This window comes from Apium graveolens, chromosome 2 (genome assembly GCF_009905375.1).
Source record: "Apium graveolens cultivar Ventura chromosome 2, ASM990537v1, whole genome shotgun sequence".
In the NCBI taxonomy this organism is placed as follows: domain Eukaryota; kingdom Viridiplantae; phylum Streptophyta; class Magnoliopsida; order Apiales; family Apiaceae; genus Apium; species Apium graveolens.
Window position 1 is genome coordinate 209,920,128 of NC_133648.1, and position 144,179 is coordinate 210,064,306.

The window sequence follows — 144,179 nt, forward strand, 5'->3', positions numbered from 1 at the left end:
CACATGAGTGCATTTCTTGCACACAAAAAGTGAAACTGCATCTCTCTTAATTGATCATGTCAAGCAACTGGATAAATTGGTCAAAGATTCAGTGAAGATAATAAGAAGTGATAATGGTACTGAGTTCAAGAATTTGATAATGGAAAAGTTCTACAAAGACCATGGAATCAAGCAGGAATTCTCTGCTCCTGGAACTCCACAGCAAAATGGAGTTGTTGAAAGAAAGAATATAACTCTCATTGAAGCTGCACGTACAATGCTTGATGAAGCAAAGCTTCCAACCTATTTCTGGGCTAAAGCTGTGTAGACTGCTTGTTTTACTTAGAATGCAACACTCATTAACAAGCAAGGAAAGACACCATATGAGATGGTGAAGAAAAAGAAGCCAAATCTGAAGTATTTTCATGTATTTGGATGCAAATGTTTTATTCTTAAGACTCACCCTGAACAGCTATCCAAATTTGATCTAAAAGCTGATGAAGGAATCTTTGTTGGATATCCACTTTCCACAAAAGCCTTCGGAGTCTATAACTTGAGAACAAGAGTGGTCATGGAATCTATCAATGTCTGTTTTGATGATAAGAAGATTACTGGAATTGAAGATTTCAATGATCATGATCAGCTGAGATTTGAAAATGAAGACTTAAATTCTGATACTGAAAATCCTGACAGTCTAAATCCTGATACTGCAAACTCTGATGGATTAAACTCTGATGTTATTAAAACTGTGGTGACTACGCTAAAGGAAGATGCACCTATACAGGGGGAACATACTCAAGATACAACCACATCTCAAGAAGCATCAGAACATACATCCGGCTCTTCAAGTTCTGATTCGTCAAGTTCTAATAAGCCAAGTTCTGATAATACTGAAAACTTAAATTCTGAAGAATCTAACTCAGAGAGCATAGTTTCAGGGGGAGTATCAGAAAATGTTGATGAAGATAGCATGGATCATGAGGGAGCATCCAGTTCTAGAGAAAACCTTCCATCTGCAAGGAAGTGGACTAAATCACATACACCTGACTTAATAATTGGAAATCTGATGCAGGTGTCAGAACTAGAACAGCTACTTCAAGTGAATGTCTTTACAATTCTTTTCTTTCTCAGACTGAACCAAAGAAAGTGGACGAAGCTCTTCAAGATGCTGATTGGGTGCAAACAATGCAGGAAGAGTTAAATGAATTTGAAAGAAACAAAGTCTGGACCCTAGTGCCAAGACCAAAAAACAGATCTGTTGTTGGTACAAAGTGGGTATTCAGAAATGAAACTGATAGTGATGGCATAATTACAAGGAATAAGGCAAGGTTGGTTGCAAAAGGATATTCTCAACAGGAGGGAATTGATTATGATGAAACATTTGCACCAACTGCTAGATTGGAAGCCATAAGGATATTTTTGGCTTATGCTGCTCACAAAAAGTTTACTGTCTTTCAAATGGATGTGAAAAGTGCTTTTCTCAATGGAGAATTGGAGGAGGAAGTATATGTTGAACAACCTCCAGGCTTTGTAGATCCCAAATATCCTAATCATGTTTACAGGCTTGATAAAGCACTTTATGTCCTTAAGCAAGCTCCAAGAGCATGGTATGAGACTTTAGCTCAGTTTCTTCTAAAAAGTGGTTTTAATAGAGGAACTATAGACAAAACACTGTTCTACCTCAACCATGGAAATGAATTACTTCTGGTTCAGATATATGTTGATGATATCATCTTTGGTTCTACAAATGACAGACTTTGCAAGAAGTTTTCCAAACTGATGCAGTCAAGATATCAAATAAGTATAATGGGGTAACTTAGCTATTTTCTGGGCCTTCAAGTCAAGAAAAATGAAGAAGGCACTTTTATTTGTAAAACCAAGTACACCAGAAATTTGCTGAAGAAATTTGGAATGCAAGATTGTTCAAGTGCATCTACTCCCATGGCTACTGCAACAAAACTGGATAAGGATACTGGTAAATCAGTAGATATTACTGATTACAGAGGTATGATTGGCTCGTTACTCTATCTAACTGCTAGTAGACCTGATATCATGTATGCTACCTGTCTTTGTGCAAGATTTCAAGCAGATCCAAGAGAACATCACTTAACAGCTGTGAAAATAATTTTCAAGTATCTTAAAGGAACAGCTGATTTGGGATTGTGGTATCCCAGAGAATCAGATTTTAAACTAATAGGTTACTCAGATGCAGATTTTGCAGGTTGCAAAATTGACAGGAAAAACACAAGTGGAAGCTGCCAATTTCTTGGAGGCAGATTAGTTTCTTGGTTTAGCAAGAAACAAAAGTCAATTTCCACATCAACTGCAGAAGCAGAGTACATTGCTGCAGGAAGCTGTTGTGCATAGATTCTTTGGATGAAGAATCAGTTACTGGATTATGGGTTAACATATTTTAAAATCCCTATTTACTGTGATAATCAAAGTGCTATTGCTATGACAGGTAATCCAGTTCAACACTCAATGACAAAGCACATCAGCATTAGGTACCACTTCATAAGGGAACATGTGGATGAAAGTACAGTGGAATTGCATTTTGTTCCAACAGATCAACAACTAGCAGATATCTTCACAAAACCACTGTCTAAAGCTACTTTTACAAGATTGGTACATTAACTTGGAATGGTTTCAGGTTCTTTCTCTAAATCTGCTTAGCTTTTGTTCTGATGCATCAGACTTTATGATCAGTATTTACAAAAATTACTCTCTTTGTGTATTCTGTGCTTAATTGAAAATTGCTTAAGTACAGATTGTTGTCTGATGTGACTTTCTAAACTCTGATAGTGATATGACTGTTTAAGTGACTATTCAATCCTATGAGGATAACTGTGCTAGATGCTAACCTAGTAGTCTTTAACATACTAGAGATCCCATGTTAGAAGTAATTATTTATGTGGAAATCTATTGACACAAGCAAATTCTGATATTGAGCTTACTTAAGTTTACTTTGTCTATCTTATTACTAAGTCAAAAACTAGAATAATGCTTCTCATATGTTAAGTTCTGATGTTAGTAAATCTGTTGAATGTATTAAGTTCTGATACACCTCACTTATCAAAAGAAAAAGGAAAAGAAACAAGGAATAAAAATCAGATACTCCTTTGAGATCTAGAGTAAAAATGTGGAAGGGACGACCCAAGTGCATTGCTGGTATTAAGTAATATGCATCAGAAAAGCAAATAATTATTTTTCTTGGTGACTTTTCACACTCTATGATTACTGGAGAAATACTCTGATAAAAGCATAAATTCTGATAAGCAGTCGTGACTCACTTACACTGAGAAGCCACTGTAAAATGGAATTTCAAAAGATGCATAAAATAAGCACAAAACAGTTGAGGTGGACTCGTGCATGAACTCATTCAAAAGTAAACTTCAGAATAATGACAGATTTTTAGTAAAGTTCTTAGTTATGCCTTATTTCTAAGATGTACTAAAGTGAATCAGACTTTACTATTTGTCTGATATTTTGCTTAATACACACACTTACACTCCATATGAATTATGAAAATTACTGTGGCGTTCAATGTTGTTTTAGATGAACAGTTTATGTGTCAGATTGCATAAATTCTAAGGACAAGTTCTGCTGGAAGTTCTGATGAATAAGTTCTGAAGAACCAAAATCAGAATTTGTGTGAAGAATCACAGAGATAGGCATTCATTTTTCAAGTTAAGAAATCATGTTCTGATGACTGTTTAGTTATGATATAAGTCTAAGTAACCTTTTTTCTTTCGACACAAGAAAGAGATGTTTTGATCCTCTACTTGACTTATTTGTGGTTAAAATCTGAAACAGGCTAATTTTAAATCAGAATATGTACGGGTGAGATATTAACAGTCAATACAATTAGGTCTAGGGAGACGAGGTAGAATTATTTCTACCTGTCAGCACCAGTACCTTGGAGTGAAACTCCTAGAGGACATGAGTGGACTAAGGAATGGAACTCAGTTACCTTTGTTCCATCTGAAAAGATTCTTGATGAGCATTTGGCAAAAGCTGATGAGATTTAATTAATGATGATTTCAAGACACAGCTTTGAGTCACTGCATTGAGTACTAGACATCTTCAAGGTCTACATTCCACAACTCATGCAGAGCTGCATACAGTTAAGGAAGAATTGCTCAAGCAAGAGATGACTCAGAAAATTGATAAGAAAAAATTCTTCCAACCTATCTTTGACAGAGTTGCTTACATTGAGAAGATCCAAGAGAAGCAGCAATCTCAGATTAGTGAAATATCAAGACAGCTATTTCTGAAAGAAAATTCAGGAATGGACTTTGAGAGTCTGATGGAAGACGAAGCTAGACTTAAGTCAGAAAAAGTCAAATCTAAATCTGAAGCTTTTGTTGGTAAAAAGAAACTTCCAAAGGCCAAATACATTGTGATAAAAGAAAGAACAAATCCTGAAGCAACCAAGGCTAAATCACAACTGCAGATAGATCCAAGGTCCAAGGGCAAAGAGAAAGTTGGTGAACCTATCAAGGTTTATGTGCCTCCTGTGGTTGAAGAAATTACTGTTGAAGATGCTGATCTTGCTCTAACTTTAAGAAAAATTTCTAAGACAACCTCTGACATGGCTCAAGTTGTTCAGAGTAAAGATATAGTTAGTTCTGATATCTCAAAGAAGCAAGTAACCTCTGACATAGCTCAAGTTAACTTGATATCAGAAGATAAATCAAAGGAAACCTCTGACATTGCTCATGTTAAACCTTCAAAGATACTCCTACCAGGATTCACCAAAGCCAAACAGACTCAACCTTTGAAGACTGCTATAAGTGGTTTTGAAGTAAGAGTGGTTACTGGAAAGGAAGCAAGAGATAAATCTGGATTGGGTAGTGCTGATGAAAGAAGAATACAGAACACAACCAATGATCCAACTTCCTTAAGTGAACCAGGTATTGGAGCAACTCCTGAAAGATTGAATCAACTCGAATATGTATAGATGGTTTACCATACCTACTTGAAAGAACACATCTTATTGTACTTCATGATAGATGGTAGGGTTTATCATATAAGGGAAAATGCCATTCCACTGAAGTATTTTGAAGAATTGGAACATGTATTATTCTTACTTCAAGTGAATGACAAAATAATAGAAAGTGCTGCAAACTATTTGAAGAGTCAAATTCAAAAATAGAAAAGGCTTTATTCTGTTAAGTCTGACAGCATATATCTTCCAAATTACAGAGATCACAAGGGTGATATTATTGAGATGAAGCCTAACTCTGCTAAGATTATAACTACCTTTCTGGGTTACAAGGCTGTGGAATTCAATCTTGACTCTGACAAGGAATATTTGATCAGACTGGATCAGGACATAAGGAAAGCTAAAATTAATGATCTCAGGGTTGCAATCTTTCAAACTGGTGAAGATTCTGCAGAACTTAAAGATGCTAAAAGGAGGATGATTGATGAACTCAGATATGCTGAGAGATGTTTGTTAAAGAATTATCTCAGAACAACTCCTGACATCAGAGAGATCAGAAAGTGAAGCCAAGTCAAGATCTACAACTGCTCAAATTCTGATATATATACAGACTGAAGTTGTTATCAGAAGTTAAAGTTGGTAAAGCTTTAAGGACTGTAAGTTGTAGTTATCTAGTCAAATTCTCATGCATTTGTACTTAATGTTTTTGACATCATCAAATATTTGTTAAACTTGTATATTATGCTAATTTACAAGTTGGGGGAGATTGTTAGATATATTTGATAATGTCATGTCTAATATGATTTATGTTTAGTTTTCAGATCTTACTTAAACAGGACAAATCAGTACTTAACTGAAATCAGCACTTATACTGAAGTCAGAACTTAAGTCATCAGTACTTAAGGTTCAGGAGATATTTATCAGTAGATAATATCAGGATTTAAAGGAAATATTCAGATAAGGAAGGCAGCTGATTAAAGGAAGAGAAGATCTAGACAAACGTAAGAAGAGATATGCATGAAGAAGGAATTTCGTGAAGAATGGAATACTTGGAAGAAAAGATAACTGATTGATATATTTTAGGAAGCAGAATTATATTCCATATCAATTAGTGATTATCTTATAACTGTGTAGTATATAAACACAGACATAGGGTTTACACTATAAGTGTTATCATTATCGAGAAGATTCTAGCAGCTCTCGTGATATTTGTTCATCATTGAGAGAGGACAGTTCCATACTGTAACAGAGTTTATTGTTTTGAATAAAGTTTTTTTTCTGTTGCTTGAGTTATTAGAGTTTGATTTGATTGTGCTATACACTGTATTCACCCCCCTCTACAGTGTGTGTGACCTAACATATGAGTCTTTTCAAAATTTATCGAGACTTCTTTTAAGAGAAAATTTTCAAAGTTCTTTGACAAAATTTGGGAAGCTTCTCCTCTAGTTGAATCGAGAAATATTAAAATTTCCCGTGTGTTTATTAGCCTTGAAGTTGAATTTAAAGGTATTAAAGTTCATTTTCGTCTTAGTTTTTGGGTTTTGATTTTCTCTGTTTTAGGGATGTTTTTTCTCTCTGGGCTTTAGACAAACTCTTTTATGAAGCACTTCTATTCATCCTCATACTCATGGAGCAAATCTGTCTCTCAGCCTTGACTTTGAAACTAAAAATTCAATTGGACAAGGTATTAAGCCATTATATTGATTAAGATGTGTTTTAGTTTAATAGATTATTTGATAATTATGTTAATCATGCGGTTTTAGGGTTTGTATTACACAAAGATTTTAATTTTATTTGTTTATTTTATATAAATTAGTAATTACTTGTGTGAATAATATCATGATTACAACTAAAAAATTCAATCAAAATACATAAGGGCAGCGTGATAAAGTTATGTCTCATCTATATTCTCGGTACAAAATATGAAAATTAAGGTTTCCCAAAAGTTTTACTCTATTGCTTTAAGTTTAGTGCTTCAGTAGCTTAATCTCTCTTTGGTATGTTGAAATGTAGGTATGTATAATCCTGGATGTATTGATCTTTATGAATATGTCCTTTTGTATTTAAATTGAGGTTATCAGAGTTCAGTTATTCTCCGTATACTACTGCAGTTGGGTATCTGGATTTTTATTTTTCACTATATTCTATGCAGCGTTGTTATATACTGGTTTGAATCTTGTGCTCCAGGATACAAGTTTGTCTCCAGGATAATGTTGAGAGTCCATATTTTCCAAATTTTTCTATCATGGTCCAGATTGTTTAAATATTCCTCGGGGTTGCCCTTTCTTTTTTCAAGCCCAACCAGCCCCATGATCAATCCCTCGGTTGTTGACAGGTGAGCCTATACTGTACACTTAGGGTTTTTGTCTAAAACTCTTAAATGTCTTACTCTCAATATTTCCAGTTGTGCTCTAAGTCTCTAACTCTGGTATTAATTATGAAAATGTAATACTCCTCAAAGGATACTTCTACAAACTTGTTTTGCTCTATTTTTTGGTTTGTATCATAGAAAGAGGTTATCAATCTAAAATGGCTATATTGATGATTAAAATTCGAATAATAGAGGCTTGTGTAAGTATTAGCCAGCCAACCCAGAATTATCAAGCCTTATAGTGGCTTTCCTTACTGAATGTTTAAGCAGGAAGACAACAACCCTAACGAGACAAAGGAGGAATACTACGAGACTGTCATTTTAGTATGGAGTCTAGTGTTTAATGTACTAGGATTACATGTTTTAGACTTTAGATTGATATGTTCTCTTTAAAAAATATTTCTCTTAATTTATTTATAAAAATAGATCAAGAAAATTATAACAGATATAGACATCTGAGCTATCATGAATCATATATGTATTTCTTCTTCCTTTTTCTCGATTTTGAAAAGCTAGCTATGAAAATATTGATGAATAGGATAGTTTTTTTAAATTTCTTGCCTTATCAAATTTTAGGGTACCTACATGATATATATTCGATAATTTATGCATCATGTATTTTCCTGATTAATTATTTCATGACTATACGTTATGGTTTGTCTCAAGTTGCAAAAGACACTCTCGCTAATGGTTAGTATAATCTCTAATTATATTATCAAGATGTATAGTTTTATTAAGTTTCTCTTTCTAGATCCATTTAAAATCATACTCTTTATTTTGGAAGTTTGATTCATCTACTCAATTTACTCTGTACTTGAGCACGGCTGGTTTTACATTGTTTTATGTTTTTAAGTGACTAGAATGCCTTAATTATTCAATGTTCTTGTATTTGTGGTCATTGTGAATTGTGATGTCCTTCTCCTGACTTATTTCAATTTGCTGGTGCAGAGTAGATCTGAAGGAGCAATTACAAAGTAGTCAGTAAAAAAGAGGAAGAAAAAGAAGTCCACAAAAATGATTGTGGATATGTTGCCAGAGGCAGAGGATATTTTTGGTCCAACCCATTCTTCAAGATACAATTCTTGATGGAGTAGTTTCTACATAATTTGTAGTTGCTATGCTTTTAGATTTTTTATGTATTCTACGAATAAATGATAAAAGAAGATTTGATTTTTAAGTACTGATCTTGCTATATAAGATTCATGTAAGTAGTTGATATTTTAATTTAATTTTATCTAGACAGAATTATTTTAAGTTGATATTTTGCTTTTACTAGGATTTGAATTGCCATTGTCGAATTTTATTATAATTTTGAATTTTAATATTTAAGAAATCTTACAGGTTATAAAATGACAAAAAATTATTGTTTTGATTAAATGTCAAGCTTGTATAGCATTTCTATAGGAGATATGTAAGTGCAAGTCAAAAACTTATATAACGTTTTTAAAATGCTATGCAAGTAGTAAACATATTTGGATAACGCTTACTTGCATGGCACTTGTAGAAGCGCTATCTAAGTAATATACTTGGATAGCACTAAAAAAAGCGCTCTGCAAGTGAAATAAACTTGCATAGCGCTAGCTTCTATAGCGTTTAAAAGCGTTATATAAGCTAAAAATAGACGTTATGCAAGTTAAAATCTGCAGTAGTGTACGATTTGAAAGTTATGAATTAAACAGTTAAACAATACACATATAAGCATATCCTACACCAATCGGGTCACATATAACACATAGCACGTAAGATAATCGATAAAAATACTTTTTCAAAGAAAATTCGGGGTTAAAATAAATTTTCAGACATTTAATACGGTTTTTTCAACGTTTTTCGGAATTAAAACGGGTCATTGAATTATTTATAAACAATTAACATGGTTCGAATACCTGAATCTGACTTTAAAATCATTTTATAATAATTATTGAGTCTTGAAAATAATTTAGAATGATATTTTAAAGCTCAAAACTATTTTTCAGAATTTTTAAATCAAAAGAAATAATTAAATCTAATTAAATAATCAATTAAAATTAACTAATAATTAATTAAATCAATTAATCAATTAATATTCGAATTAATTGATCAATTAACTGATTAATATTAACTAAAATTAATTAATTAAATAATTTAAATTTATTTTTGAATTAAAAAATAATTTTTGGAATTAAAATAATGATTTTTGGAATTTTTAATAATTTAAAACAAATTTCTGAAATTAAAATAAATAGAAAATATGATTTTTATAAATTATTAAAACAGGAATCCTATTTTGGCAATTTCCAGAAACTATAGGGACCTAACTGCATCGTTTTCAAAACTATAGGTACCAAATTGTAAGTTTTACAACTCCTCGCCGGAACACGCCCTGTCTCGCCGGAGAACATGTTCCCGGAACCCTCACACCACCATCACCTCCAGATCACATCTCTAGAACACCAGGAATCTATTCATTCAATCAAATCGAATTGATAACCCCTGAGTTGGCCGGAAAATCTCGAAGAAAATTTGTCGGACGACCAGTTCTTCTTTGCTCCGGTGAGGTCAACTCCGGTACCGTCTGTAGACGAGACCCCCACCAATCGATTCCTCTTTTCATGCTCTACACGTTCATATCAACTAACTAATCTAATAACCCCTAGATCAAAAACCCCCCAAATTCAATTGAAAATATTCATTAGGATTATAAACCCTAATTTCATAATTCGAAGATTAAACTTAATTTTGAACATGTTATTGAACTCCAAATGACTATTATGACATACCAAAATGATCAGAATCAAATTATCTACAATATGCAAACATCAAGTCACACAAACAACATTAAAATAAAAAATTCATAATTAAATCCAAAATAATTCGAATTTAAATAAATTTATAGAAAAATACTGGTTGATGCTACAGGTATAAGTACTCTCCAAGACCTTCGTTTTGATTAATTGAACTCCAAAATTGGATATCGATCGCCTTGAAATTTGGGTTTGATTACGAAGAACACTATGAATCTAGGGGTTTTCTCTGAAAATTTATATATTTTACTGTTTGCAAATGATTCTCTGTACAAAATAAAATACTGTAAGGGCCATTTATATTTACGGAATATTGGTAACCCGTTGGATCATACCGGATATTAAATATAATATTTAATTGATAAAACAGATCCAATTCGGTACCGGTTTTAGGATAATTATCCAAAACTAAGCATTTTGTAAATATAGACTTGGTCTCAGCGCTTTAGTTACACGAATTACGAGAAAATAATATAATAGTTTAATCAAAAGATCTCGTTTCTCGAGGATACGAGTTTTATCGATTTACCAAAACGAATATTGTATCGAAAATTTTACGCCGGCACCCGCACAGGGAAAACCGTACTCCGAATTGAAAAAGTCAAAACATGGAAAATGCTCGGAATATTGCAATTAGGTTAGAAAGAAATTTTACTGAGACTTTCGGGTTATAAAAACGTACAAACGATTGAAGTCGGTTGTTTCCCGATTATATAAAATAGTTTATAATTGCTTAGAAACATAATTTATTAAATCCATAAATCCTTTATAAAATCATATAATAATATAAAAATTAATAGAAAAATATCACAATTATCTATACTTTATTTTGACATATAAAAATTAAAATACTCAAATTTTATCATATTTAAACATCCAAACACGGATACCACTTAATAGATAATTCACCAAAATTCATATAATAAACACAAAATATTTATTTATTGATAAAAATAATTACATGATATATCCCGAATATTACATTTAGTATCCCCCAAAACCCTTACTTGCACCACCCGAGAACAGTGCTCGGGAAAAGCATTGAGGATATCGTGAAGATCATGGCCATACGACTGAGAACTGTTTCTCCTTGAAAATGTTCATCAAAGACCAAATCAAAAAGGGGAACATGAACCAGTATCTTCATAGAAAATTAAATGACAAAGACAAGGCCCCGGACAACGACAAGGATGTGGTCAACGTCATTTTTGGCGGAACAACCTCCCCACCCCGGAGCCTAAACATGGATAATGACATAATGATGATCCAGCCCTTCGGAGATGAGCCAATATACTTCTCTTTTACGGATTATGAAGGACTGGATCCGGATCAAAACCAGGCTTTAGTGGTGACTCTCGATGTGGCGGATAATGAGGTAAAAAGATTTTTAGTGGATAATGGTTCTTCTGCTAACATAGTTTTCGAGCACACACTCAACATGATGAAGCTCAGACACTTACGATGGACCCCTGCCTCGAAAACCCCCTATACAGGTTTGGGAACTCAATGATACCAATCCGCGGAGTCATTTACCTCCCCATAACTTTTGGGACTGCACCCCAACAGGTTTCTCATATCATGAAATTCTACGCGATAAGCACGACGGCATCATACAACATGATCTTCGGCAGGCCCACCATAACCAGACTTCGGGCCGTCCCATCGATGATTCATTTAAAACTCAAATTCCCCATCCTGGGAGGAATAGGAGAACTAAAGGAAGACAGAGACATGGCAGGGAAGTGCTATGGACATGATTTAATCATGGTAGAAATGGAACCAGAGAACATGAAGAAAGCAATGTCCTTCCCCAAGGGGAAAAGCAGCAAGAAACACCGAGAACATCTCAGCAAAAGGCCCAAATTGGATATGAATGTGATAGAAGATTCAGGATATAGCGTAACCAATGCTGATGCCCGGATACAGAGAAACCAAAGAAAAGACAAAGGTCGAACCGACCCAATAGACAATGGAAGTAGAACTTGAGCCCGGGAACACCACCCAAAAAGTAAAAATCGGTAAGGGCCTGGAAACGGCTTTTCAGAAAAAGCTCGTCGAATTGGTAAAAAAGTATGGTGATGTGTTCGCTTGGACACCAGAAGAAATGCCCAGAATCAACGAGTTAGTTGCAATGCATAGTCTGGATGTAGATCCAAGACAAAGGCCCAGTAAGCAGAAATGCAAAAATTTTGCCCCGGAGAGGCAACAAGCAATCGATGAGGAGGTATAAAAGCTGCTAAAGGCGGACATCATCTGCGAAATTAAGCACCCAGATTGGCTCGCCAATGTTGTGCTGGTCAAAAAGCGCAACGAAAAGTGGAGGATGTGCGTTGATTACACGAGTGTAAATTCGGCATTTCCTAAAGATTCCTACTCCCTCCCCAACATCGATCAGTTAATTGATGCAAACTCAGACCACGTTATGCTAAGCTTTATGGATGCTTTTTCCGGCTATAACCTAGTCAAAATGAATCTGGTCGACATTGGAAAAATAGCCTTCATCACGCACCGGGCTATATATACCTTCATTATGATGCCATTCAGGCTCATCAATGTCGGGGCCACCTATCAAAAGATGATGAACACCATTTTTAAAATTCAACTGGGAAGGAACATGAAATCATATTTCGACGACATGACTTCTAAGTCAATCATGATACCGGATAACATCAAAGACCTCAAGGAGTGTTTTGACAACTTAAGGAAGTACAACATGAAGCTGAACCCGGAAAAGTTGCTTTTGGAGTCCCATCCGGGAAGTTTATTTGCTACTTGGTGAGTGAACGGGGGATCGAGGTGAACCCGGAAAAGATTAATGCAATAATAGAAATGACGGTACCCCGGACCCAGAAAGACATTCAAAAGTTGGCCGGATGCCTCGCAGCACTTCGCAAGTTTATCCCAAAACTTGTGGAAAGGTGCCTGCCTTTCTTTGAGTTACTGAAAGGAGCCCGAAACAAAAAGCTAATGGAATGGACCCCAGAGTGCAATTCATCTTTCGAAGAAGTTAAGAAATATTTGATAAATCCACCAATACTATCAAAAGCTAAGCCCGGAGAACCCTTATCTCTTTACATCGCGGCCGGACCAAGAAGGGAGTCCAACCAGTCTATTATGTCATTCAAGTCCTCGTAGGCATTAAAAAAATTTCTATCCATGGCTGCCTCATCGTAGGACTCTCTTCCATCCAATCCCTCCGGGCCCCCGTAGGCCTCTGAAAAATCACGATAGTAAAAACCCAAGGGTCTGGGGTCTCTTATACTATACAAAATAGTGGTCTACGTCCTCCTAGGACTCATAATCGTTGGCCAAAGTGCCCCCAGGCCCCAGAATTAAGGTCTCGAATAGAACTTGAACCGGTTTCTCTGCACCCGGAGGCATTTTTAAAGACTCGCTGCTAGAGGAAGAAGAGGAAGGGCAAGACACTAAGGCACCTAACACTCATGCATATCTGGGTAACGTATCTTGAGGTTTGCTCTTTGTTAAAATCTCATACGTTGCATATACAGTACATACATAAACCCGGAGTCAATGCCAAACCCGAACCCAAAACAAAAAAACAAGACCGATTCAGAAACATATTTTATGAGAATCAAAGATAAAAAAACAAGATCTACACAGTATATATACGTTTATAATCAAAAGCATAAACCAAAAACAGACCCCGGAGTCAACACAACTTTACACAACCAAAAACCCATTTTTTCCGTATATAAATCGAATAAAATCACTGTTTGTTATGCAAAATAAACACAAAATCTATGCCAAAACTATACACAACCTCACAATCATACAAACTCAAGTTCAAAACACCAAACCCGTTACAAAACTTATCGAGGCAAGTTCGTACAAAACAAAGACATGCAAAGCAAAAAAGACGAGAAAAGTAAAAGAGAGTGGAAAAACTTACAAGAAGCATTAGAAATGTAAAGGCTTCAAACAATAAAGCTTCAAGAATCTGTGATAAACTCTCTGTGTTTGCTCTCGACCTCGTGTTCACATAAAAGAAAAAAGAAAAATAGTGTGTAAGTATTTTTAGGGAAGGGGAGAAAGAACGAAAGGCGAACAAATTTTGGGGGTAAAAAGACAACATGGCCATGTGGTCGCTTCCCATTCATCTCGAAAATATAACTACACAACAGTAATTATCACTATAAATAATTATCTCACAGTAATTATTGTGACGACACGTCTTTTCAGAAAAAAGAGAGGGAAAAGAAACATTTTATACATGCAAATATATATATATATATAACTATACATCTGTGAAACCTGTTAGAATTCCAACAGACGCCTGACACTCCGGATTTTCTACCGTCACTTTTCGGAGTTCGGTCAAATCATGGACGGCCCATCCTTATCCATCCATCCTTATCCCAAAATTTAGATTTCAAATCAAAGAAGACTAACCAAGTCGACCCCGGAATCTCATATTCATAAGACCCCGGAGTTAGGGGGCAACAAATTAAAGAAAACTCCAAAATTTTCTTCTAAGTAGTTCAAGGAACCCCGCCTTGGACACAAATTAAAAAAGACTAACCAAGTCTACCCCGGAATCTCATATTCATAAGACCCTGGAGTTAGGGGCAACAAATCAAAGAAAACCCCAAAATTTTCTTCTAAGTAGTTCAAGGAAAATAAATTTACTCCCCCATCTGAAAACCCGCATAAGGGAGTGGGAGTCAAATGATAGCCCATATTAGTTTATGCCCAGTAAAAGAATTCCATGGCCCAACTAACAAATGAATGAATGAGGCCCGGACATGTGGCAACATCCCCCATCCAGGTGGCCCGGATCTGGAACCTTCCAACGGCTTGGATCCGGGGACACGTTGGTCCATCACAGTCATCCACGCGTTCCTCAATCCAAAACTCACCAACGGTCCAGATCCAAGGTACAAACCCCTAAACCCTAATGGAAAGCCTATAAAAAGCTGATCAAAAAGTGTGTTGGGGGTTACTGAAACTTTTTTACCTACACACCTATACACATACCACTATTATCTGTTTAATTCTTATGTTAGCCTTCCTTCACCAAAATCCTATCTTACTCTCACGCCGGAAATGCCGCAGGGATGCCACCCCCCTCCGGTTCTATTTTGCAAGAGCCCATCCTATAGCTATACCACAAACAGTGTCATTTCTGCAAAAATAGAGGTTGAGTCCGGATAGATGAAGGAGAGGACCCAGGGAGATTTGGAGTTATCACTACTCCCTCCGTCCCATTGATTTGTATACAAATTGTTTGGGCACAGAAGTTAAGAAAATTTGTAATTTAGTGAGAAAAAGTAAGAATAGTAGGTAAAGTGGTGGGTCCAACCAATATTTAATGTATATAATGAGTGTAGTGAAAGAAATGAGTGGATGGGGTTAATTTTTATATTTTAAAACTTTACTATTTTGTGTAAGATTTGAAATGTATATAATTGAGTGTGACATCCAAAAAAGGAAAATGTATAGAAATGAATGGGACATAGGGAGTATACTATTATAAGCAGAATACCCTCTATTTGGTAGTTGTTGGTCGGTTGTTCAGTAAAGTTGTTTGGTACGACAAATAACAACCGTCAGATCTAAAGTCAGATAGATGGAAACTGTTGGATATAATAACAAAATAATATTATATTAATATTTAAAATGCTCTCATGGATTCAGGGTTCGAACCCCATCAACAGCTTATTATATTTAAATTTTTATATTCTTTATTTTATCAATTTTACATGTTCAGAGCTCGAGTCCCGTGAACAACATATAATATTATTTGTTTTCAGCCAAGTCTCAAATTATCGCAAAACATTTTTTATTATAACTTATTATGTTCAATTTATTTTCCAATATTAAAAATATATATCAAAATATAAATAATTTTAAGGTGGCCTGAACTATGGAAGGATACGTCTTGAGTTGTAATGCCACCACTCCACTACGAATTTCAGGCTTCAATCCTTGTTGAAACCTCCTTGCCTTCTGAGCTTCAGAGCACACATAATCTGGTACAAACCTTGCAAACTCTATGAACTTAGCCTCATACTTAGCTACACTTCTATCACCTTGCTTCAGTTCTAGAAACTGAATCTCCATTTAATTCCTCACACAGTCAGGAAAATACTTTTCCAAAAATAACTCAGTAAACCTAGCCCATGGAATAGGGCCTTCTCCTTCTAACGCCCTGGTTGACTCTCACCAATAATTCACTTTATTTTTCAAGAAATAGCTTGCATAATCAGTCTTAAGATTCTCACTTACTTGAACAAGATTGAAAGCTTTCTCCATCTCTTTTAACCATGCTCCAGCAGCTACTGGACTAGGTTCACCTTTAAACTCAGGAGGGTTAACATTCTGAAAGGATTTGAATCTAGCACTCTGGTTCACTCCTTGCTGTTGCTGCTGCAACAGTAGTTGTTGATGCTGAATCTGTTGGATTAACTGCAACTGTTGTTGCTGCCGCTGGCGCAATAAATCTAGAATTTCATTTATAGTTGGATCTTTCGCAACACTACTATTTTCTTTAGACTGGGTAGCTTTCTTGGGTGACATTTTCCTGAAATATATAAATGAGTTTATTCAAAACATAACAAAATGTTTGACAGAAGCTATCACCGTTTAAACGGTGCACCTGTATCAGGAAAATGCTGCCCAATCACAGTACCCATGTCCTAAATATCGGGGTCCAGTTACAAAGAAATCTAGATTAACAGCGCTAGCAATCATAGCAACAATGACAGTAACAGAATCAACAACAGTTCAGGAAATCTAAAATACAAAGAAACTAAACACCGTAGCACGGTTCCTCAATATAACAGCAACTGACCACTTCCCAAGACTACTCAGGTACAACAGCTAAATTTATCCAACATACCACAAAAGTCGGCTAAATATATTAGCCACACACTATGTAGAACAAGCCGATAAATCGAATTAAGCTTAAGGAGCGTTGACTCTACTAGGCACTATCGTTCATGTTTCAACCAACCCTTCTTCTAAGTATGATTTCTTGTCACTCGCAAGTGACCCATCAGCCATTGATTTACTTTTCCTGAGGCTAAAGTTCCATCATTAGGTCCTGAACTCTCGCGGTTACCATTATTCTTAAATGATATCTTGATATAGGACTCTCGTTCTTCTCAACAGTCGCTCTTACTTGCTTTCAATAATGAGGACCATCTAATTGCAGAAATTCATTACCATAGAGTATCCAATAAAATTTCCGGCTCAAGGGAATCGAATAAGAAGAAACAGTGAAGAAGATGTAGGTATGACTGAGAGCAACCATACAAGTACATAAGATGGCCAGTCTTAGTACCGCATAGCTCACAACACATACATCGGTGGCGTCCCACCAGACCCTTTTTGTCACACAGACAAATGGTCAACTCATATGCATTGTTTGCCCCAATCAACCAATAGAATCTCCGAGAAAAGAAACAATATTTAATATTTAAATAGAGATTTAAATATAAGGAGGGAGAAAATTTGATTTATAATTAAACCAGCAGAACCCTAAGTGGCTTACTCCAAGTTCTCAACTTTCTCACAGGAAAAGTAAGCAACTTATAGAATAAGAAACAATGACTCTGGAAACAAAATGCATTTCAAGGAAGAAGTATAAGGGTTCAAAGATACAACCTGCCGTTTTGATCCACATTCACTATAAAACTTGGTCGTCATAGTGGCCATTGACTATTATCATACTATTCGAACTCACCAAGGTCACACAATTGGGCCAATAACATTTCTTGACATAGAAAAGGCGATATTTAGATATAACGTTGGCGTCTTCTCAACTGACACAACAAGGGCTCGCTCAACGCTGAATCCTCGCAACCAAACTCGTTTTCTCGAGGAAAAACTAGAAATCTCTATCGAGCATTACTAATAATACATATGCGAAGGAAACGTACTCTAGGTTAGGGCAATTCCAGTCAACCTCAATAGACGTCAGGGTTATACCTCCGAACCCTTGACTAAACTCAAAGACTCACTCCTCTAATTGAGTTGCTGACTCACATCTATATATAAACCTTCCTATACTCTTTTAACTCGACTCCTAACCTAAATCAGGGACTCAAACCTGTAGCTCTGATACCAACTATGACGATCTCAAACCCGGGGTCAGAAGTTGACATCATCAACAATAATAATAACAATCATATTCAATCCAAATTATTAATAATACATAACTACGACCCCTTTACCAAGACCTTTTCCAGGTTTAAGTATGACTTAGGTTATAACTATTACAACCCAACTAATTTCTAACAATCCTGACATAACTAACCTAACGCAGCAACTCAACAGACCATCTTTGGTCCAGCACAACTACCTCAGAGGAGCCTGACACGAAAGGAGCTGGAACTCTGTCCTGACTACCGCGCAAGAATTTCCTAGGCATCTGCAATACATATGCAACATATTCTGCAAGGGTGAGCAATCGCTTGCTCAGCAGTACCACTATATGAATAACAATAAAACAGTTTATGATAGAACAATGATAGGAACAGAGATAATAACTAGTTTGCAAAACTTGATAAACATTCATAAACTGGATATTCAAAACTAGCATGCTCCGGAAAATAACAATATCAGTCGTGTGCTATATATAATTACCAGAATCAAAGCTTAGCATGCTATTTCTTTTTCAAATCATTTGTCTCAACAAGTTGGATTATTTATAAATTTCAAAACTGAATCAATCAAATCTATTGGATGTTTAACGGGTGAAGATAACTGATCAGTCTATCCTCACTGGACAGCGAATGTGTTCCCGAACTTGGGAAAATACTAGCTAGGTCTTTCCCCCAATACTGGACTAATCGGTTAAACAGACTGCCCAACTCAATTAGCCACTTACGCAACCACATGTTGGGTCGTTACCGAATAACGGGCCTCTTACGCAACTCCAATAGATTAACTGAATTCCCTTTTTGCCTCTTTCCAAAATTCCATGACATAGGTGGATCAAAACATTCCACGACATAGGTGGATTAAAACCTTCTCTTTTTATCCAGTTTCCAAAATCACTTTCACCTATCTCTTTTTAAAATCATTCTATCCTAGCACACTATTCAAAACTCTTTTCATTTAAATCACGCTTAGAGATAGGTGCTTTTAGAAGCTACTTTTCCCCAAAATAATTTGAAATAGTGATTTATAACTACAGGGGATACGTAACTTAAAACATTTTTATTCCATTACGAGAATAAAACATTTAGCTATTCATACATACTGAACCATAAAATAATGGTCAGGGGTACTTGCCTTGTAGAGCGTTACAACTATCTCTGATTGACCTTGAACCAATTTGGGACACTCGGCTTTATGGCTTTACTATTTGACTATCCTGGATCCGACTTCAACGCTCAGGTCCTTCGCTTGGAACCTCGTTGCACTTTTCGACTGATCACTAGGTTATCTTAGTTCGATATCAATTCTTGAGTCCTTAGACTAAAACCTACAGAGCCGAAATACCCTACGTTAGACGTCTAGGTATGCTTGACAGATCCTCGCTAAACAATTTACCCAACGATAACGATTCCCGACTCATACTTATTCATACTATAATAACACATACAACAATTAGGGTTCACGTTCTCAGAAATTGGTTTGGTGTTCATTTTCAGAAAATACGCATACTCGTCATTGTACGAAATTAAGGTTATTGGGTTTTGGAAAAATATTCACCACAGCATACAATCAAGTTCCACACAAAATATATGTATATACTTATTTATACTCGCTCGACGTTCCGATAATTACAGGGTATGTCCCGAATTTCCGAATTTAATTTCCAAAAATTCGGGAAGCACCTCCTCTGTTTATCGGCCTACCCGTCGAACAACTTAACGTCAAACCAACAACAAACCCATAATTAATCCAAATATAATTCCCAACCTCCTTTTTAACCCAATCATAACAATCAAAATTCCACAAATTCCCAAGTTTCAACTTAATTACAATTATTAATTATTATTCATATTTTATATTTATATTTATTTATTTTAAAATACTAAGACTCAGAATAAATCATCACAGTCCACCGTCCGCTCGTAAAAGTCATCACGAACGGCGATAAAATTTTGCGGGTACTCGATTAATTCTCGGGTTTCCAATGCAAAACTTCACCGATACAAAATTAATTTCCCGCACGTAATATTTTTATTTTAATATCACGAATAGCAATCATGGTTTCCTGCAGAAAATGAAACAATTAAGATAGAAAAATAACATCAGGAATAATCAAACCAAAATAACAAAGCAAGAATCACAGAACCACGCGCCTACGCGCTGCACGGCCACCACACCTCTCGGAATTTCCGAGAGGTAGCAACTAAAACAACAGTCACTAATATGTGCCTAAAGTTAGCCTAGAAATATAATAAATGTTGAATTAATTAGACCAGATACGGTCCAATAACGAAGCCCATTTAATGAGGCCCAAAGCCCTGATTATTTATTAATTTCATAATTAATAAATAGAGAAGATTACCAGCTCATTAAATAAGTCCTAACGATGATGTAATTCCATAAAAGATAGCCTCAATGGCACCTACACCAACTAGGAATCTAATTCCTCTATTCTAGGACTTCAAAGTCTATCCAAAGTCTGAGAACTTGATCAACAAGTTTCCTATCCCTAGTCCAATTCAAGGACTCTCAACATCTATATAAAGGGATCTACCCCTCAATCAGAACTACGTTTTTTGGCTTGATTCTCTAATTCACAGAGATACATAGGCATCTCGTAAAGGCATAGTTAAGCTACAAAACACGAGAGCAGCCATTAAAGGCCTTGAGCTCCCGAACCTTAGTAATAAATACAGCAAATAATAACCTTAGTTTTTTATCCATAACATTTGGCGCCGTCTGTGGGAAAGCACAACAACAACCATGGCGAGAACACGGAGAACAATCAGTGCCATTGAAGGAGGAACACCCGCGGGGACAACCCAAATGATTGCGTCAACCGTGTAGGTACCTCCGCATTTAACCTATGCCGCCACCCAAGGAGGAGCCCAGGTAGGGGCAACTGAACCTCAACCACAAGGGAAGATTACGTCGGCTACTCAAGGAACGAATTCCCAACTTCAACAGCTACATACACCTGTGAATTCTCGACCCGTTGGGTATGAGTACTCAACTATTATTACTACTAAACCCCCTTATGGGATGCCCCTTTACCCCGAGGTTGGAGGGAGTGGACATGCTGGACGGGGTGAAGCACGAGGGCGAACACCTCCCTACATACAAGGGTTGGCTCCTATCCCTAAGGATCAGGAATTTTCTGGTCCTTACACTGAGAGAGACTCTGAATCTTCGGATGATGAAGTGGCCCCAAGAAGGAGGCGTGCTGGCAAAGAGCCGATGGCTAATGGTAACCAGCGTCCAAGGAGCACCCAAGGGGTGAATCCCCAAGAAGTGCAGGAGAGAATCAAGGCCCATGAGGCTGAGATTCAACGGCTGAAGCGTGACTTGGAGGCACACCAGGTTCCCAGGCCCTTATTGCCACCTACGGGGAGAAATCCTCCTATTATAGACCTGGATGGTCCAATACAGAGAATCGTTGTTGTCCCAAGGGCTGATCCAGGCAATCTTCTTCCCCTTGGAGATCCCGATGATCCTACTCCGCCATTCACTGAAGAGATAATGAATGCCCATATCTCAAAGAAGTTCAAGATGCCCACTATGAAAGCCTATGATGGCACGGGAGATCCCGCTAATCATGTCAGGACATTCTCCAATGCACTGTTGTTGCAGCCGGTGAATGACGCTATTAAGTGTCGGGCCTTTCCTCAAACCCTGTTGGGTATGGCTCAGAGATGGTATAGTTGTTTGCCCCCAAACTCTATTGGGTACTTTAGAGAATTAACTTAGGCTTTTATTAAGCAGTTCATTAGCGGGAGAGTGCATGAGAAAAGTTCAGCATCCCTCATGAGCATTGTGCAGGGAGCGAAGGAATCCTCGAGAGATTACCTGAATCATTTTACAAAGGAAGCTTTAAAAGTCCAGGACCTTGAAGACAAGGTGGCTATGACAGCACTGCAACAGGGAACTAGGGATAAGTTCTTCATGATGTCCTTGGCCAAGCGCCCCCCTGAAAGCATGTTGTAGCTCCATGATAGAGCCGGGAAGTACATCAAAGTGGAAGAAAGCATGAGGAAGACCGTAATAAGTAATGAGCCCGCTGGAGGCAAGAAGCGGAAAACCGATCTGGAATATATTGCAAAGGACAAGTATCCTAGAACTGAGCAAAGTAATGACTCGACCCCGAAGAAGGGAGGACCTGGACAAAACTTCACTGAATATGCTAAGCTGAATGCTCCTAGAAGCCAGATTTTGATGGAAATCGAGAAAGATCAAGATATTCGTTGGCCTAAACCCTTGAAGGCTATATAAGAGCAAGTATTGTAGATTTCATAAGGATGTTGGTCATGACACCGATGAGTGTAGACAACTGAAAGATGAAATTGAATTCCTCATTAGAAAATGAAGATTGAAAAAGTATACTGGAGATGGAGGAGATAGGAGAAACAACGTGAGAAAGAAATTTGATGATCGAAGAAGAGATCAAAAAGATCAGGGGTAAAATCCCCAACCTAGGGGACCGGTGATAAATGCGATCTTTGGAGGACCGCGACCCCGAGGGCTTGTGATAAACACAATTTTTTAGAGGACCAACAGCTGCTGGATTATCCAAGAACTCCAGGAGAGCGTATATATTATTCCCAGTGGACTAACAATGAGATTTACAGAAGGGGGTTGAATGTAAATCTCAAAACTTTTTCAAGTTTTGAGCAGTTTGTAAGGCTAAGTGTTTGAGTGATCAAATGTGTGTGAATTTCTTGGAGCTGATGCAGACAGATATATATTCAAACACAAATGTAATGAACACAAAGAACTTAAAAACTTTTCTGGTGGATTTGTTGTTCCACCAGAGATGTGTTATTTCAGAAAATCTGTGATTCAAAATTAAATCACAGCTGCTTCCTAGTACAAACTAGATGATTTTCTCTCTTGATATTTCTAAACAGCTCAGGGAAAATTCACATCTAATTACTAGCTACTACTTGGTTTATATATCACCAAGTTTACAAGTGAAGACAAAGATAAAGTACAATAAGAAAAAATAGTTCTCCACTTGTTTCTATTCCATTTTTATCCAGTGTAATATGGAATTATCTATTGACTTTCCATTTTGAACCAGACTAAAAACGGCTGCTTTTTCTGCTGTTCCTGAAATAGGCTACCACATCTCTGTCAATCCATGTGCCTCTGTCAGCTTTGTTAACTGTCACTATCAACTGCTATGAGACTGAGCATCCGTTGAAGCTTTCATCCGTTGATGGCTTTATCCGTTGATGCTCTAGCAGTTGAAGCTTTATCCATTGAAGCACTTATCCGTTGATGGATATTATCCGTTGAAGCATTAGAGACATCCGTTGAAGCTTTGTTTCTTATCCGTTGAAGGTCTTCAATATCCGTTGACACTTCTTCACTTATACAAAATTACAAGGCATGAAATATTTACAATTAGCCCTCCTATTTGTACATCCATTAGTAGTCAACATGACTGATTATTTCCTAACAACATCTAAGAATTACAGCTTGAAACCAGAGAGTGAAATGTGCTACAATACCAAACTTATTGCTAAGTAAGGCTACTCCTTCAACGGATAGCCAAGATGGTCTTATCCGTTGAGGCTACAAACACTAGATTTCTACTTAAGTGTTTTGCTTAACTTATCATCAAACTAATACACATATTCCTAACAATCTCCCCCTATTTATGTCTACTAGAACTGTAGGCATAAATTTGGGTTTAGCTTGATGATAACAAAACACTTAACAAATATATAAACTGTAACAAAGCAGAAATTCAAAAGTGCTACAAAAGTGTATATGCTGAGATGAAATTGAAGAAATACATTGTTTCCAAGGGTGCTCCTTTAGCCTGAGCAAATTACTTTCTTTTCCTTTGATCCCTGGTTTTCTTTCCTAGCCTCCTGTCATTCTCCTCTATTTGAAGTTGAAGTTGTCTGTAGAATTCAGCTTCATCTTCTTCATTGATATCTAACTTAGACTGCATATCCTTGAGAGTTTCATTACTGGCAATCTTTAGCTGATCTTCAATTCTGAAAAATCTTCTGACTCCTTTATTGTCTCTGAACTCCATCAACCAATGAGGTGATTTGTGAATTGTAATACCTCTCTCTTGAATGAGTAAAGTTCTAGGCAAGGCATTGGGCTCCCTCCAAGTTTTCCTTATGTTGGCAATCTTGTTGAGAATCTCAGTCCTGGCAATCCTGGTAAAGCCATAATCCTTTTGTATGGCTGAGTAGACTCTAATCAAGGTAGAGTAGCCTTCATTCAGAATTCTGTGAAGAGGCCATGTTCTTTCCCCAGCTCCTTTATATTTGAACACTAGTCTTTCTGGTAGCTGTCTGTAGGCAGCTATTCCCCTTACATCCTCCAGCTCATCCAGATAGAGTTCGATGTCTGAAAATTCTTTTATGTCACAGATGTGAACATAATCATCTTTAGAGGTTTGAGGTTTAGGCTTAGGCTTCTGTGTGAATTTGATTGAGGCTTTAGGGGGTGTTGATTTGATTCTTCTTTTCTGCTTCTTTGATGGTGTAAAAGAGGTTAGGAAGGTGGGAAATTTGATGGTGTCCCAATCAATTGGTTCCTCCTTAGGAATGATTGGTTCACCATGAATGTTTATGAAGGGGTCAGGCACAATGGGTTCAGGAATAGAGGGTAGTGGTTTGGATATTGATTGGTTTTCTTTAGTCTCATCCACCATCTTTCTCTTTACATTGACCTTCTTTCTATTCCCTTTCTGCCATTCTTCCTTACTTCTTTCCTCCATCTCAGTACCAACCATGTCCCCCATAGCTCTATCTTCACCTTTGTCTTCAATTTCTTTCTGTTCTTCAGCCTGACTTAACTTTAGCTGTTTTTCAAGATTTGCTTGTCCTCTTTTGTTAGCCTTTAGCTGTTTGGCTTCTTCCTTCAACCTCTTGGTTTCTTCCCTCTTGGCTATTGAGAATTTGGGATGTCCTTGCATCACATAGATGCTCTTTCCCTCTCTAAAGATAACATCCATGTTCCTCCTTACAGCCTCATCCATGTTCTCTTTGAGCTTTATGATACTTCTACCCAAAAGCTTGTCTTCATCAGGCTTTGGAAGAGGAAAATCCACTCCTTTCATTTGAGCAAGGCTTAGAGGGTTCTTTGTAGAGTCCTTGTTGAAGCTGTTGTTGGGCTTGAGAACCATAGGTTGCAGATCTTTGGAAGAAGTTTCTCCATCCTTATGCCTCCCTACTGGCTTGAGTTCCATAATAATTGATTCCACTTTTGTGCTATGCTTCACAGATTGTGATTGAGAAGTTGTAGAACCAAATATTAGTTGCATCTTTTCATCAATCTTCTTCCTTTGCTCTTTGACTTGCAATTCAGCTGCTGCTATCTGGATTAGATCAATTCCATCTAGCTTTCCTTTGACTTGAATTGGTGGAGAAGTTGTGATGACAGGAACTAGCACTTGAGAAATCTGAACTGTTGTAGATGGCTCTCCTTCCCCTTCCCCTTTATTCTCCCCCTTTTTGTTATCATCAAGGGTAGAAGTCAAACCTTGTGCTTTTGCCAGCTGCATGAGTAGATTTTTTTGAGTTTGTTGATTCTGAAGAATGGTGACCATAGAGTCTTCAATGATTTGAACCCTATCTTCCAATCTGGCCAGCCTCTTGTCAGCATCAGATGCTTTCCTCAGTCTCCCCAACAAATCTTGCATAGTACCATAGGGTATAACTGAATCCAATTTCTCAGCATTATAGGATTTCAGATCTGCAATGTCCTGCTTGAGCTCATCCACACTTAGATTTTGCTGGTAATGCTGCAACTGCAAGAGATGCAGAGATTCCAGATGAGCTTGAAGAATTGCCTTGGTACCAGCATCTTGAGTCTCCTGAAAGGCCTTCTGAATTGTCATGACTTGTCTGACCAAAGTGACACCAAATTCTCCTGGTGTTGGTGATTTGGCCAGTGCCCATTCAGGAAGAGCAGGAGCAGAACTTGGGCCTTCTACTCCCCCTAAGTTCATGCTCTCATTCAAAGAATTAGAGTCATCATCATTAGAATTTACTCCAAATTCTTCAGATGGCTCACCAGCTTGAGAAGGCAGCCTGTTGACAGCAGCTTTGTCTCTGAGAAGAGATTCTGAAGTGTGTACAATGTGTAGTGTCTGTTCTGCCTCCACATTGCCCTGAGCAGCCAAAAATTGAAAGGCTGAAACAGGGTGAGTAAAAGTGTCAGCATCCAAGGAAATGTTATCAATGACAGCTTTGTAATGTTGCTAAAATTGTCTTTCCTTATCTACATCATCCACTTTCATTAACTCACTAGCAATGGCTGGATCCACCCTTATAGCTTCTGTACCTGCCTTTCTCTCAATTTCTCTCTGTTCTTGCATCAGGGGCTCCTCCTGGCTCACACACACCCTCACACCCTCACCTTCACCTTCTAAGGTGGCACTCCTCTTACTTACTTTTGCCATGCTGGAAGAAATAGCATGCATTTGGTGACTCTCAACCTCTCCTTTTGCCTGGGAGCAACCCAGCCTCTCACTCAAAAAATCACTCCCTTCCCTCAAGCCTAAAAGTGATTGTACAGTTGCCATGTCCTCTACAGTTGGAATTGTTTCTGTTTAGTGTGTAGAGGCCATCAACGGATAGGGAGTATCCGTTGAAGTAGAAACTGATGGTATCAACGGATAACTGCTGTTAAGCTTATCCGTTGAAGAACAACTACTTGTCAACGGATGAGAGATATCCGTTGAAGAAGGAAATGATGTGGAGATAGAAAGTGACATAATTGTTGAATCTGTGTGGATTGATTTTAGGTGAGGTAACACAGAATCTTCAACTACATCCGAAAGAATTGGCTGATGATCCAACAAATCATCAAAAGGATGATGATCATCAGGTTTTGAGTGGGGCTCCTCCCTGAGTTTTAATGAGGGAGAATCAGGAATTGATGTGAATATCATGTCCACATCCAGAGAGGGTGTTGGAGAGCTTGATGAATGGTGTGTTTCTATATTAAGAGAATGGGGCTGTGATTCCACATTTGCTGGAATCACATCAAGCTGAATTTGAGAAGGCACAGATACTGGTGGATGTATCTGTGCTGTGTGTGTCCCTTGTGTGGAAACTAGGGTTTTGGCCTTCTTCTTCCTTGAAAAGGCTTTAATTGGTGAATGTGTAGCTTCAGTGTCCCTCCCTCTTTTGTTCTGTGTCCCTGGTTGGGGACTATTTTCAATAGTTACATCCTTTTGGGAGGATGCAACTAGGGATGTGCTGGACTCCTTTTGAACCACCACAGTCTTTTGAGAGACTGTGGCTTGGCTGGTTTGGGTACCACTCACCTCTCCCACCTTATCCTGGGGGGCTTTTTGATGTTCACCCCTCCCCTCACCACTCACATCCTGTTCACTCCCTTCAGGGTTTATGGTAGTTGTTACAACTGTTGTCTTTTGAGAAACAACAGAGGTAGGTTTCTTTGACTTGACTCTGGAAACTTTAGATTTGGTGACTTTGGTAGGAGCCTGTTTGGACAAAGACACAGGTTCCATAGCCAAACTAGAAGGCAAAGAAACATTGGGGTTGGAAATAGTAGGAGTTATAGAAACATTTACCTCACTTACCTGTGGTGCATTCATGATTGGCAAGTATACTAATGGCACCTGGCTGTTGAGGTTCATTCTCAAAAGGTCTGCAAGGACCCTTTTCTCTTGTGCCCAGCATTTGAGTTTATTATTCTCATTAGATATAACCAAACCTTCAGCAACATGGTTAGCCAATAACATAAAGAATCTAGCAAAGTAGATGTTATGTGGTCTATTAGCTTTGTTGCCTAATTTGGAACCTAATTCTAGCATAACACAGTTGCTAAAATTAAAGTACCTATCAGAAACTAGCATAAAGAGCATATTAACAAGAGATGAAGTGATAGCATCAAAATTGCTAATCTTACCAGAGAAAACCTTAATAAAGGCATCTCCAAGAAAACTCCATTCTTTCCTGAGGCCTTTCCTTCTAATACTACCTAAACTAGCAGAATCAAAAGCATAGCCTATGGAATCTAGCATTGCAGAGACATCTTTATCAGTATGTGGTGTCATGGCATTATTCTCAGGCAACTTAAAGCAAGATTGTATATCATCACAATTAATGCAATAGTCCTTACCTTTGAGAAAGAAGGCAATAGTCATATCTGTGGAGTTGAACTCTGCAGTTGTCCAAATTTCCTCAATCACTTCACAGTAGATGGTTGGGGCTTCCAGCATTGCATAGCTCAGTTTGCAGTTCTTGATGAAGTCCATCATCTTGTGATAATCAGAATGGGCTTCATTCTTTTCAACCAAGACTATGAAATTATTCTTTTCATAAACAAATCCTGTTTGAGACATAATTTTGACTACTGGTGCCATTGTTGTGAGTAGAGGTTGCAGAGAAAAACTTGAGAATTGAGAGAGAAAGAGAATGATAATTGCAAGAAAGCGTAAAGTGAAAATAAGAATTCAATTGGGCTTTTATACTTTCTTGAATTAAAACATAAATAAAATAATTAAATGATACTATTAAGTAAGTGACAGCCGTTCAGGAATAAAATTGTAGAAATTCTGAAAACTACCGTAAATACAAATACATACAACACTGTATATCTGTATCAACGGTTGAGTAAAAGAATCAACGGCTGTGACTCACTAACGTGACACATCAATGGATAAGGTAAATAGTTATCCGTTGATGAACAACACCATTTTATCCGTTGAAGGATAAAATTACCAGAAATGTATTTGTCTTTCAACGGATGACGAATATCCGTTGATAGAACAATTTTGGCTTTCAACGGATAGGGAATATCCGTTGACAGGATAAGTCTTGATTAAAGCCAACTTTGTTCTTGCAGCAAATTCATTTCAGGCTACAAGACAGATTACATAGATGACATAGATTATGAATAGTTAAGCATACCTAACTCACTTACTAATCTTGTGAATGTTGATTCATCAAGTGGCTTGGTAAATATGTCTGCAATCTGCTTTTCACTTGGAACAAAATGAAGTTCCACTGTACCTTTCATCACATGTTCCCTAATGAAGTGGTACTTGATATCAATGTGCTTGGTTCTTGAGTGCTGCACTGGATTTTCAGTAATGGCAATGGCACTTGTGTTGTCACAGAATATTGGAATTTTGTCAACAGTTATACCATAGTCAAATAACTGGTTCCTCATCCAAAGTATTTGTGCACAGCAACTACCAGCTGCAATGTACCCAGCTTCAGCTGTTGATGTGGAAACAGAATTCTGCTTCTTGCTGAACCATGATACAAGCTTGTTCCCTAGAAATTGACAGGTGCCTGTTGTGCTTTTCCTGTCTATTTTGCAACCTGCATAATCTGCATCTGAGTAGCCAATTAGATCAAAACCAGACTCTCTAGGGTACCAAATTCCTAGATTTGGAGTCCCCTTGAGATATCTGAAAATTCTTTTAATAGCCACTAAGTGAGATTCTTTAGGGTCAGCTTGAAATCTAGCACAGAGACAAGTAGAAAACATAATATCAGGTCTACTAGCAGTTAAATATAAAAGTGAGCCAACCATGCCTCTATAACTTGTAATATCCACAGACTTTTCAGCCTTGTTTAATTCAAGCTTAGTGGCAGTGGCCATGGGAGTTTTTGCAGGTGAACAATCCATTAAGTCAAACTTCTTTAAAAGATCATAAATATATTTAATTTGACTAATGAAAATTCCACCACTAACTTGTTTAACTTGTAAACCAAGAAAGTAAGTTAGCTCTCCCATCATGCTCATTTCATATTTACTTTGCATTAATTTAGCAAACTTTTTACAAAGTTTATCATCTGTAGATCCAAATATAATATCATCTACATAAATTTGTACAAGTATCTTAGAGCCATTAACATTTCTAAAGAAGAGAGTTTTGTCAACAGTACCTCTTGTGAAGTGATTTTCTAGAAGGAACTTTGACAAAGTCTCATACCAGGCTCTAGGTGCTTGCTTTAGTCCATAGAGTGCTTTCAACAGATAATACACATGGTCTGGAAAATTTGGATCTTCAAAACCTGGAGGTTGGCTTACATAAACTTCTTCTTCCAATTCTCCATTTAGAAATGCACTCTTGACATCCATCTGATAGACTTTGAAATTGGCATTAGCTGCATAGGCTAGAAAGATTCTGATGGCTTCAAGTCTGGAAACTGGAGCAAATGTTTCATCAAAATCTATTCCCTCTTGTTGAGAATAGCCTTTGGCAACCAATCTGGCTTTATTCCTTATGACAATGCCATTTTCATCCATCTTGTTTCTGAATACCCATTTTGTGTCAATAGAGCTCTTGTTCTTTGACTTGGGTACCAGCTTCCATACTTTGTTCCTCTCAAATTGATTTAGCTCTTTTTGCATTGCTAAAATCCAATCTGGATCCAAAAGAGCTTCTTCCACTCGCTTAGGTTCGTCCTGTGATAGAAAACTGCTATACAGACATTCATCTTGAGTAGCCCTTCTAGTTTGTACTTTTGATGTAGCATCACCAATGATCAGTTCAAAAGGATGATTCTTGGTCCATTTCCTTTGAGGTGGTAGATTAGCCCTTGATGAGGTTGCCTCAGTATTGTCATGATGTGAGATAGAATGTTGATTTGTTGAAACTCCCCCTGAGTTGCTGATCCTTTGAAAGGAATTGGGAGTTCTATCAACTGATGAGGTGAATTGATTATCCGTTGACAGACTGTGATCAACGGATGCTTCGTTATGAACTTCAACGGATGATGCACTTTGTCTTTCAACGGATGCTGCATTGCTTCTTTCAACGGAAGCTGAATTATGACTTTCAACGGATGCAGCATTCTGTGTATTATCCAAAGGCAGACTCTGGTTTCTTCTTGAGATGCCTTCTTCATCATTCTCATCTTCACTATCATCACAATATATCTCAATATTGTCAAATTTGAGTCCTTCATGATGTCCCTCATCTGTTAGTCCATCAATCTTTTTATCATCAAACACAACATGTACAGATTCCATGACAATGTTGGTTCTTAGATTGTAGACCCTATATGATTTTCCAGCAGAATAACCAACAAATATTCCTTCATCAGCCTTTGCATCAAACTTTCCTTTGTGATCAGATTGATTCCTTAAGATGTAGCATTTGCAACCAAAGACATGTAGAAAGTTTAAAGTTGGTTTTCTTCTCTTGAATAATTGATAGGGAGTCATGCATTTTGCTTGATTGATTAGAGAAATATTCTGAGTGTAACATGCACAGTTAACAGCCTCAGCCCAAAAATAAGTTGGGAGTTTTGACTCCTCAAGCATTGTCCTTGCAGCTTCAATTAGTGATCTATTCTTCCTTTCCACCACACCATTTTGTTGTGGAGTTCTTGGAGCTGAGAACTCATGCATGATCCCATTTTCTTCACAGAACATCTTCATGGTTGAATTCTTGAACTCAGTTCCATTGTCACTCCTAATATTCCTTACTTTGAAATCAGGATGATTGTTGACTTGCTTGATATGATTGATGATGATTTCACTAGCTTCATCCTTTGATCCAAGAAAATAAACCCATGAAAACTTTGAGAAATCATCTACAATCACTAGGCAGTATCTTTTCCTTGAAATTGACAATACATTGACTGGTCCAAAAAGATCCATGTGTAGAAGTTGCAGTGGTTCATCAATTACAGATTCAAGCTTCTTACTGAATGATACTTTCTTTTGCTTTCCTTTCTGACAAGCATCACACAGTCCATCCCTTGTGAATTCCACTAGAGGCATTCCTCTAACTAAGTCCTTTTTGACTAGATCATTCATTGTCTTGAAATTCAAATGGGACAGCTTCTTGTGCCATAGCCAACTTTCAACTGGACTTGCTTTGCTGAGAAGACAAGTAATGGATTCTGCATCTGTAGAGTTGAAATCAGCTAAGTACACATTCCCTTTTCTAACTCCAGTTAGAACCACTTTATTGTCCTTTTTACTTGTGACAATACAGGCTTCAGAATTGAAGGAAACAGTATTCTCTTTGTCACATAGTTGACTGATGCTCAATAAATTGTGTTTGAGACCATCAACCAATGCAACTTCATCAATGATGACATTTTCTCTTGAAATCAAGCCATATCCCATAGTGAATCCTTTGCTGTCATCTCCAAAGGTTATGCTAGGGCCAGCTCTCTCCTTAAACTCTGTGAGCAGGGTGAAATCTCCTGTCATGTGTCTTGAACAACCACTGTCCAAGTACCATAGATTCCTTCTTTGTCCCTGCACACAACAAAATCAATCAAGTTGATTTTGGTACCCAAGTTTCCTTGGGTCCACCCTTGTTAGTCTTTTTCCTAGACTTCATTCCTCCTGCATCTTTTGACTTAGGTAACTTTGGGTCAACCTTGGTCTCAGATGTGGTTGGTTGAAGTGTAGGGTTAGTCACAGAATCATTTAACACATTTGATTGAATTTGATAGGGCATATGTTGTGCAAGCATGTTATTCCACATAGGCATACTGTATGGCATTTGAGGCATACTAAATGCAGTAAAATAAGGATTGTTAATGTATGGCATGTTTGCAAAATGTGCATGGGGATTCTGGTGAGACATAACAGGCATAGCATGCAGAGATGACATAGACATGTTAGGTATGGAGGGATTTGAAGGCATGGGAGCATTTTTAACAGATTTGCAATTATCAGATAGGTGATTAACAATTTTACAATGCACGCAGCGTTTTCTAGGAGCATACCTATCAGGTGTGTAATTGTTGTGTTTATTAATCCCTACCTTCCCATTTCTTTTAGATTTTCTTTTAGTTTCCTTCTTATCCTCAACCAACTTAAGTCGATCTTTTAGCTGATCTAAAGTCATATGTCCTATATTCACCTTACTAACATCTCTGGATGTGCTAGCTCCTTCTTTGACAAAGTTCTTGAGAGTTGAATCATTCTTTTTATTTAGATTTTTATTTTTAAAAGAACTTGCCTGTTTTAATTGATGAGCCTTCAACGGATGCTCCTTTTCTTACTTCAACGGATAACTTTCATCATCCGTTGATTCCACATCCGTTGACAATCCATCAATTAATTCTAACTTCTTTTTGTTTTTCTTCCAGGCATCCTCACAGAATGATTCAATTCCCTGGACCTTTGCAATCTGAACACTGACATCCCTAGATGTTTTCCAGGCCTTGATTACCTCTTGCTCACTTTCTAACTGTTTAGAAAGAATTTCCACTTTCTTAACAGCTTCTGCTAGTTCACTCTCAACAGTCAGGCATTTAAGTTTTATCTTTTCAAGCTCAATTACCTGATCCTCTAACACAGCATTCCTATCACTTAAAAACATATTATTCTCCTTGATCCTAGTGTTTTCTTTTGCTAGAGATTTAAGGGAAACACGCAAATGATATAATTCATTGGTCATATCATTTATGGCTTCATTGCATTCATGTTTAGAGAGCTGAGAGAGATCAGTAGTAATTACCTGGTTGCTTGATGAACTAGTTTCATTTTCATCAGAATTAGCCATCAGGGCTAGGTTGACATATTCCACATCATCATCTTCGTTTGCCCCATCTGCTACCTAATCATCTTGAGTGAGAAATGCTCTTTCCTTTTGTTTGAGCAAATCAAAATACTTCTTTTTGTAATCAACTTGCTCAAATTTCTTTTTCTCAGAATTTGGCTTCCTACACTCACTTGCAAAGTGTCCACTAATACCACAGTTGTAACATTTGAACTTTGATTTATCCACCATGTTTTTGTTTGGCTTAGTGAACTTTGTGTTTTTCCTGAACTTCATCTTTGCAAACCTCCTGGACAGAAAGGCCAAATGTTCTTCAATATCATCAGATTCATCTTGACTGGAATTGTCTTCATCCTCAGCAACTTGCTCTTTACCCTTGCTTGATTCTGATTTGCTTGTGCCAACTTTGAGACTTGGCATTGTTTTCTCCTCATTCCTGGCTTCCATCTTCTCACAGTCAGCTACAAGAGCAACTGTTCCTCCTTTTCTCTTTCCCTTTTCCAACAGCTCATCCTACTCCATTTCAAGTTCATAAGTCTTCAAAATTCCATATAATCTTTCAAGTGTGAAGTTCTTATAATCTTGAGAGTTTCTCAAAGAGACAGTCATGGGCTTCCATTCCTTTGGCAGAGACCTAAGAAATTTTAAGTTGGAATCCTTGACTTGGTACACTCTACCATACAGCTTCAATCCATTCAACAGTTTCTGAAACCTGTTGAAGGTATCATTTAATGATTCACCTTCTTCAAAGTGAAAATATTCATACTGTTGAATAAGAAGCTGCATTTTGTTCCCTCTGACCTGCTCAGTACCTTCACAAATGATTTGTACAGTGTCCCAAACTTCCTTTGCAGTTTGGCAATTGATGACATTGTCAAACATATCTTGATCTAAGCCATTAAACAAAATGTTCATGGCTCTCTTATCCTTGCGGATTTCTTCCATGTCTTCAATAGTCCATTCTGCTCTTGGCTTGGGAATAGACTGTCTAACAACAACTGTTGCAGTAGCAGCTGTGGCTACCTTGTGAGGGATGTGAGGACCATTTTCAATACAGTTGATGTAGCTTTCATCTTGAGAAAGAAGATGTAAATGCATCTTCACTTTCCAGTGATGATAATTATCCTTTTCCAGGACTGGAATCTTTACACCAATATCCTTCATATTCATGATGGTAACAGGAGAGTTCTTCTGTGCACTCATGATGTTAGCAGAATAGATCATTAAACTCTTTATATGTTAAGAGCTTGCTCTGATACCAATTGTTATTCCCAGTGGTCTAACAATGAGATTTACAGAAGGGGGGTTGAATGTAAATCTCAAAACTTTTTCAAGTTTTGAGCAGTTTGTAAGGCTAAGTGTTTGAGTGATCAAATGTGTGTGAATTGCTTGGAGCTGATGCAGACAGATATATATTCAAACACAAATGTAATGAACACAAAGAACTTAAAAACTTTTCTGGTGGATTTGTTGTTCCACCAGAGATGTGTTATTTCAGAAAATCTGTGATTCAAAATTAAATCACAGCTGCATCCTAGTACAAACTAGATGATTTTCTCTCTTGATATTTCTAAACAGCTCAGGGAAAATTCACATCTAATTACTAGCTACTACTTGGTTTATATATCACCAAGTTTACAAGTGAAGACAAAGATAAAGTACAATAAGAAAAAATAGTTCTCCACTTGTTTCTATTCCATTTTTATCCAGTGTAATATGGAATTATCTATTGACTTTCCATTTTGAACCAGACTAAAAACGGCTGCTTTTTCTGCTGTTCCTGAAATAGGCTACCACATCTCTGTCAATCCATGTGCCTCTGTCAGCTTTGTTAACTGTCACTATCAACTGCTATGAGACTGAGCATCTGTTGAAGCTTTCATCCGTTGATGGCTTTATCCGTTGATGCTCTAGCAGTTGAAGCTTTATCCGTTGAAGCACTTATCCGTTGATGGATATTATCCGTTGAAGCATTAGAGACATCCGTTGAAGCTTTGTTTCTTATCCGTTGAAGGTCTTCAATATCCGTTGACACTTCTTCACTTATACAAAATTACAAGGCATGAAATATTTACAATTAGCCCTCCTATTTATACATCCATTAGTAGTCAACATGACTGATTATTTCCTAACAACATCTAAGAATTACAGCTTGAAACCAGAGAGTGAAATGTGCTACAATACCAAACTTATTGCTAAGTAAGGCTACTCCTTCAACGGATAGCCAAGATGGTCTTATCCGTTGAGGCTACAAACACTAGATTTCTACTTAAGTGTTTTGCTTAACTTATCATCAAACTAATACACATATTCCTAAAAGTATACCCGAGAAGTTATGCATATTGTTGGGAAAGCCCCGAAGAGGGCCAGGATAGGAGTAACAATGGCTTTCGATGATTCTGACTTAGAGGGTGTGAAATTTTCTCATGATGACCCGCTGGTCATAACACCAATAATAGGGAACAGCCCGGTGAAGAGGGTCCTTGTAGATAATGATGCTTCAGTGGATATCTTGCTCAATGACACCTTTTTAAGGATGGGTTATAATGATTCTCAATTGACCCCAACCGATATGCCGATATATGGATTTACAGGAGTGGAATGCCCCATAGAAAGGATAATTAAGTTGCCAACAACCATAGGACAGGAACCAAGGAAAGGAACACAGATATTGGACTTTGTGGTGGTGAAGGCTAGTTCAACTTACAACGCTATCATGGGAAAAACAGGGATATATGTCTTCAAGGAAGTCCCTTCTTCCTACCATTCAGTTATGAAGTTTTCCACCCAGAATGGGATTGGAGAAGAGAGAGGAGATCAAAAGATGGCAAGAAGTTATTACATAGCATCTCTTAGGACAGGTGGAGTTGGGGGGCTGGTTCTGCCTATTGAAGATCTGGATATCCGAGACAATGATGAGAAAAGAGGAAAGCCAGCTGAAGACTTGGTTTCGATTCCTTTGGCTCCCGAGGATCCCGAGAAAGTGACTTTCGTTGGAGCCACACTAGAGGAGCCCCTTAAAGAGAAGTTGGTAAAATTTTTGCAAGAAAATAATGATGTGTTTGCATGGTCGGCAGCTGATATGCCAGGCATAGACCCAGAATTGATTACTCACAAGCTGAATGTGGATCTGAATCGGAACACAATGAAGTAAAAGAAAAGAAGTTTTGCTCCAGAGAGACAATAAGCTACTAAACAAGAGGTAGAGAAGCTCTTGGAGGCTGGTTTCATTGAGGAGATACAATTTCCAAAATGGTTAGCAAGCCCTGTGATGGTAAAGAAGGCCAATGGAAAATGGAGGATGTGTGTGGATTTCACCGATTTGAATGACGCATGCCCAAAGGATTGTTCCCCGTTGCCGAGGATAGATACATTGATTAATGCTACTGCTGGTCATGAGATGCTGAGCTTCAAGGATGGATTCAGTGGATATAATCAGATCAAGATGCATAAGGATGACATCCCTAAGGTATCATTCATCACTGAGTTTGGTGCATTTTATTATCTTGTTATGACATTTGGTCTCAAGAATGCAGGAGCTACCTATCAAAGGTTGGTAAATAAGATTTTCAAGGATCTTATTGGCAAAACTAGTGAAATTTATATTGATGACATGTTAGTCAAGAGTTTGTTAAAGGCTGATCACATAACCCATTTGAGGGAAGCTTTTGAGGTATTGAGATATCACAAAAGGATGCTAAATCCTGCAAAGTATGCTTTCAGAGTGGGATCCGGAAAGTTTGTAGGCCTGATGGTCTCCAAGAGGGGAATCGAGACTAATCCTGATAAAATAAAGGCTATCCTAGATATGGAACCACCACATTCCATAAAGGACATTCAGAAACTCACCGGAAGGGTTGCAGCTCTGGGACGTTTCATCTCCAAATCCGGAGACAAGTACTTGCCCTTCTTTAAATCCCTAGAGAAGGTTAAAGATTTTGTATGGACTGAGGAAAGCTAGAAGGCATTCGAGAAATTGAAGAAATATATGGCTGAGGCCCCGTTGTTGGCCAAACCAGCTTTGAATAAAGTTTTATACTTGTACTTGGTCGTTTCAGAGAGTGCCTTGAGCGCTGTGTTGGTTAAGGAGGAACTGAAAATCCAAAAACCCTTATACTATGTCAGCAAAATTCTGCATGGAGAAGAGTTGAATTATTCAACTATTGAGATGTTTGCTTTAGCCTTGGTGATGGCTTTAAGAAAGTTACGTCCTTACTTCCAGGCTCATCAAATTGAGGTGCTAACAAATCAGCCCCTGAGAAATATCATTCATAGTCCCAAGGCTAGTGGAAGGTTGATCAAGTGGGCAATAGAGCTAGGAGAATTCGACATCAAGTATAAGCCACAAACAGCAATAAAAGCCCAGGCATTGGCTGGCTTCGTGGTGGAATGTACCATATCCAACCAAGAAGTCGGGGGCTAGGAGGATACCATACCTCAAGACAAGGAAGTTGATAAGGGGGCCAAAGAACATGATGATAAGGAGAAGGAATATTGGGTTCTTTATTTTGATGGAGCATCAAAAACAAATTCAAGTGGAGCAGGTTTAGTCTTACAAAGCCCTGATGGGTTCTTGATTGAGTATGCCATGAAGTTAGACTTCCCGACTAAAAACAATGAGGCAGAATATGAAGCTCTGATAGCTGGCCTTGGCTTAGCAGGGACACTGAGAGTCAAGAACTTGAAATCTGTGGAGACTCGAAGTTGGTCATATCCCTGGTAAAGGGAGAATTTGAGGCAAGGGATTATACAATGGCTAAGTATGTCCGCCTAGTAAGGGCTGTGATGACCCAATTCGATGAATGCCATGTTGAGCACATTCCGAGGGAGGAAAATGCCAAGGCAGATGCCCTATCCAAGTTTGCTTCATCTGAGATAGAGGAAAGTTCAAGAAGTGTATACTTCTGTGTTTTGAAGACACTGAGCATTGATGTTAAGCTTGTAGCTCCTATAGGTCTGTGGACGTCATGGATAGATCCCATTAAGACTCATATTCAAACCGGTTGGTTGCCAAACGATGCTACTAAAGCACGGAAGTTGGTTGTTCGAGCACTAAGATACTTTTTGATAGATGGGATTTTTTATAAAAGATCTTATGTGGTTCCTTACTTAAGGTGTCTCAGGCCCGGTGAGGCACTATTGGCTCTTGAAGAAGTACATGAAGGTATATGTGGGCAACACTTGGGGGGCAGAGCGCTAGCTCATAAGATAACCCGTTTAGGCTTCTATTGGTCGGAAATGATGGCTGATACCAAAGAGTATGTGAAGAAGTATGACCGCTACCAGAAGCATGCACCTATCGTCAGACAACCCCTCGAGATGCTGAACTCCATCAACTCACCCATCCCTTTTGCTATGTGGGGGATCGATATACTGGGGCCTTTCCCCATGGCCACGGCACAAAGGAAGTTCCTGATTGTAGCCATTGATTATTTTACTAAGTGGATTGAAGCCAAGCCTTTGGCCAAAATCATAACCAGGCAGGTTGCACAATTCCTGTGGGAAAATATCATGTGCCGATATGGAATTCCCCGCATCCTAGTCACCGACAATGGAACACAGTTCAACAATGAGGAATTTAAGAAGTATTGTGAGGAGAATAAAATTGAATTACGATTCACCTCTGTGGCTCACCCGCAAGCCAATGGGCAAGCGGAAGTGGTGAATCGAATAATCCTGGATGGACTAAAGAAGAGGATCGAGAAGTCGAGGAATAACTGGGTGGATGAAATACTTCCAATACTATGGGCCTATAGGACTACCTGTAGAGTCACGACAGGAGCAACTCCCTTCATGTTAGCATATGGGGCAGAAGTAGTTGTTCCTATAGAGATATCACATTCATCCCCCAGGATTTAAGCTTTCAATGCTGAGGAAAATGAGGAAGGGCAAAGGTTAGCCCTGGATTTAATTGATGAAGTGCGGGATGAGGCACATGCGAAGATAGTGGAATATCAGAAAAAGGCTTCGTTCTACTACAACCTAAGGGTAAAAGAGAGATTCTTCAAGCAAGGAGATTTGGTCCTGAGGAAGGTTTCTTGGTATTACATCAGTATGATCTGAAAGTAATTATTCTGGATGAAGTTTATGGCATGGTGAGAACCCATGATTTGGAAGTTCAGCAAAGGAGAGAGAGGAAAAGCAACAAAGGGAAATCTGTTGCTTTGAAAGTAAATGATAAAACTTCAAAAGAAAAGTATGTTTGAGCTGTAAGAAAGAAGAATAATTTTCCAGAATCAGATACTGATGATTCATCATCAAATCCTGATGATGATACTGATTCTGAAACTGATGAGAACATGACAGATTCTGATGTCATGCAAATGGCCGCATTGCTGGTTAAAGGCTTCAGGAGAATGCAATTCAGGAAGTCTAAGAGCAACAGAAGTTTCAGAAAGAAGTTTACTGGAGGTGAAAGGAAGTCAACTAGGAGAAAAGGACTCTAAAGCTGGGAAGGTAGATAGGACAAAGATCAAGTGCTACAACTGTGATGAACCTGGTCACTTTGCCTCAGAGTGCAAGAAAACAAAGCATGATTAAGGGAATAACAAAGCCCTGATCACTTCAAGCAAGAATTGGATGGACTCCTCTGATTCTGAAGATGAAAATACATGCTATGCACTGATGGCCAGTCTTGATGATCCTGCTGCTTCTGAGCCTAAGGTACAAACTCCTTTCTTCTCTTTTGATACTGAAAATATATCTGAATTGAAATCTATTCTTAAATCTTTGCATGGTAGTTTTAAGAATAAGACTCTAGAAATGATAGACTTATAACTGAAATTGAGATCTTGAAATCTAGGAATGAACAGTTAGAGTCTGACTTAATAAATTAGATAGATTTGAAGAAAGAATGTGAGAGAGCTAAACATTCAGTTAAGATTCTTGAGGCTAGATACATTATGTTAGAAAAGGATCTAGAAAATGAGAGTAAACCCCTTAAATCCTGGACTGTTTCAGGCAAAAAGGTTCATGAGATAATCTCAAAGAAAAACTGGAAAGAATGCTTAAGCTATAAAGATGGAGTTAAGGATGTTTACACTGAAAATAAAATTACTCTTAAAACTCATGTTAAGTTTATCTCTTTAGAAGCTGATGAACCCAAATCCACTTTTAAAAAGGGTTCAACATCAGTATCACAAGAAAAACTGGTAAGTGATAAAACTCAAAAAAAAGAAAAGCAAGGAAACCATTAAGTCTGTTAAGAAAGAAAATAACATAGGACTTTTGTCAGCAAGATAATTGAAAAAGAAAATATCTGAGGTTACTAACAAACCTCAAGTAAAAAGTCCTAAAAGAAACAGGACTGGTAAGCAAGGTATTTCTAAGGATTCAAATTACAAGGTTGTTCCCAATGCTTCTAGAAAAACTTGTTATAACTGTGGAAATACTAATCATCTTGCTATTGATTGTAGGAGGAATAAGAAAGTGAAAACTGATATTCCTGAGTCTGATGTTAGGGGTAGATCGATATTTTATAAACCATAAAATCCGTATTTTCATTGTGGTAGTAGCTGGCATTCAATTTATACTTGTAGTTCTTATCACAAGTTATATCACAATTACTATGAACCCTTACCTAAATTTAATAAAGTTGCTTGTGTGCTTAATTTTGTTGGTTTTACTAAATCTGCTTCTGACAAGACAAATCCTGACAACGGAAAAACTGTCAAAAGTACTCCTGACACATAAAGGCTTAAGTTGTCCAAAAAGAGGCCCCAACAAGTGTGGGTCCTTACAAATACTTCTAATTAATTATTCTTCTGATTGCAGGGTAAAAAAAATACACTTGTCTTGGATAGTGGATTTTCATGACACATGACTGGAAATAAATCCCTGCTGTCAGAATTTGGGAAGAAGGCTGGCCCAGATGTATCTTATGGAGATGGAAATGTAGGACACACTCTGGGATATGGCAACTTGATAATTGGAAAGGTAGCAATAGAGAATGTAGCTCTGGTGGATGGACTGAAGCATAATCTTCTGAGCATCAGTCAAATCACTGACAGAGGTTATCATATTGTATTCTATGACTCACACTGTGAAGTTGTTCAAAACAAGTCAAAGAAAATTGTCTTGATAGGATATAAACATGGTAACATTTATGAAACAAGGCTATGTGAAAGTATTGAAAAGGAAGCTACTAGCCTTATCTCTAAGGCATCAGTAGATGAGAGCTGGAACTGGCATACGAAGCTCTTACATCTCAACTTCAATTCAATCAATGAACTTACTAAGAAGGAGCTTGTATGAGGATTGCCAAACATGCTATACTCATCTGATGGTCTTTGTGATGCTTGCCGGAAGTCCAAATAAAGAAGAGTATCTTTTAAAAGCAAAACCGAATTCTCCATTTCTGAGCCATATCACATGCTACATCTGGACCTCTTTCGACCAGTGAACATAATGTCCATCAACAAGAAAAGGTACACACTTGTAATTGTTGATGATTTCACTAGATATATATGGGTTTATTTTCTACACAGGAAGGATGAAACTCCAGAAATTCTTCTGGACCATATAAGGCAAATTGAAAATGGATCCACTCATAAAGTGAAAATTCTGAGAAGTGATAATGGCACTGAATTCAAGAACTCAAAAATGGAGGAATTCTGCAAGTACAAAGGCATAAAACAACAATTCTCAACTCCTGGCACACCTCAGCAAAATGGTGTTGTTTAGAGGAAGAACAGAACCTTGATTGAAGCTGGCAGAACTCTGCTAGAAGAAGCAAAACTACCCACTTACTTTTGGACTGAAGCAGTAAACACATCAGGTTATACTCTAAATATCACTCTGATAAACAGACATGGTGTTACTCCTTAGCAAATGCTAAAAGAAAAGAAGCCCAGTCTCAAACATCTTCATGTATGTGGATGTAAGTGCTTTATTTTGAGAACTCATACTGACCAGCTTGGAAAGTTTGAATCAAAGGCTGATGAAGGAATCTTTGTTGGATACTCACCATCAAAAGCTTACAGAGTGTTCAAATTGAGAACATACATTATAGTAGTCTCCATAAATGTATCTTTCGATGATAAGAAGATTCCTGGTTTTGAAGAAGACACTCATGAAAGCTTAATCTTTGCAAATGAAAATACATTGCTGGAATCTAGATCAAACTATAATGAACTGTCAAATCCTGATGATCCAAATCCTGACACTCCTTCAGATTCTGAAGATAATCAATGTACTAGTGAACCTGCACATGTTGAGGGGGAGCAATAGCAAGGGTCAGCTGATGGTACTAACACTGAAGAATCATCTCAAGATTCTTCTCAATCTAATCTCTCAGAATCCAATGCTGATTCAACATCAGATGAACATGAGTCAAGTCCCAATATCTCATCAGGAGATAACACAACAGATTCAGCAGGAGCCTCAAATGCATTTGAAGAGGCATACAATTCAGGGGGAGCATCTAGCTCCAGAAGGACACTTCTAAGTACCAGAAAATGGACTAAGGATCATACGCCTGATCTGATCATTGGAAATCCTGATGATGGTGTAAAGACAAGAAGTGCAACTCAGAATGAATGTTTATACCATAATCTACTTTCAAAAGAAGAACCAAAGAAAATAGAAGATGCACTTAAGTATGCAGATTGGGTCTTGGCTATGCAAGAAGAACTAAATGAGTTCGAAAGAAATAAAGTATGGAAGCTGGTGTCTAGACCTGAAGCAACATTTACAAAGCTTGTGAATGAACTTGGGCTGTCATGCAGGTCTGGAACACAACTGTGGTAAATTCAACACATACTGGCTTTTCTTTTGAATATAAGGACCAAAGATATGGAGTTGATGCTGACATTCTGCTTCAAGCCTTGAGATTGCCTGCACTTGATGGTGCTCCTGATACTCATACCACTGAGCAACTGTTTGATATGCTCAGGACTTTAGGCTATCAAGGAGAAATCACAACAATTGGAAAACTGGCCAGGACCAAACTGAAAAGAGAGTTGAACTTTTTCTTTGACTGCATCAGTAGGTGTTTCTTGAATAAGACAACAAACTTTGATGCTCTTCCATCCACTTCTCTTTGAATTGGGTACTCTCTTCTTTACTATGGTAATTTTGATTATGGTAATACTATATTACAGTTCATAATTGCTAGAAGAGCAGATGCTTCAGGAGTAATAGGGTATACTAGATTTTTATAATTGATTTTTAATTATCTACGCCCTAATGCTATTTTTGATGATGATGAATTACTCCCTATTTTTCAAATTTCTGAAAAAGCAATCACTGATCATATTAAAAGGGATGCAAAGAATAAATTTTCAGGACCACCCTTTCTTCCTAGAGAGGTCAAGCAATTTCTGTTAAGAAATAGCCCTAATCCTACACAAGTGCCTGCAAATCCTGATGCTGGCACCTCTATCACAGTTCCTGATGCTGAGAATCAAGAAACCACCCATCTTGTTCCTAACCCAAGAATTTCTTCTTCCAAACAGCAAAAACATCAAGCTCATAAATTAGTCTCCTCTATTATCTCTCAAAAGACATCAGTTGTAACAAAGAAAAGGCTGTTTAAGAAATCTGTCACATTTGGACAGAAAGCTAAACAAGCCTCACTGAGTGAGAGTGAGAAGAAAGAAGACTGCTTTCCAATCAGGAAAAGAAGACTGATCATACAAAATAATTCTGACTCAGATGATCAGATGCTAATAGGATCATTATCAACAATCAAGAAGTCCATTGATCAACATCCTGATGACTTGATTGACACTACTGGAACTAAGGAGCCAACTACTGAAACTAGTGCTCTGCCTGACAAGCTTCCAGTACTTGAAGCAACTGCTGAACACAAGAAAACTGCAAAGAGCCGGTTGAAAAGAAGAAGTGAAGAAGTAGTTGGATATATTAGAAAGAAGAAGAAGACTCAGCCTCTTGACAAGGATGCTAGTACACAAGAACCTAGGTCTCAAAGGGATTTAGCAACTGCAACATATCCAGTCACACAAGAACCATCTTCTCAAAGGGAAGATGCAGACACTAAGGCTGCACAGATCATTGTTAATATTTCTCAGAGTGATCTTCTTGCTGGCTCTGTTCAACTATTCCAAGAAAAGCAAACTCATCAAGAGATACTGTCACAGGTGGATGCAATCATTGATGATCCTATTTTTGAGAAAAGCACACAAGAACCTTCACAAGCATTGCTGAAGCAGCTCACATGTCTCAGACTCCACAAGAACCATCAGTTCAAAGTACTGATGATGGTCTTTCACCTTCTCATGACAGATCAAATCCTGATGTTGCAACAGCTCCTACTGAGAATCATCCTTCAACTACACTAGCTACAATTGATGATCCATTACTGGTTGCTAGTTTGAAAAAGCATCCTGATTTGTTGTTTGTTTCTCCACTTTCATCACTTCCACTTGAGGACTCACCTTCAGGTATTGCTAAATTCTATTCTCATGTTTGTATGATTATAAATAGTCTCTTCTTTGAGGTTACCTCTATTTATATAATAAGCATACAACTCTTCTCAGCCATCTCTTATTTCTTTGCTAAATGTGTGATTGAGCCTTTCGTGAGATTGTGTGAAAATATCATATTAAAAATTTGAGTGGCAGTCTCCTGTACTGGAAAAAAGAGAGGTAGCTTTGAGACAAGAATCTTATAAGTTTTCATTACTTATAAAGGTTCTTCTGTGAGAATAATATTACTCTTAAAAGTAATACATTATGTGAGAAGTGACGAGATCACTTGAAAAGAAGAGAGAGATTTAGGTGTTACCATGTTTCTATTTCAGGATCACATCAGCCACAGGCATCTCTTGCAAAGAATCTGGACAAAGGCAAGGCAATTCTGCCTGACTCTGCAAATTCTTCTGATGGCTTGTCTAATTCTGATAATGATAGTGATGCAGATGATTATGACACAGCTCAGTTTAAGACTGTGATTGATGCATCTAAGAAGTCCAATTTTGGTTCTTCTCCGCACTTCAATGAAAATCCTTCTTATTACAATCATGATATTGAGCACTTTAAACAGACATAATGAGATTATAAATGGAGAGTTGCAAATACTTCTATCTCATCTGCTGTTGGCCTGCAACATATTCATCATGCCTATGATGAAATTCAAACTCCTGATATGAAGTTGCATCTTAAGGCCTCCACTATTTTTGTTAAAGGAATTAACTCTGATCTTGATGAAATGAAGAAGTCTCATGCTTGTGTCAAGGAGAAAATTGATGGATTTTTGCTTCACACACCTAACTCAGCTGAAATTAAAAGTGTGAAAAATACCATCATAGAAGTTGTTAAATTTCAAGACAACATGGCCACTAGACTTTCCTCCTTAAAAGATAAGGTTTCTTCTATAGGTGACAAACTGGATGCTCTATTTTCTCTTCTTTCAAATACTGATGCCAAAAAGGGGGAGAAGATAGTTGCTACAAAATGTAAACTAGATTCTATCTAGACAAAAGATAAAGATATTGATGATGATGGTGATAAGAATAATCCAGTTAAAGATGTTCAAATTGTTTCTACTGCTCAACAAACTCAACATCCCAAGAAGAATGATTCTTCAGGACAAAGGAAGTCTATTGGTGCTTATAAAGCCAAGCACAAGACTACTGTTGGTGCTCCTGAGGATGATGACATTATAATCTCTAATTTAGCATATGCTAAATGGTTGTTCTTTCCTTATAGGCATAAGGAAACATGTGAAGAGATTGTCTTGTATTACAAAGACAAGAAGTTTGAGCAAAAGAATGCTAGGAGTGCTCTTGGGTATATAACTGAAGAATTTCCTGATCTAACACCTGAAGAAGCAGTTATGCAACAAAAGGAGCTTTTGGCTCAAATTGAAGCTGAAGCTAACACTTTTAAGGGAAAAGGAAAAAGAGGTGGTAGATCTGCAAGAGCAAGAGGAAGAGGAAGATGAAGATGAAGAGGAGGAAGAACTTCTAAATCAAGTCAAGTGACTGCATTCAACTCTACTTTTCTGAATTTTCTATCCATAGATGGGTATGTTCCTGTACAAGGACATGAAGGTCCTGAAGAAAATGAAGAAGTTCAGAAGCCAGAAGAGTTTATTATACCAAGGAAAAAAAATCAGCCACTAACATTGATCAAGCTGATACAGCAAATCAGAATGTAACTCCTGATGCAGACACAAATCCTGAAGTAAAAGCAGATCCTGATGCTATGAACCTGATAACTGATTTTGACTCTGATAAAAAGGTAATCGAAGCATTAAATGATTCAGCCCTTACTCCAGTAGTCACTCCTCATACTTCAGAGGTTAATGAAAAAGAAAAAGTTGATAGGAGGATAGCTGATCAAACATGCAAATAATATTTACGGAGAGTCTTAAAATCAAAGAGAGAGCTATGGCATAAAACAAAAGGGAAGATTAAAGATTTGTCTACAAGTTATGCTCCCCTCAACAAGAAGGATAGAAGATGGAAAGATATTTATACATTTGACTATCCTAAAGGATTCAAGCATGTTGAATTTATGTCAGCAGGGTTAAGAGATTCTATTCCAGAACATAAAGGTGTTGATAAGTCCATCAAGAAACCTTCTTGGATGGAATACAATGAAAAACTGAAACTTGTCAAATCTCGAACCAGAGGAGGGATTGGTCATTCTGACATGGAGATTCTAAGATCTGATATGCTGGATACAAATACTCTGACAAAGAATCTTGGTGAAAAAGTCTCTCCTTCATATCTTGAGAAAGTTGAAGTTGTGAATATTGTTCATAGAATGATAAATGATAATGATGTCAGAGAAGAGATTCTGTACTTTTTTAGGGATGGTAAAGTAAAAAGCTTTACATTGCAGCAACTCTTAATGAAGACTGTGACAGAATTAGAATACATTTACTATCTTCTTAGAGTTGAGAACAGTGTCACCAGAAACTGGTCTTCTATGATACTTGAAGTCATCAGAAGAAGAGTCATGACAAAAGATGATAAATACAATGTTGATTATGTTCCTGAGTACTGAACTTATACTGGTCAAGAAATGTAGATGAAAAAGGGAGCTGCAGTACTATAAGTTTTTCTCAACAGTCCTCAATTATCCTTCAGTCCTGATCATTAAGATGTCAGTTTAAGCTACATGTTGATTGGTGATCTTGAGATAAGCAAAAGCTCAATTTTTAAGTTGAGATCAACCATCTATTAGCTTGGAGAAGACACTGAAGAGAAGAGAGAGTTGAAGAAAAAGCTTGTAAAGTCCTACGAGACAAGGAGGAAGAAATATTGAACAACTTTCTGGGAACAACTGTCAGTTGTCTGAAGATACTGTAGTAAGCTTTGCTCCTTGTACATTTTGTAGATTGGTTTTGGCATCATTGAGAATGGAATTTATGCTTTATTTCATTAAGCATAAATTGGGGGAGATTGTTACATATTGAATTTTCAATGATCAGAAGAAGCTCAGGATCTGGCTGTTCGGGTGTCATCAGGATCTGATGCATCGTCAGGATTTGGCATGCATCAGCATTTGGATGTCAACACTATTTGAAGACAGTCATCATTAGAGGATTTTTTATGTTCCTTATAATATGGAGCAGATATCCTTTACGTCTGAGTTATAGGACTTTATCTATTCAGTTTAAGATATGTATCAGTTTTAGTTAGCTTTTGATAATGCACATCTTAGATTGATTTGTTGTAGTTGTGTAGTATATAAACATAGTTAAGGTCATCACTTAATGTTTCAATCTCGAGTATCATTCGACCTAGCAGCTCTCAAGAACATCAGTATTTCTTGAGAGGATTTTGTAACAGTTTTTATCAGAAATATAAAAAGGTTGTTATATTTTATTACTTATTCGAAATATTTATACAATTGTATCCAACCCCCCTTAAACAATTGTATCTTCACTGGGCAATAAAAACATTTTTCAAATATTTATACTTCATAAGTTTACTAATAATAATATCTGAACTTGTGTGCATACATATGCGCTGACAAAATAGAACACACCAATTGTTGCCTCATAGGGAAATATTTGGAAAATCAATTCGGGGTACCACTATAAGAATAAACACTGTATTTGACGGATTAAATGTGACGGAAAGTTTAGGCGGTTAGATATGACGGATTTCGTAGTGTTTATCGGGGAGGAAGGTTGACATTTGACTTATTTATTAATGTGATAGATTTCCTATAAATAAGGTCTTCGTTGACTGCTATAACAAATTTAATTACCGAAAATCAGTTTAATATACAAAATTTGTGGATTTTATAATTTGTGGCTTTAGAGAAGATTGGTGGAAAATTTAGGGCTGAAATTAATGTGATAGAAACACATTAATATAATGGAATTATTAAAAGTGACGGATTCAGTTGTATATACCGGGGTATTAACTAGACAGATTCCGTAGTATTTAATAAATATCTAGTTTTTTAACCATGACTACATACATGTAGTAGCCACCTTCGATCTTGTTTCTCTATTTCTCATTCTCTTTATAAATACAATTGTTGAACTTCAATTACATATTACACCTCTAATATAATTCCTTTTCCTAACATCACTACAATCCATATTATTTCCAAATATTGATGTTTTACGATTTTGTGTTAAAATTTACGATAGTCGCATGATATTTTTTGCCCATTAAATTTATGTAATTCTTTTTTAATTCTTTATTTATAGATGTCAATGGATCAAAGTTGGAAGAAATATATGTTTGATGGTATGGGTGGTTTAACAAAGGAGTACAAGAGAGGTGTGGATAATTTTGTTCAATTTGCACAAAAAACAAAAGACAAACATGAACTGGTAGGATGCCATGTACTAAATGTAAGGATCTGGCATGGATCTTCGAAGATGAGGTAAATATCATATCTATCTAAATGGTATTATTGAGGCCTATACTATCTGGGATCGCCATGGTGAAAAGATTAATCGAGGTGGTCATTATGATGTTAGTCAGATTTTATCAATGAAGATGAAGACATGTATGATGCTTTTGAAATTATAAGAGACATTGGAGAGCAATACAGGTTTAATAATGAGGAAGAAGAGCAAAATAAGGAAGCTGTTGATTTTTACAAGTTGGTAAATGATGTTTTCGTACCCTTATATCCAAATCGTGAAGAGCATTCAAAAATATCATTTGTTACTAAATTGTTGCACTTCAAGAATATGTATGGTTGTAGAGAAAAGGGTTTCGATGAGTTACTCAAACTAATTGGGTCTGTATTGCCTAGTCCAAATGTGGATTGCATTTAAAGTATGAAAAGATCGATGTTTGCGAGAATGACTGCATGTTATTTTACAAGGAAGTTGTTGATCCAGACAAGTTAATTTGAAATATATGTGGAGCCCGACCAGTATAAAGTTAAAAAAATTCAAAAAAAGCACGAGTTACGAGGAAGGTCCTAAGGTACTCTCCCCTAACTCCAAGACTACAATGATTATTCATGTCAAAGCACACTGAAGAATATATGAGATGGCGTAAAACTAGAAACATTGTAGAAGGAAAAATATCTCATCTAGCTGATGGAGATGGATGGAACCAGTTTGTTGCACACTACTGGCGCAAAACCTTATGTCATTTTCCGGCATGCAAGTTTACTTTTCAAGTTCTTCTTTCTACCGGTTATAATTTTCATGTCAACTTTTAACATAAATGTAAGAACCCAAATTTTTGACATCGGTAAAAGACCTTTATGAATAGTAATATAATAACTTGAACCTTTGAGACCTTGTAAAATGCTTAATGAATAGTAACCCTGACAGACGGGAATTTTTTTTTAGCCCACACTATGTTGTGCATGAGAAATCGAGTTCCGGAGTTGATAACATGATTATACGTACCAAATAAGTGTATGTAAACGCTATTAGTTTCTAAGAAAACGAACTTTGAAAAACGACCATATTTACGAATCATCGAGGATTATGGGAATCACAATATAATTACGAATTTAAAACCCTACGGATTTATATCCAAGGACGATGCTTCAAAATATAATGAATAAATACGAAATGATTTACGTCGCGAACCATTTACGAGAAAGTATTACGAAAACCTTTAAGCGACCGAACGAACGCGTAAAAAATTAAATAAACGTATCGCACTAACTAACCATGGTAGAAAAGTAACCATGGTTACTTTATCAAATAGTAAGCTAAGAGAGTAGGATGATCATCTAAGGGCTAGAGAATAGTAAAGCTAATGGCTAAGCTAATTAGCTTAGCTTGTAATCTAAAAAGCCTAGCTAGTTTTGTCCAAAGATTTGCCAACAAAAATCAATCCTAGGACTTATAATAGAAGAATAAAAAAGATATCACAAGGATTATTTCAAGAAGCAACACAAATTCTCTACCCCTCTCCCAAAACACTCCATTCCGCCCTATCACAAAATAAGAAGAAATCAAAATCAAAACACCAAGCTCTAGCCATGGAAAAATTCCCCCATTAATTCTCAAGCTTCATACCACTTAAACTAAGGTAAAATAAATCTTTGAGCTCCTTTTATCAAGGTTTGATGGGTGAAATAAATTCAAGAAAGATGATAGTGATTAGTATGAATAGTAACTTTTCTTTGGTTCTTGATTTTAATGTTTGTTCTAGGTTCCAAAAACCCTACCAAGCACTCCTAAGACTTCACCATCATCAAGAACACATCTCAAGCTCTCAAGAAAGGTATAAATATTTAACCCATCCTTATTTAAGATTTAAGTTCAAGATTCTTTTAGAACATAGTTGTAAAGCTAGTTTTGGTGGAAGTATTGTTGTTGTAAGAACCCAAATTTTTGACATCGGTAAAAGACCTTTATGAATAGTAATATAATAACTTGAATTTTGAGACCTTGTAAAACGTTTAATGAATTGTAACCCTGACGGACGGGGAAAAACTTTTTTATCCCACACTATGTTGTGCATGAGAAAATGAGTTTCGGAATTGATAACATGATTATACATACCAAATGAGTGTATGTAAACGCTATTAGTTTTCAAAGAAAACGAACTTTTGAAAACGAACTTTGAAAAATGACCATATTTATGAATCATCGAGGATTACTGGAATCACAATATAATTACAAATTTAAAACCCTACGGATTTATATTCAAGTATGATAATTCAAAGCATAAGGAATAAATACGAAAATGATTTACGTCGCGAACCATTTTCGAGAAAGTATTACGAAAACATTTAAGCGACCGAGCGAATGCGTAAACGCGCAAATAAATGTAACGCACTAACTAACCATAGTAGGAAGTAACCATGGTTACTTTATCAAATAGTGAGCTAAGGTATAGGATGATCAACCAAGGGCTAGAAAATAGTAAGCTAAATGGCTAAGCTAATTAGGTTAGCTTGTAAACTAGGAAGCCTAGCTAGATTTGTCCAAGGATTTGGCAACAAGAATAAATCCTAAGATATATACTAGAGAATAAATATCAATTACAAGCTACCACTTGCATTATTTACAAGAAGCAACCAAGAAGCAACCAAGAAGCAACCAAGGAAGCAAACATAAAAACACTTCTTCTCTCCCCATTTCTTCCATTCGGCTTCTTCTTCTTCATCACCACGAAATCAAATTCAAAACCTCAAGTTCTAGCCATGGTTAAATCCTCCCATTAAATCTAAAGCTTCCTAATAACCAAAATAAGGTAAGATAAATCTTTGATCCCTTTTTATCAAGGTTTGATGGGTGAAATAAAAATCAAGAAAGTTGCTAGTGAATAGTATGAATAGTAACTCTTCTTTGGTTTCTTGATTTCAATGGTGGTTTTAGGTTCCAAAAACCATACCAAGCACTCCCAAGACTCCACAATACTCAAGAACACATCTCAAGCTTTCAAGAAAGGTAAAAATATTTGACCTAACTTTATTTAAGATTCAAATTCAAGATCCTTTTAGTATGTAGTTATAAACCTTATTTTAGTGGTGATATTGTTAAGATTTTGATATTTAGTTAAGTAGATTTAAGGTTGATTTTTGTTGTCTCAAGAACATGATGTTCTTGAGAGGAGTTAGTGTTTTGATGATGATATGGTAATTGTTGGTGTTAATATGAAGATTTAAGGCGTAAACGAAACTCCGATCATAAACGTAATCTCGTTAAAACGAACAAAACGTAACTTTAAGTTTCTGCAGAAATTCCGGAAGATGTAAACTGTAGTTTCCTGAAAAATAACCATTTATTAAGATATACAATGTTATAAGTATCGTTTAGGCTCTTGAATCGCTTGATTCCGATTTACGGATCAAAAGTTATGACCGTTTTAATAAAAGTGATTTACACAACAAAAACTGCTACGAATCATGAACTTTGAAAATATAAAGGATCGACTTAAAAGTTTTCATAAAACATAAATTTTTTACAGAGAGTAGAATATTGAGTTTCCTAACTTCCCTAAATATTTCAAGTGAAAATAATGATTTTTCAGTTTTATAAAAATATCGGAGCCGAGACCGCGCGATTAGAAACCGTAGAATCCATAAGCGGAGCCGACGGCGAAAATGAAAATGAACTTAAGATTCTTTGAAAAATGAAGCGACCATGATGTGAATAAGGACTTAAAGGAATAATATGGATAAAATAAGTTGAGAGGGTGCATAATAATTAGCACATGAGTGTGGGTAGCCGTAAATTAGAACGGGACCTAACGAAGTGAATTATGTTATGATTATAGATATCCGAGCGGAACCTAGAGCATCCTCCACCTCGAGATACCCAGGCAAGTTTTCAAACCCTACCTTCTAAGAATTGTTATGTCATGAATATTTTTCAAAACTGTGATATATGCATGAGATTGCTTTAAACTGTTTTACGAAGTTTGAGATGTATTACATTACTCAATTGTTGATAATTTCTAGTATATGTTCATACCGAGTTCAAAATATTATATTTAGACCGAGAGTCGGTCGGTGTAAGCTTATAGAAACCCGGAAGTATCCCGGAGGAGTTATGATTGAGAACGTTAACGCTAGCAAGTAGCGTGGCGTGTATTTATTTTAGACCAAGGATCGGTCAGTAAAAATTGATGAAAATACGGAAGTATTCTGGAGGTGCTTTATTTAAGAATATTAGCGATATAGTAGAGCGTGATGTATAAGTTAAAAGACCAAGAGTCGGTCAGTTTTGTTTTTATAAAATAAAACCCGGGAATCATTCCGGTGATATTTAAGGACGATTAAAGTCCATAGTAGTTACGTTTCAAGGGACTCAACGTCCATTTACGAAATACTAAACACCTCAAACTTTTATTAAAACGATTTCCAAAGGTCGTATTCCCTCAACTATACCTTATCGTTCGAATAATAAATATCTATTTACTATCCATTTATTATGGGAGAAGTATTCTATATTGAATATTTATTTCAGACTCGATTAAATATTATTATTATATTACTTAAATATAAATTAGTTGAGGAATATTATTTCAAATATTCTTTTCAAGTAAACTCATTTGAGGTTTAATTATTTACCGATTAATATCTAATTATTTATTATTTATTAAAGGATTCATTTATGATTTAAAAATCATAAAACCTGAACTAAAATACTTTCTGATTTTCGGAAAATCATTCGAATAATTTCAGAACATCGGAGAATATTATCTCGACTTATTTTAAATATTTTGAACATAGTTTTAAAAGAAACTCCCCCTTAATTATCTGTTGACAACAGTCAACTCACATCCTTAGTATTTCCTCCGAAAACTTTCGGAAGTACATATATATATATATATGAAGTAAAGTTATGCCTATCAACAAGCAAAATGCTTGGGGGAACTTCGATGTGGTTCGAGTTCTCGAGATATGATAGGATCTCCTAAAGGACAAGGGAGGGGTAGGATCCAAGTACTTCGTGTATTGTATAGACTACTTATACCGTATGAGACAGTACAATATGTACCTAAGGACCTGCAAAGTGTGTGTATACCCGAAATGAGGACAAATAGCCCGTATGCGGCAAGGGTGATAACCGGGATACGAAGGTGTCATCCTTTTACTAGTAGAAAAGGTTACTTTTATCGTAGTACGACTGATTATCATATGCGGTGGCTCCAACGAATATCCTATTCTTCCAATTGGAATTATGATGTAATACCGTAACCCAAGCCTAGGTGCTGGGTTTACTATTAAGGTATTCGCAGGTTAATAAAATCCACTAAAGGATTATTTTCATGAGAAGGTGTGTGTCACCATGGAAAATTCTTTTTGAATAAAACGTAATTATCATATATGATATTTTACGTTAGTTTATCATACAGTCATTTTCATACTGTACATTGCTGGGCATTATAGCTCACTCTTGCTTTCTTTTAAATGACATAACATAACAGATAACCCGTATGTCGGTGTGGGACTTAGTCGCTCGCAGTCATGGGGAGAATCCCTGGCAGCTTTGTCTCAGGTGTTTCAGAGTATCAGATAGATATAAGATATCAGTCGTAATTATTGTAACTTCATGTAGAGGTTATGAATAATTGTTTGAGATCCTGTAAAGTACATTTGAGTTTTAATAACAGATGATACTTGTTGTACATTGTTTCTAAGGCTATAAATTGTGAGTGTGTGAGATTGGGGGTCTGTGATATGGAATTATTGGATTATTGAGTTAATACAGGTTACACATGATTGAAGGATTGCGTGACGACCCAGATTCCTGACCCCAGATTTGGGGGCGTTATATTTGTAATCTTGATGTTTAGCTAAGTAGATTTAAGGTTGATTGTTGTTGCCTCAAGAACATGATGTTCTTGAGAGGAGTTAGTGTGGTGATGATGATATGTTGATTGTTTGTGGTAGTATAAAAGTTTAAGGCATAAACGAAACTCTGATCGTAACCGTAATCTCGATAAAATGAACAAAACATAACATTAAGTTTCTGCAGAAAGTTCCGAAGATTTGAACTGTAGTTTCTTGATAAATAACACACGATTATGATAGAAAATGTTATAAGGATCGTTTAAGCGCTTGAATCGCTTGATTCCGATTTACGGATCAAAAGTTATGGTCGTTTTACTAAAAGTGATTTATGCGACAAAACTGCTACAAATTACGAACTTTGGAAACAAAAAGGATCGACTTAAAAATGTTCATAAATCATATAATTTTTACAGAAAGTGTTAAATAGAGTTCCTTAACTGTCATAAAAATTTCAATTGAAAATAATGATTTTTCAATTTTATAAAAATATCAGAGCCAAGGCCGCGCGATTAGAAAACCGTAGAATCCATAAGCGGAGCCGACAATGAAAATGAAAACGGACTCAAGATACTTCGAAAAAGGAAGTGACCGTAATATGAATGAGGAATTAAAGAAATGATAAGAGTAATATAAGTTGAGAGGTTTCATAATAAGTAGCACATGAGTGCAAGTCGCCGTAAATTAGAACGGGACCTAACAAAATGATTTGTGTTTATGGTTATAGATTTCGAGCGGACCCTAGAGCATCCTCCACCTCAAAATACCCAGGAAAGTTTTCAAACCCTACCTTTTAAGAACTGTTGTGTTGTGAATATTTTACAAACTGTGATATATGCATGAGATTTCTTTGAACCATTTTACGAAATTGAGATATATTACAATGTTCAATTTTTGGTATATGTTCATACCGAGTTGAAATGTTATATTTAGACCGAGAGTCGGTCGGAGTAAGTTATAAAAACTCGGAAGTATCCCGGAGGATTTTATATTTGAGAACATTAACGCTAGCGAGTAGCGTGGTGCGTATATAATTTAGACCAAGGATCGGTCGGTAAAAATTGATGAAAACCTGGAAGTATTCCGGAGATGTTTTAATTAAGAATATTAACGCTATAGTAGAGCGTGATGTATAAGTCGTAAGACCGAGAGTCAGTCAGTTTTGTTTTATAAAATATAAACCCGGGAATCATCCTGGAGATGTTTTGGACGATTAAAAATCCGTAATTATTTTATTCCAAGGGACTCGACGTCCACTTATGAAACATTAAATACCTCGAACTTTTATTAAAACGATTTCCAAAGATCGTATTCCCTCAACTATATTTTATTGTTAGAATAATGAGTATTATTTAACTATTCCTTTATTATAGGAGAAGTATTCTCCAACGATTATTTATTTCAAACCCGATTAAATATTAAAGATTACCTTAAATTACTTAAACTTAAATTAGTTGAGGAATATTATTTCAATATTCATTTAAAGTATAATTATTCGATGTTTAATTATTTAATGATTAATATTTAGTCTTTAATTATTCATTAAATGGTTTATTTATGATTTAAAATCATAAAACCTGATTTAAAATACTTTCTGATTTTCGGAAAATCATTCGAATAATTTCAAATCGTCGGAGAATATTATCTCTACTTATTTTAAATATTTTGAATATAGTTTCAAAAGAAACTCCCCCTTATTTAATAAATATGTTGACACGGTCAACTCACATCCTTAGTACTTCCTCCAAAAATTCTCGGAAGTACATATGTATACGTATATATCCAAGTGTACCTCTCAACATGCAATATGCTTGGGGAACAATATAAGTTCCATATATATGATAGGATTCTTACAAGGACAAGGAGGGGTAGACTCCAGTACTTCGTGGACTAGGGAGACTACCAATTTACTACCACATGAGAAGGTATCTTATATACTGATGCACATGTGGAGTATGCGTACCTGAGAAGGATGGACGTAAAACCGTTTCTTGAGAGGGATAGACACGAAGTGTGTAACTGAGAGGGATGGACACAGAAAAGGCCCGAATGCAGCCAGGTGATAACCGATAACAAAAGGGAATCATCCTTCTACTAGTAGAAAAGGTTACTATTTCCGTAGTATGACTGATCATCGTATGCGGTAGCTCCAGTGAATGTCCTATTCTTCCAATTAGAATTATGATGCAATACCGTAACCCAAGCCTAGGTGCTGGGTTTACCATTAAGGTAGTCGCAGGTTAATAAATCCACTAAAGAATTGTTTTCAAAAGAAGGTGTGTATCATCAAGGAAAACTAGTTTTGAATAAAATGCATTTATCATATATGGTATTATACTTGAGTTTATATACAGTCATTTCAACTTTACCTTATTATGCTGGGCATTATAGCTCACTCTTGCTTTCTTTTAAAATGTCACAACACAACAGATAACGAGTATGCCGGAGTGGGACTTAGCCGTTTGCAGTCATGGGGAGAATCCCTGGCAGCTTTATCTTAGGTGGGCCAGAGTATCAGATAGGTATAAGATATTAGTCGTAATTATTGTAACTTCATGTAGAGGTGACGAATAATTGTTTGAGATCCTATAAAGTACCTTTGAGCATAATAAAAAAAGATTACATTTTGTACATCGTTTCCAAGGCTATAACTTGTGTGTGTTTGTGTGTGTGTGTGCATGAGATTGGGATCTGTTGGATTATTGAATCAATAGAGGTTACACATGAGTGAAGGATGGTGTGACAACCCAGATTCCTGACCCCGGATTTAGGGGCATTACAGAAATGGTATCAGAGCCATAAGTAATAGTACTTAGAGACGAGAGTGTTAGGAATCTGTCTAAATGCGAGATTGCATAAGAGCTCATATAGAGTTCGTAATTAGACTACCGGATGTAGCCCCAATGTGTAGGTTAGGGTAAGTGTATATTTGAGGTATTAAAGAATGACTAATAAGACCACTGGAGATTATCAGAATGATGAGAAGAAAAATTAGAAACATATATGATTTGGCAATGATGTGGATGTAGAACTCGGAGCTGAGTCTCCAGGGCATTTGGAGTAAAGACGATATTACCAACACCATATGTTCATTTTGATAACGCGAGCCTTGTTACTCGTAGTTCTTTATAGGTTGCCCATGAGGGGGCATCCCATAAGCCTAATTATTATTATACAGTTGAGGTTATTGACCCAAACAAGTGGAAGATGTCATTTTACCAATAAGAATATGAATATCGTATTAATCACGAATTCACCAGAGATAGTGCCCAATATGCCCTTAAGGATAATTTTCTATTAAAGAAGATTTGAATGTACTATAAGAATGTTATCGTAAGACGAATGCACTACATGATATTATTAGTGTGCTTAACATGTAAGGTTATGATGGTTTAGCTCAGAGATCAAGAGCGTCGAGAATTGATAGCATGTCTATAATTAAATGGCGTAAGATTCCAATAAGCGATGGTTCGATCTTAGAGTCTTTTGAAAAGGATAGACCAGTGAGTTTAGAGCAGAATTTTTTGGTAAATATGATGTCAGAGGCTTCGTATATATACTCGTAGACCTCTAATATATTTGGTAACGTATGTTCAATTACACACACATGCCACCGAACTTATGAACTGCATTGAGATCCCTATAAAATCTCTTTGATCTATTCCCAGGGGGACTGGCCACTTGTAGTTAGTAACAGATGCGTGTAGCAGGCCCCTATTGGCTTAGAAAATGCTTTTGGAATAATTATGAGTAAGGTCTTCGAGGTAAAACACCGGAATGACAAATATACTTGCGAAAGTCAAGTTAGTAAGTGACTTGAAAATGATGATTGAGGGAGATACTAGTAGAAATATGGAATTACGAAAATGAAGAGATGGGATCATCCTCAGATGGATGATGATGAGGGTTAGGATAATCAGTAAATTATTTTGACATCTACTCACTATCACACTACTCCCTCCAAACTATTGATCATTCGTATTGCCTTGATAAGTCATATCAGGCAATCCTTTTCGTTCCCTACTTTGAACTTCTGATGTGACCATCTTGAATAGTCTTTCTCCGAATCAGGACTTGTTCAATTCTTTTAGTTGATCCATAAACTTTCATTCATAGATTATGATCTTCTTGATTCAACTCAGAGATATTTATACTTCATTTCAATTATCCAAGAGATTTTTAATAAATTTTCCTCAATTCATCGATGAATATTCATAATGAGTATCTTCAATTGATTCTTCTTTCTTACTTACTCTTCTCAGTCGAGATTGTAAATATCTAATAAATTGTTAAAAACATGGATGATTTAATATCCATAGATTCCTCGGTAATCCTTTTCTTCTATTCAGGATGAGATTGTATATTGAACTTTGAAATCATAGTAAGGGTATCAATTTGATATTGGTATTCTGAATTCAATTCTATTTAAGAATCTGATAAAGTATGTGAACAAGGGCACCTCTGAGTGTACCATTTTATTGGCAAGAAATATTTGATGAGAGGCTATCGATTGTTCCAATGCCAAGACCACTCGATTCAGAGTTATAATTGTCTTTATCTGCCCAAATTTGAAAACTCTTTATTTCAAAATCATCATCCGGGTAGCCACAAATATCTTCAGTGGTTATGATGTTAAGATTTTTTTTAACAAAATGAAATATGCTTAGTTACATAAGTTCTCATTAATGACTAGTTAATTGTCCTAACTCGTCAAAATTTTAATTAATATGACAGAAGCCTAGCTAATCGTCCTAGCTAGTTGCTATGGGCCAAACCAATTGAGCTGACCATTTTCTTAGCTGGTTGATAATGTTGCTTGATATGGACTAGTTATTATTTTTCTAGTTCCACTTCCAATCAAAGTTTTATTATTCCATAGTGCATTATATATGCAAAATTTAATTGTTGATGAAATTTTCAAAGAATGATTTAATTGAGACCTAACTAGGTTGCCCACTCAAACGAGAATTCATATTCAATTTTATGAAATATTTCGTTCATGAAATTTCTATTCTTTCGTTTATATCATAAAGTGATTGAAGAACATTATAATTCCCTATTTGTTAATCACTGAATAAAATTCTAACTATCAAAATAACATATCTTTGAAACCTCAATGGTTAACCTTTGGTTGAGGATGTTATTCGATATTTCATTTCTTATTTGAAAAGAAAAATATTTTTTTAATGATAAAATCTTACAAGTGTCATTCGAATGATGTTATTATTCAACAATCATTGCTTTAAAGAGATATTCTTTATTATATCATTATATAAAATTCTAAGGACATGGAAGGATAATCCTTGTGGTATTCTTCCTTCCAAGTTATAAATCTTTTGAGTGTTGTGACTCTTTTATTCAAAGCTCATTAATTGTTCAGATGTTAGATTTTGAAATCTTCTTAAGATTGTCTAAATTTCATCAATGTCGTTAAAATCATTTTCTAAGGGTAATTGCCTTCCGAACAAAGAGAGGTATGGCTGAGAATCAATTGTTGTATGAGACTGAAAGCTCGGTGTTATGCTGGTGCAATCGGAGCATCATAATGAGTAAGTTGTTTTAAAAAGGGAATAACATGTTTAGTTATTATCATAAGGATCTTTAACATGGTTACAGAAGAACGATAATAGAGATATTAATGTGGTTAGAGAGGTACGCTTCTATGAAACATTATCGGGATATGTACTAATGAATTCGAGAAAGACCAAGCATGTATGAATTCGAGGAATAAGATTTTCAAAAAGTGAAGGTAAGATTAGTAACAACCCAGTGTTAGCGACGATAAGAAGAGGATTTTGTGGGAAGTATAATGATATGTCTACGCAGCTTAAGGATAGTGACATAAGGTGTCCTAATAATGATCTAGGATAATTGCGATAAGGTTCGCACTGAAAGGGACAAAGAGTTTACTTATGAGGAAATTTTGGATTTTTTTTTCTTACACTGAACACGAGATAGAGGATATAGTCAAATTGATCAAGGACTATGATTGCGAAATCTATTATCATCAAGGAAAGGCCAATATGGTGGCCGACACTTTAAGTAGGGAAAAAATATAGTAAGGATGACAAATTTCAGGACAACTGATGAGAAGGATCGAATGAATGAATTTTGAAGTTGATACAATGTGAAGAGAGCCCTTTTTACATAACGAAAAGAATTAACGATGTCTAGAAACTTACAGAGGATGTTAGTCATGACCAAATATAAAAAGGGATGTCATGGACGTGGTTGAAAATGAAAACGGAAAGTCGAATATTAAAATTTTGGCGATTACGACTTGTAGATGACCCGAATGGGAGTAAGAGTTTATTATAATAAATTTTGAAGGAGGATTATCAAGAACCAAGTAAGCCGTCGTGCTATTTTAAGATTTTGAGTAATAGGTTAAATAAGACCGCTAATTTTATTATGCAAATGATAGATCTACGCTCTATAAAATTGTTATGAACATGGAATAGATAATTGGTGATAGAGAGACCCCGTGATATTGCGCCACGCAAGGACCCAAGAATTAATTTCATAACTGGATTATTTCCCAAGATATTTTTGCGAGAAAGGATGAACAGAGTCATGACTTAGAGTTCTTAAATCGACAAGTAGGATGGGAGGACTATCCAGACCATTGAAGATACGTCTATCGGCTTGCCTTTTACTTGGAACGGTTAGGAGAATCACCTATCATTGACAGAAAATTCGTATAGATATACTTCCCATGCGAGCGTATGGAAAAATAATCACCGATATCCCATACGAAGGACAACGTGAAAGAATGAATGATGTCATTGTCAGAGCTGATAGAAGGCAAAGAAGATCGTACACGCCCTATAAAGGCCACTGGTAGCATGTACCAATGAACGCGAATATGTCTAAGGTGCTAGCGAGAATAACAAGTATGACCCAGAAGGTATCGTAGTACTATAGATATTATACGGGGAATGATTAAAGAAGTCCGACCGATAACGGAAGCTGAGCGTTCCACGAGTCTAAACATGTCAATCAATTGCGTATGAATGGTGTTTCCTTCAAGATGGCAACAAGACGACGATATGCCTTATATTACTACTGGAAGAAACATTAAATCTGGCGCTAAATGTATAATAGGAGACGAGAGTGTAGAAATGCAATGAGAACTACTTAAATAAAATAATCGACAGAGATGATGCGCCGAAATAAGCAAACGTTAAAGAACGAAACCCTAGCACAAGTAAGAGTGATGGAGGGGGAAACGAATAAGTTGAAGGAGCATTCCAAACACTAGAAGATGCGCTAAGAGTCCATATTACAGATTTTTAACGAAGATGAAGTGACCAATTGACATTAATTGAATTATCGATAATAACGAGTTATCATGCGGGCATTGGAACGACTACAAAGCTTTGTACGGAAGAAAGAATCATTCTCTCTTAGGTTGGGAAGAATTTGGTAAGCGGGGGATACTTAAACCATAGTTGAGTCGACAAGACCAAAAAAATTTCTAGAACTTATCAGAACCCAGCTAGTGGCAGCCCAGGATGAACTATAAAGATATACGAACTAGAACTATAAAGACAAAAAGTACGAAGTAACAGACCAAGTATTGTTGAAAATGCCTCCCGGGGAGGGAGTGATGAGATTCGAAAGGGAAATAAATGTTGAACCCAAGGTTTATTGGACCAGTTGAAGTCTATAAAGGACTAACAGAGTTGGCTTATAAATTAGCATCATCGTCTAACAATCGCCAAGTTTATAATGAGTACTATGAAATATATTTGATGGGCGAAATTTTTTTGAAGAGATCCAATACTGCGAAGTCAATCTGAGAACTCGAGATGGTCATGTGAGAAGCGTATCCCCACCTATTTCTAAACTGATTCCGGGAAAAACTGTAACACCCCAAATCCGGGGTCAAGATTTGGTGTCACTTAAACAATCATTACATAAAATAAAGAAATAAATAAATAACCCCTTGAATCCGGATCATTTACAGGTTATGGTATGAAACAAGAATCTAACCTTTTACAACTCACAATAACTAAAATACAAGTATAGATACCTTTGAACTAATGCTCTTGTCAAATTCTTCTAACACCTTCAACCTCTCGCAGCGAAAATTTCTCTAACTTCTGTTGTCTATCAAAGCTATTCACTTTTTATCCTTATATGTTTCTGACAGAAATAAGAATTTACAAAGCAAGAGTGAGCCAAAAATGTCCAGCAAGTATATATTTTCAATTTCAAACATTAATATCAAAGAAAACTTCCGGACCAAATCTCTGAAATAATTTGAAGAGCGAAACACGAAATCATTTAAAGGATATACTTCATTATCTTAAAATCAATTTGATTTGCATTGCTATAATTCACATAGGAAATACTGACATTTTGTAAGAGCTTCAGAGATCGCGTATTTTCAAAATAGTTTCTGGTAACACTTCATACTTGAGCAACGAATGCAATAACTATTCATAAAACGATGTTCAAGAAATTCCTAACTATTCAGTATCCATCATTATCGACTAAGTTTCCATAGACTAGCCTGCTAAACCAGCCTGATAAGGACGGGTTGAATAATTAAGAAGATCTCAATTCATTCCAGATTCTAATTATCACTGAGCAACTAATGCTGCAACAACAATCTGAACCTTGAATTTATTTAGAAACATTGTAATTTCCTGAAACTGAGTGCTAAGAAAGAATAACTTTAATCCATAATCACATTTTATTTCAAGAAGGAATGCCATTAATGGCGATCAACAATAAATTAGACTGGACACTAGTTCGCATCTATATTCTGCTGATCAGTCAGAATATAATGCAGATCTATATCTCGATATATAGATCTAGTCGGGTCCCCAGGCACTACGGCCCATCTCGAGGTACCAGTCATCCCGGTCCTCAGGATTAAGTAAAACTCAATCCCCAAAATGTCACTATCCAGCCCGTAGAGTGTTTTGATGTCAAACCATTTTGAATTCAAAACATCCCAATTCAGGGTTCGCAAATAACCCGAATGAATGGGTATTTGCTCATGAGAGCAATCGAATTACAGGAACAAGAATAAATGAACAAACATAATATGAGTAATTGCAGCGAAATATAAAACATTTAACTATTCTGAACTTAGAAGGATCGAAGAAATAATTACAGTAATTTAAAAGAAAATTCAGGAATACTTGCAGTATGTAAAAGAATGTTCTGGAATACTTGCCTCAATAAGCTTTAACCGTTATTACTGGTTGACTTTGGTTCGACTTTGATCGTTCAGCTTTATCTTCCATCTACTATCCTATTCTCGATACAATCCCAACATTCAGACCCTTTGGTTGGAACTTCGTTGATCTCGCCATCTAATCACTAGATCGTTCCTAGTCCGATGTCACGTCTCGGGTCTTCCGTCTAAACCTACAGGGTTAAAATACCCTAATTCAGATAACCGTTTAAGCTTAACATCAAATTGCCACCCCATTCTACCCATACGATTTCATAACCAAATTCATATTTATATGTATTATCGAAATACACATAGCAATTATGGTTCACATCTTCGAAACTCGGTTCGGTATTTATTTTCAGAAAATACGTATATTTGTTTCCTAGAAATTAGGGTAATCGATTATTTATAAATTATTTTGTGTCACTCGCAATTAAGTTTATACAATATAATCGTATATGGTTATTCGACGTCTCCGATAATTATAGGTTACGTTCCTGTATTTTCGGAAATATTTTCCCGAAAATCGGGGAGCGTCTCCTTTATTTATCGGCCTACCCGTCGAATCAGTTCGACGTCAAATCACAACAACAATTCAATCACACAACAACAACCAATCCAATCCACAATCCGAATCTCAATCCCAATCACCGATATAAATTCAAATATTGTTATTCGTATTTTATTTTTCTTTTTGTTTCAAAATTAATTTCACGAACTAACTTATTTCATTTATAGATGTAGGACTCAGATAAAAATCATCATCGCCCACCGTCGGCTCATCGCCGACGGCAATAAAATTTACGGGTACCCGATTAATTTCGGGTTTCCAACATAAATTTCATCGATTAAATTAATAATTATTCCCGCACAATAAATTGTATTTCACGAAACCTTAATCAAATATATCCTGCAGAACATAAGATAAATTAATAAAATATTTATACAGGACTTAACCGAACCAACAGTTAACATCCATAGACACGCGCCTACGCGCCAACCGGAAAATACAGAGCACAGCAAAACCAACAACACACAGACACAATAACGGCACAACAACAATACTCCCACAGAGATATATACACACGCATGTGCGTGTATATGCATCTGAACCAATAATTAATCCGATACCAAGGCGGCAGAATCCCCGGACTACCGCCGACAACGGAAACAAAAAAAAAAGCAGAGGGAAGCCGTGAAACAGATGGCCGGAAACAGAGGCGGCTCAACCAGAAAATGGGGACAAGAACAGAGGGATTGGAGAGATTGATGTTGAGAGAGAGAGAGGAAGAGATGATTGAAGAGAAAGATGGAGAGACAGAGGGTAGAGAGAGATCACCCGAGAGAAAAAGGAACCAGGAGAGAAGATTGAGGGAAGAGAGGCGGTGGGGGAAAACAGGGTGTATTATATATATATATTTGTTTTTCTTCTTTTCTGATTTATTCCATATATAACGATATCACGGTATAATTTGCGAGTAGCCATAACTCAAACTATCGTTTAAAACAGTTATTAAATTTTACAAATATTCCGAATCAAATAAAACATCAATTTCATAATTTTTTAAAATATTTTTGGGATACGTAATATGTTCGTAATTACGGATTTAATGAATTAACGAACAAATGCGCAGGTCAATAAAAGCCAGATAATTTCCAAAACGATTTTTAAAATTCTCGAATTATTTAAAAATTATTAAAACAAAATTTTCATGATTTTTAAAGCATTTCTGAATTTAATACTGATTTTACAATTTAATGAAGTCAGAAAATCATTTAAAATTAATTAATAAATAAAATATTAATTTCTAAATTTTATAAACTCCTAAAAATAATAAATAAAATTATAAAACAACAAAAATAATTTTAGGAGCAATTTTAGCATTTATGAGAATAAATATTTAATAAAATCATTTTAAAAATGAATTAAGTTCATACAACTTGATAATTAATCATAAAATTAACCTTTACATCCAAGAAATCACAAACGATAAATAATACACATCACATAGCTGACCGAATCATCACACATTGGATTTGTTTAATAATTTGATAATTACATTTACCTTTTGGATCCGAAAATAGGTTACTTAGCCACCAAGTAACTGAAAAGACGATACGATTCTAATACCAAATTTGGGTAATTATCAAAACAAAGCTTCCTATAAAATACTTCATACGAAATTAAGGTAATAATGTCTCGCCTTTTGAGAATATGGGTTCTTATCGATATACAAAATGGTTTGCGTATCGAAAATTTCACACCGGGACTCGTACAGGTCAAACCGTACCCCGGATCGAAAAAGTCAAAACACGGAAAGTGTTCAGAATTATCAAATTAGGTTAGTAATGAGTTTTCGGAAGAGTTTCGGGTTGTAAAAACGCAAAAATGATTGAAGTGGAACGATTTCTGATTCTAAAAATTAATTTTATAATTATGTAAAATAATCATTATGAATTCTATAAATCCTTATAAAATCATATGATCATTCTAAAATTACCATAAAAAAAATTATCTAGATTTAATTCTGGATAATTGGAAATTAAAATATCTAAATTTTATCAGAAATAAACATTCAAACATTATTATCCATCATTAAATAATTCACCAAAATTCACATAAAAATCACAGAATAATTATTTATTGATAAAAATAATTACATAATATTTCCCGGGTGTTACATTCTTCCCCCCTTAAAAGCATTCTGTCCTCAGAATCATGTTAAAGAACAGACACTGCTACCATTCGAGTATCTACTTAAAACTTTCTCAGGACTCACTACTTTTAATCATGTTCCTGAAAGGAATATGTCCTAAGTCCAATCATGTATTAGGATTTAGGAATAACTTTTATGTAATATGTTTTGATTTCATTGATATTAATAAAGACTTGTTTTGTTTTTATTACGGGCTTTATCTATTTAAGTGTTTAAATAAGATATACCATAGTTTAGAGTAAAGCTTTTTATGGATTATGATGAGATCATAATAGTGAGACCTAAAAGATGATAACTCTAAACTTAAATAGTTCCTGATCATAGGATTACTAACTGGTAATTAATAATCCACAAAGATCGGTACATACTATGCTTGTTTCATTATGAAGGATGTCTGTTCTCATAGACATTTGTGTGGTGACACTATAGCTAGTATGTAGGTGCTTATTATGGGATAAGTTCACTGAACATGACTCGCCCAGCTGAACAACTGATGGAGTTCACTCACGTGTCAGCAGTTGTTCGCTTAGTGATAGTTGTACAAGTATCCTTAGACTTGAGGTCATCATAGTCATCTTGTGTACACTGAACTATGCTTTGGTTTAGTTCTTAGTCTCCAGGGACAATTATTAGGGCTCTTCTGGGTATAGGAATTTGTACACGAAGATAGTGTACGATCAATAAAGGATCTACCCCTTCCAGTGAAGGAAGCGAATGTTCAAGGCTGATCCACTTATGCTAGTTCAGGAATCTCTGGCCAGAGTGAATGAAATTAGAAAGGAGTTTCTAATTTGCATAGAACTACGCATAGTAAATGGTAAGCAAGTGATTGAATTAGATAGGCTTGACACGAGATCCATGCCTTGTATTTAATCGGAACATTGTAGGGTAGAAGGAGTTTATTGTACGGTAACTATTCACTGACAGGTTCTTGGTATTCTAAGCAGTGAATTCATATTATCCGGATAGTCGCGATATGTTGAGAAGCATCACTCACGATGTAGAATAAATGTGATTAATTAATTAATCATATTTAATAAATTAGAGAATTTATATAAATAATGATAAAATAGTTTTATTATTATTTATTTCTACTACCGGCTTAATATTGAACCTACAGGGTCACACCATAAAAAGATAATGATTTAATGGTGGAGGAATTAATTAATAATGGCTAATAATTATTTATTTATGAAATAAATAATTAATTGGCAAATTTAATAATTGATTAAATGAGATTTAATTGATTATAAATTAATTAAGAAAAGTTCTTAATATTATTAATTAAAGGATTTAATTTTTGGAAATTAAATCAAGAGAGAGAATTATTTCTAAAGTGTTTAGAAAAAGGATTAATGATTAAAAGGTGTTTTAATTATTAATGAGAATAATAAATGGGATAATAATAATAATATTTATGGGAAAATTTCAGCTGAAAATTTTGCCTATAAATACACTATTATAGACCCTATTTTACTCTAATCCAGATCTAACCCGAAAACCCAAAAAGTTTGGAAAACCCAATTCTCTCCACCTCCTTCCTCCTCCTTAACATCGTTTTCTTGGTGGATACCGGTGGAGTGCTTCACACTTGAGGAGCAACTGCTAAGGATCTCTGATCGTTGTCTCCGAATTAATTTTAAAGGTTAGATTCGATCCCTCGAATTTTTATTCATGATCTGTATGCTTTTATTTGGATTTTATATGTGTAAAATGTTTTGCCATGCCCCGCTGCGTTTAAAAATCCAACAATGGTATTAGAGCATAGGTTGTATGCATATAGATCTGTGGTAAAAATTTTAGAATTTTATGTGCTTGTATGAATTAATTATGATTTTTACAAGTTATATTATGGATTAATTTTGTCTGGTGAGAAATCATTTCTCAGAATTATTTTGAATGTTGATCTGGGTTCTATAAGTGTTGTAGATCGTCTGGGTATTTTTTTCATAATTTTATGACGTATAGATTTTTTATTATGTATTTTTAAAGTTGTTGCAATTAAAATTCGTAATTAAATAAATCATATATATATATAAAAATTGATGTAAGTATATATATATGTACATCTGTAAGTTATTTGTACATCTGCTCTGTATTGTCTGCTGTGCTGCACGGAAGAAGACAGAGAAGTCTGACTTGCACGGCGATCGATATAACTGTCAGGCGGCGGGAAAAAAAAATAGGGGTGTAACGCATTCCGGGAATGCGTTACACACCTGTGGCGCATTCACGGAATGCGTTACACCCTTTGATGGCTGAAAAGGGGTGTAACGCATCACCGGAATGCGTTACAGGTCCTGTAACGCGTTCCTGTAATGCGTTACAGGTCCTGTAACGCGTTCCTGTAATGCGTTACAACCCTTCTGTTGATTTTAAAATTGATTTTCTGGGAGTTTCGTAACTCCGTTTTAGGCGTGCAATATACCGTTGGATTCGTTTTTTCGAGACGGATCTAATGGAGTGATCAATTTTAGTTTATATAAAAGTTTTGAACTGTTTATATTTCCATGAAGTGTTTTAAAGCTATTTTTAACTGTTTTAGTTGCTTTTAAATGCTTCATGTGATACATAGAGATGTATAATGCTTAGTTCTATATGCTAGATGATATAACATGCCTACCTTGATGTTTATTCATGTTGATATATGTGATATATGCTTAGTTTATCATGCGATGTTAGATTTAGGTGAACTTAAATGAACATAAGGCGTTTGTTAGACAACCTAGTATAGTGAAATTATTTCATAACCTTAATAACAATATTGTGAATACAATCATGAGATTATTGTGTTTGTGAAACACATAATTGAATATGAATTTTCGATATGAGAGAAAGGATGATTCTGTCAACAACAGATTTCTATCTGTAAGAAAGGGTTATTAAGTGACGCCTCTTGACAATGCTCCACCCGATCTGGGAATCATCTGATTATTGATTATTGATTTGAAATATTTAATTTAAAAGGAAGAATCTCTTTTTAATATGATTATGATTGTAACGTAATATAATCCCTCTAAAATTAAATAATATCAAGTAGTAATTGGCCAATGACACAACGGGCTTGTGTCGGTCATAGCCTTCCAACATGGTAGAAAGTAGTTCTTATTTTTGAATCATTGTCGTTTCGTGCCACAGCCGAGGGCTTTGATTTCGAAATAAGAAATACTTGTCTATTACATAGAGATGTGTACATTGAATAAGAATCTAAAGGTCGTTACGTGCCACAGCCGTGAGCCTTTGGGGACTGATTCAACTGTACGGAATGTTGGGTTAGACTTGACTTAGAATATTGAGTTTGTCGTGCTACGGCCGAGACTCAATTATTCAAGAGGCTAAAGTTTGATTAGGGAATAACATTAGATATAATTGACAAGAGTTGTCTGCCTATTGAACATTACATGGCGTTTCGTGCCACAGCCGGGGTTGTGTAATGGAATGTAGGATCCCTATTCCCACTAGCATTATGAATGCTTAATTTTTCATGTAGGGGGTTGAATAAATTAGGAAAACTAGTGGGAGCCACTTATGAATAAAGACCCGATTCATATAGTGTTTTGAAATGAAATCGAATATTTGCTAAGTGTTCTTATGTGTTTATCATTTACAGATTTACAATATACATTATGTCTTCTGCACTATCACTCAGGAGCATACTGGATGCTCACAAATTGACTGGTCCTAATTATGCTGACTGGCTTCAAAACTTGAGAATTGTTCTCAGGATTGAGAAGCTGGAATACGTGATTGACTCACCTAAGCCTACTGAACCTGCTAGTGATGCACATAATGATGAACATGTTGTGTATCGTAAGTGGATAGATGATGCAAATGTTGCTCAATGCATCATGCTAGCTTCCATGAACATTGAGCTACAGAAGCAACATGAGCATATGGATGCTCACACTATCCTCATGCATCTACAAGAGTTGTATGATGTGGCAGGGAGGACAGCTCGATATGAGATATCGAAGGAGTTGTTCGGTTGTAGGATGTCTGAGGGGTCATCTGTGAATGACCATGTACTTAAGATGATCAATTTAATTGAACGTCTTGGACAACTTGGTTTTCCCATGGATGGGGAGCTGAGCCAAGACTTGGTCTTGCAATCACTTCCGAGTTCGTTCTCGCAGTTTGTTGTGAACTTTCACATAAATAAGTTGGATGTCAGCCTGCCTGAACTCCACAACATGTTGAAGACTGCGGAATCGAATTTTTCCCCTAAGAAGAGTTCTGTTCTTCTAATTGGTGAAGGTTCCAATCCTAAGAAAAGGAAGAGGAACTCTTCTAAGAAGAAGAAAGTAGGTGAAGAAAAGCCGGTTCCACCAAAAGCTGAAGACCCCAAAAGCAAAGTTGTTTGCTTTCACTGTAACAAGGTGGGGAACTGGAAGAGGAACTGCAAGGTTTACCTTGCAGAATTGAAGAAGAAGGGTAGTGAGACTACCGCTTCTGATTCAGGTATGTTCATGATAGAAGTGAATATGTCATTTCTACTTGGGTATTCGATACCGCCTGTGGTTCTCATATCTGCAATTTGTTGTAGGGACCAAGGAGAAGTAGGACTCTTGAGGAAGAGGAGGTGATTCTACTGATGGGAAATGGAGCAAGAGTTGCTGCTGAAGATGTAGAATCATTTCATTTACATAGGCCTACGGGCAAGACTATTGTTTGAAATAATTGTTATTTTGTTCCCTCGATTGTGAGGAATATTATTCCCATGTTAGACTTGGGTGGGTTTTTCATTTATTATTGAGAATAATGAATGTTCTATTCTTAGAGATAATATTCTTTATGGACGTGGTACTTTAAATAATGGTCTGTATATATGTGACATAATTTACTTCAGATTGAACAAACTAATAAAAGAAAAGGGATGATGAAAATCTCACTTCATAGTGGCACTGCAGTCTCCGTTTAGTGGACATGGAGAGAGGGCTGCAGATTTGCTAGGAATGGTACACACAGATGTATGTGGAACAATGTCTACGCAAGCCATGGGCGGATTTTCATACTTCATTACTTTCATAGATGATAGATCTGGATTCGGATATGTGTTTGATGAAACACAAGTCTGAGGCCTTTGAAAAGTTCAAAGAATATAAGTATGAAGTGGAGAAACAACCAAACATAGTATTATAACTCTTCGATCAGATCGAGGTTGTGAATACTTTAATGGAGTGTTTCTAGATTATCTCAAAGTAAATGGTATAGTCTTCCAGTGGACGCCTCCAGATTGGTATCTGAAAGGAGAAATCGAACTTTGTTAGACATAGTTCGGTCCATGATGAGCTATGCAAATCTTCCAGTATTCCTATGGGGTTATGCATTGGAAACCTCAGCATATTTACTGAATAAAGTGCTTTCCAAATCTGTTCCTCAAACTCCGTATGAGATATGGAAAGAAAGGAAACCGAGTCTTAAACACGTTAAGATTTGGGGATGTCCAGCTTATGTCAAGAAAGTTGACCCAGATAAGCTGGAATATCGATCCGTAAAATGTAGTTTTGTGGGATATCCTAAAGAGACTTTAGGGTATTACTTTTACACCGATCATCGGGTGTTTGTCTCCAGACATGCTACCTTCTTGGAAAAGGAGTTTATCCTTGAAGGAAACAGTGGGAGCAAAATTGAACTTGATGAAGTTCAAGAAGCACAAACTACTACGGATCAAGTGGAAACACCTGTTCTGACTAACAACCTTTTGTGGAACAGCCCATTCATAGAACAGGGAGAGTGTCTCGCCAACCTGAGAGGTAATATGGCCTTGTCATTAAGAATGACAATGAGTTATCAATCATTGATGATGACGACCCTGTGACCTATAATGAGGCTATGAGTAGTGTTGACTCAGAGAAATGGCATAGTGCCATGAAATCCGGAATGGAATCTATGTATAAGGTATACAAAAGATAGATTATAGCAGATGGCCAGGTGGAGACCTATAAGGCCAGGCTTGTGGCAAAAGGATTCAAACAAAGGCAATGGACTGACTTTGATGAAACCTTTTACCTGTAGCCATGTTAAAATCAGTTCGGATTTTGCTTGCGAATGCTGCTTACTACGACTATGAAATCTGGCAGATGGCCAGATGGTTTTCTTTCAAAGGGAAATGAAAACCTAGTGTGTAAGCTTCTGCGAACCATATGTGGTTTAAAGCAGGCTTCTCTAAAAATGGAACATTCGTTTTGATGAGACAATCAAAGAGTTTGATTTTATCAAAAACAAAGATGAACCATGCGTCTACAAAAGGGTTAGTGGGAGCGCGGTAACATTTCTTGTATTGTATTGAATTAGAGTTGACACACATAACAACATAGCAGACCCACTCACAAAGCTACTTTTTGAAAGTCACTTTGATCGTCATAAAGATGAGATGGGTATTAGATACCAGAGTGATTGGCTTTAGTACAAGTGGGAGATTGAAAGGAATATGTCCTAAGTCCAATCATGTATTAGGATTTAGGAATAACTTTTATGTAATATGTTTTGATTTCATTGATATTAATAAAGACTTGTTTTGTTTTTATTACGGGCTTTATCTATTTAAGTATTTAAATAAGATATACCATAGTTTAGAATAAAGCTTTTTATGGATTATGATGAGATCATAATAGTGAGACCTAAAAGATGATAACTCTAAACTTAAATAGTTCTTGGTCATAGAATTACTAACTAGTAATTAATAATCCGCAAAGATCGGTACATACTATGCTTGCTTCATTATGAAGGATGTCTGTTCTCATAGACATTTGTGTGGTGACACTATAGCTAGTATGTAGGTGCTTACTATGGAATAAGTTCACTGAACATGACTCGCCCAGCTGAACAACTGATGGAGTTCACTCACGTGTCAGCAGTTGTTCGCTTAGTGATAGTTGTACAAGTATCCTTAGACTTGAGGTCATCATAGTCATCTTGTGTATACTGAACTATGCTTTGGTTTAGTTCTTAGTCTTCAGGGACAATTATTAGGGCTCTTCTGGGTATAGGAATTTGTACACGAAGATAGTGTATGATCAATAAAGGATCTACCCCTTCCAGTGAAGGAAGCGAATGTTCAAGGCTGATCCACTTATGCTAGTTCAGGAATCTCTGGCCAGAGTGAATGAAATTAGAAAGGAGTTTCTAATTTGCATAGAACTACGCATAGTAAATGTTAAGCAAGTGATTGAATTAGATAGGCTTGACACGAGATCCATGCCTTGTATTTAATCGGAATAGGGTAGAAGGAGTTTATTGTACGGTAACTATTCACTTACAGGTTCTTGGTATTCTAAGCAGTGAATTCATATTATCCGGATAGTCGCGATATATTGAGAAGCATCACTCACGATGTAGAATAAATGTGATTAATTAATTAATCATATTTAATAAATTAGAGAATTTATATAAATAATGATAAAATAGTTTTATTATTATTTATTTCTACTACCGGCTTAATATTGAACCTACAGGGTCACACCATAAAAAGATAATGATTTAATGGTGGAGGAATTAATTAATAATGGCTAATAATTATTTATTTATGAAATAAATAATTAATTGGCAAATTTAATAATTGATTAAATGAGATTTAATTGATTATAAATTAATTAAGAAAAGTTCTTAATATTATTAATTAAAGGATTTAATTTTTGGAAATTAAATCAAGAGAGAGAATTATTTCTAAAGTGTTTAGAAAAAGGATTAATGATTAAAAGGTGTTTTAATTATTAATGAGAATAATAAATGGGATAATAATAATAATATTTATGGGAAAATTTCAGCTGAAAATTTTGCCTATAAATACACTATTATAGACCCTATTTTATTTTAACCCAGATCTAACCCGAAAACCCAAAAAGTTTGGAAAACCCAATTCTCTCCACCTCCTTCCTCCTCCTTAACATCGTTTTCTTGGTGGATACCGGTGGAGTGCTTCACACTTGAGGAGCAACTGCTAAGGATCTCTGATCGTTATCTCCGAATTAATTTTAAAGGTTAGATTCGATCCCTCGAATTTTTATTCATGATCTGTATGCTTTTATTTGGATTTTATATGTGTAAAAGTGTTTTGCCACGCCCCGCTGCATTTAAAAATCCAACAGTTCCAACGGTCTCCTACCGTCATCAGATTTATCAGTTGCTCATGCAACCCCTAACTCAATCTTTTATTTCACATATTTAGAGCTAAATTACTCTTCATAGTCATACACACATAAATGACTTATGGACTCGTTACACCTGTGACAACAAGACCAACTCATTCACAATCGTTCTATCTATCTCACTATTTCAAAGGACTAACTTAATTTACACTAACCTTCTTTTATTTCCAATTTTAATAGAGCGTGTTTTTGAAATTTCTATTTTCAATGACCGTTCTTCTCTACTTATCATGTCTCCTTCTGTTCGGTTGAATTGACCTATAACCGTTTCCAATCATATTCAAGAATCTTTAATCGGTCTCTTGTATTTCCTATTCATCTGCACCCGATGTCCTGAGTCCATGACGTCCGATGCTTCAAAATGTTCTACATCTATTCAAAAGCTAAAAAGAAAAATCTCGACAATTACATCTACTCACCATTTGGTAGCATACTTTTATTTCTTTTCAATCACTATCAAGTAGCTTCATCAAGCGAGAATCCCTTAATATCTGAAAGAAAGTACATTAATTGGGAACGGAATGAATTAGAACTTTGTTCAAAATCCGGTCTCTTGGTACTAATACTCATTTTGTTGTCCTATCAAATTAGATATCAATACGAACTTTGATGCTCACAACGTTTCCTATTGAAGTCAACATCAATCATCTGTATTAATACCACCTTTGATATTTAATGACAAAGCAAGTATCAGCATAACCCAGAAGACAGATCAAATCCTATTCTTCAGTTCCTAATTTTTCCAATTCTTTTAACCATTTCTCAATAATCTTAATGGTATTCACTCTTTTATTTCTATTTGAAACATCTATTCCTAAATGGACCTTTCCTGTTTGATCTTTACCCACACACTGGCGCTCATAATCAATTATAACCAGAATTCATATCTTTGAAGCTGAGAATGCAGCTGCTATTTTCCAACTTTTCGCAAGCATAACTTCAGGCGTTCAACTTGGTTCTCCTTAATTCTTGAATGAGGATGTTATCAATAAATACAATTACACCATCCCAATACTCCTGGTACATTGTGTTCACTTGATCTTCAAACTTACAATTTCTGATAATCGAAGCGTAACTTCATACCTTGCGTATATCTTGGGTTATTTTATAAAATTTCTTTATTATCCTTTTGATTCCACTTCCTGTCTTGATTAGTTCTTCATTTTCGTTATTTATTATCTCTCTTAAACATAACAAATTTCTTTTTCTTAGTAATACTACTCTGTTTATTATTAGATAAGTCATTCCTGCAGTTTCCACTGGAATGAAGGCTTTTATTTATACTATTTAAATTCTTACTAACAAAATTGTCGAATTTCCTCGCTAGTTATTTCCTTAGCTTTGCTTGATGTATTACAGATTGTGCGTTTGACTTCTCTTCATTGACCATCATCTCTTTTTCCTGATTTCACATGCGGACTTCATCAATCTCCGTATTTCATTGGATGCTTGAATTTGCGAGCTTTCCATTATTCTACAGCAATTTCTATTCAACCGCCGTTCAAAAGAAGAGTACATTCAAATATTTCATTAATTCGTCATTCGATATGGGTACACACCCAAGTTCTTCCTGGAACGCTATTGCAGATGATATACTCTCTTGGCTTTATCTCATACCTTCAGGTCTTGCAACAGGAGCAAATGTTTCATTAAAATATATTCCTTCTTGCTGGCAATAGCCTTTAGCAACCAATCTAGCTTTGTTCCTTACTACTATGCCATTTTCATCCATTTTGTTTCTGAATACCCATTTGGTGTCTATTGGATTCTTTCCTTTAGGCTTGGGTACCAGCTTCCATACTTTATTCCTTTCAAATTGGTTTAGCTCCTCCTGTATAGCTAAAATCCAATCAGGATCTAACAAAGCTTCTTCTACCTTCTTTGGTTCTTCCTTTGACAGAAAGCTGATGTATAGACATTCTTCTTGAGTTGTTTTCCTTGTTTAAACTCTAGAAGAAACATCACTAATAATAAGTTCAAAGGGGTGATCTTTTGTCCATTTCCTTGGTTGAGGTAGATTAGCTCTAGATGAAGAGAACTCAATGTTGTCTTGATGTGTGATTGAGTTTTGATTGCTAGAAACTCCCCCTGAGTTTGTGGATCTTTGATTTGAGAAAGAAGTACTTTCTATAGGTGATCTACCTTGACTTCCTGCTCCTTTTGATAACCCGACAGATGGTGAATTTTGAGTACCGACGGATGAGGCAGGTTGTCTTCTGACAAATAACACAGATTGCCTTCTGACGGATGAAGCATTATCCAACTCAATGGATGTTGAGTTTTGTGCTTCATTGGTGGTAGATTTGTCTGCATTATCCTTAGACATTGTTTCTTGATCACTCTCATCATCACTTTCATCACTGACCATCTCAACATTGTCGAATTTGAGGCTCTCATGGTAATCTCCATATTTCAGTCCTTCAATCTTTTTATCATCAAACACAACATGTATAGATTCCACAACAATGTTGGTTCTTAGATTGTAGACTCTATATGCTTTACCAACATCATATCCAACAGAAATTCCTTCATCTGCTTTAGCATCAAACTTCCCATTTTGATCAGTTTGATTTCTCAGAATATAGCATTTACAGCCAAAGACATGAAGAAAGTTTAGAGTTGGCTTCTTGTTCTTGAACAATTGATAAGGAGTCATGCATCTTGCTTGATTAATCAGAGAGATGTTCTGAGTGTAGCATGCAGTGTTTACAGCTTCAGCCCAGAAATATGTTGGTAATTTTGATTCTTCATGCATTGTCCTTGCAGCTTCAATAAGTGATCTGTTCTTCCTTTCCACTACTCCATTCTGTTTTGGAGTCCTTGCTGCTGAGAACTCATGTAAGATTCCATTTTTCTCACAAAATGCTCTCATGACATAGTTCTTGAACTCAGTTCCATTGTCACTCCTGATTCTTCTTACTTTGAAATCAGAATGATTGTTAACTTGCCTTATGTGATTGATGATGATTTCACTAGCCTCATCTTTAGACTTTAGGAAATATGTCCAAGAGAACTTTGAGAAATCATCTACAATTACTAGGCAAAATCATTTCTTTGAAATTGACAATACATTGACTGGTCCAAACAAATCCATGTGAAGCAATTGCAGAGGCTCTTCAATTGCTGAATCAAGTTTCTTCCTGAATGATGCTTTGATCTGCTTCCCTTTTTGGCAGGCATCACACAGTCCATCCTTTTTAAACTCCACTAGAGGAATGCCTCTTACTAGTTCTTTCTTTACCAGCTCATTCATGGTCTTGAAGTTTAAATGGGATAGCTTCTTGTGCCATAGCGAACTTTCATCTTGACTTGCTTTACTGAGAAGACAAGTTACAGATTCTGCTTTAGTTGAGTTGAAGTCAGCTAGGTACACATTTCCTCTTCTCACACCAGTGAGAACCACTTTGTTGTTTTGATTATTAGTCACAACATAGGCTTCTTTATTGAAGGTTACTGAGTTGCCTTTATCACAAAGCTGGCTGATACTCAACAGATTGTGTTTGAGACCATCCACTAAGGCAACCTCTTCAATGATGACATTGTCCTTTGAAATCAAGCCATATCTCACAGTATAACCCTTGCTGTCATCTCCAAAAGTAATACTTAGGCCAGCTCTCTCCTTAAACTCTGGGAGCAGGGTAGAATAACCAGTCATGTGTCTTGAACAACCACTATCCAAGTACCAAAGATTCCTTCTGTTTCCCTGCACACATCAAAATCAAATCAAGTTGATTTTGGTACCCAAGTTTCCTTGGGTCCTGCCTTGTTAGCTTTCTTCTTCTATTTCTTATGTCTTAACTCATTTGACTTAGGAATTTCAGATTCTTCCTTAGTCATTTGGGTTGGGCCTTTGAAACCATTTAATGCAACAGAATTATAATGCATATTATGGCTAACAGGAAATGACATGCTTGGTGCAAACATGTTATTCCAGTAAGGCATGCTAAATGGCATTTGAGGCATATTGTATGCAGCATAATATGGATTAGGTGCAAATGGCATATTAGCAAACTGTGCATTCATATTCTGTGTAGGCATAGCATTAACAGGCATGGGAGGCATGACATTTATGTTGGGAAATTGAGACTGAACAGACATGGGAGTAGGCATGGCATATTTGCAATTAACAGACAGCTGATTTACACTACCACACTTGACACAGATTTTTCTAGGAGCATATTTATCAGGTGTATAGTTATTGTGTTTGTTAATCCCTACTTTACCATTCCTATTGTTTTTCCTTTTAGTCTCTGTTTTTACCTCAATTTTCTCAAGTCTGTCACTTAACTGTTTGACAGTCATGTGACCAACATTAGCCTTTTTCCCTTTCTTAGCTTGACTTGACTCTCCAGAAACAAAGTTCTTGGAAACAGACCCATACTTTTCATTTAGCTTGATTAATTTGGCTTTGCTAATGGGTTTGCTTACAGCCGACGGATGAGGATTTTTATCATTCGACGGATAACACTTTTTGTTATCCGACGGATAGTCCTCATCATCCGTCGAGTCTACATCTGTCAACAACCCATCTACCAAAATAGGTTCTAGTTTCTCTTTATTCTTTTTCCATGCTCCATCACAAAAAGACTCAATTCCTTGAACTTTGGTGATTTGAGCATGAACATCCCTGGATGTTTTCCAAGCTTTAATCACCTCTTGTTCACGCTCGAGCTGCTTCTTCAAAATTTCTTCCTTTTTCAAGGACTCAGTTAATTCCTCCTTGGCAATCTTACACTCAATTTTTAGTTTCTCAAACTCAACAAATTGAGACTCAAGCACATTATTCCTCTCACTTAAAAATAAGTTGTTTTCTTTGATTTTAGCATTTTCTTTAGTGAGAGACTTAAGTGTAACACGCAAATGATACAATTATGTAGACATGTCATTTATGGCATCATTACACTCAGCTTTAGATAAATGTGCAAGGTTTGTAGTGATTACCTGATTGCTTGATGAACTTGTCTCTGTTTCATCAGACTTGGCCATTAGGGCTACATTGACATAGCTGACATCTTCATCTTCATCCAAACCATCTGCTGCTCAGTCATTCTCTTGTGTAATAAAAGCCCTTTCCTTTTGTTTGAGTAGATCAAATTATTTTTGCTTATAATCCACAGACTCAAACCTTTTCTTCCCGGAATCTGACTTTCTACACTCATTTGCAAAATGCCCTACCAAGCCACATTTGGAACATTTGAATTTTGACTTATCCACCATGTTTCTATTTGGCTTGGCTGCTCCAAAGTTCTTTTTGAACTTGAGCTTGGCAAATCTTCTGGAAAGAAATGCTAGGTGCTCATCAATGTCCTCCATGTCATCTTGGCTCAATGAATCTTCACTTTCTGCTGCAAGCCCCTTACCCTTATTCTCACAGACCTTTGAAGTTGATTCTACAGCTTCCATCTTCACTTCCTTCTCTTTTTCCAGATCATCAACTAGTGCAATGGATCCTCCTTTCTTCTTTCCTCTCTCCATTCTTTCATCCTGCTCTATCTCAAGCTCATAGGTCTTCAGAATGTCATACAGTCTCTCCAAAGTAAACTCCTTATAATCTTGTGAGTTTCTCAATGAGACTGTCATTGGTTTCCATTCCTTTGGAAGAGATCTGAGAAATTTCAGATTGGAGTCTTCAGTCTGATAGACTCTTCCATGCAACTTAAGAGCATTTAGTAGTTTTTGGAATCTACTAAAAATGTCAGTGAATGTCTCACTTTCTTCATTGTGAAAATGCTCATATTGCTGAATCAGGAGCTGTATTTTAATTTCTATTACTTTCTCAATGCCATCACAAATTATCTGTATTGTGTCCCAAACTTCCTTGGCAGTTTTGCAGTTGATAATATTATCAAACATGTCTGCATCAACTCCATTGAACAGAATGTTCATGGCCTTTTTATCCTTCCTGACTTGTTCAATATCAGGGTCAGACCATTCGTGCCTTGGCTTTGGAACAGATGGCTCGTTTCCTGTTGCAGCTCTCATTGGAACATGAGGGCCTCTTTCTATGCAGTCCACATAGGCCTCATCTTGAGAAAGCATATGAAGATGCATCTTTACCTTCCAATGATGGTAATTATCTTTATCAAGAAAAGGAATCTTGACTCCAACATCTTTCTTGTTCATCTTGCTGAATTGTTTTGATCTTTAAACTCTTTGTAATTTAAGAGCTTGCTTTGATACCAATTGTTAGTCCCTTAACAATATAGCAAGAATTACAGAAGGGGGGTTGAATGGAATTCTTGAACCTTTTTCTCAAAATAAAAATGTTCAACTCGAATATAGGTATAATGTTTTGATTAGCACAATGCGGAATAAAAACTTAATTGAATCAAAACATAAGTAAATAAAAACAAGAGTCTTTAAAAACTTTCTGGTGGATTTAAACAATTCCACCAGAGATATATATAATATATCGAGAGGACTCTGTGTGCGGGAATGCTCACAGCTGCTTACAAAATGGAACTACTGAGAATACAGGAAATGCTAATGATTCTGCTTACAAAGATTTCTCTATTTTTGTGTTTCTCAGCTATCTCAGTTATTTTTCTATTTGCTACACTCTTGGTTTATATAATACCAAGATTACAAAGTCAAAAAGACTGAACAAATATAAAAACTATCAGTCTTAAGCTTTGCTGCTTTTCGTCCTCTATTACCCAGTTAATGGGCTTCCACGGTGTGTTTGTATACATCTCGACGGCTGTGTGTCAGCTTTCACTGTTCAACTGCTGTTTGAATTCTTCATATGATCATCCGTCGACTTTCAGAACATCCGTTGATGGTTTAATTGATCATATGTTGACCGCTATATTAAACACCCGTTGATAGTCATTTGATCATCCGTCGATGGCTTTGTTAATCATCCGTCGACTGCTATTTTGGCACTTGACTCTATTTCACTTATGCAGAATTACAAGACATCATTTATGTACAATTAATCAACCTATTCTGCATATCTAGTTAAAGTCAACATGACTTATATGCTACTACAGATTCTATACAAAGGTGCATACATAACTGTGCTACAAACTTATTATTACATAAGCTGCTCACTCGATGGATAATAAGTTAATCATCCGTCGGGACTATAATAAGTTATCCGTCGGGACTATAATTCTTATCCGTCGAGTGCTACATAATTTCACTAAGTAAAATCTACTAAGATGTTTTGTTTATGAAATCATCAAGTACACAACATATGCACAACATGATGTTATTCCTGAATCTCCAGTTGCTTCACACACTGTTGAGCTCTCAGAATAGAATAAGTCTTCCTCAAGTTCTGATGACAGTGTTGCTGCTGAGACTCTAGTACCTATTCTGGGCAAGGAAGAAGTGGTGAAGAAATTTCTTGAAAAGGAAGCACCTATTCCTTGGGAGGATACTCACAGAGGTGTTGAGCGGACCAAGAAGTGGAATGAATCAGATTTTTATTCCATGTTCTAAAATTCAGACAGAGGATATTGCAAAAGCTGATGAGTTGCTCACAAATGCTGATTTCAAGACACAACTCAAGATCACAGCTCTGTCTATAAAACATCTTCAAGGTCTACATACTGCTACTCATGAAAAGGTTGATACACTCAGAGAACAAGCTGATAAGCTCGATCAGGTGCTCAAGCTTGACAAAAATAGGTATATCAGACCTATTTCTGAAAAAGGTGCAGCCATTGAGAAAACTCAAGAGAAGCAACAGGCCCAAATTGCTGAGGTTCTGGCTAATCAAGCTTCTCAGAAAGCTCAATTAGATGAAATCCAATCTTCAGTTGAACTTCTTATTTCTCTCTTACTTCCTGATGATGCCAAAAAGGGGGAGAAGGTAGTTAAGTCCAAATGCTCACCTACTCAAGAACTGAAGAAAAAAGATGGTAAAGGTGATGACCAGGGAAACTCTGAAAAGAGTAGAGGTCAAAGAAAAGTTCAAGTAAAATCTTCTATTCAGAACAAGGAAAGTTCTAATGCTTTGAATGCTCAAAGATTAAAGTCAAGTGGTGATAAGCAAAGTCTGATGTCAAGTTGTGATATTCTAATTCAGTCAGGATCTAAAGACTCTCAGAAGTTCTTGCAAACTCTGAAGTTAAGGGGGAAGTAGACTATTGTTTATTACAAAGATCCTAAAATCCAGACACTTGATGAGGAGATAGCAAGAAGGTTATTTTTGAAACAAAATCCAGGAATGGATTTAGAAACTCTCAAGGAGGAAGAAGCTAGATTTGCTGCTGAGAAGACAAATCCTAAGTCTAAAGCTTCTGATGCAAAGAAACCTCCAAGGCCTAAGGAAAAAGGCATTGTGATCAAGGAAAAGTCAAATTATGAAACTTCAAAGTTCAAAACTAGATCACAGACTGAGAATAATCCCAAAGACAAAGGGAAAGGAAAAATTGATGAACCAACCAAGTCACTGGACTTGAAAACTTCTCAAGATCTGATGAAACCAGTGTGTAAAATGGTTCAAGTATCTGATGATAATCTTGTTGAAGATGAAACTGTTCAAATTCTGAAAAGAGGAAAGATAAGTGAAGATTCTAAAACAACCTCTGACACTGCTCAAGTTGTTATTCAGAATAAAGGACAGGAAGGTACAGAAGAAACAGCAAATTCTGATCAAGTTATCAAGACATCAACTGCTGACAATGCTCATGTTGATTTGAATAAATTGACAATTGCTGATAAGAAGAAGTTGTTATGGAAGAAAGCTACTCCAGTTGAAGTAAAATCCAATCTCATGATTAATCAACTTGCTACATTTGGGTTGAAGGCCAAGCAACCTAGAGATAGAGCTGGATTAGGTTCTGATGAAGAGAAGATTCAAACAAGAGTAGAGGTTACTATAGGAGATCCTTTCATATTGACAGACAAACTATATGAACAAATCAAACAAAGGCACCTTGACAAGGTGTTTTCTGCTCAAGTTGTGATAGATACTCATGATAAGGAGAATCTTAAAGAGAAATTGATCTTATTTCTCAATGATGGAAGGACTTATAGATTAGCTGATACTGATGTATTAAAGAAGTCTATCAGAGAACTTCAACATATTCATTATCTTCTGGAAATAAAATCTGATGTTACAAGAAGATGGTCATAATATATTTTGAAGGCTATAAGAGATCTATTCAGAATCTTTGGTATAAAGACTTCTCATTACAGTGCAATGATTGATGAAGGTAATGGAAGAGAAATTCATATGCTGAAGAATTCTGCTAAGGTGGAAGTTATTCTAAAAGGAATATGCTTATGTTATATTGAAAACTCTTCACATCCTAAGGATATCAGACTTGGTGATGGACTTGAGAGAACATCCATTCAAGCTCTCAGAACAGCCATTTATCAAATTGGTGATAGTAATGAAGAAGAATGGATGCAGGTCAAAGCACAGTTAGCTGAAGTTCTGAAGAAAGCTGAAGATAATCTAATAAATGATTTTGTTAAGAATCAATATGGATTCAGATTGATTCAGTGATGTTGGTAAAGCTGGATGTTTTGTAAGTTGTAATTAATAGTCTTATTAAACTCTTATTGCATTTGAACTTAAATGTTTTTGACATCATCAAATCTATTAACTTGTACATTCTTTCATAATTACAAGTTGGGGGAGATTGTTGGATATATTTGAGATGTCATGTCTAATATGTTTCATGTTTAGTTTTCAGATCTTAACTAACAGGAAATATCAGTACTTACTGGAATCAGGACTTACTAGAAGTCAGGACTTAAGAATATCAGGACTTAGATTATCAGAAGATAATATCAGAAGATGGATATCAGAACTTAAGTACTGAAGGACTAACAGTTAAGGAATGAAGCTGATTTACAGGAAAGAAGATCGAAACTAATACGGAATAAGATATGCATGGAAAGAGTTCGAGGACTAGAAGAATTATATAAGATATCTGGTTGATATATTTTAGGAGACAAAATTATATCCCATATCAACTAGAAGTTATCTTGTAATTGTGTGTCTATATAAAGACAGATATAGGTGTACTCTATAAGAGTTACGATCATCGAGAAGATCATATATTGTAACCAAGCAGCTCTCGTGATATTTGTTCATCACTGAGAGAGAACAGTTCCATTGTAATAGAGTTTGTTATATCGAATACATCTGTTTTCTATTACTTGTGCTTTTAATCGATTTGATTGTATTCTACACTATATTCAACCCCCTTCTACAGTGTTGTGTGACCTAACAACGTGGCTTCACTTATAGCCTAAATAAAAGTATTCCAAGTTATAGTACTTGGAATACTGTAAGAATTATATATTATTAATAAAGTTTAAGGTTGTGTAAGCATATATTGAGTTTATTGGTTTAGTTTGGCGTTCACGGGTTCGGGTTTTTGCGGTCATCCCGGGGTCCGGGGCGTCACATTTCTGCTCCTGTAACTCCACAACAAAATGGAGTTTTTGAAAGAAAAAATAGAACTCTTATAGAAGCTGCAAGAACCATGCTAGAACAAGCAAGATTGCCTACCTACTTCTAGGATGAGGCTGTGCAAACTCCTTGCTTTACATAAAATGTAACATAAAATGTAATATTGGATGTGTAGAATCTTCATTATAGCATAAGCATCTTCCTTTCAGAATTGCTTGTACCTTAGCAGAATTCTTCCTCATAGGAATTTCTCTTCCATCATCCTCAGTCATTATTTGAGTATACTATGTCATTCTTGCACCAGAAATTATGAGTAAATCTCTTATTGTCTTCAGAATATATTCTGACCATTTCCTGGTAACATCAGTATTTACCTCCAGTAGATAATGAATATAATGAATCTCTTATTTCTCTTTTTCTTCATAACCATCATGAGTATCCATCACTACTTGTGCAGAAAGCATTTTTTCAATGTGCTTCTGTGTGATCTCTTCATATGGCTTGTCAGTCAATGTGAATGGATCTCTAATATCAACTTCTATCCCAGTCTGGAATTTCTCTCTGTCAGAACCTAATCCAGAAGTGTCTCTAGCTTGCTTGGCTTTTATCCCAAATGCTGCAAGTTGATTCAACACCTGATTTATCTTAGGCTGAACTGGAATAGACTTGTTCCATAGCAGCTTCTTCTTGTCTTCTAATATTAAGCTGTCTATATGTCAACTTGAGCAGTGTCAGAGGTTGATGTCTTGATGAATTGGTCAGGATTTGCAGTTTCATCTGTAGCTTGTTGTTCTAAATATCTTCAGGATTTATTAAGTTCTGAACCTCTTCACTCTGAACAACTTAGCTATGTCAGAGGTTGTCTTAGATTCTTTTGTCATCCTCTTTCTCTTCAGAGTTTCAACTGTTTCATCTTCAGTAGCAGTATCATCAAAGACTTAAACCATCTTGCACACAAGATCCATCAGAATTTGAGGAATCTTCATCTTCTATTTCTTGACTGTCTTCCCAACTTTTCCTTTTCCCTTGTCTTTGGTATCAATAGTAGTTTGAGATCTAGTCCTTGATCTAGGAATCTCTGTGGCATATCTTTCTCTTATCACAATCCCCTTTTCTTTTGGCCTTGGTGGCTTTTTAGCATCAGAAGCTTTTGACTTCGATTTGCTGTTCTCAGCAGCAAATTTAGCTTCTTCTTCTCTTAATTCCTCTAAATCCACTCCTGGATTATCCTTAAGGAATAGTCTCTTGGCCAATTCTTCATCAACAGATTGAATTTTGGGATCTTTGTAGAAGAATGTTGCTTTCCTTACTTTGAATTTCAAAGTCTGCAAAAACTTCTGTGACTCTTGGCTTCCAGCTTGGACTATCACATCAGAAGTAGTTGTCAGAACTTGATCATCAGTATTTGAAGTATCAACATTTGTGATCAACAAAGGAACATCTTGATCTGTTGGCTTCTTTCCTTCCTTATTCCTCCCTTACATAGCAGATCTATCAGAGTTCTTGCTACCAGACATTCTCAGATGAGAACTTGTCTGTTGAAAGGAAATTCTGCTAAGCTGCTTCCCTTGACTTTGAACTCTGCTCTTTTCAGAGTTTCCCTGGTCATCTCCATGATCATCCTTTTTCTTAGTGTTTGGCTTGGTGAGCATTTGGACTTAACTACCTTCTCCCCCTTTTTGGCATCATCTATCAGGAGTAGAGAAAGAAGGAGTTCCACTGAAGATTGGATCTCATTTAACTGAGTCTGTTGAGCAGCTTGATTTTGGAATACCTCATCCAGTTGGGCCTGCTGCTTGGCTTGAACAAGCTTAATAGCATCCACTTTTTCTTGAATTGGTCTGATAAGCATACCCAATCTCACTGTGAGCCAAGAAATCCTGAACAAAGTGAAGTTCTGAAGGAGCTTCATCCTTGTTCAAGATAGCAGAGTAGTTGTTTGGGAAAAACTTAGCTCCATTAAAAATAACATCCTTTGTGCCATTTCTGTTGAAAAATCAAGAGAAAATTTTGTGTTTGTAAAGTGTTTGATAAAATGCCTGTAAGAGAACGTCAGAAAATAAGAGAGTAAGAAAATAAGAGAGAGAGAGAGAGAGAGAGTAGAGTAAAAGAGTGGGTAAAAGATTGTATAATCTTTTATCTCTGATATTTATACTCTGCACATGGAAACGTCTCTTTTTGTGAATTAGAACCGACAGCTTTACACCTGGCAGCGTGTAATCAGTTAAAACATAAATAGTGGGCACGGTAAACATGCAGTAATTATTGCACACATGCACATACCAAAACCAACACACAACCCACTAACAAATGATTATGACTATTTTTATCTCACCTAATTATTTTTTCTGAGAAATATAATCGTTACAGTGAATACCAAAAATAAGTCAAGTAAATAAATAATGCCACACAAGCATCAGGATTTGCATCAGAACTTGACTATTATCAGAATTTAACGGTCATCAGAACCTGGCTTCTGTACTCAAAAAGTGAATGATTATTTATGTGTTTCTTCACACAAATATGGACTGGTTTCTTCAGAGTTTAATCATCAGAACATAATCAGAACTTGTCCTTATACTTTATGCAAATAATATTTAACTATTTATCAGAAACAACTTAATCACCACAGTAATTTTCATCATTCATATGGAGTGATAGTGTGTGTATGTGCAAATGATCAGATAAAGATTAAAGTCTGATAAACTTCAGTATATCTTAGAAATAAGGCATAACTAAGAAAAATGCTTAAAATCTGTCTTGAATTGTGAAGTCTACTGTAGAATAAAGTTATGCAATAATCCACCTCAACTGTTTGTGCTAATTTTATGCATCTTTTGAAATTCTTTTGACAAGGGCTTCTCAGTGTAAATGAGTTACAACTGCCATCAGAATTAATGATGTTATCAGAATATTTCTCCAGTAATCAGAGAATGTGAAAAGTCACCAAGAAAAATTAATTTGCTTTTCTAATGCATATTACTTAATACCAGCAATGCACTTGGATCTTCCTTTTCACATATTTACTTGAGATCTCAAAGGAGTACCTGAATCCAATTTTTCTTTTCTTTTATTTTCTTCAGATAGGTGAGGCTTATCAAGCATGTAGTTCATCTTTAAGATTTACTAACATCAGAATTTGACAGATAAGAAGCAATAATCTAGTTTGTGACTTAGTAATAAGATACAGGAAGTAAGTTTAACTAAGATCAAAATCAGAATTTGCTTGTGTTAGTGATTTCCACATAAATAACTAATTCAAACATGGGATACATAGTTTGTTAAAGACTACTAAGTCAGCATCTAATAAAATAATCCTTATTGGATTTAATAGTCACAGAACATTCAAAACACTTTCAGAGTTTATAAAATCACATCAGATAATAAGTAGTGTTTAATATGTTACAATTTAAGCACAGATTACATTGAGATAAGAAAATCTGTAAACACTGATCATAAAGTCTGATGTATGAGAACAAAAACTAAACAGATTTTGAGAAAGAACCTGAAACCATTCCAAGTTCATTTACCAGTCTTATAAAAGTAGCTTCACATAGTGTTTTTGTGAAGATATCTGCTAGTTGTTAATCTGTTGGAATAAAATGCAATTCCATTGTACCTTCCATCACATGTTCCCTTATGAAATGGTACCTAATGCTGATGTGCTTTATCATTAAGTGTTGAACTGGATTTCCTGTCATAGCAATAGCACTTTGATTATCACAGTAAATAGGTATTTTAGAAAATTCTAACCCATAGTCCAGTAACTGATTCTTTATCCAAATAATCTGTGTACAACAGCTTCCTGCAGCAATATATATTGCTTCTACAGTTGATGTGGAATTTGATTTATATTTCTTGCTAAACTAAGAAACCAATCTACCTCCAAGAAATTGGCAGCTTCCACTAGTGCTTTTCCTATCTATTTTGCATCCTGTAAAATCTGCATCTGACTAACCTATTAGCTTAAAATCTGATTCCCTAAGATACCACAATCCTAGATCAGCTGTACCCTTGAGGTACTTGAAAAGTCTTTTCACAGCTATTAGATGAGGTTCTCTTGGATCAACCTGAAATCTTGCATAAAGACAGGTAACATAATGATATCTGGTCTACTTGCAGTTAAATAGAGTAAAGAGCCAATCATACCTCTGTAGTTAGTAATATCTACTGATGCTCCAGTATCTTTATCTAACTTGGTGGCAGTGGCCATGGGAGTTGATGCAGTAGAACTGTCTTGCATTCCAAATATCTTGAGAAGATTTCTGGTGTACTTGGATTGACTGATAAAAGTACTTTCTTCAGTGTGTTTAACTTGAAGTCCCAGAAATAACTCAACTATCCCATCATACTCATTTGATATCTTGACTGCATTAGCTTGGAAAATCTTTCACAAAGTTTTGTATTTGTAGAGCCAAAGGTGATATCATCAACATATATCTGTACCAAAAGTAAGTCCTTTCCATGGTTAGGTAGAATAAAGTCTTGTCAGTTGTGCCTCTGTGAAATCCACATTCCAGAAGGAATTGAGCCAGAGTCTCATACCATGCTCTAGGAGCTTGTTTAAGGCCATAAAGTGTTTTGTCAAGCCTGTAGACATGATTTGGAAATTTTGGATCTACAAAGCCTGGAGGTTGTTCAATATATACCTCTTCTTCCAATTCTCCATTGAGAAAAGCATTTTCACATCCATTTGAAAGACTTTAAACTTCTTGTGAGCAGCATAAGCCAAAAAGATTCTTATGGCTTCCAATCTAGCAACTGGAGCAAATGTTTCATCATAGTCAATACCCTCCTATTGAGAGTAACCTTTAGCAACCAGCCTTGCTTTGTTTCTTGTAATTATGCCATCACTGTCAGTTTTATTTCTGAACACCCATTTTATACCAATAATTGATATGTCCTTTGGTCTTGGTACTAGGGTCCAGACTTTATTTCTTTCAAATTAATTTAACTCTTCCTGCATTGCTTGTACCCTGTCAACATCTTGAAGAGCTTCTTCCACTTTCTTTGGTTCAGTCTGAGATAGAAAGGAATGATACAGACATTCATTTGTTATTGCTGATCTAGTTCTGACACCTACTTCAGGATCTCCAATTATTAAGTCAGGTGTGTGTGATTTAGTCCACTTCCTTGCAGATGAAAGTTGATCTCTAGAACTGGATCCTCCCCCTTGATCCATGCTGTCTCCATCAGCATTTTCTGTGGCGCCCTCCAAACCCGGGTCAGAAGTTTGGGGTACACACACACACATCTTATTTATAACCTGCTTATAACAATAATAAAGATAATAATAATATGCACCGACCCTACTTACCAACTATCACGGACCGCGACAGGATAAAGTATGTCCACAAGCCACACACACTTATATTACAAATGTCCAAATCCCAACTATTCAAACTTAAAACTAAACATTAAACATTATTACAAAGTTTTACAAACATAAACTGTTAGATATATTTGATAATGTCATGGCTAATATGTCTTATGTTTAGCTTTCAGATCTTGTGTGAACAGGATAGATCAGTACTTAACTGTTGATCAGTACTTATACTGAAAGTCAGGACTTAAGGATATCAGTACTTATATTATCAGGAGATAATCATCAGAAGATAGATATCAGAATTTAAGTGCTGAAGGACGATCAGATAAGGACAGTAGCTGATTAAAGGAAAGAAGATAAAGATAAAACATAAGAAGAGATATGCATGAAGAAGGAATTCCGTGAAGAATGGAATACTTGGAATAGAAGATATCTGATTGATATATTTTAGGAAGCAGAATTATATTCCATATCAATTAGCGATTATCTTGTAACTGTGTAATATATAAACACATACATAGGGTTTACACTATAAGAGTTATCATTATCGAAGTTATTATTATATATAACCCTAGCAGCTCTCGTGATATTTTGTTCATCACTGAGAGGTAACAGTTCCATATTGTAACAGAGTTTATTTTTTTAATAAAGTTTGTTTTCTGTTACTCAAGTTCTTTAAGTTCGATTTGAGTGTACTATACACTGTATTCACCCCATCTACAGTGTGTGTGTGACCTAACAATTGGTATCAGAGCCTATCTGTTAACTTACATACAGTTAAAGATCCAAACACATTCATGTCGGACACAGAAACTCCAACTAAGCCTACCACAACTGAAGAACCACCAAAGACACAAATTCAGAGTCGGTATGAGACCATCAGAGTCCCCATACTGAGACCATCTGAATATCCCATATGGAAGGTAAGGATGACCATGTTCCTGGAAGCAACAGATCCAGAATACTTGGATAGAATCAAGGATGGTCCTCACAAACCAACCAAACTCGCTGTTGTAGTTGCAGGTGAAGCAGCAATGACCGTACCAAAGGAGAAGAGTGATTATACTGCTGAGGACATAACATCAATTGCTAAGGATGCTAAGGTACGACACTTACTGCATAGTGCCATTGATAATGTAATGTCAAACAGGGTAATCAACTGCAAGACTGCTAAGGAGATATGGGATGCTCTGGAAACAAGATGTCAGGGAACTGACACAATTAAGAAGAACAGGAAGACAATACTCACTCAAGAGTATGAACACTTTGACTCAAAGACTAATGAGTCATTGAATGATTTATATGATAGATTTGTCAAACTTTTGAATGATTTGTCATTGGTTGATAAAGAGTATGATCTTGAAGATTCAAACCTTAAGTTCCTGTTAGCTCTTCCTGAATGCTGGGATTTGAAGGCAACGACAATAAGAGACAACTACAATCTTGATGAAACAACTCTTGACGAAATCTATGGAATGCTCAAGACTCATGAGCTGGAGATGGAACAAAGAAGCAAGATGAAAGGAGGAAAGTTAAGGACAGTTGCTCTTAAGTCTGAAGAAGAATTCCCCAAAGCAGCTTCCTCAAAGAAAGGCAAGGTTAAAGCTCTTTTCATAAAGTCTGATACTGAGTCATCAAGTTCTGAGAGTGATGATGACTCAGATTCTGAAAGCTTGCCTGAGACTGATGCTGATGAGGAGATGATGAAGTTGTGTGCTCTTATGGTGAAAGGAATCACAAAGATTGCATACAGGAAGTTCAGGAAGGGAAAGAAGTTTTCCAGGAAAAGCATAAGTTCTGATAAGAAGAATTTCAGAAGATCTGAAGGCAGAGGAGGAAAGTCTGACAAAGGAGTTTACACCAATGTTAAATGCTATAACTGTGGTGAGAAAGGCCACATATCTCTTGACTGCAAGAAGGTAAAGGGTGACAGAGGCAAGGCTCTTGTCACAAAGCAGAAAAGCTGGACAGACACTTCAGACTCTGAAAGTGAGGAGAACTATGCATTGATGGCAAATGCTGATAAAGAAAGTGCTGAGAGCAGTTCTGAAGCTGCTGAAACAAAGGTACCTCAGACTACTTATGCTTTTCATACTGATGATTTAATGAGTTGAGAAGATATCTTAAAACCATGTTTGTTAGCTATAGAGATCAAACTTTAACATGTGAAAGATTAACTTCTGAAAATCTTGCATATAAGAAAATAAATGATTTCTTAGAAAAAGAATTAGTCATATTCCACCAAACTCAGAAGGATAGAGATGATGCTTTTTATGTTAGGGATGAAGTGCTAAAAATGAAATAATCTCTAAAAACTGAGTTAGAAAAGGAAAGAGAAATAATCAGGATTTGGACTAACTCTGGCAGAACAACTCAAAATTTGCTAAGTAGTGAAAATTGGAAAGAGGGCTTAGGTTATGGAGAAAATAAGAATGATAAAGGAACTGAAGAAATTAAGCCTGTTGTTAAGCAAAAGCCAAAGTTAAAACCTGTTAAGTTTGTAACTGTAAAGTCTGATAATGAGAAATCAGAAGTTAAAGAGGAATTAACTTCTGACAAACTAAAACAGGAAAAGACAGCTGAAGTAAACATAGGCTTAATGACAAAGAAGCAGCTTAAGCATAAGCTGAAAGATGTCAAGAATGCAAACAAGGTAAAATCACCTAGGAAAAATAGGAATGGAAAGGAAGGTGTGAATAAAAGCAATGATTATAAACCTGTTCCTGATGCACCTAGGAAAACATGTCATAACTGTGGAAGTTCTAACCATCTGGCTTCTTTTTGCAGGAAAAATAAGAATATTAACTCCTTACCTTCGAAATCAGGAGTTAAGAGTCAGTCAGTTAGATACAAACCACAAAATCCTTGTTTTCATTATGGTAGTTTATGGCATTCCATTTATACTTGTAAGGAATATCATAGTCTGTACTATGATTATTATCAAATAAAACCTTCTTTGAAGAAAGTTTCCATTGTTCCTTCTAGTATAAATTCTGATTCAAAGTCTGATAATGTAAATTCTGATAAGAAAAATGTTAACATAAACTCTGATGCTAAATCCGCTGCAAATGTTAACAAACTTAATAAGACCAAAGGATCCAAGCAAGTCTGGGTCCTTAAAACTAATAATTAGTGGTCCTTATGATTGCAGGGCAACAGGAAGAATATTCTAGTTCTGGACAGTGGATATTCTAGTTCTGCTATCAGACTTTGTGGAGAAAGCTGGCCCAAGTGTTTCTTATGGAGATGGCAACATTGGAAAAACATTGGGATATGGCAATATCAATCTTGGGAATGTCATCATTAAAGAAGTACCTCTGGTCTCAGGACTTAAACACAACCTTCTGAGTATAAGTCAAATCTGTGACAGAGGTTATCATGTTGATTTCTTTGAAGAACACTGTGAAATTGTGAGTAAATCTAAAGGCAAAGTTGTTCTGAAAGGATATAGACGTGGTAACATTTATGAAGCTAAGCTTTCAACAAGTGCTGATGGCTCTGCAATCTGTCTGTTAAGTAGAGCATCAATTGAAGAAAGCTGGAATTGGCATAAGAAACTCTCTCATTTAAATTTTAACAATATAAATGAACTGGTCAAGAAAGATCTTGTGAGAGGATTTCCAAACACAGTATTTGCTCCTGATGGTCTTTGTGATTCATGTCAGAAAGCCAAACAAAGAAAATCCTCATTCAAGAGCAAGACTGAATCATCAATTCTTGAGCCTTATCATCTTATACATGTTGATCTATTTGGTCCAGTAAATGTCATGTCTATTGCAAAGAAGAAGTATGCGTTGGTCATAGTGGATGAGTTCACCAGATACACATGGGTGTATTTCTTGCACACAAAAAGTGAAACTGCATCTATCTTGATTGATCATGTCAAACAGCTGGATAAAATGGTCAAAAATTCGGTGAAAATTCTAAGGAGTGATAATGGCACTGAGTTCAAGAATCTGATAATGGAAGAGTTCTGTAAAAGCCATGGAATAAAGCAGGAATTTTCTGCTCCTGGAACTCCACAGCAAAATGGAGTTGTTGAAAGGAAGAATAGAACTCTCATTGAAGCTGCACGTACAATGCTTGAAGAAGCAAAGCTTCCAACCTATTTCTGGGCTGAAGCTGTGCAGACTGCTTGTTTTACTCAAAATGCAACACTCATTAACAAGCATGGAAAAACACCATATGAGATGGTGAAGAAAAAGAAGCCAAATCTGAAATATTTTCATGTATTTGGATGCAAGTGTTTTGTTCTCAAGACTCATCCTGAACAGCTATCAAAGTTTGATCTAAAAGCTGATGAAAGAATCTTTGTTGGATATCCACTTTCCACAAAAGCCTTCAGAGTCTATAATTTGAGAACAAAAGTGGTCATGGAATCTATCAATGTCTCTTTTGATGACAAGAAGATCACTGGTCTTAAAGATTTCGTTGATCATGATCAGCTGAGATTTGAAAATGAAGACTCATATTCTGATACTGAAAAACCTGACAGTCTAAGTCCCGATACTACAAACTCTGACGGATTAAATTCTGATGTTATTGAAACTGTGGTGACTACGTTAAAGGAAGATGCACCTATGCAGGGGGAGCATACTCAAGATTCTACCACATCTCAAGAAACATTAGAACATGCATCTGGCTCTTCAAGTTCTGATTCGTCAAGTTCTGATAAGCCAAGTTCTGATAGTGCTGAAAATCTAAATACTGAAGAATCCAACACAGAGAGCATAGTTTCAGGGGGAGCATCAGAAAATGAAAATGAAGATAGCATGGATCATGGGGGAGCATCCAGTTCTAGAGAAAACATTCCATCTGCAAGGAAGTGGAAAAAATCACATACACCTGATTTGATAATTGGAAATCCTGATGCAGGTGTCAGAACTAGAACAGGTACTTCAAATGAGTGTCTATACAATTCTTTTCTCTCTCAGACTGAGCCAAAGAAAGTAGAAGAAGCTCTTCAAGATGCTGATTGGGTGCAAGCAATGCAGGAAGAGTTGAATGAATTTGAAAGAAACAAAGTCTGGACCCTGGTGCCAAGACCAAAGAATAGATCTGTTGTTGGTACAAAGTGGGTATTCAGAAACAAAACTGATAGTGATGGCATAATTACAAGAAATAAGGCAAGGCTGGTTGCAAAAGGATATTCTCAACAGGAGGGAATTGATTATGATGAAACATTTGCACCAGTTGCTAGGTTAGAAGCCATAAGGATATTTTTGGCTTATGCTGCTCACAAAAAGTTTACTGTCTTTCAAATGGATGTGAAAAGTGCTTTTCTCAATGGAGAATTGGAGGAAGAGGTATATGTTGAACAACCTCCAGGTTTTGTAGATACCAAACATTCAGATTATGTCTACAGGCTTGATAAAGCACTTTATGGACTTAAGCAAGCTTCTAGAGCATGGTATGAGACTTTAGCTCAGTTTCTTCTGGAAAGTGGATTCAACAGAGGGACAATAGACAAAACACTGTTCTACCTCAACCATGGAAAGGACTTACTTTTGGTCCAGATTTATGTTGATGATATCATTTTTGGATCTACAAATGACAAACTTTGCAAGAAGTTTGCCAAACTAATGCAGTCAAGATATCAGATGAGTATGATGGGGGAACTTAGCTATTTTCTGGGCCTTCAAGTTAAGCAGAATGAGGAAGGCACTTTTATTTGTCAAACCAAGTACACCAGAAACTTGCTAAAGAAATTTGGAATGCAAGATTGTTCAAGTGCATCCACCCCAATGGCCACTGCAACAAAACTGGATAAGGATACCGGTAAATCAGTAGATATTACTGACTACAGAGGTATGATTGGCTCTCTACTCTATCTAACTGCTAGTAGACCTGATATCATGTATGCTACCTGTCTTTGTGCAAGATTTCAAGCAGATCCAAGAGAACCTCACTTAACAGCTGTAAAAAGAATCTTTAAGTATCTTAAAGGAACAGCTGCTCTGGGATTATGGTATCCTAGAGAATCAGATTTTAAACTAATAGGTTACTCAGATGCAGATTTTGCAGGTTGCAAAATTGACAGGAAAAGCACAAGTGGAAGCTACCAATTTCTTGGAGGCAGATTGGTTTCTTAGTACAGCAAGAAACAAAAGTCAATTTCCACATCAACTGCAGAAGCAGAGTATATTGCTGCAGGAAGCTGTTGTGCACAGATTCTTTGGATGAAGAATCAATTACTGGATTATGGGTTAACATATTTCAAAATCCCTATTTACTGTGATAATCAAAGTGCTATTGCTATGACAGGTAATCCAGTTCAACACTCAATGACAAAGCACATCAGCATCAGGTACCACTTCATCAGGGAACATGTGGATGAAGGTACAGTGGAATTGCATTTTGTTCCCACAGATCAACAGTTGGCAGATATCTTCACAAAACCATTATGTGAAGCTACTTTTACAAGATTGGTAAATGAACTTGGAATGGTTTCAGGTTCTTTCTTTAAATCTGCTTAGACTTGTTCTGTGTTATCAGACTTTATGCTCAGTATTTACAGAATTAATATCATTGTATATTATGTGCTAAATTGATAAATGTCTTTAAGTACTGACTGTTGTCTGATATATGTTTCTAAACTCTGATAAGTGATATGTTTGTTTTAGTACCTATTCAATCCTATGCGGATAACTGTGCTAGATACTGACCTAATAGTCTTTAATAAACAAATGACTCCATGAAAGAAGTAATTATTTCAATGGAAATCTTATGACACTAGCAAATTCTGATAATTGAGCTTAGTTAAGTTTACTTTGTATATCTTATTACTAAGTCACAAATTAGAATAATGTTACTCATCTGTTAAGTTCTGATACTAGTAAAACTGCTGAGTGCACTAAGTGCTGATAGACCTCTCTTATCAAAAGAAAATGCAAAAAGATTAAAGAATAAAATCAGGTACTCCTTTGAGATCTAGAGTAAAATTGTGGAAAGGACGACCCAAGTGCATTGCTGGTATTAAGTAAATATGCATTAGAAAAGCAAAATATTTTCTTGGTGACTTTTCACACTCTATGATTACTGGAGAAATACTCTGATAATAGCATAAATTCTAATAAACAGTCGTGACTCACTTACACTAAGAAGCCACTGTAAAATAGAATTTCAAAAGATGCATAAAATGAGCACAAAACAGTTGAGGTGGACTCAAGCATGAACTCATTCATCAGTAGGTTTCAGGACAATGACAGATCTTTAGCAAAATTTTAGTTATGCCTTATTTCTAAGATATACTGAAGTGAATCAGACTTTACTCTTTGTCTATTTTTAGCTTAATGCACACACTAATCACTCCATCTGAATGATGAAAATTTCTGTGGTGGTCTATGTTATTTTAGATAAACAGTTATTGTGTCATTTTTGCACAAATTCTGAGGACAAGTTCTAGTTACACGTTCTGATGGTTAAGTTCTGACATCCATAACTCAGAACTTGTATGAGTATTTACTAAGATGGGCATTCCTTTTTCGAGTTAAGAAATTATGTTCTGATGACTGTTAAGTTCTGGTATAGGTCTAAGTTCTGATTTCTCAGTCTAATCCTTTACTTGGCTTATCTGTGAACAAAATTTGATAACAGTCTCAGTTCGAACTCGAATATGTTGAAGTGGAAGATTAATAGTCACTATGATTAGGATTAATGGTATTTGTACTTGAACAGTCCATTGTTTCTTGTGTCTTGTGCAGTCTAGACCATGCTTCCTCTTTCCAATGACTGTTATTCTTTTTCAAAATCTAGGGAGACGAGGTAGAATTAATTCTACCTGTCAGCATTAAATATCTTTGCGTCTCTTGGCATTCTTTTGCCTATATAAACAACCACTTCACATCAGTCTTTCCATCACATTCTTCTCACACACTTATCCTCCTTCTTCTGTCAAAGACATAATGGTTCGATACAACATGTTTTTGAACACACAAACCTTCACAATGGAGCTCAGTTGTGCCGACTGGCAGCAGAAGTGGCATGTAACAGCCATTCCTGAGGAGATCTAGGATTCTGTCCCACAGGAGGTGCTAACTCACCTCATATTCTTCTATATGGACTACCATCGCCATTTGGAGCGATTGGAGGAGGAAAGGCGGGAAGCTATCCGTCAGCAAGAGCGAATCATACGACTCGCCATCTTGTTCGTCGAAGATAGGAAGAGGAAGATGACTTAATCTCGTCTTCTTCCTGTTCTTCTTCATCCTCAGCTTTGTCAGGCTTCTTAGCTAGGACTAAAGCTGTTGACGTTAGGATTAGGAGCTTAGGGAAAATCTTGTATAAGTACTGATGTAATTTTCATTTCATCAATGTATTGTCTTGATATATTAATGAAAGTTGTTTTTACTTCAAGATTTTGTCTCTGAGTTATTTTATCTTGTGTTGTTAAATCTTGCTTGATATTCTGATGACCATTTAAATTTTGTCTTTATTTAAGTTCTGATTCTTTGTCAGCACTTATTCATCGAAATTATCTCGGTCATTTTTAACATGATTCATTTTCAGAATATTAATGTTGCAGTGAAAAATAATTCAATCAGTGCTAACGGTTTAAATTTTGAATTAAAACTGTGTCTCTTGATAAATGGAACGGTTTTTCCTTGAAACAAGGCAACTGGGTAAGTAATCATTCCTGTTTTCTCGAGCCCAGTAACTATCCGTTATTACTGCATGTCTGACAGGTGTCCAACGGTAATATTTTTTTTGTATAAGTACAGCAGAGAGAAGATTTCTGTAATCTTTTTAATTTCTTCATCTTTTATCTCTCTTCTTACTTTTACTCTCCTTCACTTTACTTTTTCCGTTGTTTTCATACAGATATTATCTCAAACACCTAACAGGCATACTTGAATTTCAACATTTTTTCACATGGCACCAAAGGATTTAATCATTGATGGAGCAAAGTTTGTTCCAAACAACTATTCTGCAATTCTTGATCATGCTGAAGCTCCATCTGAATTGCACTTTGTGCAAGATCTTCTTGCACATAGTGAGGTTGGGTACGCCTTAACTCAGCCTGAATTATTTTCAAGTCAACAAGTTCTGCGGTTCTGGAGGACTGGAGTTTTTGATGATGGTGGTAAACGAGGAACTCCCAGTATTATCTTCCAAGTGGGTGATTCATCCTATGTAGTCACTCCTGGTACAGTACGAAGAGCATTACATCTTCCAGAAGATTGTACCTTCTCTATACCAGAGGAATCAGAACTTCGGGGGTTAATGACTGAATTGGGATATGAAAAGAGTCTGACGAAACTTGGACAGTTGAAACGGGCTAATATCAGAAGAGAATGGAGTTTCTTCTTCGATTGCATCACCAAGGCTTTTGGCAACAAGTGTTCAAATTTTGATGCCATCCCAATTCTGAGTCAGCACATCGGGTATGCTATTATTCATCAAACTCATTTTGATTTTGCAACTGGGATAATTGGTTTTATTGGGGATAGGATGACAGAGGATCAAGATGTTGTTTATTTTGCTAGATTCTGTCAACTTATTTACACGTATTGTACTGCTGAACCCCAGTTAGTCAGCACTCAAACCCCACCTTTTAAGGTTGCAAAAAGGTACTTTAACGACCTGATAAATGCTGACACAAAGAAATCAATGGTGAGACAATTACAGATTCCTCAGTCTGTGAAACAGATTCTGGTAAATGCTGATCCTGCTACTTACAAATCTGTTTACTCAAATGTTCAACCAACTCACCATAACCAAAATCCATCAACCTCAGTACCTACCTCTCATTCTACTCAACCTACCCTCAGAACTTATCTCCAATCCTATCTCTCCACTTCACAGACTGCTCAACCTTCTTCTTCAGCACCTACTGTGAAGCCTTCATCCTCTAAGCCAAGGAGAACAAAGACTGTTCCTCACACATCTCAAAAGAGGAGGAGAATTACTTTGAGAGATGAATCAGATTCTGAGGATCAGATTCCTTCTTCAGAACCTATGGACAATGAAGCTGAGAAGGCAACTTCTCAGAAGGATTCTGCATTTGGGGGTTCTAGGCTTCTCAAGAGGCTTAGACGTATGACGGTTCCTGAAACTCCCAAGGAAGCCAAATCAACAAGGAAGTATAAGAAACAGAGGGCACAAAGGCCAGTTTCAGATGATGAGGAGGAAGCAGCTAAGGAAGGGGATCAGGAATCTCTGATCTCACAAGACAAGGAATTTGCTCCAGTCACTTCTTCTCCATCAACTCCATCTCAGGAACCTGTATCTGACAAGGCTAATTCACCTTCTGTGTCTCTTGTTGATCCCGGCATAAGTGCTGAAATTGATATTCAGAACCTGGTTGTGCCTGAAATACTTTTCTTAGAAGCTCCAACAACAAATAATCCTTCCACAACACCTGTTACTGATGCTGTTCAAACTCCTGAGTTATCACTCACACCTTCTCTGCATCAAGATGCTGATGATCAGATTTTAGGTGAGCATCAGGATATGGCTGTTGATCAGAACTTAATATCAGATCAACAATTAGAGGATGCTGAAGCCTCCATTGCTACTCACACTGTTGTCTTATCAGAAGATACTGATTCTCTAAGTTCTGATGCTACAAATATTGGAGATACTGGTGAGGCTGCTACAACTGTAGATGCTAATGAAGCAGGTCCTTCAGGACATACTCCTCCACTGACTCTTCCAAAGTCTGAACTGGTAAAGGAGTTTGTTATCGGGGATGCACCAGTACCTTGGAGTGAAACTCCTGCAGGTCAGGAGTGGACTAAGGAATGGAACTTAGTTTCCTGTGTTCCAAATGCTTTACATCTTGCTGAGCACTTGACTAAAGCTGATGAAATGTTACATTCTGATGATTTTAAAACCCAGCTTAGAGTCACTGCATTGAGTACTAAACATTTACAAGGTCTTCATTCTAACACTCATGCAGAGCTACACAAGATTCAGGAGAACTTTATCAAACAGGAACAAGTTTGGAAAATTGATAAGAAAAAGTTCTTCCAACCTACCATTGACAGGGTTGCTTATATTGAGAAAACTCAAGAGAAGCAACAAGCTCAGATTGATCAAATTCTGACAAATCAAGCTTCTCAGCAATCGCAACTTACTGAAATCCAGACCTCAGTGGAACTACTTATCTCTCTTTTATTACCTGCTGATGCCAAAAAGGGGGAGAAGGTAATTAAGTCCAAATGCAAAACCAACAAGACACTGCAAGGAAAGGATGATGGAAAAGATGACCAAGGAAACTCTGGAATGGGTAGTGGTCATAGTCAAGGTAGAAGGTTTACATCAAGATAAGATAGTCACAGAACAAGTTCTGATACTGGGAAAAGAATAAGTTCTGCTGCTGGTAAAAGGATAAGTTCTGATGAACTTCTAGATCTTGATGAGGAAATGTCAAGACAGTTATTTCTTCAATAAAATCCAGGGATGGACTTGGAAAGTTTAAAGAAAGAAGAAGCCAGACTTAAATCAGAGAAAGTCACATCTAAATCTGAAGCTTCTGGTAAAAAGTTACTTCCAAAACCTAAAGGCATTGTGATCAAAGAAAAGATACATACTGAAGAAACTTTGGCTAGATCACAACCACAAATAGATCCAAGATCTAAGGGTAAAGAAAAGGTTGGTGAACCTATCAAGCCTTATGTACCTCCTGAGGAAGAAGAAATTACTGATGGAAAAGATAATCTTGCTCTGACTTCAAGAAAAGTTCTTAAAACAACCTCTGACATGGCTCAAGTTATTCAGAGTCAAGAAATTGTAAGTTCTGATATTCAGAAGAAGCAAGTAACCTCTGACAGTGCTCAAGTTAACTTGATATCAGAAAATAGATCTAAAACACTCCTACCAGGATTCACTAAAGCAAAACAGACTCAATCTTTGAAGACTACTCCAAGTGGTTTTGAAGCAAGAGTAGTTACTGGAAAGGAAGCTAGAGATAAAACTGGATTGGGAAGTGCTGATGAAAGAAGAGTACACAACACTACCGATGATCCAACTTCCTTGAGTGAACCAGGTATTGGAGCAACTCCTGAGAGATTGAATCAATTAGAATCTGTACAGATGGTTTATCATACCTACTTGAAAGAATACATCATGTTGTATTTCATGACAGATGGTAGGGTTTATCATATAAGACAAAATGCCATTCCTTTGAAGTATTTTGAAGAATTGGAGCATGTACTTTTCTTACTTCAAGTGGATGACAGAATAACAGAGACTGCTGCGAACTACTTAAAAGAACAGATTCAGAGACAGAAAAGGCTTTATTCTGTTAAGTCTGACAGCAGATATGTTCCAAAGTATAGAGATCATAATGGGGATATTGTTGATATGAAGCCTAATACTGCACAGATCAGAACGTATCTTGGTATTAAGGGACTTGAATTCAATTTTGAATCTGACAAAGCTTATGTCATAAGACTAGACCAGGAGTTAAGGAAAGCAAAGATTAATGATCTCAGAGCTGCAATCTTTCAAACTGGTGAAGATACTGCAGAGCTTAAAGGTGTTAAAAGGAGAATGATTGATGAACTAAGATATGCTGAGAAATGTTTGTTGAAGAACTATCTCAGAACAACTCCTGACATTAGAGAGATCAGAAGTTGATGAAGCCAAGTCGAAGATCTACAACTGCTTAAATTCTGATATTTATGCAGATTGAAGTTGTTATCAGAAGTTGAAATTGGTAAAACTTTAAGGACTGTAAGTTGTAGTTATCTAGTCTATTTCTCATGCATTTGTACTTAATGTTTTTGACATCATCAAATATCTGTTTAACTTGTATATTTTGTTAATTTACAAGTTGGGGGAGATTGTTAGATATATTTGATAATGTCATGGCTAATATGTCTTATGTTTAGCTTTCAGATCTTGTGTGAACAGGATAGATCAGTACTTAACTGTTGATCAGTACTTATACTGAAAGTCAGGACTTAAGGATATCAGTACTTATATTATCAGGAGATAATCATCAGAAGATAGATATCAGAACTTAAGTGCTGAAGGACGATCAGATAAGGACAGTAGCTGATTAAAGGAAAGAAGATAGAGATAAAACATAAGAAGAGATATGCATGAAGAAGGAATTCCATGAAGAATGGAATACTTGGAATAGAAGATATCTGATTGATATATTTTAGGAAGCAGAATTATATTCCATATCAATTAGCGATTATCTTGTAACTGTGTAATATATAAACACAGGCATAGGGTTTACACTATAAGAGCTATCATTATCGAAGTTATTATTATATATAACCCTAGCAGCTCTCGTGATATTTTGTTCATCACTGAGAGGTAACAGTTCCATATTGTAACAGAGTTTATTGTTTCAATAAAGTTTGTTTTCTGTTACTCAAGTTCTTTAAGTTCGATTTGAGTGTACTATACACTGTATTCACCCCCTCTACAGTGTGTGTGTGACCTAACATAAACTATCTCAAAAGTTGTCTGCTAGCTTAACTCGATCAACTGGACCCCTAGCTCTTGCACTGGATTAGGGATCCTCGCTACCAACTGGTTCATTCTTAACTGGAAAAGAACATACACAATATCGCACAAATGAGCTAACTAGCTCAGCTAGTCATAATGACAAGACTGAGAATAATGATCATCAAGTGAAAAGGGTTATGATATCAAGTGAATAGTGAATAATGATTTAGAATTGGATATTATATTTTCTTTTTAAAAACCAAGGTTAGGTTGTTGATCAATCACGCGCTAACCTCAGGCAAGGCACATAGCTCTGCTCTAATTACTGGATTCAAGGCACACATTGGCCTAACTTGACCACCAATTTGGTCTGACCACGAATCTGGTCCACAATTTTATAAAATAATCCAATGCTAACATAATAACAGAATAAACAATGTAAAGCAATAAACAAAATCATAAGCAACATTGGATATTTGACAATGAAATGGTTTCAGTCTTCACAAAGGATCAATATGGCAATTTCAAAGAATGGTTGTTAGGTAATAAAATAATTGGATAACAAAGGAATCAAAGTTTTAAGGTTACAAGGATTTGGTCTTTCAATGCATAAGGTACAATGGTTTGGGTATGTAAGCAATTTGAGTCAGTGTTTGGCATTTAGTTTATATGTATTTGTGGAGTAGTATCATATATTTGTGATTCGTATTCGGGTATACAACAATCAATGGTTGAGAAAGAATAAGGTTTACGGCTCAAAGATCAACAACTGAAATCAAGGTTTAGGGTTCAGTGCTTCAAAGCACTTGCAATATGAAACAAGACTATTATTCAACTATGATATATCTCGAGAAAGTTCAGAACACTTGCCTGATATTAGCTTGCTAAACTTCTCTAACTTCCAATCACAATCTCCTACTCCCTGACTATCTGTTTCCCTTTCCTACGCCTTGCCTCTTCTGCTCACATATCATAAACATCTATCAATACTCAACTCATACGATTCTATTAGGTATACACTTCTATCTACCCTTCGTTTTACCCAGATCCGATTAACGGGTTGAAAGTTACGCTATAAACAAGTAACCATCGAACATATAGACCGACAACTAAACAACAAGTCACATAAAACACGTGCACGTTAAACAATTAGTTATATATCATTTATAAAGTAGTCTCGGGTTATAAACAGGCTTTCGGGTATTTAATATGATTTTTAAAACATTTTTCGGAATTAAAACGGGTCATTGGATTAATTTCGAAGCAATAAACAGGGTTCGGTTGGCCAAATCGGGCTTCAAAACAATTTTATAATAATTATCGAGCCTTGAAAATAATTTAAAATAATATTTTAAAGCTCGAAACTATTTTTTGGAAATTTTAAATCTTTTTTAAATAATTAAATCTAATTAAATAATTAATTAAAATCAATTAATAATTAATTAAATCAATTAATCAATTAATTTTCGAATTAATTGACTAATTAATCAATTAATTATTAACTAAAATTAATTAACTAATTAAGTCCAATTTATTTTTGAATTAAAAATAAGTTTTGGAATTAAAATAATAATTTTTGGGATTTTCAGAAATTAAAAATTAATTTTTATAATTAAAATAAATTGAAAATATGATTTTTAAACATTTCTAAAACAGGAATCCTATTTCTGCAATTTTCAGAAACTTCAGGGACTAAACTTCACCATCTTCAAAAGTACAGGGACTAAACTGCAATTTTGTAGTTCAGTCGCCGGAAAATTACGGGGATGGCCGGAGAACACGATTCCGGCATCCTCACCCCACCATCTACTCCAGATATGATCTACACAATACCAGAAACATAACCATTCCATCAAATCGTCCTAACAATCCCTGAGTTGGCCGGAATTTGGCCGAGAAGTTTGCCTGTTTCCGGCGAGCTCGACGTAACTTTAAAATCACAACTCCCTTCAAACCATGAATCGTCTGTTAACGAGCTATACACCAATCGATTTCAAATTTCATAAGGAACACAACCTACTATATTTCAACAGCTAATAACCCCTAGAACAAAATGCCCTAAATTTCAATTAAAAACATTCATACGGGTTATAAACCCTAATTTTAAAATTCGAAGATTAAACTCAATTTTGAACATGTTATTGAACTCCAAATCAGTCATATGACATATGAAAATCATCAGGAGAACAAGCTCTACAACATGCAAGCATCAAATCATTCAAACAATCATCCGTACAAAAATTCATATTTTTAATCAAAATAATTCAAAAATAAATAAAAAATATAGAAAATAAACCTTTGATTTTGCAGTTCTGAAACTTGGATAATCTGATAGAACACTTCAAACCCTTCGTTTTGGTTACTCAAGCTTTCCAAACGGATTTCAATAACACCTCCGATTGCTGTTTGATTCTTGAAAGTTTATATGAATATATAGATTTTCTCTATAAAATTATATATTTACTGTTTGCAAATGATTTTCGGTACGAAATAAAATTTGGTAAAGGCTATTTATAATTACGGAAAATTAGTATCCCGTTGGATCATTCCGGATACAAAATTGTACGTTTATTTATAAAAACAGATCCAAACGGTACTGGTTTTCGGGATAATTATCCAAATCAGTAGAATTTGTACTGCGGTCTTGGTCTCAGCGCCAGGTTACATGTATTACGAGGTAATAATTGTAATAGTTTAATAAAAGATCCCGTTTATCAAAAATACGAGTTTTATTGAATTACGGAAATGAATAATGTATCGAAAATATTGCGCCGGGACCCGCACAGGACAAACCGTACGCCGGATCGAAAAAGTCAAAACATGGAAAATGCTCGTAATATTGCAATTATGATAGGAAGGAGTTCTAGGAAGACTTTCGGTTTATAAAAACGTAAAAACGGGTGACGTCGATTGGTTCCCGATTATATAAAATAGTTTATAAATACTCGGAAAAAGATTTTATAAAATTCATAAATTTCCTATAAAATCATAAAAAACATAAAAATAAATAGGAAGATATGACAATTATCTATATTTTATTTTGGACATATAAAATTTAAAATACTCAATTGATATTATTTTTAAAAATCCAAATACATATACCACTAACAATTAATTCACAGAATAAATACTGAACATGCATAATATTTATTTATTAGCAAAAATAACTACACGATATATCACAAATATTACATCCTTCCCCCCTTAAAAGGATTTTGTCCTCAGAATCTCCTAAGAAAACAAATGAGGGTACTTTTCTCTCATATCACTTTCTAACTCCCAGGTTGACTCTTCAACCTTTGGGTTTCTCCACAGTACTCTTACTAACTTTACCACTTTATTTCTTAACACTTTCTCTCTTTCTTCTAGAATCTCTATCGGACTCTCTACATATGATAAATCTGTTTGAACCTCTATTGGCTCGTATTCGATTACATGCCTGGAGTCTAGATTATACTTCTTAAGCATCGGTACGTGAAAAACATTGTGAATGTGCTTCATGTGCGGAGGTAACGCCAACTTGTAAGCTACTTTGCCAACACGCTTTAAAATCTCAAAAGGTACGACATATCTTGGGCTCAGTTTTCCTTTCTTTCCAAATCGCGTCAATCCTTTCCAGGGCGTTACTTTCAGTAATACCAGATTTCCTTCTTCAAATTCCATATCTTTTCTTGATTGATCTGCATATTTCCTTTGACGGTCTTGTGCTGCTATCAATCTCTTCTAGATAACTTCAATAACTTCCTTCGTCTGTTGCACCAATTCAGGTCCAAGTATTTTGCGTTCTCCTACTTCGTCCCAATACACGGGAGATCGACATTTGCATCCATAAAGAGCTTCATAGGGTGGCATCCCAATACTGGCGTGATAATTGTTATTGTAAGCAAATTCTACCAAGGGTAAATGCTCGTCCCAACTTCCTTTGAAATTAATAGCACAAACACGTAACATGTCTTCGATTGTCTGGATTGTCCTTTCGCTTTGGCCGTCCGTCTGTGGATAGTAAGCCGTACTCATTTTCATTCTCGTTCCCAAACATTCTTAAAAACTTTTCCAAAACCTCGAATTAAATCTCGGATCTCGATCGGATACGATAGACACAGGGACTCCATGACGAACTACGATTTCTTTCAGGTACATATGGACTAACTTGTCTAGTGAAAATCTTTCATTTATAGGCAGAAAATGAGCAGACTTGGAAAGTGTGTCCACTATAACCCAAATGGCATCATGATTAGCTTTCGTTCTTGGTAATCCGACTATAAAATCCATGGCAATATGCTCCTACTTCCACTCTGGAATCTCTAATGGCTGCAACGAACCACTTGGTCTCTGGTGCTCTGCTTTAACTCTCTGACATGTATAACATGTGCTAACCCATTCCGCAATTTCCCTCTTCATATCTGGCCACCAATAATTTTCCTTTAAATCTCTGTACATCTTGGTACTTCCTGGATGGATTGAATACCTTGAATTATGAGCTTCCTATTGAATTTTTCAACTCCGTCACTAGTGGAATCCAAATTCTAGAAGAAAACCTATGAATACCTTGATCGTCCTTTTGCGTGCACAATTCTTCACCTACCAAACGATTAATGTCCTGATCTATTACCTCTTCTTGACACTTCCTTATCTTTTCTAACAACTATGGCTGGAAAGTCATACTATACACTTTCGCTTCATCAGGCTTACAAACTCTAATTTCCAATTCTAGTTTCTGAAATTCCCTGTATATCTCTTCGGGTACTGATAAAACATTCAACTTTTCTTTCCGACTTAACGCGTCCGCCACAATGTTTGCTTTACCGGGATGATAGTTAATCGTGCAATCATAATCCTTAATTAACTCTAACCATCTTCTTTGTCTCATATTAAGCTCCTTCTGCGTGAATATGTACTTCAAGCTTTTGTGATCCGTATAAATGTCGCATTTCTCTCCACATAGATAATGTCTCCAAATTTTCAAAGCGAAAACTATGGCTGCTAGCTCCAAATCATGGGTAGGATACTTTTGCTTGTGTGGTTTCAATTTCCTTGACCCATACGCAATAACCTTATCGTGCTGCATCAGAACACATCCAAGTCCTTTATGAGAAGCATCGCTATGGATTACAAAATTCCCTTGATCATCTGGAAGTGACAAAACAGGTGTCGTAATTAATCTTCGCTTCAATTCCTGAAAACTTTCTTCACATTTATCATTCCATACGAACTTTTCATTCTTTTGTGTAAGCTTCTTCAATGGTGTTGCAATCCTTGATAAATTTTGAAAAAATCGGTGATAATATTCCGCTAATCCCAAGAAACTTCTTACCTCTGTTGGTGTTCTTGGTCTTTCCCAATTTGTAATTGCTTCAATCTTTGTTGGGTCCACTTTGATTCCTTCATTACTGACTATGTATCCTAAGAACTGAACTTCCTGTAACCAAAACTCACACTCTGAAAATTTAGCGTATAACTTTTTCTTTCTCAAAATCTCCAAAGCTGTCCTCAAATATTTTGCATGATCCTCTTCTATCTTTGAATAAATCAAAATATCATCTATAAACACAATAACAAACTTGTCCAAGTATTCCTTGAAAATTCTATTCATCAGGTCCATGAATGCTGCCGGGACATTGGTTAATCCAAAAGACATCACTAAAAATTCATAATGTCCATATCTTGTCCTTAAAGCTATCTTTGGTATATCTTCTGGCTTAATCTTTAGTTGATGATATCCCGATCTCAAATCGATCTTGGAGAATTACTTGGCTCCTTTCAATTGGTCAAACAAATCATCAATTATGGGTAACGGATACTTGTTCTTGATTGTAAGCTTGTTGAGCTCCCGATAGTCGATGCACAGTCCCATGCTTCCATCATTCTTCTTGACAAATTGTACTGGCGCACCCCATGGGGATACACTAGGTCTGATTACTCCTTTCTCTAATAATTCTTGCAATTGCTTTGCTAGTTCCTTTATCTCAAAGGGCGCCATTCTATACGGAGCCTTGGATACTGGTTCCGTTCCAGGTGCTAAGTCGATCGCAAACTCAATTTCTCTGTCTGGAGTAAGTCCTGGTAACTCATCGGGAAAAACGTTTGGAAATTCATTGACTACAGGAATATCTTCAAGTTTTGCTGGCTCCTGACTTCTATCAATCACATAAGCAACGAAATGCTCGCATCCTTGCCGTAGTAACTTTTAAGCTTGAATCATTGTTAAGAACTTCTTTGCTTGCTTTTGACCCTTAAACATTACTATCCTCTCATTTGGCGTCTTTACCATTACCTTCTTATTTCGACAATCTATCTGGGCATCGTGCTTAGATAACCAATCCATTCCTAAGATAACGTCAAACTCTCCTAGCTTAAATGGTATCAAATCTACACAAAACTTATTACTATAAATCTCAATCTCACAATTCCCACAAACTTGATTAACAGATATACGTTCTTGATTTGCTAATTCCACAGTCATTATTTCATTTAAATACTCAACCGGACAATTTAACTTACTAATAAAATCTTGAGAAACAAACGATCGAGTTGCACCCGAATCTATTAACACTTTGGCACATAAAGAATTCACATTAAGCGTTCCTGCCACGACATCAGTATCCTGGATAGCGTCCTTTAGAGACATATCAAAAACTCTAGCCCTTGGAGTCTCATTCACTGCTGGGTAGATCCAATAATTCTCAATGCATTACTGACTGGGGCTAATTTCTTACAATCCCTGGCTATATGTCCTGGCTTCCCATATTTGAAGCATGTAAATCCAATAGCTGGAACCTTAACCACTGGATTCTGGGTAGGCTGATCCTTGTTTGCTGGCTCTCTCACTGGCGGATTGCGGCACTCCCTTGAATAGTGCCCTTTCTGATTACACTTGAAACAAACCACGTTCAACTTATTACAAACTCCTCCGTGCTTCTTCCCACATACCTGACAATCTGGAAAAGTTAGCCTCAACTAATTCGGCTGATTCACGTTGACTGGATGGTTGCCTTGACCTCTATCGCCTACATTCTGTTTGTTGACATTAAAATTTCTCCCCGGCTGAAACTTGCCCTTCTTAAAATTTAGAAACTTCCCTGGTTGTGACTAACTTTCATTCCCTTCAAACTTCCTCTTCTTATTTTCCTTTTCCTTCTGTGACATCTCGCTCTCTGTCTCTGCAATTATGGCCTTTTTGTACAACTCTTGCATAGGTATCCAATTTAAAGATAACTACCTTCCCTCTGATCCATGGCTTCGGACCTTGCTGGAACCTCTTGGCCTTCTTCATGTCAGTATGTACATATGACGACACATACCTTGACAACTCTTCAAACTTACTTTCATAATCAGCTACCGACATATTTCCTTGCTTTAACTCTAAAAACTTCAGCTCCATCTGATCCTGAACAAACTGGGGAAAATATTTTTCTAAAAGCAACTCCTTAAACCTCCCCCAAGTAATAACATCTGTACCTTCCAATATCTTCACAGTCTCCGACCAATAGGTGGCCTCATTCTTCAAATAATAACTTGCAAACTCCACCTTCTGTTCTTCCTTCACTTTAACTAAAGTAAACGACTTCTCTATTTCCTTTAACCAAATATTTGCTTCAATCGAATCTAGGGAACCCTTGAATTCTAGTGGGTTTACTGCTTGAAAAGTTTTGAAAGTTACCTGGGGATTGGTTTGTCTTTGTTATTATTGTGTCAGGTGAACTGTTTGTTGGGCCAAGATTTGAAGAATCTGGGCTATTGCTGGGTCTATGGGTCCTGGGTTTGCATTCTGGTTAGTATCATCTTGGTTGTTATTTCTGGTAAAACAGAAATATCTCTTTTTTGAAAACAGTTGTAACAGTTGAACTAAGTAAATTGCATGCTTCTTTACAGAATATAAACAGTTAAGGGAATAGGGTACATGGTATCACAGGGGTATAACTAGTATAATAAATAAAGTAAAGTAAAACAGGTGCAGTAATGTAAATGACAATGCTGGAAATGAAAAGGTACTGATATATATAGATCAAAAGTTTTAGGTAGTACAAGCGTAAAGACGCTTTGGAAGAAAAAAGCAAAAGAGTACAACAAACCTACTCACCAGTCAGCAGATCTAGTCTATAAATACAACCCAAAAGTCTACTAATACATACTACACACTACTATACATACTAAAAAACCACAACAGCACTGATCAACATCTCCATATCTGGATCTAACTCCAAGGAAACTATGATCCTCCCAGCCTCTCAAAGTCTTCCATCACCTCACTAGCCCATCCCATAAGTGCATCAGGGCCTCGACCAGGTAATGTAGCTCTATGTAGGCTAGCCTCAAGAATCCTGCGTGTCACATGGATATCTTCTCGAAGCTCCCTCACACCACGATCAACATCTGTAGTCTTGATGATATGTTGCAGCTCTCGGATCTGTGCCAACAAGGAATCACACTCCAATAAAAGAGCCTCATACCGGTAATAAGGAACATAATGCAATGTAGACCGGAATGGGGCACCCGTAACTGAATGCCCAGTGGAATCTGAATCAGCTGGTGGAGGTCCTCTAATAGGTGGCCTCATGTCTGGGGGTGGAATAGCCTGCAGTGGTACGGGCTGCAACACAGGTGGAGGTAAAATAGCCAACACTGGTGGAACAATAGGACGTAGATCCGAAGATGGTCCTCCAACTGAGGGCTCTGAGTGATCAGCTGGTATAGAGATGAAAGAGCCGGCCATCGCTGCTATCTGAAATCATATCACAATATAAGAATCTCAAACCATGACACGAATTATTCTAATACCTATTATACCGTCGCACTCATCCTCTCGACATTCTATCTTTCTATTTCCTTACTTCTACTCCTAAACCTCTACCCATTCCCGTCAACCTAGGCTTGTCTCAGTGACTTATAACCTGTAGCTTTGATACCAAACCCGTGGCGCCCTCCAAACCCAGGTCAGAAGTTTGGGGTCCACACACACACACACATCTTATTTATAACATGCTTATAACAATAATAAAGATAATAATAACATGCAGTGACCCTACTTACCAACTACCACGGACCGCGACATGTTAAAGTATGTCCACAAGCCACACACACACACACTTATATTACAAACGTCCAAATCCTAACTATTCAAACTTAGAATTGAACATTAAACATTATTACAAACTTTTACAAACTTAAACTATCTCAAAAGCTGTCTGCTAGCTTAACTCGATCAACCTGGACCCCTAGATCTTGTACTGGATTGGGGATCCTCGCTACCAACTGGTTCCTTCTTAACTGGAAAAGAACATAAACATTATCGCACAAATGAGCTAACTAGCTCAGCAAGTCATAATGACAAGACTGAGAATAATGATCATTAAGTGAAAAGGGTTATGATATCAAGTGAACAATGAATAATGATTTAGAATTGGATATTATATTTTCTTTTTAAAAACAAAGGTTAGGCTGCTGATCAGTCACACGCTAACCCCGAGCAAGGCACACATTGGACTAACGTGACCACCAATCTCGGCTGACCACGAATCTGGTCCACAATTTTATAAAACAATCCAATTCTAACATAATAACAGAATAAACAATGTAAAGCAATAAACAAAATCATAAACAACATTGGATATTTGATAATGAAATGGTTTCAGTCTTCACAAAGGATCAATATGTCAATTTCAAAGAATGGTTGTTAGGTAATGAAAGAATTAGATAACAATGTAATCAAAGTTTCAAGGTTACAAGGATTTGGTGTTTCAAAGCATAAGGTACAATGGTTTGGGTATGTAAGCAATTTGAGTCAGTGTTTGGCATTTAGTTTGTATGTATTTGTGGAGTAGTATCGTATATTTGTGATTCGTATTCGGGTATATAACAATCAATGGTTCAGAAAGAATAAGGTTTACGGCTCAAAGATCAACAACTGAAATCAAGGTTTAGGATTCAGTGCTTCAAAGCACTTGTAATATGAAACAAGACTATTAATCAACTATGATATAACTCGAGAAAGTTCAGAACACTTGCCTGATATTAGCTTGTTATACTTCTCTAACTTCCAATTACAATCTCCTAATCCTCGACTATCTGTTTCCCTTTTCTACGCATTACCTCTTCTGCTCACATATCATAAACATCTATCAATACTCAACTCATACGATTCTATTAGGTATACACTTCTATCTACCCTTCGTTTTACCCAGATCCGATTAACGGGTTGAAAGTTACGCTATAAACAAGTAAACACCGAACATATAGACCGACAGCTAAACAACAAGTCACATATAACACGTAACACGTCAAACAATCAGTTATATATCATTTATAAAGGAGTCTCGGGTCATAAACAGGCTTTCGGGTATTTAATATGATTTTTAAAACATTTTTCGGAATTAAAACTGGTCGTTAGATTAATTTCGAAGCAATAAACAGGGTTCGGTTGGCCAAATCGGGCTTCAAAACAATTTTATAATAATTATTGAGCTTTGAAAATAATTTAAAATAATATTTTGAAGCTCGAAACTATTTTTCGGAACTTGTAAATCATTTTTAAATAATTAAATCTATTTAAATAATTAATTAAAATCAATTATTAATTAATTAAATTAATTAATTAATTAATTTTTGAATTAATTGACTAATTAATCAATTAATTATTACTAAAATTAATTAACTAATTAAGTCAGATTTATTTTTGAATTAAAAATAAGTTTTGGAATTAAAATAATAATTTTTGGGATTTTCAGAAATTAAAAACAAATTTTTATAATTAAAATAAATAGAAAATATGATTTTTAAACATTTTTAAAACATGAATCCTATTTCTGCAATTTCCAGAAACTTCAGGGACTAAACTTCACCATCATCAAAAGTACAGGGTCTAAACTGCAATTTTGCAGTTTAGTCGCCGGAAAATTACGGGGATGGCCGGAGAACACGATTCCGGCATCCTCACCCCACCATCTACTCTAGATATGATCTACACAATACCAGAAACATAACCATTCCATCAAATCGTCCTAACAATCCTTGAGTTGGCCGGAATTTGGCCGAGAAGTTCGCCGGTTTCCGGCGAGCTCGACGTAACTTTAAAAACACAACTCCCTTCAAACCATGAATCGTCTGTTAACGAGCTATACACCAATTGATTGCAAATTTTATAAGGAACACAACCCACTATATTTCAACAGCTAATAACCCCTTGAACAAAAGGCCCTAAATTTCAATTAAGAACATTCATACGGGTTATAAACCCTAATTTTAAAATTCGAAGATTAAACTCAATTTTGAACATGTTATTGAACTCCAAATCAGTCATATGACATATGAAAATCATCAGGAGAACAAGCTCTACAACATGCAAGTATCAAATCATTCAAACAATCATCCGTACAAAAATTCATATTTTTAATCAAAATAATTCGAAAATAAATAAAAATATAGAAAATAAACCTTTGATTTTACAGTTCTGAAACTTGGATAATCTGATAGAACACTTCAAACCCTTCGTTTTGGTTACTCAAGCTTTCCAAACGGATTGCAATAACACCTCCGATTGCTGTTTGATTCTTGAAAGTTTATATGAATATATAGATTTTCTCTGTAAAATTATATAATTACTGTTTGCAAATGATTTTCGGTACGAAATAAAATTCGGTAAAGTCTATTTATAATTAAGGAAAATTAGTATCCCATTGGATCATTCCGGATACAAAATGGTACGTTTATTTATAAAAACGAATCCAAATGGTACCAGTTTTCGGGATAATTATCCAAATCAGTAGAATTTGTACTGCGGTCTTGGTCTCAGCGCCAGGTTACACGTATTACAAGGTGATAATTTTAATAGTTTAATAAAAGATCCCGTTTATCAAAAATACGAGTTTTATTGAATTACCGAAATGAATAATGTATCGAAAATATTGCGCCGGGACCCGCACAGGACAAACCGTACGCCGGATCGAAAAAGTCGAAACATGGAAACTGCTCGGAATATTGCAATTAGGTTAAGAAGGAGTTATCGAAAGAGTTTTGGGTTATAAAAATGTAAAAACGGGTGACGTTGGTTGGTTCCCGATTATATAAAATAGTTTATAAATACTCGGAAAAAGATTTTATAAAATTCATAAATTTCCTATAAAATCATAAATCAACATAAAAATAAATAGGAAGATATAACAATTATTTATATTTTATTTTGGACATATAAAAATTAAAATACTCAATTGATATTATTTTTAATCATCCAAATACATATACCACTTAACAATTAATTCACAGAATAAATACTGAACATGCATAATATTTATTTATTTGCAAAAATAACTACACGATATATCCCAGATATTACATTTTTTGATGCTCCCCCTGAAGTTATGCTCTCTGAGGAAGAATTAGAGTTTCCAGAATTGTCAGATTTGGCTCATCAGAACTTGATGAATCAGAACTTGATGAATCAGAACTTGAAGAGCCAGTGAATAGTTCTAATGCTTCTTGAGAGTCTTGAGATGTGGTATGATCATCAGCTTGCTCCCCCTGAATATGTACATTTTCCTTTGGAGCAGTTACCACAGTTTCAATGACATCAGAATTTAACCCATCAGAAATTACAGGATCATGATTTAGGTCATCAGAATTTATGGAATCAGAATTTACATCTTCATTTTCAAATCTCAGCTGATTATAATCATTGAAATATTCAAATCCAGTAATCTTTTTATCATCAAAAGATACATTGATAGATTCCATGACAACCCTTGTTCTTAAATTGTAGACTCTGACGGCTTTTGTGGAAAGTGGATATCCAATAAAAATTCCTTCATCAGCTTTTAGATCAAATTTTGACAGCTGTTCATGATGAGTCTTAAGAACAAAACACTTGCATCCAAATACATGAAAGTAATTCAGATTTGGCTTCTTTTTCTTCACCATCTCATATGGTGTTTTTCCATGCTTGTTTATGAGTGTAGCATTCTGTGTAAAACAAGCAGTCTGCACAGCTTCAGCCCAAAAATAGGTTGGTAGCTTTGCTTCATCAAGCATAGTTCGTGCAGCTTCAATAAGAGTCCTGTTCTTTTTTTCTATAACTCCATTCTGCTTTGGAGTTCCAGGTGCAGAAAATTCCTGCTTTATTCCTTGCTCTTTGCAGAACTCTTCCATAATTGAATTCTTGAACTCGGTGCCATTATCACTTCTTATTATTTTAACAGAATCTTTGACTAACATATCCAGCTGTTTGAAATGATCAGTTAGAGTAGATGCAGTTTCATTCTTCTTGTGCAAAAAATACACCCAAGTGTATCTTGTGAACTCATCCACTATAAACATATCATATTTCTTCTTTGCAATAGACATGACATTGACTGGACCAAATAGATCAACATGCAGTAAGTGATAAGGCTCAAGAATTGAGGATTCAATTTTGCTCTTGAATGAAGATTTTCTTTATTTTGCCTTTTGACATGAGTCACAAAGACCATCAGGAGCAAATACTGATTTTGGCAGTCCTCTCACAAGATCTTTCTTTACTTGCTCATTTATGTTGTTGAAATTTAAATGAGAGAGTCTCTTGTACCAATTCCAGCTTTCTTCAATTGATGCTCTGCTTAACAGACAGATTGCAGAACCATCAGAATTTATTGAAAGTCTGGCTTCATATAAGTTACCATGTATGTAACCTTTCAGAACCACTTTGCCTGTAGAATTACTTGCAACTTCACAGTGTTCTTCAGAAAATCCACATGATAACCTCTGTCACAGATTCGACTCACACTTAGCATATTGTGTGTAAGTCCTGATACAAGAGCTACTGTTTCAATTATGACATTCCCAAGATTGATATTTCCATATCCCGGAGTCTTTCCCATGTTGCCATCTCCATAAGAAACTCCTGTGCCAGCTTTAAGTCTGATAGCAGGGCTTTATTTCCAGTCATATGTCCTGAACATCCACTATCCAGAATCAGGATGTTTTTCCTGTTGCCCTCCAATCACAAAGACCACTATTGATCAGTTTTAAGGACCCAGACTTGCTTGGATCCTTTGGCCTTGTCAAGTTTGTTAGCATTTGCAGCGGATTTTGTTTCAGAGTTTATGCTAACATGCTTTTTATCAAACTTTATATCAGACTTTGTATCGGAATTTACACTTGAAGGAATTACACAAATTTTCTTTAAAGAAGGTTTTATTTCATAATAATCATAGTACAAACTATGATATTCCTTACAAGTATAAATAGAATACCATACACTACCACAATGAAAACAAGGATTTTGCGGTTTAAACCTAACAGACTGACTCTTAACTCCTGATCTAGGAGGTAAAGAGTTTATATCTTTATTTTTCCTGCAAAAAGAAGCAAGATGGTTAGAGTTTCCATAATTATAGCATTTCTTTCTATGAGTATTAAGAACAGGTATATAATTTTTACTTTTATTCACACCTTCCTTTTCATTCCTATTTTTCCTAGCTTCCTTTACCTTGTTCACATTTTTAATCTCTTTCAGCTTATACTTAAGCTGCTTCTTTGTCATTAAGCCAATGTTTACCAAAACTGGTTTATCCTGTTTTAATTTGTCAGAAGTTGACTTTTCTTTGACTTCTGTTTTAGAGTCTTTCATCTCTTCAGAATCAGACACACCAGTTTTTGTAACAAATTTAACAGGATTTACCTTTGGCTTTTCAGTCTGTTTGATAGCAATTGGCTTAATTGGCAAAGTCCCTTTCTCACTTTTACCATCTTTATAACCTAACCCCTCTTTCCAGTTTCCACTACTTAGAATATTCTGAGTTGTTCTGCTTGAGTTAGTCCAAGTCCTGATGATTTCTCTTTCTTTTTCTAATTAAGTTTTAGATAATCATTATGTTTAAGCAATTCATTCTTAACATACACATCATTATCTCTCTCTGTCTAAATTGTATTCATCTTGACTAACTCTTCTTCAAGATAGCTATTTCTGTTTTTGTACTTTAAATTTTCAGATTTTAATCTTTCATTCTCTAAAATCTGATCTCTATCGCTAATATAAATATTTTTCAAAAATAATCTCAAGTTAGTAATATCTTCTGTATCAAAAGTAAGAGTTGATAGAGGTACCTTTAGTTCAGCAGCATCAGAACTGCTATCAGCATTTGCCATTAAGGCATAGTTCACCTCTTCTTCAGATTCTGAAGTGTCTGCCCAGTTTTTCTTCTTTGTGATAAGTGCCTGGCCTTTATCACCTTTTCCTTTCTTGCAATCAGGAGAGATGTAGCCTCTTTCACCATAATTGTAGAATTTGACATTGGAGTTGTCTCCTTTATCAGACTTTCCTGTTTTGCCTTCAGTCTTTCTGAACCCTTTCTTGTCAGAACTTCCACCTATCCTGGAAAAATTCTTACCCTTTCTGAATTTCTTATAGGTTATCTTTGTGATACCCTTCACCATAAGAGCACACAGTTGCATCATCTCTGCATCAACATCCACTTCAGATAAATTTTGAGGTTCTGAATCATCATCATCAGAATCTGATGACTCTGAATCAGACTGTATGATGAGAGCCTTTCCTTTTGCCTTCCTAGAGAAAATTGGCTTTTCTTCGGTCTTTAAAGCAACTGTCTTAGACTTCCCTCCATGCCTCTTCTTTCTTTGCTCCATCTCAAGTTCATGAGTCTTGAGCATTCCATATATTTCATCAAAAGACATATCAACAAGTTCATAGTTGTCTCTTATTGTAGTATCTTTCAAATCCCACTTTTCAGGAAGAGCTAGTAGGAATTTTATATTTGAATCTTCTAGATCATATTCCTTATCCACTAGTGACAGATCATTCAACAGCTTTGTGAATCTGTCATATGTATCAATTAATGACTCATCAGATTTTGAGTCAAAGTGCTCATACTCTTATGTGAGTATTGTCTTCCTGTTCTTTTTAATGGCATTGGTTCCTTGACATCTCATTTCCAATGCATCCCAGATTTCTTTTGCAGTCTTGCATCCAATCACCCTGTTTGACATGACATTGTCAAGTGCACTATGAAGCAAGTGTCTTACTTTTGCATCATTTCCCAGTGAAGAGATGTCTTCAGTGGTGAGTTCTCTCTTTTTTTGGGAATCATCTTCTGTGGCTCATTCCCAACTGCAACAGAAAGCTTTGTGGGCTTGTGTGGACCATCATAAATTCTGTCTAAATATTCTAGATATGTAGCTTCCAGAAACATGGCCATTTTCACACTCCATACAGGCTACTCAGACACCCTGAGCATAGGAACCCTGATGGTTTCATATCTACTGGTGTTTTGAATGGGTTGAACCTTTACAGGTTCTTGAGGGTCTTGTGTTTTTGATTGATCAGACATGATTGATTGTTTGTTTGGATCTTACCCGTTAGTAAGCTTAATCGATTGGCTCTGATACCACTTGTTAGGCCTCAATGATACTATAGAAGGGGATTGAATATAGTATCTACAATCAATTCGATTATAAACACATGTATATAACAGAAAACAAGTTTATTCATTATATCAAACTCTGTTGCAGTAGATTTAATCCACTCTCTCAGTGATGTATGATATCACTAAGAGCTTCTAGGGTTACAATGAATAATATTCTCGTGAATGATAACACATATAGTGTAAACCCTAATATGTGTTTATATACTACACAGTTACAAGATATCTCCTAATTGATATGATATGTTCTGTTTCCTAAAATACATCAATCAGAGATTATCTACTGTAGTCCTTTAGCTGTACAACTCTCCAAGCATATCTTCTTTTTTGGTTAATCCAGATCCTCTCCTGTAAATCAGCCGCTTTTCATCCCTGAAGTTTATCCGCACTTAAGTTCTGATGTAAGTCCTGATGGCTTAAGTTCTGATAACTTCCTGTCTTCAGTAAGTTCTGATTTCCAGTTAAAATCCGATAGTAAGTTCTGAAACTAAAAAAAACAGATTAGACATGACATCACAAATATATCTAACAACTTGAAAGCTATTATAACTTTTAGTCTATATCCACTTAGTCCCACATCGAGAAGGTGTGGAACTAACCAAGATACTTGCTCTATAAAAAGAGCTCTACTAATAATTTTATTTCCAAGGCAACATTTTCACTTTCAAGTGAAATGTTCCTTCCTACTAGGCTTTGTCTAGTAAAAGATGCGGGCTAATTTATTTTAGCTTGTGTGCTTTAGTTAAAAATTTTCATCTTTCTATTCCTATTCAGTGCTTATCTCTTATCATCCTTTCCTCTTCCTCATCCTATCACTTCAGTCTGTATCCCCATTAATTTTTTTATGGGAGCTCGACATATTCAAGCAAACCAACAATACACAAGACAAATTTTATTTAAAATTTAATCAAATATTTTTATAATATGCATAATACTTGTAAAAATAATATGAGCACATAAATTTATTTTACTTAATTATAATTTTGTCGGGATATTACAAGAAAACTCTTATTTTATCCCCTTGAGTTTGCAGAACTCTTTCATAGAGCTATTCTTAAATTCAGTTCTATTATCACTTTTGATGATCTTCACTTTGTATGTTGATCCTCTTTTCAGGTCCCTCACGTAATCAAGAAGAATGGATGGAGATTCATCCTTGGTGTGCAGAAAATACACCCATGTATATCTTGTATATTCATCAACAATGATGAGTGCATACCTCTTCTTGGAAATTGACATGACATTCACTGGACTACAGAGATCAATATGAAATAGATGATATGGTTCAAGAATGGAAGATTCACTTTTACTCTTAAAGGATATTTTCCTTTGCTTGGCTTTCTGGCATGAGTCACATAAGCCATCAGGAGTAAACACTGCATTGAGAAATCCTCTCACAAGATCTTTCCTCACAAGTTTATTGATATTGTTGAAGTTGAGGTGAGAAATCTTTTATGCCAGTTCCAGCTGTCTTCCAAAGATGCTCTACTCAGTAGACAAACTTCTGATTCATCAGTACTTGTGGATACACTGGCTTCATATAAACTACCATGTCTTACACCAGTCATTGCAATCTTGCCATCAGTCTTACTGACAATTTCACAATGCTCCTCATAAAAGTTGACATGGTAACCTCTGTCACATATTTGACTCACACTGATTAGATTATTCTTGAGTCCTACAACTAGAGCTACATTTTCAATGATGACATTTCTAATTTTGATTTTTCCATATCCTCAAATTCTGATAGCAGGGATTTATAACCAGTCATGTGTCCTGAGCATCCACTGTCCAAGACTTGGGTGTTCCTTCTATTACCCTGCAATCAGTATTTGGAATCAGTTAGTGTTTTTAAGGAGCGAGACTTGCTTGGATCCTTTGGCCGCTTTAAGTTTGTTAACATATGCATCAAAAGACTTTTTATCAGAGTTTATGTTAACATTCTTACTATCAGTATTTATACATGCACAGACAGATTTTACTTTAATTAAAGAGGGTTTCTGTTTATAATAGTCATGATACAAACTGTGATATTCTTTACATGTATGAATAGAGTGCCAAATGTTGGATTTTTAATCGCAGCGGGGCATGGCAAAACACTTTTACACATATAAAATCAAAATAAAAGCATATAAATCGTGGTAAAAACATAGGGATCGAATTTAACCTTTAAAATAATTCGGAGACAATGATCAGAGATCCTTAGTAGTTGCTCCTCAAGTGTGAAGCACTCCACCGGTATCCACCAAGAAAACGATGTTAAGGAGGAGGAAGGAGGTGGAGAGAATTGGGTTTTCCAAACTTTTTGGGTTTTGGGGTTTGAATAAAAATAAGGTCTATAATAGTATATTTATAGGCAAAATTTTTAGCTGAAATTTTCCCATAAATATTATTATTATTATCCCATTTATTATTCTCATTAATAATTAAAACACCTTTTAATTATTAATCCTTTTTCTAAACACTTTAGAAATAATTCTCTCTCTTGATTTACTTTCCAAAAATTAAATCCTTAATTAATAATATTAAGAACTTTTCTTAATTAATTTATAATCAATTAAATCTCATTTAATCAATTATTAAATTTGCCAATTAATTATTTATTTCATAAATAAATTATTATTAGCCATTATTAATTAATTCCTCCACCATAAAATCATTCTCTTTTTATGGTGTGACCCTGTAGGTTCAATATTAAGCCGGTTGTAGAAATAAATAATAATAAAACTATTTTATCATTATTTATATAAATTCTCTAATTTATTAAATATGATTAATTAATTAATCACATTTATTCTACATCGTGAGGGATACTTCTCAGCATATCGTGACTATCCGGATAATATGAATTCACTGCTTAGAATACCAAGAACCTATTCAGTGAATAGTTACCATACAATAAACTCCTTCTACCCTACAATGTCCCGATTAAATACAAGGCATGGATCTCGTGTCAAGCCTATCTAATTTAATCACTTGCTTACCATTTACTATGCGTAGTTCTATGCAAATTAGAAACTCCTTTCTAATTTCATTCACTCTGGCCAGAGATTCCTGAACTAGCAAAAGTGGATCAGCCTTGAACATTCGCTTCTTTCACTGGAAGGGGTAGATCCTTTATTGATCATACACTATCTTCGTGTACAAATTCCTATACCCAGTAGAGCCCTAATAATTGTCCCTGGAGACTAAAAACTAAACCAAAGCATAGTTCAGTGTACACAAGATGACTATGATGACCTCAAGTCTAAGGATACTTGTACAACTATCACTATGTGAACAACTGCTGACACGTGAGTGAACTCCATCAGTTGTTCAGCTGGGCGAGTCATGTTCAGTGAACTTATTCTATAATAAGCACCTACATACTAGCTATAGTGTCACCACACAAATGTCTATGAGAACAGACATCCTTCATAATGAAGCAAGCATAGTATGTACCGATATTTGCGGATTATTAATTACCAGTTAGTAATCCTACGACCAGGAACTATTTAAGTTTAGAGTTATCATCTTTTTAGGTCTCACTATTATGATCTCATCATAATCCGTAAAAAGCTTTACTCTAAACTATGGTATATCTTATTTAAACACTTAAATAGATAGAGCTCGTAATAAAAACAAAACAAGTCTTTTATTAATATCAATGAAATCAAAACAGATTACATAAAAAGTTATTCCTAAATCCTAATATATGATTGGACTTAGGACATATTCCTTTCAATCTCCCACTTGTACTAAAGCCAATCACTCTGGTATCTAATACCCATCTTGTCTTTATGACGATCAAAGTGACTTTCATAAAGTAGCTTTGTGAGTGGGTCTGCTATGTTGTTATGTGTGTCAACTCTAATTCAATACAATACAAGAAATGTTACCGCGCTCCCACTAACCCTTTTGTAGACGCATGGTTCATCTACGTTTTTGATAAAATTAAACTCTTTGATTGTCTCATCAAAACGAATGTTCCATCTTTCGAGAAGCTTGCTTTAAAGCACATATGGTTCGCAGTAGCTTACACACTAGGCTTTCATTTCCCTTGGAAAGAAAACCATCTGGCTATATGCCAGATCTCATAGTCGTAGTAAGCAGCAATCGCAAGCAAAATCCGAACTGATTTTAACAGGGCTATAGGTAAAAAGTTTCATCAAAGTCAATCCATTGCCTTTGTTTGAATCCTTTTGCCAAAAGCCTGGCCTTAAAGGTCTCCACCTGGCCATCTGCTATAATCTATCTTTTGTATACCGTATACATAGATTCCATTCCGGATTTTATGGCACTATGCCATTTATCTGAGTCAACACTACTCATAGCCTCATTATAGGTTACAGGGTCGTCATCATCAATGATCGACAACTCATTGTCATTATCAATGACAAGGCAATATTACCTCACAGGTTGGCGAGACACTCTCCCTGATCTATGAATGGGCTATTCCACAAAAGGTTGTTCAGTCAGAACAGGTGTTTCCACTTGATCCGTAGTAGTTTGTGCTTCTTGAACTTCATCAAGTTCAATTTTGCTCCCACTATTTCCTTCAAGGATAAACTCCTTTTTCCAAGAAGGTAGCATGTATGGAGACAAACACCCGATGATCGATGTAAAAGTAATACCCTAAAGTCTCTTTAGGATATCCCACAAAACTACATTTTACGGATCGATATTCCAGCTTATCTGGGTCAATTTTCTTGACATAAGCTGGACATCCCCAAATCTTAACGTGTTTAAGACTCGGTTTCCTTTCTTTCCATATCTCATACGGAGTTTGAGGAACAGATTTAGAATGCACCTTATTCAGTAAATATGCTGAGGTTTCTAATGTATAACCCTATAGGAATACTGGAAGATTTGCATAGCTCATCATGGACCGAACTATGTCTAACAAAGTTCGATTTCTCCTTTCAGATACTAATCTGGATGAGTCCACTGGGAGACTATACCATTTACTTTGAGATAATCCAGAAACACTCCATTAAAGTATTGACCACCTCGATCTGATCGAAGAATTATAATACTATATTTGGTTTGTTTCTCCACTTCATACTTATACTCTTTGAACTTTTCAAAGGCTTCAGACTTGTGTTTCATCAAACACATATCCCAATCTAGATCTATTATCCATGAAAGTAATGAAGTATGAAAATCCACCCATGGCTTGCGTAGACACTGGTCCACATACATCTATGTGTACCATTCCTAGCAAATTTGCAGTCCTCTCTCCATGTCTACTAAATGGAGACTGTAGTGCCACTATAAAGTGAGATTTTCATCATCCCTTTTCTTTTATTAGTTTGTTCAATCTGAAGTAAATTACGTCACATATATACAGACTATTATTTAAAGCACCACGTCCATAAAGAATATTATCTCTAAGAATAGAACATTTATTATTCTCAATAATAAATGAAAATCCAGCCAAGTCTAACATTGGAATAATATTCCTCACAATTGAGGGAACAAAATAACAATTATTTAAAACAATAGTCTTGCCCGTAGGCATATGTAAATGAAATGATTCTACATCTTCAGCAACAACTCGGGCTCCATTTCCCATCAGTAGAATCACCTCCTCTTCCTCAAGAGTCCTACTTCTCCTTGGTTCCTGCAACAAATTGCAGATTTGAGAACCACAGGTGGTATCTAATACCCAAGTAGAAATTTGATTTAATGACAAATTCACTTCTATCATGAACATACCTGAATCAGAAGCGGTAGTCTCACTACCCTTCTTCTTCTTCAATTATGCAAGGTAAACCTTGCAGTTCCTCTTCCAGTGCCCCACATTGTTACAGTGAAAGCAAACAACTTTGCTCTTGGGGTCTTCAGCTTTTGGTGGAACCGGCATTTTCTCACCTACTTTCTTCTTCTTGGAAGGGTTCCTCTTCCTTTTCTTAGGATTGGAACCTTCATCAATTAGAAGAACAGAACTCTTCTTAGGGAGAAAATTCGATTCCGCAGTCTTCAACATGTTGTGGAGTTCAGGCAGGCTGATATCCAACTCATTCATGTGAAAGTTCACAACAAACTGCGAGAACGAACTTGGAAGCGATTGCAAGACCAGGTCTTGGCTCAGCTCCCCATCCATGGCAAAACCAAGTTGTCCAAGACGTTCAATCAAATTGATCATCTTAAGTACATGGTCATTCACAGATGATCCCTCAGACATCCTACAACCGAACAACTCCTTCGATATCTCATATCGAGCTGTCCTCCCCGCCACATCATACAACTCTTGTAGATGTATGAGGATAGTGTGAGCATCCATATGCTCATGTTGCTTCTGTAGCTCAATGTTCATGGAAGCTAGCATGATGCATTGAGCAACATTTGCATCATCTATCCACTTACGATACACAACATGTTCATCATTATGTGCATCACTAGCAGGTTCAATAGGCTTAGGTGAGTCAATCACGTATTCCAGCTTCTCAATCCTGAGAACAATTCTCAAGTTTCGAAGTCAGTCAGCATAATTAGGACCAGTCAATTTGTGAGCATCCAGTATGCTCCTGAGTGATAGTGCAGAAGACATAACGTACAAAGTAAATCTGTAAATGATAAACACATAACAACACTTAGCAAATATTCGATTTCATTTTAAAAACACTATATGAATCGGGTCTTTATTCATAAGTGGCTCCCACTAGTTTACCTAATTTATTCAACCCCCTACGTGAAAAATTAAGCATTCATAATGCTAGTGGGAATAGGGATCCTACATTCCATTACACAACCCCGGCTGTAGCATGAACCGCCATGTAATGTTCAATAGGCAGACAACTCTTGTCAATTACATCTTATGTTATTCCCTAATCAAACTTTAGCCTTATGAATAATTGAGTCTCGGCTGTGGCACGACAAACTCAATATTCTAAGTCAAGTCTAACCCAACATTCCGTACAGTTGAATCAGTCCCCAAAGGCCCACGGCTGTAGCACGTACCGACCTTTAGATTCTTATTCAATGTACACATCTCTATGTAATAGACAAGTATTTCTTATTTTGAAATCAAAGCCCTCGGCTGTAGCACGAACCGACAATGATTCAAAAATAAGAACTACTTTTCTATCATGTTGGAAGGCTATGACGGACACAAGCCCGTTGTGTCATTGGCCAATTACTACTTGATATTATTTAATTTTAGAGGGATTATATTACGTTACAATCATAATCATATTATAAAGAGATTCTTCCTTTTAAATTAAATATTTCAAATCAATAATCAATAATCAGATGATTCCCAGATCGGGTGGAGCATTGTCAAGAGGCGTCACTTAATAACCCTTTCTTATAGATAGAAATCTGTTGTTGACAGAATCATCATTTCTCTCATATTGAAAATTCATATTCAATTATGTGTTTCACAAACACAAGAATCTCATGATTGTATTCATAATATTGTTATTAAGGTTATGAAATAATTTCACTATACTAGGTTGTCTAACAAACGCCTTATGTTCATTTAAGTTCACCTAAATCTATCATCGCATGATAAACTAAGCATATATCACATATATCAACATGAATAAACATCAAGGTAGGCATGTTATATCATCTAGCACATTAGTCTAAGCATTATACATCTCTATGTATCACATGAAGCATTTAAAAGCAATTAAAAATAGTTAAAAACAGCTTTAAAACACTTTCGGAAATATAAACATTTCAAAACTTTTATATAAACTAAAATTGATCACTCCATTAGATCCGTCTCGGAAAAACGAATCCAACGGTATATTGCACGCCTAAAACGGAGTTACGAAACTCCCAGAAAATCAATTTTAATGTAAACAGTCGGGCTGTAACGCATTACAGGAACGCGTTGCAAGCCCTGTAACGCATTCCGGTGATGCGTTACAACCCTTTTAACCAATTAAAAGGTGTAACGCATTCTGTAAATGTGCCACAGGTGTGTAACGTATTCCCGGAATGCGTGACACCCTTTTTTTTTCTTTTGCAGCAGCCGTCGTTTTTTTTTTCTCGAACTCCGTGCCTGACTTTGCTTTTCTCTGTCTGTGCTTCCGTGCAGCATTCAACAGGTAACACAGCAGCAGTACAGTAACAACACAGACAATACAAACATATATATATATACTATATATACATATATTTATATTAATTTAATTACGAATTTAATTACAAGAACTTCAAAAATTCATAATAAAAAATTTATACATCATAAAATTATGAAAAAAATACCCAGACGATCTACAACACTTGTAGAACCCAGATCAACATTCAAAATTATTCTGAGAAACGATTTCTCATCAGACAAAATTAATCTATGATATAACTTGTAAAAATCATAATTAATTCATACAAGCACATAAAATTCTGAAAATTTTACCACAGATCTATATGCATACAACCTATGCTCTGATACCATTGTTGGATTTTTAATCGCAGCGGGGAATGGCAAAACACTTTTACACATATAAAATCCAAATAAAAGCATATAAATCGTGGTAAAAACATAGGGATCGAATCTAACCTTTAAAATAATTCGGAGACAACGATCAGAGATCCTTAGCAGTTGCTCCTCAAGTGTGAAGCACTCCACCGGTATCCACCAAGAAAACGATGTTAAGGAGGAGGAAGGAGGTGGAGAGAATTGGGTTTTCCAAACTTTTTGGGTTTTGGGGTTCGAATAAAAATAGGGTCTATAATAGTATATTTATAGGCAAAATTTTCAGCTGAAATTTTCCCATAAAATATTATTATTATCATCCCATTTATTATTCTCATTAATAATTAAAACACCTTTTAATTATTAATCCTTTTTCTAACACTTTAGAAATAATTCTCTCTCTTGATTTAATTTCCAAAAATTAAATCCTTCATTAATAATATTAAGAACTTTTCTTAATTAATTTATAATCAATTAAATCTCATTTAATCAATTATTAAATTTCCCAATTAATTATTTATTTCATAAATAAATAATTATTAGCCATTATTAATTAATTCTTCCACCATAAAATCATTCACTTTTTATGGTGTGACCCTGTAGGTTCAATATTAAACCGGTAGTAGAAATAAATAATAATAAAACTATTTTATCATTATTTATACAAATTCTCTAATTTATTAAATATGATTAATTAATTAATCACATTTATTCTACATCGTGAGGGATACTTCTCAGCATATCGCGACTATCCGGATAATATGAATTCACTGCTTAGAATACCAAGAACCTATTCAGTGAATTGTTACAGTACAATAAACTCCTTCTACCCTACAATGTCCCGATTAAATACAAGGCATGGATCTCGTGTCAAGCCTATCTAATTTAATCACTTGCTTACCATTTACTATGCGTAGTTCTATGCAAATTAGAAACTCCTTTCTAATTTCATTCACTCTGGCCAGAGATTCCTGAACTAGCATAAGTGGATCAGCCTTGAACATTCGCTTCCTTCACTGGAAGGGGTAGATCCTTTATTGATCATACACTATCTTCGTGTACAAATTCTTATACCCAGTAGAGCCCTAATAATTGTCCCTGGAGACTAAGAACTAAACCAAAGCATAGTTCAGTGTACACAAGATGACTATGATGACCTCAAGTCTAAGGATACTTGTACAACTATCACTATGTGAACAACTGCTGACACGTGAGTGAACTCCATCAGTTGTTCAGCTGGGCGAGTCATGTTCAGTGAACTTATTCTATAATAAGCACCTACATACTAGCTATAGTGTTACCACACAAATGTCTATGAGAACAGACATCCTTCATAATGAAGCAAGCATAGTATGTACCGATCTTTGCGGATTATTAATTACCAGTTAGTAATCTACGACCAGGAACTATTTAAGTTTAGAGTTATCATCTTTTTAGGTCTCTAAACACTTATTTAAACACTTAAATAGATAAAGCCCGTAATAAAAACAAAACAAGTCTTTTATTAATATCAATGAAATCAAAACAGATTACATAAAATGTTATTCCTAAATCCTAATACATGATTGGACTTAGGACATATTCCTTTCACCAAATACCACCACAATGAAAACAAGGAGTTTGTGGTTTATATCTAACTATTCTATTCCTAAAATATGATTTGGGAGGGACAATATTTATCTCTTTATTCTTCCTGCATGAATTAGCAAGATGATTAGTGCTACCACAATTTGAACAGGCCTTTCTAGGTGCATTAGGAGGAGTTACATAATTTCCATTCTTATTAAGACCTACCTTTTCATTCCAATTTTTCCTAGGCCTTTTCTTCTTGTCTTTCATGTGTAAATCCTTCAGCTTTTGCTTAAGCTGTTTCTGAGTCATTGAACTAATATTTATTGACTTTGTGTGAACCTGTTCACTCTTATCAGTAATTAAGTTTGATCTATGTGCTGAGGTTGTACCTTCCTCATGGATTGATTTGAAAGTATTAACACTTGGATTAAACTTAATGGTCTATATTTGAACCTTGTTCAGTTTGACCTTGCTATCAGTTTTTATTGGTTTTATTTTCTCAATTTCTTTTGCAATTTTCTTATCAGAAATAGATCTAGCAGAATATCTTAATCCTGATCCCCAACAGCTATTCTCTAAAATTTCTTGAGTAGTTTTTCCTGAGTTAGTCCAAATTTTAATAACTTCTCTTTCTTTAGCTAACTCCTTCTCTAGATAAGCATGTTTTTCTAACAATTTTTCTTTAACATAAACAACATTATCTCTTTCTTTTTGAATTTCTAGCATGGAAAGTAACTCAATTTCTAGGTGATCATTCCTTTTCTTTATCTCAGAGTTTTCACTCTTGATTCTATTATTCTCTAAGGTTTGATCCCTATAACTAACATGCAGAGTCTTAAGAAATAATCCTAATTCATAGATATCATCAGTATCAAAAGCAAGAGTAGTCTGAGGTACCTTTAATTCAAAATTATCAGCCTCAGCATCAACATTTTCCATGAGAGCATAATTGACTCCATCATCTGAATCTGATGAATCATCCCAGTTTCTCTTGTTTGAGATTAAGGCTTGTTTCTTCTCAGCTCTGGGTTTTCTGCAGTCAGCTGCAAAGTGTCCAATTCCATCACAGTTGAGACATCTCTCTTTTGACTTGTCAAGTTTTCCAGATCTTGATTCCTTCCAATCAGTATTTCTTCTGTTGTTCCTCTTATCAGAGTTTGAGGAACTGGAACCTTTTCTAGAAAATCTTCTCCCTTTCTTGAAGTTCTTATAGACCATCTTCTTGAAGATTATAACCAGTAGGGAAGCTATTTGATCCATGTCTTCATTGTTGTTATGATCACTTTTAGTATCTGATTCATTATCAGTATATGATTCATCATCAGAATTTGATGATTCAGTATCTGATTTTGCAATCATGGCTTTCCCTTTGGAGTAGCTTTTCCTCCTAGCTTTCTCCTTTGGCTTCTCTTCAACCTTGAGTGCAGCTGGTCTAGATTTAGATCCTTTCCACTTGCTTCTTTGCTCCATCTCTAGATCACGAGTTTTTAGCATTCAATAGATCTCATCTAGAGGTGTGTTATCAAGTTGATAGTTGTCCCTTATTGACGTGACTTTAAAGTCCCACTTTTCAAGGAGAGCAAGTAGGTACTTCAAGTTTGAGTCCTCCAAATCATATCCTTTATTGACAAGGGATAAGTCATTTAGCAACTTTTAAAATCTGTCATAGATCTCAATTAAGGACTCATTGTCTCTTGAGTCAAAGTGCTCATATTTTTGAGTAAGTACTGTCCTCCTGTTCTTCTTGATAGCAGTTGTACCTTGACACTTTACCTCTAAAGCATCCCATATCTCTTTTGCTGTCTTACATCCAATAACTCTATTGGATATAACACTATCAAGACTGTTGTGTAGGATGTGTCTGATTTTAGCATCCTTCATAATAGATGAAAGATCTTCAGGAGTATAGTCCTTCCTGTCTTTGTCAACAATCTTCTATGGTTCTCCTCCAACAGAAATAGTTGCCTTCATTGGTTTATAAGGACCATCATAAATCCTATTTAAATATTCAGGATATGTGGCTTCCAAACACATGGCCATCCTAACTTTCCAGATTGGATATTCATGTATCTTCAGTATTGGCACCTTGATTCCTTCATACCTACTCATGTTGTTGCTTGTCTGTGATGTGGATGGGGTTGCTGGTTTTGGATTTTGTGGTTCTTCTTCTTTATCTGACAATATTGATTAATTTTCAGATCTTAAACTATTTTTATGTTAACAACAAGCTCTATTACCAATTGTTAGGCCCTTAATCAACTATAGAGGGGGCGGGGGTGAATACAGTTAATATAATCAATTTAACAAAGCTTTGACATAGTCAACAGTTTTTATATTAACATATAAAAATTGATTACAAACGTACTCTCTTGAAAGGATGAACAAATATCCTTAAGAGCTACTAGGTTATGCGAAAGATATAACAATGTTCACAATGCTTATAACATGAACCTAATATGTGCTTTATATAGAGGACAACTACACAATGTATAAGAAATTTGATTCTATTAACAACAGGGAAACCTAATTCAATGCTTCTAAGATAAAGTCTTTCACCGCCTTCAATATCTATTTCCTTTTCCTCATTGAAGATCAATTGATGTGTCAAATCCTGATTTCGTCATCCATTGACCTCATCATCTGTTGATATCATTATCCGTTGAAATCATCATTTGTTGATATCATCATCTGTTGATATAAGTTCTGGTATGAACTTCCGATAGTTTCTGCTGATATCATCAATTATATTTAACATATCTCTTATCAAATGATAATCAATACAATCAAAGAGGCTATAAATTATCAGTGCAATCATATGTATAAGGCTTTTTTTAATGGTGACTAAGCAATTGGGCATGACCCTACCTTGTCAAATCAATCTTTTTGTGTGCTGAGAATAATTTGGAAGAGCTTCACACTTTTCACTTGTGGAGATATACAATTCCAATATGCATATTTTTGATTAAGTAGACTGGTAGGTATAGTAGTAGGTTAGAGCGAGAGAAAATATACATGGAAGGCTAATAACCAGGTAAATTGACTTCACAGCTTGCACATGTTGTCCACTTGTGCCTAGATGCATCCCCATATACTCATGTGAAGCCTAGAAAGGCATCCACACTTAGAAAACTCAAGACAAGCTTCCTAATGGCGCCTACAAGGTGAGTACAGAAAAGTAGTGGCGCCTACTAGCAACCAAGAGATCCATTGCCTTAGGTTTTGAGCCATCTGGCTCCTAGAGGGGACACGTAGTTGCATTTCCCTTGGTGTCTTGAGAGAACACCTTGCACCGATGCCTACAATGGTTTCCTACCTTGGAATATCTAGCTTGTGGTGCCTACAAGGGATTAGAGGAAGGTACTTGTGTCTAGAGAGGGCAAAAAGACTTTCTTACTTGGTTTTTCTTGCAACTAACACCTCTTAGGGACAGGTAACCAAGGTAATGGCACCTAAGAGAGACAAGAAGACTTTGACTTAGTTTTTGTAGCTATCTGGCGCCTCCAAGGGACGCAGGGGAGGGGTATTGGCGCCTATAGTGTACCAAGGTGCACTTTTGACTTAGTTTTTTTATCTCATTTCTTCCCAATTGATCCTACCAGGTCAAGACCACTTATGGTATTTAGTTAGTATAAGGTAGTGGATCCTACTAGGTAAGAGAATAGCCTTGGTGACTCAAACTCCAAGGCAATGATTACTTTTATATGTTTCTATAGAGCACTTTAACCCTTTAATTTTCCTTTCTTCACGTCTTCTCTCCGAGTCTTTGTATAACCATATAACCTTCATATTCAGATACGAATCCGCACTTAACAATTCTTCTAATGATAGTACTTAGTTTCTCTTCATGGATCACATACGACTAGTTTCGCTCTCTGGCGTTCTACTATAATTTTTTTCATTACATTATTAGGCCTTGTACCATATATAACCAACTTCACTGAGTATCCTTAAGTTTTCACACTAATCCTAAGTACTACTTCAAATATCTTTAACTTTATTCCTTCGTTGCTTGAACATATTAATGAACTACGCCCAGACTTCTGTTGACGATTTCTTCACTACAATTCTAAGAACCATATGTGTATATTCCCAATCTTCAATCTTTAATGATCTTAGTGGATCATAAATTATTTGCAAGTCCTTTGTTCTATGTTGAGTTATCCAAACCAATATTATTGAGGTATACATATAGCTTCATTCTTGCTCAACAATCTCCCCTTATTTGACCGCTACACCTGACAGTCAGATAATAATGCAGAAAAAACAGTTTGGAGGATAACTCAACCAACTCCAAAAATAGATATTCACTATATTTTCAATATTCAGCTCTAGACTTGTAAATAATTAAATCTTATACATTCTACATCTTCTATAAACCTTCAGCTTCAACAAAGAACTGGTTCTTCTCTCCCTTAAGTAAAGTTGAAGATAGATACAAATTCCAAATTTTATTTTCAATCTTCAGATATTCCCATTGAGAACATAGAAAAACATTTTGGAACTCAGAATCAATAATATCTCCCCTAAGATGAAGAACCTCCCTTTAGTACAATAAAGATGAACACTCTCCTCCTTAGTATAAGAAAGACTATTTTTCTGTATTATTACTTATAATCTTTCAATAATCTCCCCTAGTTAAGTAATCCTTCAAAATATATCAGAGTAGAGGGATATGACTAAACAACAAAGTCAAGAGATTGTAGTATGAAACCACTTCCTCATAATGCAAATGTGACATTTCTATTTAGTGATCTCATAATATATTTCACTCCACTCTACACTCCAGTGTTTATCACTCAGTCTCACAGTGTTTCACTCACTCATAGCTCCAAACATCCAAGTATACCAGCAAGAAAATCATTTTCATAGAAAAGTTGCCTCTCACCTTCAAGGATGGAAACTCTCACTCTAGATATCTAGAAATATTCCTTTCGAGAGGGGAAATTAGGATTCTTTTAAGTGGCAGAATTCCTTATATCCCATGTAATAACCCCAATTTTTGAGAAATTTTGAAACCCTTATGAATAGTGTTTTTGCTGAACGAGAAAACTTTTCATGCCACGCTATGTAGGGGTTCTGTTATTGATCTTATGGGATATTATTAGTACTCTATGAAGTATATAAGTGTATGTAAAGATCGTCAGAATCCAATTCCGAACACTTTGGTTTTTCCCGGAAATCCACAAGATACGGAGAGAATTGAGTATAAGGTAACAGGATAAAAAGGATTTAAATTAAAGGATTATAATAGAGGATCATAAAAAGGAATATAATGTATTGAGAAAGGTTAAGGGAACCTAAGTAATAAGATCCCGGGTATGATCCTTCAAACGATAAACGAGAACGAAAGTTAAGCGAACCGTATAACAGATCAGCGGTCATTAGGCAAACGATTAGGAAGTTAATCAAAGGGATTAGTGGGAATGATGTCATCCAACCAATAGAAAGAGGACAAGGAAGTGAGGATGACATCATGAGGATGACATAAGCATGACATGGGAAGGAAGGAGGTGTGGTGGCTTTGTAACCACACAAATCCAAGGGCAAGAAGGTAATTGACTAAAGCAAGCACAAAAACCAATCAACCAAGCCAAGTAAAATCATTTTCATCAAAAATCAAAAGCAACCAAGGCTTTGTTCTTCATTGCTCACGGCTTTTCACTATTCAAAAGGCAAGAGAAATTCAAAATCCAAGATCCAAGCTTCCTAAATTGGTAAGATAATTCCCTAATCATCTTCATGCTTAGTTAGGACTATATCATGAGTTTAAGCCATTAATTCCTTCTCAATCTTCTTCATTTAATCAAAGAAGAAGACAATGAATAGTGTTTTCAAGTTTTTAACTTGAACTTTTTCTTGTTTTCTTGAAGATCCAAGCATTCTTAAGACTTCTCAAAGCTTCTTAAGGATTCCTAGCTCCACCCACCACTTCAAGGAAGGTATACCATCTCCAAACCCTAGATTCCTATATATTATAAGATGATTTTGATTAGTGGGTTGATATTGTAGCTTGTTGTTATGATTTAGAGTTTGGGATTTGGAATGGTAGTGAAATGGAATGGTAATTGTTGTGGTTTTGATTTAAAGGAACTTAAGTATGATTAAAGTTAAGTTTAGGCATAAGTATGAATGATTAAATTGAATTGGTTGGGGTTGTTATGATGTGATGAGGATGGATGTTGGTTGTATGTTGGATTTGAGGTTGGTTTGTGGTTGGTGTTGAATGGTTAAAATTGGGAAAACGCGTAAACATAGCCGTCGTAACGTCCGATTTTCTTTAGACTGTTTTTGTGCATAACATTAGGACCCGAGAACCCCCTGCTAGTTTATGACCACTTCCATGTTTAGATAGCTCATGTTACGAGCTTCGTTTTGATATGTAGTTCGTTCGATTCCGATGCACGGTTTAGGAGAAACGACCGTTTCAAGTAACGGCGTTTCGCGAACGAAACTTTTCCCCTCGCCTTACTTTGAAACATAGGTTAAAGACCAAAAAGGGTTAATTAATGTATGAAACATTTATGGTAAGTGTCTAGGCAGTTGGTAAGACACTCGCGAAGGAATCGCTTTAAAACTCGTAAAGGTTAAATTATTAAAAATAGTGGAGCCGAGGGTACCCGAGTGGCTTAAGCGAATCAGTGAGCGCAAAACAAGCGTTAGAGTCTAAGTTAGTTAAAGTATAGATTTACAAGTGACTTTGGTTTAATTCCAACTTACTTGTTGTTTATAGGTTACCAGACTCGTCCCGAGCCATTCGTAACCCCAGTCGCTCAGGCAAGTTTTCTACCCGTTATACTGTTGTTGTGATGTAAATATATGTATATGCATTATCTTGTGATATTGCATGATTGTTATTAGCAAATTTTGCGATATATTGGAGCATGCTAATATGGTATATATGCATGTCTGTTTCGTAATCTGGTTATTTATCTGTTGATTTCAATGCTTATAGTTGCATAATACCTATGCTAGAAATAAGCAAGTAGTTGCGTATACCCTTAGTATAGGGGATAAAAGGTGAACATATTTCTAAACCGGGAGTCGATGTTCCCGAGTATATATATATATATTTATATATATATATATATGGATATAGTTTTTAAAACTATTAATTGAATAAGGTTTATTCGATAACTTTAACTTTATTTTATTATTGAATATTATTTTGAATATTATTCGAAGGCGTATGACTCCTTTACATTATTTATTGAATATTATTTGAATATTCATTTGAGGATGTATGACTCCTTTATTTTATTTAATGAATATTATTTATAATATTCATTCGAGGTATTATGACTCAGCTTATTTTATTTATTGAATATTATTTGAATATTCATTTGAGGATCTATGACTCCGATTATTTGCTGAGATATATTCTTTATTTTATTAAAGAATAAGGTGTCGATAATCAAACTTATTTTTGATTATTCAAATAAAGATATTACTTTCGTATAAGTATATCTTTGATTATTTGCTATTCATTTCAAGTACAAGTTTTAATACTTCTACTTCAATTATTTTATAAAGATTTTTTTTTTATGGGAATATTATTTAAATAATAATATTCAGACATTTTCTAAATATTCTGGGGACTGATTTACTTCATTAAATCAGCTTTACTCCAAACACTCTTTAAAGTGTTTTCGAGTCTTCAAAATGATTTTTAAAAGTTAGAGCGGATCCCAAAACTCATTTTTATATTTAAGATCTTCCTTTTTAAGGGGATTTAAATACTCGCTCAAAACCTGGGGAATCCGGCTCTGTGGTGTATTTTATATTCGTAACAAGGTTGCTGTTTTGATAAATGAACTGATTACTTACCCAATATTCGGGAAGTAAAATTCTTGGAACAAGTTAATCCATTAACAGGCATCGCCTCGGAAATATCGGTGAGTTTTTCCTTTCCAACTAGATACGACTTCTTGGTGAAGCCGTATCAACAAGTTTCTACTTGGGGAAAGTGGGGACAAGCTTTACGTTTCAGAGTCATGGATTTCATCTGAACTAGGAGTGGCGTAAGTGGCCGAGTAGCGCCGGCCCAGCCTTATTATATTGGCCCAAATGGCCTGGAAGTTCCGCTAAGGCGGTCCATTCCTTAGGAGTTCAGTGTTCGGTTGACAAGTAAATCCGACAGGTTCTCCTCTACATGTAGAAAATGGTGGGGTTGCACTACTACGACTGATCATCGTAAGTGGTCTTCCTGGCGCGGCAAACTCCCGTAATGAGTTCATCATCCAATTGGATAATTTCTGCAACACTACCCAGAGCACTTCGATAGAAAGGCTACGGTTGGGCGATTGTTGAGTGTTGGCAGGGTCAAGTTTTCAAAATGATGTTTACATCAAATGAAGTATCTCGTAACTTCATTTTATTTTGATAATATTTTAAAGATTTAATCTATTCAAATCTTGTCTTATAGTCTCATCTATGTGATAAAATTTTGAAGCTAATTTATAACTTGAACGGTGGTAGTTCAAGTAGTATTTGGGAAAGATATAAGTATATTGGGGTATCTTGTAACTTCATCTTTTAAACTTATATCTAATTAATAATTGTCTTATGAATGACAAAGATTTTCAGAAAAACGTTGAGACAAGGTTAGATATATGAGATCACCTTGCAACGATATTTTTTTATACAGTTATACACTGGGACTTTGTGTATATTATGCATGGAAGAGGACTTCCAATATTTTGAAAAGTATATATGTATATATACTGAATATTTTGCGACTTCATCGCATTAAGATATCAAACTTGGTTCATTTCTTTTGACCAAGACTTTCATGAGTATTATGAGTAGGCTCATATATTGTAAATCATTATGCATATTATTTTGGTGGGCTTGCTGCTCACCCTTGCTTTATTTCTTCATCACACAACAACAGTTAGGAAAGATGGCCAGACTCCAGCAGACCCAGCGCAAGCGCGTGGGAAGCGTCCTGCGTCTTCCCGTTGATGTTGTAGCTGCTATAGCTGCAGAGGTAGATCTATTGTAGATCAGACCATCTACTTTTGAGAATGAATTATGTATAATTATAACTTGTGGCAGATAATGGCAATTAACTGTAAATTTATCAAGTAATCATTTTGGGTTGTAATAACTTTTAAATTGTGGATTCAAAGACTTGTACTTATTTAAATTTCATCTCTGAGACTATAACGGGTTGTGGTGAGTGTTAGTGTGGGGTCACAGCATAAGGTTATTTATTAATTAAGTGAAGTGATATTGTGGAAAGAAAGACCGTGATGACCCGGATCCCCGACCCCGGATCTGGGGGTGTTACAGAAATGGTATCAGAGCTAAGCGTTATAAACCTCAGAGATGATGGGACGTTAAGATAATAAGTTAACTAAGATAATAAGAACTCTTGCCAAGTTCATAGTCGGGCTACCTAACGTAGTACTGACAGTTAAAACCCTTATGGGAACCCTTATAAATATCGTGATAGGAGCGTAGTTCATTATCGTATATGGTAGCGGGACTCCGAACCCTGAGGTTGAGGAGCAACAGCGCGATGATGTTTTATTACTAATTGGAGATCGGATTGTGGATCCGATAGAGCGTCCGAACGCAGGACCGGATGATGTTGATATTAAGGATGTTGTCCTAGAAGGGATAGTTGCTGAGGAGGATCCCATGGAGGATCCTGACAAGAATGGATAAAGGACCACTGATGAATTGATGACCATGGTTAGGTCAACTACCAGAGGTAGGATTGGTCGATCACTACCGGAGGTTCGTTCAAGTTTGTAAAGATAGTAGCCCCCTTTAACGCGGCTTACTCGTAAGACTGAGAAGTTCGAATGGACAAAGAAATGCGAGAACAGCTTTCAAGAACTGAAGCAGAGGTTGGTGATGGCCCCTATGCTGGCATTGCCGGATGGAAAAAGGAGATTTTGTGATTTATAAGTGACGCTTCGCATAAGGAATTAGGGTGCGTCTTAGCACAGCAAGATAATCGCGTCTGCGTCAAGACAATTAAGGTAATATGAAATTCGATATCCCCGCCCATGAGCTTAGGCTCGTGGCAATAGTTTTACCCTAAAGATTGGAGGCACTACTTGTATGGAGAGAAGTGCGAGAATTACCTAAGCCATAAGTGCTCTAGTACATTCTTACGTAGAAAGAGCTCAACATACGCCAGAGGAGGCGGTTAGAGCTAATCAAGAATTATGATTGGGAGATTCTTTATCATTCGGGGAAAGCCAATATGGTGGCTGATGCCCTTAGTAAAAAGGAGAGACTCAAGATGATAATGTCTTTTGGAGAGTTTATAAGAGATTTTGAGAAAATGGAAATAGTAGTGAAGGTAACCGGAGCCGGTACCGAAAAGCTGTTTGAGATAGCAATACAGCCCGAATTATTGGAAAAGATCATATTGTGCCAGAAAAAGTTATGAATGAAGGCAGAGAGCCAACAAATAGATAAGAGGTTAATACCGAGAAAGATGAGAAGGGAATAATGAGGTATTCCTACAGAATTTGGGTTCCAAATGTTCAAGAGCTTAAAGATGAGATCTTAGATGAAAGCTAGTTTGAGGAATAAGATTTAGAGCAAACCCTGAACGTGATAGTCAGGGAGGTCGCCATCAAGATAGAAGGAACCCATGACATAATGGAGTGGAAAATGAGGATTTTAAATTAAAAGATGACCCCAATTATGGGGAGTAGGATGAAACATTTCATACTAAGGAAACAGAAAGTCGAGTAAGGAAAGGAGACCCGAGACGGTACTCCTATACGGCAATTCATGGACCTGTTTAGAAAAAACTTATATTTTATTCCCAACCACCACCTTGAGGAAATAATGTGGTGTGAAATTCTTTTATGACCTTTAAATCGCTAAGCTCTCAGAGTTCCAAGGAACAGGCTGACCCAGCCGAGGCAAGAGCCTGGCTAAAGGAAATATAGGAATCATTTGAGATTCAAAATGATTGATGAACCACAAAAGACCGTTTTTGTCACTTACCCTCCTAAGAGAGAGACCACCCGCTGGTGAAAGACCAAGAAAGGCACGGAGCCAGAGGTTAGAATAAACTGAGTTAAGTCCAGTCAATTGTTTTCGGGAAAGTAATTCCCAAAGATAAGGAGATAGTGTAAAAGCTTTAGAGCCAGAACAAAGGCAGACAAGTATGATAAATTATGAATCTAAGTTGTAAAAGTTGTCAAGATTCGTTCTGAGGACACGAATCCAGAATGACGGGATGTTTGAAATCAATGCTTATATTGTGATTGGTTTGTGAAATAATGATAAGAGAAAGGAAAATAAAAAGAAACTGAAGTGGAAAGGAATATAAAGGCAACAAAGTTTGAGGAATGATAAGGGAGTTGGGTATGAGGAAACCCTAAAGACTCATAGCAATAAAAATAGAAAAGTATGTAATCGTCAGGATGATGATCCACCATGAGTTAAAATTGATGGTTGAAGGCATAAGAGATACATATATTGTACCCCCTTTAAGTTGGGAGGATTCGAGGAAACCTTGAGATAGTTCGAAGGATAAATATTGAGACACGGATAGACTGAGGAGACAAGAAAGTAAGAAATCAGGAAAAATTGGATGAAGGAAGTGACCTTCAATAATGTGAAATGTAAGACCGGTGGCTCGATACCCAGAAAGGGAGACGCCAGGTATGGGAGGTATCCCAACATTGAGGTGACTGTTGAGATAAACAACAAAAGTAAATAAGGAATTATTAAGTAGAAGTTCACGTTGAACACGACCAATATCTTCCAGAACATCCTTGTTATCATTACCAAATTAGGCAAGAAAAGCGGATAACCATTGTTATCTTTTGGAGGCCATATTGATTGACCTCATTTTGAATACAAATGTTATTGTGAAATTAGGCATATACTATTGAGGTGGGAATGATTGAATAAGACACCCTTATCAGGGATATATGACTTGATTTATTCGTGGAAGGATGCAGGTACCTTTTAAAGGTGGAATTAAGGATAGAACATTGGTAACTTAAAATGAATCCTAGGGGACTGCATAAAGGTTGGCATGTCACCCTTAATAGGGACAGTATGAGTTTTGACAGTATGATTGGGAAAGGGTTAAGGTAACAACAACCTTTAAGAATCAGTGGAGAAATTTTGCAGAAGTATATAGACAATGGTTCTACTATTAGTAAATGGTATTGTGATATGCCCTGTATCTAGGGAATACAGGAGGAACGATTGAAGGATAACCTTAGAGGTTTTATAAGGAAAAAGGTAATATTCAAAATTCTCAAGAATAGAAATGTGGATAAAGGAAATATGACGTAATTATAATGATGCCAAGTGGGGCACGTGTTAAACCATGAGAAAGTATGGATCGAACCAGTAATGGTCGAAATTGTTCAGGGCAATTAGAACTTAAGATAAAAAAAAATGTTCTAAGTATGATTGAGAGTCAGTCTTGACAGTGATTAGCCTCTAAAGACTGAGGCAATAACTTATGGAAAAATGGTGATATTTTTTTTCCCATCTGATTTTAAGGAAAACATCTTCACTCAAGCAGTGATCGGAAATAAGGTAGAAAATTTATTTGGAGGTGGTTAAAATGACATTGACTGTAAGGAAATTTTACTATCAGGAAAGGCCAAAGAGGTGGCCGACACTTTAAGGGTAAGAGGATAATTATAGGCGCGTGTGCCAAAAGAATACAGTGATGATGGTTAAAAATGTGAAGGTTAAATTATGGTTTCGAAGATTGACATTCCTTCTGATGACTGTGCAATACCCAACCGTAATAGTAGTTGGTAAAGGTTTAATTCGTGTAATCGCCATGAACGGGCTATCTATCTTAGAAGGTCCTATCTTGAGATAAGCCAGGACCATGTTTCAAAAAGGACTAGATGAACCTTTGAGTTAAGTCTTCTATTTAAGGCATATGATTAAGAATGGTATTAACCTGCTATCGTTGCTTTGATTGAAACTCTTTTGCAACTTTATCTGCTTCATGTCATGAAAGTACGTCAGAGTTTGGAGTGTTCTTCATGAATTGTGATTGGTGGTTATGTTAACTCCTTAGGAGAATTAGATACGAGATGTATGGACTCCGTATGGTTAGCTATTAAGATTTCATGGAAAGTGAATGATGACAGTGGGTCAGTGGTGGACCATAGTAAGGCAGCAATGATTCTGCGAGTAGTGAGCTGATTATAACCGTGAGAGTTGTATTGGAATGGATGTTGAGATTGAATACCACTAATCGGGTAGTGGTAGTGTATAAGTTATCATTGATAGACTAATTAAGTAGAGTATCTACATAGTGAATTATTATTCTTTCTT